At 39.4% G+C, this 144179-nt stretch overlaps 1 protein-coding gene across 2 annotated transcripts; it reads left to right on the forward strand.

Annotated features, from left to right (window-relative positions):
* The first annotated feature begins 45546 nt into the window (after positions 1-45546).
* Positions 45547-100085, forward strand: LOC121570014 (WW domain-containing adapter protein with coiled-coil). 2 transcript variants are annotated; one of them, XM_041881460.2, is made up of 13 exons: positions 45547-45761; positions 45955-45988; positions 46788-46980; positions 54856-54950; positions 61674-61789; positions 65141-65262; positions 70716-70976; positions 87571-87693; positions 87851-87999; positions 94904-95031; positions 97251-97452; positions 97670-97797; positions 97912-100085. In XM_041881460.2, the coding sequence occupies exons 1-13, from the start codon at positions 45721-45723 to the stop codon at positions 97979-97981; spliced, it is 1662 nt and encodes a 553-aa protein (XP_041737394.1). In that variant the 5' UTR covers positions 45547-45720; the 3' UTR covers positions 97982-100085. The 2 variants fall into 2 exon arrangements, with proteins under 2 accessions (XP_041737394.1, XP_041737395.1); XM_041881461.2 differs by having other exon boundaries at positions 45547-45723.
* The last annotated feature ends 44094 nt before the right edge of the window (positions 100086-144179 follow it).

Consider the following 144179-nt stretch of genomic DNA (forward strand, 5'->3'; position numbering starts at 1 on the left):
GGCTGGGCCACTCAAGGACATTCAGAGACTTGTATCGAAGCCACTGTGCATTGTGTTGGCTGTGTGCTTAGGCTCGTTGTTCTGTTGGAAGATGAACCTTCGCCCCAGTCTCAGGCCTGAGCGCTCTGGAGCAGATTTTCATCAAGGATCTCTCTGTACTTTGCTCCGTTCATCTTTCCCTCGATCCTGACTAGTTTCCCAGTCCCTGCCTTTGAAAACATCCCCACAGCATAATGCTGCCACCACCATGCTTCACCGTAGGGATGGTGCCAGGTTTCCTCCAGACGTGACGCTTGGCATTCAGGCCAAAGAGTTCAATCTTGGTTTCATCAGACCAGAGAATCTTGTTTGTCATGGTCTAAGTCCTTTAGGTGCCTGTTGGCAAACTCCAAGCGGGCTGTCATGTGCCTTTTACTGAGGAGTGGTTTCTGTCTGGCCACTCTACAATAAATGCGTGATTGGTGGAATGCTGCGTAGATGGTTGTCCTTCTGGAAGGTTCTCCCATCTCCACAGAGGAACTCTGGAGATCTCTGAGTGACCATTGGGTTCTTGGTCACCTCCTTGACCAAGGCCCTTCTCCCCCGATTGCTCAGTTTGGCCAGCTCTAGGAAGAGTCTTGGTGGTTCCAAACTTCTTCCATTTAAGAATGATGGAGAGCCACTGTGTTCTTGGGGACCTTCAATGCTGCAGACATTTTTTGGTACCCTTCCCCAGATCTGTGCCTCGACACAATCCTGTCTCGGAGCTCTACGGACTACGGAATACTTTCCGAATGCACTTTACATGGGACTACAGTTCTCAATTGACAGAAGGCTGTGCGTGAGTCTTTCACAAGACACGTCACTGGCCATAGTCATATTTACAATGTAATCTTCTTTTTCTATGGTATAATGGCGGTCCGCAAACAAACGTTTAAGGTGCGTGCTGCCACCTACTGTGCTGGAGTGTATGGTCAATCACGGTTTACATTAGCTCTACATTGTTATATGTATACAGTGCCTTCGGAAAGTATTCAGAACCCTTGACTTTTTCCACATTTTGTTACGTTACAGCTTTATTCTAAAATGTATTAAATAAATACAAATTCTCAGCAATCTACACACAATACCCCATAATGACAAAGCGAAAACAGGTTTTTAGACATTTTAGCAAATGTATAAATAAATAAAACTTATTTACAGAAGTATTCAGACCCTTTGCTTTGAGACTCGAAATTAAGCTCAGGTGCATCCTGTTTCCATTGATCATCCTTAAGATGTTTCTACAACTTGATTGGAGTCCACCTGTGGTAAATTCAATTGATTGGACATGATTTGGAAAGAGACACAGCTGTCTATATTTGGTCCCACTGTTGACAGTTCATGTCAGAGCAAAAACCAAGCCATGAGGTCGAAGGAATTGTCCATAGAGCTCCGAGACAGGATTGTGTCGAAGCACAGATCTGGGGAAGGGTACCAAAACATTTCTGCAGCAAATCGTGTGTTGCAATTCTGACGTACAATAATACCTTTCAGAGTTTTGGCAGTTTCATCTCACCAACAAAAAAAACGTACACCAGACGGCCTGTGAGGAGTGCTACCCGAACAAGGATAAGAATTGCAACACCAGATTTGTTCAAGCCAAAAATATTAGTCCGTAATTGTAACATGGTGTTTGTATGTTCACAGATGAAATTTCACGCATGGCTTTTCTTACGATCCTAACAATTTACTAATGGATTTTCTTACGATCCTAACGATACGTACGTTCAACCTTCTGGAATGTACAGTGGGGGAAAAAAGTATTTAGTCAGCCACCAATTGTGCAAGTTCTCCCACTTAAAAAGATGAGAGAGGCCTGTAATTTTCATCATAGGTACACGTCAACTATGACAGACAAAATGAGAAAAAAAATCCAGAAAATCACATTGTAGGATTTTTTATGAATTTATTTGCAAATTATGGTGGAAAATAAGTATTTGGTCACCTACAAACAAGCAAGATTTCTGGCTCTCACAGACCTGTAACTTCTTCTTTAAGAGGCTCCTCTGTCCTCCACTCGTTACCTGTATTAATGGCACCTGTTTGAACTTGTTATCAGTATAAAAGACACCTGTCCACAACATCTCACAGTCACACTCCTAACTCCACTATGGCCAAGACCAAAGAGCTGTCAAAGGACACCAGAAACAAAATTGTAGACCTGCACCAGGCTGGGAAGATTGAATCTGCAATAGGTAAGCAGCTTGGTTTGAAGAAATCAACTGTGGGAGCAATTATTAGGAAATGGAAGACATACAAGACCAGTGATAATCTCCCTCGATCTGGGGCTCCACGCAAGATCTCACCCCGTGGGGTCAAAATGATCACAAGAACGGTGAGCAAAAATTCCAGAACCACACAGGGGGACCTAGTGAATGACCTGCAGAGAGCTGGGACCAAAGTAACAAAGCCTACCATCAGTAACACACTACGCTGCCAGGGACTCAAATCCTGCAGTGCCAGACGTGTCCCCCTGCTTAAGCCAGTACATATCCAGGCCCATCTGAAGTTTGCTAGAGTGCATTTGGATGATCCAGAAGAGGATTGGGAGAATGTCATATGGTCAGATGAAACCAAAATAGAACTTTTTGGTAAAAACTCAACTCGTCGTGTTTGGAGGACAAAGAATGCTGAGTTGCATCCAAAGAACACCATACCTACTGTGAAGCATGGGGGTGGAAACATCATGCTTTGGGGCTGTTTTTCTGCAAAGGGACCAGGACGACTGATCCGTGTAAAGGAAAGAATGAATGGGGCCATGTATCGTGAGATTTTGAGTGAAAACCTCCTTCCATCAGCAAGGGCATTGAAGATGAAACGTGGCTGGGTTTTTCAGCATGACAATGATCCCAAACACACCGCCCGGGCAATGAAGGAGAAGCTTCGTAAGAAGCATTTCAAGGTCCTGGAGTGGCCTAGCCAGTCTCCAGATCTCAACCCCATAGAAAATCTTTGGAGGGAGTTGAAAGTCTGTGTTGCCCAGCGACAGCCCCAAAACATCACTGCTCTAGAGGAGATCTGCATGGAGGAATGGGCCAAAATACCAGTAACAGTGTGTGAAAACCTTGTGAAGACTTACAGAAAACGTTTGACCTGTGTTATTGCCAACAAAGGGTATATAACAAAGTATTGAGAAACTTTTGTTATTGACCAAATACTTATTTTCCACCATAATTTGCAAATAAATTCATTAAAAATCCTACAATGTGATTTTCTGGAATTGTTTTTCTCATTTTGTCTGTCATAGTTGACGTGTACCTATGATGAAAATTACAGGCCTCTCATATTTTTAAGTGGGAGAACTTGCACAATTGGTGGCTGACTAAATACTTTTTTCCCCCACTGTATCTCGCTCTATAGACTTGCTTCCATTCAGCCACAAGAGCATTAGTGAGGTCGGGCACTGATGTTGGGCGGTTAGGCCTGGCTCGCAGTCAGCGTTCCAATTCATTCCAAAGGTTTTCGATGGTGTTCAGGTCGGGGCTCTGTGCAGGCCAGTCAAGTTCTTCCACACCGATCTAAACAAACCATTTCGGTATGGACCTCGCGTTGTACACGGGGGCATTGTCATGCTGAAACAGGAAAGGGCCTTCCCCAAACTGTTGCCACAAAGTTGGAAGCACAACATCGTATAGAATGTCATTGTATGCTGTAGTGTTAAGATTTCCCTTCACTGGAACTAATGGGCCTAGCCCGAACCATGAAAAACAGCCCCAGACTATTATTCCTCATCCACCAAACTATACAGTTTGCATTGTGCATTGGGGCAGGTAGCGTTCTCCTGGCAATCGCCAAACCCAGATTAGTCCGTCGGACTACCAGATGGTGAAACGTGATTCATCACTCCAGAGAACGCATTTCCACTGCTCCAGAGTCAAATGGCGTCGAGCTTTACACCACTCCAGCCGACGCTTGGCATTGCGCATGGTGATCTTAGGCTTGTGTGTGGCTGACGTTGCTTCCAGAGGCAGTTTGGAAATCGGTAGCGAGTGTTGCTACAGATAATTTTTACGCGCTACGCGCTTCAGCACTCGATGGTCCCGTTCTGTGAGCTTGTGTGGCCTACCACTTTGTGGCTGAGCCGTTGTTGCTCCAAGACGTTTCCACTTCACAATAACAGCACTTACAGTTGACCTGTGCAGCTCTAGCAGGGCAGATATTTGACGAACTGACTTGTTGGAAAGGTGGCTTCCTATGACGGTGCCACATTGAAAGTCACTGAGCTCTTCAGTACAGGCCATTCTACTGCCAGTGTTTGTCTATGGGCTCGGAGTCCTATCTCTTCTGCCACACATCTATAAAAATGGCTCTGATCTTACATTTGGCCTCACCTCTACCCAGTGGAGCATGAATATCAATTATATATCATTTTAAAGCCTTTTTGGCTATCTGGTCTTTAATTTCATTCCCATCCACACCCGAGTAGGCTGGGACCCAGCAGACTCTCACTACTACACCCAGTCTCTCGAGTCTCCATAATAGCGTTAATGCTTCCAATAGTAGATCATTCCTATTATATTTGCCAGAGGATAAACTACTCAGTACAGACAGAGAATCTGAGCATAATATACAATGCTGACAGGTTGAACACCCTCCAGCCACTGGAGGGCAACTACTATTGCTAACATTTCAACAGAAAATACAGACAATTCATCTTTTAGTTTTATACATACACTACCGATCAAAAGTTTTAGAACACCTACTCATTCAAGGGTTTATCGTATCTGAAGATTATGTCTTTGTTAAATGTTTTTCATGAAGAAATGGAATGTTGTTTACGTTAGTATATGTTTTAGTGTAACGTCATGTACAACAGACAGGAAGTGTGTTGTAGACAGGGGAGACTGGTGATTGGCCAGAAGAGGGAGCATCATTGTCTATAAATAGGGGCTAGACTACAGAAAGGGCAGAACGGCCATGGCAATCTGAGGAGCCGTTCTCCGGACACCGCGGGTCTGTACTTATGCTGTAACCTCGTGATTTTAATAAAAGCCTCTAACACGATGCAGCTTGAACGGACTCTTTGTTGACAGCAATAATGGCCACCACTCATCCGATACGACATAATGGCGCCGAACGTGGGGCTGGTTTGCACCTCTTCTTTGTTTCGTAGCCGCCAAGCTAACTCGCTTTGAAGCATGGTCAAACAAGGGTGAGTTTTTCTTACCGCTTCGGAGTTTGTTAGATTGGATACGACTTGTGTACACTGGAGAGATGTACCATACGACCTTGCCTCGCGTGGCGTTGTTGCTGTTGACTAGAGTCTGCTAAAATGTTATTCCATTGAAACGGCAGATAATTGGAAGTTTTTAGAGCATTAAACGGTAGGATTTAAGTATTGAAAGGGTACAATTAAGGCAGATATGCGCATTCTTTAGGGCACTGTACCGCTTTAAGACCCCGGGGGGGCCATTTTAGATAATGGGCTGGCAAATCCTCTTACACGATAGAATGTGTAAGATGGTGGGGTTTTTTAAGGGAAAACTCGGGTTTGATGGGATTTATCTGATTGTGATTATGATTCGACTTTCGTCCGACGGGATGTCTGATTGGGTTTGATTTCTCGGTGTAATGGTCATTAATCCACGGCAACAAAAACGGTAGGAGAAATAGGTTCAAAATTGATAAGGGCAGTGCAGGATATTTATTTGTATGGTAGGCCGCAGTTAGCTAAAGGCTAAGGCTAATTCTAAATGCTTGATTATATGTTTCAGGCCACGTGGTACATCGTGGCTAAGGCTAACGCTGAATGCTAAATGTGTTTTGTGTCACAGTGTATCTAAGGCTAATGCTAAATGTGTTTTGTGTCACAGTGTACCTAAGGCTAATGCTAAATGCTAATGCTAATTGTGTTGCTTGCTACATGCTAACGGATATCCTTAGAGACGCCATTGCGATGGATTAAAGTCTCTTAAATGTGTCTCTGTGTGTTCAAGTCAGGTTATATGTTTTGTGAGCGTTGTTAAATGTTGTTGGACTAGGAGGGGGAAAACGGAGGTAAAGCGGGACTGTTATTCGGTCTGTTTGGGGAGGGAGTAGAGAATCTACCTTCCACGGGGAATCATATCATAGAATGTATCGCGCATGCGTGGGATTTTACTAAACAGCACATCTGTTATACTGCAGGGGGAGACAGGGAGACACAGACGTGGGAACAAAGAGGAGAGATTTTAACACGAATCTTGTAGTTTAAAGCGGCTGGGGTTTGAACATTAAACTATTTGTTGAGATGTAGTGAATTTATAAATTAGATATATGGTAACGGATTATAATAAATTGAATTAAATAATTAAATGACGGATTAAAATAAAATAAAAATGTTTTTGAGCGATCTATTTAGTTCTGAGTTTAGTCTTAGAGTGAATAATGTAGAACGAACGAATATTGAATGGTTGGAAATACTCAGTGATTGCATTAACTACTAAAAGCTGTTTCTGTGTCTTTGTTCCATTGTCATGAGAGACAGGAGAGAGGAGGGGCTAACGTGTGACTGACGTGCGTCACGTGACAAGGTGTGACGTGGCAGAGGCAGACGATCGGATCAGATATCAGGCTAGTTCACAAAATATGTGATGGTATGACAATTTCACATAGGCTTGGCAAACTGATTCATTAAAAATTGCATTTTGGAGGCTATGTGCATCATTTGGGTTAATTACAGATGTTTTGGGAATCAAGGACTGACATTATTCTGTAAATTTAAGATAATTAGGGGTTATAGAGCAAGGGGTTACAGGCTTTGTTTTTGGGATTGCTTTGAAGTTGACTAACTTACATTTACTTGTATTTGATGGGTTGTGGTAAGATAGCCAACACTAATTGATAAATTGGTGACATAGGATAGAGGAATAAAAATTGGTTTTAAATTATTCATAATTTTTAATTGAGTTTTTGATTGGTTTTTTATTTTTTAATTAAATGGTTTTTGAATAAGGCATTTAATTGAATTTTTTTATATTCATTTTTTTTTTTTTTTTGGAGTTGTTAGTTTTATATAAAATAATTACAGGGGGGGAAGCCATAGGCTATATAGGCTAAAATAAAATAGTTCACAATAAAGGAATATAAAAGGGTTGATATAGGGGAAAATAGTAATCCTTTAACTAAAGTAGTGTTAGGAGAAACTAATGGCAGAAGTTAGTACACCTTTCTCACATACGGATTCAGCGGTAAGACACCCACCTTATGAGAAGGAAGGAGAGCTTAGGTATGTTTATCCTCAGCTTTCAGTGATCATTCAGCAGGGTGATTGTTGCATCAGAGATGAAGATGAATAATAGATAGAGGACAAGCAGAAACGACGATGAAGATGAATCAAAACTCCAGAAGGAAGAAAATGAGATGTCTGGAAGAGAAGAGTGAGGTAAGGAGGATGGAACTTAAAGAAGATGAGGATGGTGAAGATGAGTGATGATGAAGATGAGAGTGATGATGAAGAGGTCATGGGTGGATATGACTCTGTGATCAGAAGGAAGTTGGCAAGAGAGGAACGAAGAAGGATACTAGAGATTTGATCTCTGATGAAAGCAAAGATGAAGAAAGCGATGAAGATTTGGAGATTAAAGGTGCTTTATGTTCAAGAGGATTTTGTCCTACAAGGACTGGCACAGAAGAAAAGTAAGAAGATGATGGAAGATGATATTTCGAGGACAGAACGTAGAATATAAGCTTTTGAAGAATCCTGATATGTCAACAGCAAGAAAGAACAGGACCAAGAAACTCTCTGAAAACTCAATCATACAACGGGTGGAGAAGAGAAGCTTTGGTTATGAGGAATCAGAATGAACCAAATCAACAATCACTGTTACAGCTTCAACTGAACAATATCAAATGCAATTGTACCAGCCAAGGGGGGTATCAGATGTTCCATATCCACAGCCAGTTTCTGCCAGAAACTGGCTGTGGATATGGAACATCTGATACCCCCCTTGGCTGGTACAATTGCATTTGATATTGTTCAGTTGAAGCTGTAACAGTGATTGTTGATTTGGACAGACACAGAATTGGAGAGGAAGAGGACGAGAAGAAATAGGAGGAGGAAGATTTCAGCTACACTTCCAGCAACTTTCAGAAGACTGTTATAATTGTGGACAGATTGGGTACTTTACCTGTTAATGCAACAAGTCGGGAGAAAACAACAGAGGAAGATAAAGGAGCAAGTGAAGATCACCTGTTAGTGCCTAGAAGATCCGGAAGGGGGGTATCAGCTGAGAGCATCGATTAGAGAAGAAGAGAAAATAGCTAACAATTGAAGTAAAAACAACCGACCATTAGAAGTGATGGTGAATAGTGGAAAAACTTATCTGTGTTCAGCCTAAAGAGGTTAAACATCTCACTAATTGATAACAAATTAGGATAGGGATTTGAGGTAGTAAAACAGTTAATTACTCTTAAGATACTAATATTAGAAGATACTGTTATTGCAGTGTTGGGAAGAGATGCATTGTTTATTCTGGGTTACATTCTTACACTAAGGGATTTCAGGCTAGGCTAAAAGGTGTTTAGTCGTTTTGCCAAGTCTGTGTGTAATGAGTCAGAAGCAGGTGGGGAACTTTCCCAATCACATATTCTAAAAATTTGGTGGTAAAGGGATGTGTGAATAAATCAGTGGAAAATGTTTTTAAAAGGTTAGGAGAGAAAAGATTACATTAAAATAAGTTAGGAGGACTAGGTTGAAGGAACTCTAAGACAGTAAGCTAAGTTTCAAAGTTAGTAGTAAGAGAGAGAGAGAACAGTAGTGAATGACACTTTAGAGTAGGAAGATCAAGGTAATTATAGGTGTATTTTGTTTAATCAAAAGTTTGAAAGTCAGGGATTATAGAGAGGACTGAGATTTGGGGAAAAAGTGACACTAGTGGTGATAGATGGAAGTACAAGCAAAGACAACTTTTTTCTTTGGGGAAAAACTAAGAGTAACTAAGGACATTAACACTTCAGTCTATTATAACAACAGTGAGAAGCAAGTTAACTCTTTCAACATTGATAGTTATTAAAGCCATAAATATATTGCATTTGATTATAAGGGAACCAATAGCTCCAGTGCCAATTTTAGGGTTAGGATGGGGACGTTTCTTCCATATGGAGAGATAATTATGGCGAATAAGTATTGTTATCAGGACCAGGAGTAGAAGCTGTTGCACCTAGTCAGAGGAGGTATAGTTTGGAAGAGGTTAGGAGTGACTGTTCACTTATTTGGCGAAATGTTACAGAGAAAGGTCAGGGAGAATATATGTATACTTATCTAGTGCAAGCATTAGAAGTTGTTCCGGTTAAGAATTATGGGTTAAAGGGCTATGTAATTCGTAAAGTGACGCTTATAATGGAAGATTTGAGGTCTGTTGACGTTTCCACAGTCATTGAGGGAGTTCAGGAGGAGTAGATTACAGTAGTCACTCCAACAGTAGATAATACACAGAGGATAATGGGAACTTTTGCACTAGAAGTAATTAGGGTTGATACAGCAATTAAGTCAACTACTTTAATGGTAACTTTGGAAGGGATTAATGATACGATGGCAATAAGCAAATGTAGGAAGTATGACACCGACAACAACTTTTCTGAAATTAAAGGGGGTAGCAAGACGAATAGGGTTAAAATATGAGAACAGATAGTAGTAGAGAGAATAGTGATACTATCATGGAGGACAGAATGAGGTCTTTGATTTTAATGACAGACAAGGAGAGGTATCTGATCAGTACCGCTCGTTAAGGAAGAGAGAAACTAAAGGGAGTGGTTTGATTCTTCTGTTGTGAAAATTAGAGATAGAGGGGAAGGTTCCAGCAGCTCATGCTGTAATATCAGTGAGGAATCTTGAGGGTCCATGTCTGGTGAGAATTCCACCAAACATGGTAGAGACGGTCGTTCGACCTCTATCAAATATGTGTCAATCTTATGCTTTGTCATGACTGTGGTATCAGCAACAATAATCAGTAACCGATAAAATAATGTCGTTGTCAAAACATTTCTTTAAGACTAGGGTTTAAGTGTTATTAGGTTAAGTGAATTAACTTGTGTGAATTTGTTGGATGGTAAAGTAAAATCAGGTAACAGCGTAACTGGAGCATTTGAGGTGTAACCATTGAGGGTTAAAAGTTGTTTTTGTTCTAATAAAACATATGAGGTAAGGGGTATGTTTATGGGAATATCAGATTGTGATGTTATATGATAACTTTGGGGTAAGCATGACCTTAAGGGTAGTAATGAGAAATATGTTACTTTTTATGTACCAGGTAGTAGGAACAGCAGGACTTTGAGGGTTAAAAGATTAGCTTTTGCCTGACAATGTGACTATGGAGAATTTTAGAGATATTTGGAGGAGTTGTGGTGATAAAGCATATATATTCTTACATTATGGATGGATAGGATTTTGTTACATGTCAACGTTGAAGCTTCCATATGAGGTTTTTACCATTATAAGAGGGATAGCACCGGACACAGCTAAATCTAGGGTTAAAAGAGACATGAAGACATGTCATAGTCTTTAAGCCTATCATTGAAGTATAAATCTAAGGGAGAAGGGGGGACTTTTTCCATGGTATGGTGTAACATTTGGGAAGATCCTATTGATAATATTAGTAGATACTTTGAGTCCAGATAGTTCAGATATTATAACTAGGGTTATATATGCATTGGAAGAATATAAGGGATGCGTTTGGGAGATATGAGAAATCTTGGTTGCAAAATCAGGTGGGCCAGTAGGGGCAGTGATGGGTTACATTTAATGGCAGCTTTGATAACACTGTGTGATGTTTGTAATTTGTTACTGACATTTGAGAAAGCTATGATATTGAGATAGGTTGGAGAGTGATGCCTGGAGACAACACTCAGATGCCGGTGTTGACTGTTCCTGATCTGGATAAAGATGGACAAGTGGAACTGATGGATAAATATCATTTTTCATTATTTGATCATTTTTCAAATATTTTTTTTCAATATTAGTGTGATTTTTAGTATGATTTATGAATCAAAGGGGGGAATGGGTTTATGTGATTCATGCATCATTTATATATCATTTTTATATTCTTAGTGGATATTGATGTTTAATTTGAAAGGGTTGTTTTGCAAAAGATACTGTTTGGTCTTTTTCTTTTCTTCCAGAAGCATTTGGGGGACATGTGGAGATTGAAATACTCAAACAAAGACAATATGAAGGGACAATATGACTGGAGGAGATGGAACAAGGAGGGTGTGGCCGATTCCATCATCAACAGTCCATTGGAAGTCGAGACTACGGGGAGATGAAGTGTAGTGGACTACATTCCAGTGTCTGCAATGAAATATAGACATAGTTGATGTGTAATACATAATTTGGGTCATATTCTTAGGTATTAATTTTTGTAGAATGATGTTTGATGTTATTGAATACATGTGAGGATTTGAGATGTTTTTGTTTATTTCGTGAATGTTTAGGGACAGGAATTTAGGCAGGGAGAGTTCCACTGTACGGTCCAATGGGTTGACCAGCCTTACAAGTGGATATTTATTGGATAGGATTTTGTTTGCAGGGGCTTACATGGGTATTTAATTGCATCATAGTTTCAAATGCATTTACATGGTTTATGAGGTTATCTGGAGTACCGAAGGTGGTTGCCTGGGGCAGAGGGACCGTGAGAGAATTTTACTGTCTTGATTGATGGATGGAAGGTTGCCGGACAGTTTTTCGCTCTTACACTCCATAGAGATTTGTTCATATTTCATAGTAATGTATTCACACTTCATAAAGATAGTAATGTATTCACACTTCATAAACAGTTATTCATATTTCATAGAAAGGTATTTACACTCTAGAGGAGAATGTTTTTGGTTTAATGTTAAAGATACTCAATAAGATAAATTGTTACTAGTCATAATCCTATTCTGTTTGTTTTCGAGACTGTTCGTCTCGAAGGGGGGAATATCGTATCTGAAGATTATGTCTTTGTTAAATGTTTTTCATGAAGAAATGGAATGTTGTTTACGTTAGTATATGTTTTAGTGTAACGTCATGTACAACAGACAGGAAGTGTGTTGTAGACAGGGGAGACTGGTGATTGGCCAGAAGAGGGAGCATCATTGTCTATAAATAGGGGCTAGACTACAGAAAGGGCAGAACGGCCATGGCAATCTGAGGAGCCGTTCTCCGGACACCGCGGGTCTGTACTTATGCTGTAACCTCGTGATTTTAATAAAAGCCTCTAACACGATGCAGCTTGAACGGACTCTTTGTTGACAGCAATAATGGCCACCACTCATCCGATACGACAGGTTTTTATATATTTTCACTATTTTCTACATTGTAGAATAATAGTGAAGACATCAAAACTATGAAATAACACATATGGAATCATGTATTAACCAAATAAGTGTTAAACAAATCAAAATATATTTTATATTTGAGATTCTTCAAATAGCCACCCTTTGCCTTGATGACAGCTTTGCACACTCTTGGCATTCTCTCAACCAGCTTCATGAGGTAGTCATCTGGAATGCATTTCAATTAACAGGTGTGCCTTCTTAAAAGTTAATTTGTGGAATATATATTTCCTTCATGTGTTTGTGCCAATCAGTTGTGTTGTGACAAGGTAGGGGGGGTATACAGAAGATAGCCCTATTTGGTAAAAGACCAAGTCCATATTATGGCAAGAACAGCTCAAATAAGCAAAGAGAAACGACAGTCCATCATTACTTTAAGACATGAAGGTCAGTCAATAAGGAAAATGTCAAGAACTTTGAAAGGTTCTTCAAGTGTAGTCGCAAAAACCATCAAGCGCTATGATGAAACTGGCTCCCATGAGGACCGGCACAGAAATGGAAGACCCAGAGTTACTTCTGCTGCAGAGGATAAGTTTATTAGAGTTACCAGCCTCAGAAATTGCAGCCCAAATAAATGCTTCACAGAGTTCAAGTAACAGACACATCTCAACCTCAACTGTTCAGAGGAGACTGCGTGAATCAGGCCTTCAGGGTCGAATTGCTGCAAAGAAACCACTACTAAAGGACTCCAAGAAGAAGAAGAGACTTGCTTGGGCCAAGAAACACGAGCAATGGACGTTAGACCAATGGAAATGTGTCATTTGGTCTGATGAGTCCAAATTTGAGATTTTTGGTTCCAACCGCCGTGTCTATGTGAGACGCGGTGTGAGTGAACGGATGATCTACGCAGGTGTATTTCCCACCGTAAAGCATGGAGAAGGAGGTGTTATGGTGGGGGGTGCTTTGCTGGTGACACTATCTGTGATTTATTTAGAATTCAAGGCACACTTAACCAGCATGGCGACCACAGCATTCTGCAGCGATACTGCATCCCATCTGGTTTGGGTTTAGTGGGACTATTATTTGTTTTTCAACAGGACTATGACCCAACACACCTCCAGGCTGTGTAAGGGCTATTTTACCAAGAAGGAGAGTGATGGAGTGCTGCATCAGATGACCCAGCCTCCACAACCCCCCGACCTCAACCAAATTGAGATGGTTTGGGATGAGTCGGACCGCAGAGTGAAGGAAAAGCAGCCAACAAGTGCTCAGCATATGTGGGAACTCCTTCAAGACTGTTGGAAAAGCATTCCAGGTGAAGCTGGTTGAAAGAATGCCAAGAGTGTGTAAAGCTTTCATCAAGGCAAAGGGTGGCTATTTGAAGAATCTCAAATATAAAATACATTTTGATTTGTTTAACACTTTCTTGGTTACTACATGATTCCATATGTGTTATTTCATAGTTTTGATGTCTTCACTATTATTCTACAATGTAGAAAATAGTCAAAATAAAGAGAAACCCTTGAATGAGTAGGTGTTCTAAAACTTTTGACCGGTAGTGTATTTGCACATCAAATTCAGGAATGTAAATGCCTGCTCCTGTGCAACCATTATCTGGGTCCTTATAGCCATCTGTGAAAAGCAGTAAAAATGCATAAACGCTTCTACCAATGTATTTGCAATCAGTTTGACTTCTGACCAATATTTTATTTTTTCCACCAAGGTTAGATCAACAACAGGAGCCGGTAGTAACCACGGAGGAACATCCCCCATCCCCACAGAAGGGCTAACCTCCAACTCCCTCAGACCACTCATCTCAGCAAGCTTTCCGACTGTCCATCCAAAGCCTCTGCCTTATCTACTAGTATATTCCCAACATTCATCTAGAACAATAGCAGTGGGATGATCAACCTCACATCCTATCAGCCTAACCCAATTAAAACATTTTACGGCGTAGGTCTAAAGGCTTCTCTCCTGCCTCCACTAGTAAGGCACTTACAGATGTTAATTTAAATGCACCAATATCCTTACAGCTATATACTTTATTCTCTCCAGCCTCTGAAGCCAAGTCTTCGCCGCTGCTCAATAAACTATGCACCCGTAATCAATTGTCGTCCTGATCAGAGTTCTATATATATCCAACAGCGATTGTCTGTCAGCACCCCATTCATAACCAGAGACCGAGCGCATAAGATTCACCATCTTCTTACACTTTGTTTCAACATTTATGACATCATCTTTCCATGTATATCTCTCATTGAACCATAGACCCAAACATTTGAACATAGAAACCCTACCCATAGGCTGTCCATACAGAAACAACTGTATATTATCAGCAACGTTCTTCTTTGAGAAGAACATACAGCAAGACTTCGCCACTGACTATTTAAAACCCCAATCAATCGACCATCTTTCAACAGTCACTATAGCTTGTTGAATAGATTTGGTCACATGAGAGACATTCCTTCCCCTCTTCAAAATAGCTCCATCATCAGCATATAGGCAAGCCCCAATGCCCCTACCAACATTTGTAAACACATTGTTAATCATAATACTGAACAGAATAGGGCTGATAGCACTGCCTTGAGGAATACCATTGTCAACTCCATAGGCATCAAATAAAATGGATCCTATTTTAACTAGAAAATAATGATTTAATAAGGCCAAACCCCAGTTATATAACCTTCCACAAATACCCAGTCTTTCCATCTTAATCAGGAGGCCTTCTCTCCACATAGTGTCATTAGCCTTTTCAATATAAAAAAAGACAGTAGCCATTACTTATTTAATGACCAGAGCTTTTTTTACTTTGTTGCTCACCTTTACTAATGCATCCAAGGTAGATCTACCTTTACAGAAGGCTCTTTGACATTGACTCAATAAACCTCTATGTTCCAGAAAATAGGACAGTCTGACTATTATATTTTACATCAGTTTACACAAGCTAGATGTCAGTGGTTTTGGTCTGTAACTGTCAGCACATGAAGGATCTTTACCAGGCTTTATAAAAGGTAATATAATATTACTGCACGTTTCCATCCAGAAGGTATAACCCCCTCACTCCGCATCTTATGAAATAATCCCAGGAGAACATGTATGACCTCATCAGGTAGATTCTTAAACATTACATAGCACAACTGATCATGACCTGGGGCTGTATATCCACCGACTATCAGGGTTACACGCATCTTATATATGGTAAAATCAGCATCCAAAGAAGATTCAAAGGATCCCTTTTCTTATACACATTAACATTAGCATTTAAAATCTCACATCTGCGTTGCTTGTACACTTCGTCCAAAGTTACAGTGCATTCGGAAAGTATTCAGACCCCTAGACTTTTCCACATTTTGTTATGTTGCAGCCTTATTCTAAAATTGATTACATTGTGTTTTTTCCTCATCCATCTACACACAATACCCCATAATGACAAAACAAAAACAGGTTTCTATATTTTTTTGTATATGTATTCAAAATAAAAAGAACTGAAATATCACATTTACATAAGTATTCAGACCCTTTACACAGTACTTTGTTGAAGCACCTTTGGCAGCGATTATAGCCTCGAGTCTTCTTGGGTATTTACATTTACATCATTTGCATCATTTAGCAGACACTCTTATCCAGAGCGACTTACAAATTGGTGCATTGCCAGTGGGACAACCATTTTTTCTTTTCTTTTCTTTTTTTATGGGGGGTGAGGGAAGAAGGATTACTTTATACTATTCCAGGTATTCCTTAAAGAGGTAGGGTTTCAAGTGTCTCCGGAAGGTGGTCAGTGACTCCGCTGTCCTGGCGTCATGGGGGAGCTTGTTCCACCATTGGGGTGCCAGAGCAGCGAATAGCTATGACTGGGCTGAGCAGGAACTGTGCTTCCGTATAGGTAGGGGAGCTAGTAGGCCAGAGGTGGATGAATGTAGTGCCCTCGTTTGGGTGTAGGGTCTGACAGAGCCTGAAGGTAAAGAGTTGCAGTTCCCCTCACAGCTCCATAGGCAAGCACCATGGTCTTGTAGTAGATGCGAGCCTCAACTGGAAGCCAGTGGAGTGTGCGGAGGAGCGGGGTGACATGAGAGAACTTGGGAAGGTTGAACACCAGACGGGCAGCAGCGTTCTGGATAAGTTGTAGGGGTTTAATGGCACAGGCAGGGAGCCCAGCCAACAGCGAGTTGCAGTAATCCAGACGGGAGATGACAAGTGCCTGGATTAGGACCTGTGCCGCTTTCTGTGTAAGGTAGGATCGTACTCTGCGAATGTTGTAGAGCATGAACCTGCAGGATTGGGTCACCGCTTTGATGTTAGCGGAGAATGACAGGGTGTTGTCCAGGGTCACGCCAAGGTTCTTTGCACTCTGGGAGGAGGACACAATGGAGTTGTCAACCGTGATGGCGAGATCATGGAGCGGGCAGTCCTTCCCCGGGAGGAAGAGCAGCTCCGTCTTGCCGAGGTTCAGCTTGAGGTGGTGATCCAACATCCACACTGATATGTCTGCCACCTGCTTATCAGAAGGGGGAAAGAAGAAAATTAATTGTGTGTCGTCTGCGTAGCAATGATAGGAGAGACCATGTGAGGATATGACAGAGCCAAGTGACTTGGTGTATAGAGAGAATAGGAGAGGGCCTAGAACTGAGCCCTGGGGGACACCAGTGGTGAGAGCACGTGTTGCGGAGACAGATTCTCGCCATGCCACCTGGTAGGAGCGACCTGTCAGGTAGGATGCAATCCAAGAGTGAGCAGTGCCGGAGATGCCCAACTCGGAGAGGGTGGAGAGGAGGATCTGATGGTTCACAGTATCAAAGGCAGCAGATAGGTCTAGAAGGATAAGAGCAGACGAGAGAGAGTTAGCTTTAGCAGTGCGGAGAGCCTCCGTGACACAGAGAAGAGCAGTCTCAGTTGAATGACCAGTCTTGAAACCTGACTGGTTTGGATCAAGAAGGTCATTCTGAGAGAGATAGCAGGAGAGTTGGCTGGAGACGGCACGCTCAAGAGTTTTGGAGAGAAGGGATACTGGTCTGTAGTTGTTGACATCGGAGGCATCGAGTGTAGGTTTTCTTGAGGAGGGGTGCAACTCTCGCTCTCTTGAAGTCGGAAGGGACATGGCCAGCGGTCAAGGATGAATTGATGAGCGAGGTGAGGTAAGGGAGAAGGTCTTCGGAAATGGTCTGGAGAAGAGAGGAGGGGATAGGGTCAAGCGGGCAGGTTGTTGGGCGGCCGGCCGTCACAAGTCGCAAGATTTCATCTGGAGAGAGAGGGGAGAAAGAAGTCAAAGCATAGGGTAGGGCAGTGTGAGCAGGACCAGCGGTGTCATTTGACTTAATAAATGAGGATCGGATGTCGTCAACCTTCTTTTCAAAATGGTTGACGAAGTCATCCACAGAGAGGGAGGGGGAGGAGGAGGAGGATTCAGCAGGGAGGAGAAGGTGGCAAAGAGCTTCCTAGGGTTAGAGGCAGAGGCTTGACATTTAAAGTGGTAGAAAGTGGCTTTAGCAGCGGAAACAGAGGAAGATAATGTAGAGAGGAGGGAGTGAAAAGATGACAGGTTCGCAGGGAGTCTAGTTTTCCTCCATTTCTGCTCGGCTGCCCGGAGCCTGTGGTATCGAAATAACGATGCTAATTATGCTGTGATGACAAGAAATCCGCTGACACTGTCCTTGATTATAATGGTTTATTACATCAAAGATTTCAGCGTCAATTTACAGACTCCTGCAGACATCTGGAGAACAACTGACCCAATCTCTAATATGTTCTATTCTCCCCGTCCTTTGTTTCAACCATGGTTTTTTATAATATGTAACATGATATGGGTGGTTTTCCCATAAACCAATCCCTGGCCTCCACATAACAGACTTCCTCTGTTTTAGGGGGCCCCTATAGTAATGCTTTCCAGATGCTTCCGCAAGCTGAGTCAACTTCCTCTAACACACCATTTGCAAACGTCAGCAAAGTCATAAACTGTTTAGATACTACATATTTCCCCCCTTCGAGACAAAAATAATAGGATTATGACAAATAACAATTTTTCTTATTGAGTAACTTTAGCAATAAACCAAAATGTATGGAGAGTAAACACATTTTTCTATGGAGTGTAAATAAATTTCTATGAAATATGAACAAATCTTTATGGAGTGTGAGAGTGAAAAACCTGTCTGGCAGCTTTCTTTCCAAATATCCATCAATCAATCAAGACAGTAAAGTTCTCTCACGGCCCCTCTGCCCCAGGCGACCACCTAAGTACTCCAGATCAATTCATCAATTGTTATCAATGCATTTTAAACTATGATGCAATTGAATACACATGAAAGCCTCAGAAAACAAAATACAATAAAAAATGTCCACATTCAGGCTGGTCGACCCATCCGACCCTCCTGTGGATTCTCTCTGTCCCTGCCTAGACCCAATATCCCTAAGCATCCACGAAAAAACAAAAACATCTGAGGTCCCCACATGTACCCAACAACAGAAAACATCATTCTTCAAAAATTAATACAGAAAGAATATGACACAAATTATGTATTACACATGCAAATATGTCTATATATCATTGCAGACACTGGAATGTAGTCCACTACACTGCATCTCCTCAGCAGTGTCGACTTTCAATGCAATGTCGATGATGGAATCTGAACATTTCCACACCTTCCTTGTTCCACTTCCTCCAGTCCATTCATATTGTCCATGTTTGAGTATTTGAATCCCCTCTACACATTCCCCCATATGCTTCTGGAAGAAAAGAAAACACCAACCAGTATCTTTTGCAAAACAACACATGCAAATTAAAACATCAATATCAACAATAATATAAAAATTATATATAAAATGAATCACATTCCATTTCCCACCTTTGATTCATAAGAAAATACTAAATATCACAATAATATGTAAAGTCATGTGAAAAATGATCGGATATTCAACATTTCCTAGTTATTTCAACCCCAGTTTTCATAACGTCTTAGTCTGACTTTTTCCCCAATTTTTTCAAAAACCATTTCACTGATTTATCCACAAATTCCTTCCCATTATCTGAGGATATTCGATCGGGTAGTCCCCACCTATCACGATCGTCGGGAACAGAGGACCAAGGCGCAGCGTGGAATGCGAACATATTTATTAAATAATGATCACACGAACAAAACGATAACGTGACGTCCCTGGTTACATACACCAACCAACACGGAACAAGAAACCACACCAAATGAATGCCTAACGGCTACCTAAGTATGGCTCCCAATCAGAGACAACGAGCTACAGCCGTCTCTGATTGGGAGCCACCCTGGCCAACATAGAATTACAAAACCTAGAAATTAACACCCTGGCTCAACATACGAGAGTCCCCAGAGCCAGGGCGTGACAGTACCCCCAAAGGTGCGGACTCCGACCGCGCCAACCAAACACAACAGGGGAGGGACCGGGTGGGCACTCCGCCTCGGCGGCGGATCCGGCTCCGGACATGACCCCCACTCCTTCTCTAACCCCCCAAAGTACCCCTGGTCCGGTCTGGCCCTGCTGCCCGGAGCTGAACTGAACACTGGTGGAGCGGATTGCTCTAGCTCCGGCGTGACGCAGCTGACCCGTGCCGACCCAGGCACCGGTGGAACAGGCACGGGCTGTGCCGTACTGACGACGCACACTACTGACTTGGTGCGGGGAGCGGGCCGGACCGGGCTGACGAGGCGCACCACTGACTTGGTGCGGGGAGCAGGAACGGGCCGAGCCGGGCTGACGAAGCGCATTGGTGCGGGAAGCAGGAACGGGCCGAGCTGGGCTGACGAAACGCACCACTGACTTGGTGCGGGGAGCAGGAGCGGGCCGAGCTGGGCTGACGCAGCGCACCACAGGCTCGGTACGAGGGACAGGAACAGGCCGGACCGTACTGGGGACACACACCACTGGCCCTACGCGGGGATCAGGAACGGGCCGGACCGGACTGGTAACACACCCCAGTACCTCTCGCCGTGCCTCTACACTTTCCTCCCCTTTTGTGACCAGTGGCCCCCGTAACCTGGCGGCCTCCTCTACTAACCGCTCTATCGCGGCCTCCTGCTGCCCCGTCGTCCACGGCGTGAGCCCCCCCCTAAAAATGTTCTGGGTGTCTCTCCTCCTCGTGGACCAGGCCTCCATAGTTCTCGCCCAACTCTCGCTCTTCTGCTTCCAAGTCCTCTCTGGCGTTGGCTCCTGGACACGCTGCTTGGTCCAGTTATGGTGGTTTCTTCTGTCACGATCGTCGGGAACAGAGGACCAAGGCGCAGCATGGAATGTGAACATATTTATTAAATAATGATCACACGAACAAAACGATAACGTGACGTCCCTGGTTACATACACCAACCAACACGGAACAAGAAACCACACCAAATGAATGCCTAACGGCTACCTAAGTATGGCTCCCAATCAGAGACAACGAGCTACAGCCGTCTCTGATTGGGAGCCACCCTGGCCAACATAGAATTACAAAACCTAGAAATTAACACCCTGGCTCAACATACGAGAGTCCCCAGAGCCAGGGCGTGACACCACCTGCTTATGACTTCTTTACACAAGAACTTGGCAACCGATTGAGCATCTTTTCGCTTGGTTGGACAGGCCTCCGGCCATCGTGAAAATCTATCTACAACCACCAACATGTATCTTTTCCCATCAACTGGTTTTATCATATCAACAAAGTCGATAACCAACTCACGACCTCTCGGTGTAGGAATGTAACCAGGAAGAACAGTCACACCCCTGCGAACATTATTTTTCAGACAGATTGTGCACCTGCCTATGACATAGTCAACCTGTTCAAGCAAATATGGTGCCCAAAAACCATACTCCTTTGTGATCTTTCTCCTAACCTCCCCCCTTGCAACATGAGCTAACCCATGTGCTTCCTGAATCATCAGACCTAATAGGTCTAGAGGCGCTACTATCAACCCCTCATGGTTTCTCCAAAGACCAGTAGCATCTTTGACGGCACCTCGGTCTAGCCATAACTGTTTGTCAATCGTAGAAGCAGATTCCTACATCAAAATCACATCCTTAAGCGTAATTTTTTCTTCCAAGTCCATTCCATGAGTGACCAGAAAAACGTTTCCCAATTTGTCCGCTCCTGTGACGGCTTTTGCAGCTTCATCAGCAGCTTTGTTCCCTTGTGTGACTTTTGACACATCTGTTTTATGAGCTGCACACTTAGCTATCGCTATCTTTTTAGGCTTCATCATAGCATGCAACATTTTCATTATTTGCACATGATGTTGTATCGGAGAACCATCCGTTTTCTTAAACCCTCTACCTTTCCATACTGCTCCAAACAAATGACATATACTATGTGCATATGCTGAATCAGTGTATATCGTCACTCGCTTTCCTTCTGCTAACAAACATGCTTCTGTTAGCCCCACAAGTTCAGCAAGTTGTGCAGATGCAGGCTGTGGTATTACTTCAGCCTTTTCAACAACAAATCCAGTTCCTTGGGCTTTAACTACTGCATAGCCAGCACACAATTTATCTCCCACACGATAACAAGACCCATCAGTCCAATACTCCAGGTCTGCCTCACATAATGGAAAGGCTTGCAAATCTGATCTAAGCCTCGAGTATTTCTCTGCTTCTTGGAAACAATCATGTGGCTCACCATCCTCTGAAGTTGGCAAATTCTCGGCTGGATTCATCGTATCACACCTCACTAGGGTGACATCTTCCTGCTCTAAGAGCCTATGATAGTCTCTGAGCCTAGGCATAGTCAATGTATATTTCCCATAGTTCAGAAGATTTCTGAGACTATGATGGGTAAGAATTGTTACTGGGTAACCCATCGTAACAGATGATGCTTTGACATACATTGAATATACTCCCACCATTGCTCTGTAGCACAGTGGTAGTCCTAGTTCTACTTCTGAATAGGCAGTAGAGTAGTAGGAAATAGGCTGAGGATTCGTGCCTGTCGGCTGACAAAGAACTGCACATGCATATCTACCTCCAGTAGAAGTAGACAAAACATTCTTAGAGTAGCCTGGTAGAGTAAGTGCAGGTGCCTCCTGCAACCTCTGTTTGATCGTTTCAAATGCCACATGGCCTTCCTGTGTCCAGGAAAGATTGCTATGGAGTTGACCATTTCCAGTATCCTTAACCATAGCTCTCAAAGGTCCCGTCAAACTAGTATAGCTCTCAACACAAGCTGAAGAATAACCAGCAATACCAAGAAATATCATCATCTCTCTGACAGTTCTAGGCTTCGGAGCCTTACGAATAGCTTCCAACTGACTGTCCGAAATGTTTCTATGTCCATGCGTTATTTTCTGACCCAAATAAACAACCTTCTCCTGGCAATATTGCAACTTTTTCCTGTGAAACCTTATGCCCCTTTTCTGCCAATACCTGTAGCAATTTAATTGAGTCTCTATGACATGTTTCCTTATTCTGTGAGCAGATAATTATATAATCTACGTACTGAATGACAGTGCTTTGCAATATCTGATCTATCCCTACCAAATCATTCTTCAGTACTTTATTGAAAATATGGGGGCTATACTTGTACCCCTGTGGCAAACGACTGTACTCATAGAATTGTCCCTTATATGTGAACGCAAATAAACCCTGACTTTCTACACTAAGTGGAACACTAAAAAATGCACCACATAAGTCTAACACTGTAAAATGTGTTGCATCAGGAGGAATTTGGGCTAACAAGGTATGCGGGTCTGGCACTTCTGCTGGAAAGTCAGTCACTACCTCATTCACCGTTCTCAAATCATGAACCACACGATAAGTTTCATCTGTTTTTTTCACAGGCAACAAAGGTGTGTTACTCTGAGGATTCTTTATTGTCTTCAAAACACCTGCTTTCGAAAGTCCTTCAATTTATGGTTCGATCCCTTGGATTGCTTCATCTTTCAATTGATACTGATTCTTCCAAGGAGGTCTGGCTCCTGGTCGAAGTTCAACTTTCACCGGTTGGGCTGATTTCACAAGTCCAATATCGGTACTGTGTTGAGACCACAAACATTCTTGAACTTGTTTCAACATCTCCTCTTTCATAGGGTCTGAATCCATCTTCACACTACAAATAGATTCATGTGTCATCCGTACAGCTTGTGGCTATCCTTGTCCTTGAGCCGAAATCATGATTTTGAGAAATCGCTGATCTTCACTCCTCCAAATCGCCAAATTCTCTTTCATCGGTAGGAAAACAGCTTTCTCTGCTTCTGTCATAATTTCTCCTATTTGCTTCTGCTCATAGCCTTCAGAAACCAAGAAGGTCACATGTGGCACACTCTTCTCAATCTCAAATTCTTTATCCAGATAATCGTCTGTGTTTATCTTCATAGCTGCTCCTTGTGGTCCTAAAATTATGCAACATGAGCTGAGTTGAACTTTCTTTGGTTGATGACTCAACCATTCCTCTGAGTTCAATTGGGCAGCATTCTTGAAATACTTGAGCGTACAATGAAATGGATATTCCGGAAGCCTCGCATCTGGCATATTTGCCACAATGAATTTCTCCCATATCTTAGCCTGCTTCAAAAAATCTTCACTGAGATTTCCAATCCAGAATACTGAAGAAGAATCCATCTCTGTCATCATCAACAATTGGTAAACCTTTTCATTTGGCACTCTACCAGACAGCCGTCTGGTGTACATTTTATTGTACAGTTCAACTTACACAGTGCATCTCTTCCCAACAATGCAATAGGTGTATGTTCTGATACCAGTATGGGTATTGTAATTTTCTGATTTTTATAGCAGAGCTCAATTGGTTCCGTAAGAGGAATCAGCTGTTTCACTCCCTCAAATCCGATTGTTCTAATTAGTTGATTGGACATAGGGAGATGTGTAGCATCTTCAGGCCGAACACAGGTAAAAGCAGCTCCGCTATCCGCCATCACTTCCAATGGTCGGTTGTTTATTTTCACCTCAATTGTTGGATATTTTTCCGGTCCTGATGCTACCAGCTGACACCCCCCTTTCGGATCTTCTGGGCACCCCTAGAATCCTTGCTCCGGGCCCCTATAAGGGTTCACCGGTCCTCCAGATGATCTTGACTGGCCCCTGTATCTTCCTCTGAAATTCCCTCTGGTGTTTCCTCCTTGCCCATTACACTCACAGCAAAGTCACCAACCTGTCTACAATTATAACACACTTCTGAAGATTGCTGGAAGTATGGCTTAAATCTTCCGCCTCTTCCTCTTCCTAAGCCTTCTCGTCCTCTTCCTCTCCAATTCTGTGTCTGTCCAGAAACTGGCTGTGGATATGAAACAACTGGTACCGCTATTGGTGGCTGGTACAATTGCGGTTGGAACTGGTCCGGTTGAAGCTGTGGCAGTGATTGTTGATTTGGTGCACACTGATTCTGCATAACCAAAGCTTGTTTCTTCTCCTTCTTATTCTCCACCAGTTGTATTTGATTGAGTTTTCTGAGAGTTTCTTGGTCCTGTTCTTTCTGGTTGTGTTCCTTTTTCCTGTACAAATCCACTTGATGGGCTATATGATCTGTATAGACACCTTTTGTCATGCTTCCAAGTCCAACCACCTCTGCCAGTTTGCTCCTTACTGGTGAGGGCAGTCCCATCTGCAGTTTAGCTCTCAAAATTGACTGCTCAATTTGACTCACATCTGGATCATTTCCGTTAATATTTCTCCACACTTGATGAACTCTTGACACATAGGCTCTCGGATCTTCTTGTTGTCCTAGTGGGTCAATCAGAATGTTGTCAGGATGCACATTTGTTGGAAACGTATCTTTCAGTGCTCTCCACAGCCGATTTCTACTTGCAGCCAACAATTCAGGATCATTCACTGCAGTCCCCACATATCTATTAAGTCCAGCTCTCTGAAAAATGTCTTCCATATCTGGAATCCCAAGGAGATTAGCCAAAAGTCTCTTAATGTCTCCTATGGCAGACTGTGTTCCCACCGTAATTTCTTCCAATTTTTAAATCCAAGGATATGCTCCATCTTGAAGAGTAGGCAGCTTCTCAAGTATATCTGACATATCGGTATTCTGAAAAGGCTTATATTCCAGGTTCTGTCCTCGAATTATCACTGGCATCATCTTCTTACTTGTGCTCTCTTTCCTTGGCCTCAATGTATACCTCTTCTCCAATTCTTGGGATCCTTTTCTCAGCAGTTTTTTCTTCTGTATCTTCAGCTTCTTGAGTTGTTCTTCCAGTTCTCTTACTTCTTCTAAATTATTGGCCTTATCCAGGCATGATACGCATCGGCCTATATCTCTTTCTATTTCTTCTGTGCTAATCATTGTAGGATCAAATCCTCTTGAATATGAAGCACCTTTAATCTCCAAATCTTCATCGCTGTCTCCATCTTCACTTTCATCAGAGATCAGATCTCTTGTATCCTTCTTCTTCCAACTTCCATCACCCCTTCTTTCCGCTCTGGCCAACCTCCGTCTGATCACAGGGTCATATCCACCCATGATCTCTTCTGAATCACTCTGATCATCATCATCATCATCTTCAAGTTCCATCCTCCTGAACCTCACTCCACCCTTAGTTTCCAGACATCTCGTTTTCTTCTTACTTTTGGAGTTTGGATTTATCTTTATGGTCGTTTCTGCTTGTCCTCTCTCTATTATTCGTTCATCTTCATCTCTGATGCAATAATCACCCTCCTGAATGATCACTGGAAGCTGAGGATAGACGTCCTTAAACTCTACTTCTTTCTCGTAAGGTGGGGGTCTTTTTGCTGAATCCGTATGTGAGAAAGGTGTATTGACTTCTGCCATTAGTGTCACGGTTTACTAAGCCAGAACCCAGAAGCAGACCAGGACAAGGTGAGTAGAAACGAAGGTGAGTATTTATTTAACAGATTCAAAAAACGATGCAGAATAATCCAGGGGACAGAGCGGGCGGCGGAGATGAGTTGGTGGAGGTGCAGTGGCAGATCCAATAATGGCTCGGCAGCCGCCGACAACCAGGCAGGGGTTGGGTGAAGGTTCCGGGAGATTGACTGCAGATAGAAACAAAACGGAGGTAAGTACACAGCAAGCCAACAAGGTGCAAAACAACAAAACGAACGCTAGAAACTCCAAGGCTGATACACTGACAAACATACTGTTCATGGCTAACGATCCAGCAGGGAATGGATGTCAGGTCAGAGCTTATGAAGGGTGATGATCAGGACCAGGTGTGCAGATTGCTGATGAGATGCAGGTGCGGTTAATCAGGAGATCTCCCGCCTAGCAACGTCGCCCGGCAACCAGGCAGGGAGCGTTCAAGAACCCTCAGGAAACTGGAGATTCCGAGCAGAAAAATGGCAACACAGGCAGGAACCGACTCAGGATGCAGGGTTCATGACAGTACCCCCCCTCCGACGAACGCCACCGGGCGGACTACCCGGAGCGCCAGGATGGAGGCGGTAGAAGTCACGAAGGAGGTCAGCATCAAGGATCTGACGCCGAGGAATCCAACTCCTCTCTTCAGGACCATACCCCTCCCAGTCCACGAGATACTGGAAACCCCGGCCCCGCCGTCTGGAATCCATAATGCGGCGCACCGTGTAGGCAGGACTACCTCCGATCATCCGAGGGGGAGGAGGAGGAGGCGGAGGGGGTAACAGAGGACTGAGGAGAACAGGCTTGAGGCAGGAGACATGAAAGGTGGGATGGACTCTGAGCGTTCTAGGTAACTTGAGTCGAACCGCAACAGGATTGATCACTTTCTCCACCACAAACGGACCAATGAACTTCGGTGACAGTTTCTTAGACTCAGTCCGCAGAGGAAGATCCTGTGTGGCCAACCAGACCCTATCTCTGATGGTATAGGTGGGGGCAGGAATCCGGCGACGATTCGCCTGGAGCTGATACCGGTCAGAAACTCTAAGGAGGGCCTTTCTGGCCCGATGCCAGGTCCGGTGGCAACGACGAATGTGGACCTGAACAGAGGGCACTGAGAGATCCTTCTCTTGAGAAGGAAACAAGGGAGGTTGGTAGCCATACAGGCACTGGAAGGGAGACATCCCAGTGGCAGATGTAGGGAGAGTATTGTGGGCATACTCAACCCAAGGCAACTGAGAGACCCAGGAGGTGGGGTTGGAGGAGACAAGGCAGCGTAGCGTGGATTCCATCTTCTGGTTGGCTCTCTCCGCCTGACCATTAGATTGGGGGTGAAAACCAGATGTGAGACTGACTGTAGCTCCAATGGCCAAACAGAAGGACTTCCAGACAGCAGAGGTAAACTGAGGACCACGGTCGGAAACTATGTCACTGGGCAACCCGTGGACCCTGAAAACCTCCCTAACCAGGATCTCGGACGTCTCAGAGGCAGAGGGAAGCTTGGAAATGGGCACAAAGTCGGTGAACTTGCTGAATCTGTCCACGATAGTCAGAATGACCGTGTTCCCCTCAGAAGAGGGCAACCCAGTGACAAAGTCCAGGGCCAGATGCGACCATGGTCGCCGGGGAATAGGGAGGGGGTGAAGTAGTCCAGAGCTGGGCCGATTGGCACTCTTATTCTGCGCACACACTGGACAGGCAGCAACAAACCTCCGAGTATCTTCTCCCATGGCAGGCCACCAAAATCGTCTGCGAAGTAATGCCATCGTCCGAGCCACGCCAGGGTGACAAGCCATCTTGCTGGCGTGGGACCTTTGGAGGACAGCAGAACGAACCGACTCAGGCACAAACAACCGACCGGGTGGACCGTTACCGGGACCGGGCAGGTTCCGAAGGGCCGCCATAACCTCTTCCTCAATTCTCCACATAACTGCTCCCACGACACAGTTCCGGGGAAGAATCGTCTCGGTCTTGGCCCCACTCTCCTCCGTCTTGGAGAACATCCGGGACAAGGCATCCGCTTTGCCGTTCTTAGACCCAGGTCGGAACGTCAGGGAAAAATTTAAGCGTCCGAAAAACAAAGCCCACCTGGCCTGACGGGAGTTGAGACGTCTAGCCGATTGCACGTAAGCAAGATTCTTGTGGTCAGTCCAGACAATAAACGGTTGCTCTGCCCCCTCCAACCAGTGGCGCCACTCCTCCAAGGCAAGCTTCACCGCGAGAAGCTCCCGGTTACCCACATCGTAGTTCCTCTACGCAGACGAAAGACGACGAGAGTAGTAGGCGCAGGGATGGAGTTTACCGTCAGTGGAGCATCGCTGGGACAGGATGGCGCCAACCCCCACATCAGACGCATCCACTTCAACGACGAACTGACGGGCCGTGTCAGGTTGAGAGAGAATCGGTGCGTTGGTGAATCGCCTCTTCAAATCCAGGAACGCTCGGTCCGCCTCAGGATTCCAACTGAAGGTCCTGGTACTGGAAGTCAGGGCAGTTAAAGGAGCGGCCACACGGCTGTAATCCCGGATGAATCTGCGATAGAAATTCGCAAACCCCAGAAACCTCTGGAGCTGCAATCTCGTACCGGGCTGGGCCCAATCCAGAACCGCCCTAACCTTCTCCTGGTCCATCCTAATCTCTCCCCTGGAGATGATGTACCCGAGGAAGGATGTGGTGTGGGCGTGAAATTCGCACTTCTCTGCCTTCACGAACAGGCGATTCTCCAACAATCGCTGCAGAACCTGCCTGACATGCTGGACGTGGCTGGAAGGTTCCTTCGAGAAGATAAGAATGTCATCCAGGTAAACAAACACAAAGAGACCGATCATATCTCTCAGGACGTCATTCACCATACTCTGGAACACTGCTGGAGCATTGGTCAGTCCAAACGGCATCACCTGATACTCGAAGTGACCCATCGGTGTATTGAAACCCGTCAACCACTCGTCCCCCTCTCTGATCCGGACCAGGTGATACGCATTGCGTAGGTCTAGCTTGGTGAACACAGTAGCACCCTGTAAGGAGTCGAAAGCAGAGCTCATCAAGGGCAGGGGATACTTGTTCTTGACCGTGATATCATTCAACCCCCCGATAATCAATACACGGTCGAAGAGAGCCATCCTTCTTACCCACAAAGAAGAATCCTGCCCCCAGGGGTGATGACGAGGGACGAATGAGACCAGCAGCTAGGGACTCCTTGATGTAGGTCTCCAAAGCCTCACGTTCAGGTCGGGAGATGCTGTATAACCGTCCCTTGGGATAGACAGCTCCAGGAACAGGCTTATGGCACAATCATATGGTCGGTGGGGAGGGGAGTGACAGAGCCCTCTGCTTACTGAACACTTCCCCCAAATCGTGATATGTCTCGGGAACCAGGGACAAATCTGGGGGGTTTAGCCTCAATCACCTGACTGGGAACAGAATGGGAACAGGCAGTCTTGAGGCAGTTAGCATGACAATCAAGGCTCCAACTAGTTACCTTGCCAGTCACCCAATCGAACGTGGGATTGTGTTCTTTCAGCCAGGGGTATCCAAGGACCAGAGGAACATGGGAAGAAGGCAGAATGAAGAATGAGAACCTCAGAATGATTCCCTGACAACAGCATCTTAACCGGTTCAGTCCTCATCGTGATACGTGCCAGACTACTGCCGTTCAGAGTGGTCGCTTCAATGGCTTCCGGTAATCGCTCCTTGGAAAGCCCCAGCTGTTCCACCACGTCGGCATCAATAAAGCTTCCATCGGCACCTGAATCGACGAAAGCGTTAATCGCTAAACTCTGATTCCTGTTCATGAGGGTAGCCGGGAAACGGGGTCTGACAGAGGTATTGAGAGGTTGAAACTGGCTCGCTAAAAGTCCTCCCAACTTTAGCAAGCCGAGCAGTTTGACGACCGCCGGGAACAAGTGGAGATGTAACGTCCCGAACTACCACAGTAGAGGCAGCCGTTGGTCTTACGTCTATGTTGGCGCTCCTCCTTGGTTAACCCGTGCCGCCCCACTTGCATGGGTTCAGAATCTGGAGGCAGGACCTCTCCACTAATCCTGTGTGGTGGACAATGATCGACGCATTCTGGTCCACCCCCTGACCCGACTGGAAACTGAGAAGCTGCTTGATTGGGCGGGCCCCATTGCTTCTCCCTCCTTCTCTCTCGAACTCTGTTATCCACCCGAATAGACAAGGCTACCAAGCTGTCCAGGTCACTAGGCTCCGGATAGGAGATCAACTCATCCTTGAGTTGCTCCGACAGCCCCTGGTAAAAGGCCGCTTGCAGTGACTCCTCATTCCACCCACTCTCCACAGCCAATGTCCTGAATTCGATAACGAAGTCGGCAACGCTATGCAGTTCCTTGGCGAAGAGAAAACAGGCGCTTAGCTGCGTCCATACCTCGGACGGGATGGTCAAACAGCTTCCTCATCTCGGCCGTGAACTCCTGGTATGAAGCCATGCAGGTGTCCTGTCGTTCCCATACGGCTGAAGCCCACTCCAGAGCTCTACCACGCAGCAATTCAATGACAAAGGCTATCCTAGCCTTGTCTGTGGCATAAGAGTGGGGCTGTAGATCGAACACTAATCCACACTGCATAAGAAAAGAACGGCATCTTCCCAACTCCCCCTCATATTTATCAGGCGTCGGAACCTTGGGCTCACGGAAGGGCACAGCTCCAGAAGCGGCAGGCGAGATGGGTGAAACCGGTAGTGGATTCTCCACCGGCAAACTGAGCTGAGCCTGGATCTTCGTCAGACTGGTAGAAAAGTTCCGAATTGACAACGCTATCTCCTGTAGTGCCGTGCTATGTTGTCCCAACATCTTCTCCTGATGGGTAATGGCATGGCGAACAGAGTCCAGGTCCGCTGGGTTCATTTCTGGCCGGATCGTTCTGTCACGGTTTACTAACCAGAACCCAGAAGCAGACCAGGACAAGGTGAGTAGAAACGAAGATGAGTATTTATTTAACAGATTCAAAAAAACGATGCAGAATAATCCAGGGGACAGAGCGGGCGGCGGAGATGAGTTGGTGGAGGTGCAGTGGCAGATCCAATAATGGCTCGGCAGCCGCCGACAACCAGGCAGGGGTTGGGTGAAGGTTCCGGGAGATTGACTGCAGATAGAAACAAAACGGAGGTAAGTACACGGCAAGCCAACAAGGTGCAAAACAACAAAACTAACGCTAGAAACTCCAAGGCTGATACACTGACAAACATACTGTTCATGGCTAACGATCCGGCAGGGAATGGATGTCAGGTCAGAGCTTATGAAGGGTGATGATCAGGACCAGGTGTGCAGATCGCTGATGAGATGCAGGTGCGGTTAATCGGGAGATCTCCCGCCTAGCAACGTCGCCCGGCAACCAGGCAGGGAGCGTTCAAGAACCCTCAGGAAACTGGAGATTCCGAGCAGAAAAATGGCAACACAGGCAGGAACCGACTCAGGATGCAGGGTTCATGACAATTAGTTTTTCTGTCACCTTCACCTCTTTTGCCATTTTCTCTATACCTCTGTTTCTTTTATCTTTGGTATCTTTTATCAGTTTTTGTCCTTCATTTTCAAACAGCTTAAGAACACCCAGCTCTCTTTGTCTCTTTTCTTTACGTTGTTCCCTTTTTTTCCCCTTCTTTTGAGCTGCCTTATAAATCGACACAAGCACTTTCATTATGTTGATGACGTCAGGGTTAAGAGTCCCTTCCACTGGCCATGGTTGTTCAATGTCAGGCCAACGTTTATTCCATTTTCCAGATAACCTTGCAATACCATTAACTAGAGGATTACTATTTTCTACTACATCAACAGGAGTAATTACTTTCATAGTTTTGATGTCCTTTTTCCCTATTGTAACAACTCTTTTATATTCCTTTATTGTGAATTATTTTATTATTATTATTATTATTTTAAACCAATTAATTTGTCAACCAAAAAACACTTTAGACTATGTAGCTTATGTTTGCCTCCTTTTTTTTCCCTTCCTTTTTTCCTTTATTTTTATTTTTTATTTAATTAATTAATTAATTAATTAATCAATTAATTAATACATGTATCAATATATCTATTTATTTTTATTAATTTATTAATTTTTATTTTATTTTATTTTACCAAATTATTGATTAGTGGCAATCTTACCACATCTGATCAGGAAAAGTAAATGAAAGTAGTCAACTTCAGAGCAATCCAAAAAAGAAAGACCTGTAATCCAGCAACACAACAGCACTCACAAACCAATTACTTAATAATCACCCAATTACCTTAATTTTACAGAATAATTTCAGTGCTGGATTTCCAACACAACTCTAATCAAACCAACTCATGCACAAAAAACTCCAATGTGCAATTCTTAATTACATCAATTGATCAGTCTGTTGCCAAGTCCCTGTCAAATTGTCACAACATGAAATATGCTAGGCACACACAATATCCTGTATGGGAAGGTAAGTTTTGTGAACAGAACAGTACTGGCCTTGATTGGACTGGATCCGGGACAGCACACACTGTCGCATGACGCACTGGTCAGCACCTTCTCTCTCTCTCTCTCTCTCTCTCTCTGTCTCCTCCTTCTCGTCTCTCACATGACAGAAGAACAAAGGAACAGACAAGAATTTAGTATTTTATGCACTCACTGGGTTATTTCAACCATACAATACCCTTTTAGACACACCTATGTTCACACTCGCGCTAAGAAATAAGCAAACAGCTTAACTCAGGAATATTATAAATAGCGCAATAACATTTTATTTGATTTATTTATTTAATTATTTTTATTTTTAATCCGTCAACATATCTCTCATTTATAAATTCAATAGATCTCAATCAAATAGTTTCATCGTTAAGCAACAGCCGATTTAACAAACAGAATACTTTATTCGTGTGTAAGTCTCCCCCTCCTTCTCTGTCTGCATGTCACAGCAGCTCAGTGCATGCAGGGGAGTGGCATATTTGCTCTACGTAACTCTAAACTCATAAAATCCCACACATGCGCAGTTCATTCACCAGTGCAATTTCAGAGTGAGAAGAGCTCCCAAGCAGCTCTCTCCAAGCTAAACAACAGAAAGTAGACAGACCAGCTGTCCCTCCGTTATTTCCAACACAGACAAACAGTAACACTTAACAAAACTCCCAAACCAACACAGAACATAGAACTGTCAGGGTTGAGTGTAGAGGTAACGTGGAATCACACGCAGGACACACAGAGATTCGAAACAGATGTCTTTAGTGAAGTCCGAAATATACAAGCCCAACACGGCAACAGGCCACAGGCGAAACAAACGCACACTGGTAAGAACCAAAATAAAGTGCGCACAACGTGCAGGACTCTCTCAAACAAAACGAAGTACAGAGAGCACAGAACAGCGAACCAAACTACACGTGACATCGAAACAATTACACACAACACCTGACCAAACACAAGAGAACTAAATAGGACGCATAATGAACACTTAACAATGAACAGGTGTAACAAACAGACAAAACCAATCAAACATAGAAACATAGAACGGTGGCAGCTAGTATTCCGGAGACGACGACCGCCGAAGCCTGCCCGAACAAGGAGAAGGAGCAGCCTCGGCCGAAACCGTGACAGTACCCCCCCCTTGACGCGCGGCTCCAGCCGTGCGCCGACCCCGGCCTCGGGGACGACCAGGAGGACGCGGAGCAGGGCGCGTAGGATGACCACGATGGAACTCGGTCAGAAGAGACGGGTCTAAGATGTCCCTCCTTGGTACCCAGCACCGCTCCTCCGGGCCGTACCCCTCCCACTCCACGAGATATTGGAGACCCCCCATCCGGCGTCTCGAATCTAGGATGGACCGAACAGTGTACGCCGGAGCCCCCTCGATGTCCAACGGGGGCGGAGGAGTCTCTTCTATCTCATAGTCCTGGAGTGGACCAGCTACCACCGGCCTGAGGAGAGACACATGGAACGAGGGGTTAATATTCTTGTAATCAATGGGCAGTTGTAACCTGTAACACACCTCGTTCAATCTCCTCAGGACTTTGAAAGGCCCCACAAACCGCCGACCCAGCTTCCGGCAGGGCAGGCGGAGGGGCAGGTTTCTGGTTGAGAGCCAGACTCGATCTCCAGGTGCGTACACTGGCCCCTCACTGCGGTGGAGATCGGCGCTCGTCTTCTGTCGACGGATGGCTCGCTGCAGATGGATGTGTGCAGCGTTCCACGTCTCCTCCGAGCGCCGCACCCACTCATCCACCACAGGGGCCTCGATCTGGCTCTCATGCCAAGGTGCCAGAACCGGCTGGTACCCTAACACACACTGGAAAGGGGTTAGTTTAGTGGAGGAGTGGCGGAGAGAGTTCTGTGCCATCTCGGCCCAGGGAACATATCTCGCCCACTCCTCCGGCCGGCCCTGGCAATATGACCTCAGAAACCTACCCACATCCTGGTTGACACGTTCGACCTGCCCATTACTCTCCGGGTGGTAACCCGAGGTAAGGCTCACCGAAACCCCCAACCGTTCCATAAACGCTCTCCAGACTCTGGAGGTAAACTGGGTGCCTCGATCAGACACTATATCCTCGGGTACCCCGTAATGCCGGAAGACGTGGGTAAATAGAGCCTCAGCGGTCTGTAGGGCAGTAGGAAGACCCGGCATGGGAAGGAGCCGACAGGCCTTCGAGAACCGATCCACAACGACCAGGATGGTGGTATTCCCCTGTGAGGAGGGAAGGTCGGTAACAAAATCCACCGAGAGGTGAGACCAGGGTCGTTGTGGAACGGGCAGGGGTTGTAACTTACCCCTGGGCAAGTGTCTGGGCGCCTTACACTGGGCACACACCGAGCAGGAGGAGACATAAATCCTCACATCCCTGGCTAACGTTGGCCACCAGTACTTTGTGCTAAGGCAGTGCACTGTCCGGCCAATACCTGGATGCCCAGAGGAGGGTGACGTGTGAGCCCAATAAATGAGCCGATCCCGGACCTCGAGCGGGACGTACGTCCGACCCACCGGACACTGTGGAGGGCTAGGGTCGGTGCGTAATGCCCGCTCGATCTCCGCATCGACCTCCCATACCACCGGTGCAACCAGACAGGACTTAGGTAGTATGGGAGTGGGCTCAACGGACCTCTCCTCCGTGTCATACCGCCGAGACAGGGCATCTGCCTTCCCGTTCTGGGACCCAGGGATGTAAGTGATCTTAAACACGAACCGGGCTAGAAACATAGTCCACCGAGCCTGGCGAGGGTTCAGTCTCCTAGCTGCCCGAATGTATTCCAGGTTACGGTGGTCAGTCAGAATGAGAAAAGGGTGTTGAGCCCCCTCAAGCCAATGCCTCCACACCTTTAGGGCTTGTACCACGGCTAACAGCTCCCTGTCCCCTACGTCATAATTACGCTCCGCCGGACTGAGCTTTTTCGAATAAAAGGCACAGGGGCGGAGTTTAAGTGGTGTGCCGGACCGTTGTGAGAGAACAGCCCCGATACCGGCTTCAGACGCGTCCACTTCCACTTGGAATGGTAAAGCGGGATCCGGGTGCGCCAGCACTGGAGCCGAGGTAAACAGGTCCTTCAGTCTCCCAAAAGCCCTGTCCGCCTCAGCTGACCACCGCAAGCGCACTGGACCCCCCTTCAGAAGGGACGTTATGGGAGCTGCCACCTGTCCAAAACCCCGGATAAACCTCCGGTAGTAATTCGCAAAACCCAAGAACTGCTGCACCTCTTTAACCGTGGTTGGGGTTTGCCAATTACGCACGGCTGACACACGGTCAACCTCCATCCTCACCCCTGACGCAGACAACTGATAACCCAAAAAGGAGACCGACTCCTGAAAGAACAGACATTTCTCGGCTTTGACATACAGGTCATGCTCCAACAGCCTCCTCAATACTCGGCGCACCAGGGCTACATGTTCGGCCCGGGTAGAACTGTACACCAGAATATCGTCTATGTACACGACTACTCCCTGCCCCTGCATGTCCCGGAAAATCTCATCTACAAAGGATTGGAAGACTGATGGAGCATTCATTAACCCGTATGGCATGACGAGATACTCGTAATGACCGGAGGTAGTACTAAATGCCGTCTTCCATTCATCGCCCTCTCTAATGCGCACCAAGTTATATGCGCTCCTGAGGTCCAATTTTGTGAAGAACCGTGCCCCGTGTAATGACTCCGTCATAGTCGCAATCAGCGGGAGTGGATAACTATATTTCACAGTAATCTGATTGAGACCGCGGTAATCAATACACGGGCGCAAACCTCCATCTTTTTTCTTCACAAAAAAGAAGCTCGAGGACGCGGGTGAAGTGGAGGGCCGTATGTATCCCTGTCTCAGAGACTCGGCAATGTATGTCTCCATTGCCCTCTTCTCCTCCTGTGACAAAGGATACACATGGCTCCGCGGGAGCGCAGCTCCTGCCTGGAGGTCTGTCGCACAATCCCCCTGTCTATGAGGCGGCAACCGCGCCGCTCTCGTCTTGCTAAACACGAGTGCCAGATCCTCATACTCGGGAGGAATGTGCAATGCGGGCATTTGGTTCGGACTCTCCACCGAGGTCGCCCCTACGGAAACACCCAGACACAGCCCCTCACACTGAGCAGACCACCCCTTTAGAGCCCTCTCTCGCCACGAAATAGTAGGATCATGGGTAATCAACCAGGGAAGCCCCAGCACCACCGGATACGCAGGAGAGTCGATCAGATAGAGCTGAATCGTCTCCTCATGACCCCCCTGCGTCTCCATCCTAAGTGGCACTGTGACCTCCCTAATCAACCCGGATCCTAACGGACGACTATCTAGGGCATGTACAGGGAAAGGATTATCAACCGGAAGGAGGGGAATCCCTAACTCTACACAGAATTTGCGATCTACAAAATTCCCAGCTGCGCCTGAATCTACTAGCGCCTTATGCTGGGAACGAGGTGCAACCTGTGGAAAACAAACAGGTATGGTTATGTGTACGACAGAAAGCTCTGGGTAAGTGGGGCGCCTACTCACCTGGGAGGACTCCCCAATGTGTGGCCTGCCTTCTCCTCCACCAGGAGACCCTCCCCAGCACCTAGCCGCGGTGTGCCCTCCACGGCCACAGTTGGTGCAGGGGACGGCCCCCCTCGGGCTCCTTCTTCTCCTTCCCCTAGCGCCAGCACCTCCGAGCTCCATAGGGCTCGGCTCGGAGGTGCTGGAGGGTGGAATGGGCGACCCCCACCTGGGACGCCCGTGGGTAGCGAGCAGGGTGTCCAGCCGAATGGCCATGTCAACCAATTGGTCAAATGAAAGCGTGGTATCCCTGCACGCCAACTCTCTGCGGACGTCCTCCCGGAGGCTGCAGCGGAAGTGGTCTATGAGTGCCCGCTCATTCCACCCTGCATCTGCCGCTAGAGTCCGGAACTCCAGTGCAAACCCTTGAGCGCTCCTCATCCCCTGCCGGAGGTAGAATAGACGCTCCCCCGCCGCCTTCCCCTCCGGTGGATGGTCAAATACTGCACGGAAGCGGCGGGAGAACTCCGCATAGGTGATAGTAGCGGCGTCTATTCTCCTCCACTCGGCGTTGGCCCACTCCAACGCCTTGCCGGTGAGACAGGAGATGAGGGCGGAAACGCTCTCGTGTCCCGAGGGCGCCGGGTGTACGGTGGCGAGGTAGAGTTCCACTTGTAACAGGAACCCCTGACACCCGGCAGCGGTGCCATCATATGCCCTCGGGAGCGAGAGCCGAATCCCACTGGGTTCCGGAAGTTGGACAGGCGGGCTGGCCGATGGTGATGGAGCGGTCGGTGGGGGTGTGGGTACCCCGCTGGTCTCCCAACGATGGAGGGTGTTCATCACTCGGTCCAGGGCGTGCCCGATTTGGTTGATCCTGTCCTCCTGACCATGAAGGCGCTCCTCGATGATCTCTGTGGGTGCGGGTGCTCCTGCTGATTCCATAGAGATGGTGTGTAATTCTGTCAGGGTTGAGTGTAGAGGTAACGTGGAATCACACGCAGGACACACAGAGATTCGAAACAGATGTCTTTAGTGGAGTCCGAAATATACAAGCCCAACACGGCAACAGGCCACAGGCGAAACAAACGCACACTGGTAAGAACCAAAATAAAGTGCGCACAACGTGCAGGACTCTCTCAAACAAAACGAAGTACAGAGAGCACAGAACAGCGAACCAAACTACACGTGACATCGAAACAATTACACACAACACCTGACCAAACACAAGAGAACTAAATAGGACGCATAATGAACACTTAACAATGAACAGGTGTAACAAACAGACAAAACCAATCAAACATAGAAACATAGAACGGTGGCAGCTAGTATTCCGGAGACGACGACCGCCGAAGCCTGCCCGAACAAGGAGAAGGAGCAGCCTCGGCCGAAACCGTGACAAGAACAAAAATCCTACTTTGAAGTTTCTTAACTTCACTTATCCTAATCTGCAGATTATCCATTACAAAACATCTCTATACACTCTTTAAAATCCTCCCTGTAGGCTCATAGTATTTTAACAGTTATTAAACATTCTCTTTTTATAGAGACTCATAAGATTTTAACCTTAACTTCCTCCCAGGGGGCTCATAGTATTTTAACAATTATTAACGTTCTCGCTAATGGAGACTCATAAGATTTTAACCTTAACTAACATATTTCCTTACAAAAAACAAAAATCCCTGTTCTCAACCAAAACATATATATGTATATATCTCTAACATAAATCTTATCATAACATGAGTCGACACACAGCTGAAACACAACAGAGACGTCTTTATTTATTTTTATTTTTTTCCGCACACACACACAATTCAAGAGGAATGCATCCGTTCCTACGGTCCTCTAAAGCATGCTACCGTCGTTCCTTATTTCTCATAGTTCCTTCCTAAATTTCTGCTACCTCGAGTTTGCAGATATTCAATGAGAGGTTACTTCGAACATATACCTCGTCAACTATATGTCGAGGGGTAACATGCAAATGAATGTATCTACCACAAACTCCAGTTCCCAGAACTGACCTTAAAAATCAACCTAGTGAGTTTTCAGGATTTTCGGCCCATCCTAATGATCGCCTCGTTTGAGGGCTTCCGTAGATCAACGACGTCCTAATTAGTATAAATTTTTCCTTAGTTCCTGGCCTTATTCCTTCATTCTATTATTTTTCAATTTTATTCAAGGCAAATATCCCTGTGCCCAGTGTTATCAATTCCTATAGACACTCCCCCCTGTTTGCGTTGTTTTCAACGCAAACAAATTTAGACATTTAGAACGGAATCTTATCCCACAGCAAATAACAGCAAAGTGCAAACATAAGTCTTTAAACGGTACATCTCCTCAGCGCACACACCCACATAAGCAAACGAACCGACCAGCGCCCAAAATTGTGAGAAATCTCACCTTATGTGCCGGCGTCTTGAGTGGGAGTCACTTCGTAGCTCATGAATGGAACGCTGGAGAGACGCAACACGTCCCAAAGGTCCTCGTCGCCATTCTGTGGTATCGAAATAACGATGCGAATTATGCTGTGATGACAAGAAATCCGCTGACACTGTCCTTGATTATAATGGAGGCAGAATCAGGAGATGGAAGGGAGAAGGATTTAGTAGAGGGAAGAGATGATAGGATGGAAGAGGAGAGAGTAGCGGGAAGAGAGCGAAGGTTGCGACGGCACATTACCATCTGAGTAGGGGCAGAGTGAGTAGTGTTGGAGGAGAGCGAGAGAGAAAAGGATACAAAGTAGTGGTCAGAGACTTGGAGGGGAGTTGCAGTGAGATTAGTAGAAGATCAGCATCTAGTAAAGATGTGGTCAAGCGTATTGCCTGCCTTGTGAGTAGGGGGGGGCGGTGAGAGGGTGAGGTCAAAAGAGGAAAGGAGTGGAAAGGAGGCAGAGAGAAATGAGTCAAAGGCAGACATAGGGAGGTTGAAGTCACCCAGAACTGTGAGGAGTGAGCCATCCTCAGGAAAGGAACGTATCAAGGCGTCAAACTCATTGATGAACTCTCCAAAGGAACCTGGAGGGCGATAATTGACAAGGATGTTAAGCTTGAATGGGCTAGTGACTGTGACAGCATGGAATTCAAATGAGGAGATAGACAGGGTCAGGGGAAAAAGAGAGAATGTCCACTTGGGAGAGATGAGGATTCCTGTGCCACCGCCGCGCTGACCAGATGCTCTTGGGGTATGCGAGAACACATGGTCAGATGAGGAAAGAGCAGTAGGAGTAGCAGTGTTTTCTGTGGTAATCCATGTTTCCGTCAGCGCCAAGAAGTCGAGGGACTGGAGGGTAGCATAGGCTGAGATGAACTCTGCCTTGTTGGCCGCAGAACGGCAGTTCCAGAGGCTGCCGGAGACCTGGAACTCCATGTGGGTCATGCGCGCAGGGACCACCAGATTAGAGTGGCAGCAGCCACGCGGTGTGAAGCGTTTGTATGGCCTGTGCAGAGAGGAGAGAACAGGGATAGACAGACATATATGACACTACAAGCTTGGCACACCTGTATTTGGGTTGTATCTCCCATTCTTCTCTGCAGATCCTCTCAAGTTCTGTCAGGTTGGATGGGGAGCATCGCTGCAGAGCTATTTTCAGGTCTTTCCAGAGATGTTGGATCGGGTTCAAGGTGGGCTCTGGCTGGGCCACTCAAGGACATTCAGAGACTTGTCTTGAAGCCACTCCTGCATTGTCTTGGCTGTGTGCTTAGGGTTGTTGTCCTGTTGGAAGGTGAACCTTCGCCCCAGTCTCAGGTCCTGAGCTCTCTGGAGCAGGTTTTCATCAAGGATCTTCCTGCACTTTGCTCTGTTCCTCTTTCCCTCGATCCTGACTAGTCTCCCAGTCCCTGCTGCTGAAAAACATCCCCACAGCATAATGCTGCCACCACCATGCTTCACCGTAGGGATGGTGCCAGGTTTCCTCCAGACGTGACACTTGGCATTCAGGCCAAAGAGTTCAATCTTGGTTTCTTCAGACCAGAGTATCTTGATTCTCATGGTCTGAGAGTCCTTTAGGTGCCTGTTGGCAAACTCCAAGCGGGCTGTAATGTGCCTTTTACTGAGGAGTGGCTTCTGTCTGGCCACTCTACCATAAAGACCTGATTGGTGGAGTGCTGCAGAGATGGTTGTCCTTCTGGAAGGTTCTCCCATCTCCACAGAGGAACTCTGGAGCTCTGTCAGAGTGACCATTGGGTTCTTGGTCACCTCCCTGACCAAGGCCCTTCTCCCCTGATTGCTCAGTTTGGCCAGCTCTAGGAAGAGTCTTGGTGATTCCAAACTTCTTCCATTTAAGAATGATGGAGGCCACTGTGTTCTTGGGGACCTTCAGTACAGTAGACATTTTTTGGTGCCCTTCCCCAGATCTGTGCCTCGGCACAATCCTGTCTCGGAGCTCTACGGCCAATTCCTTCAAACTCATGGCTTGGTTTTTGCTTTGACATGCACTGTCAACTGTGGGACCTTATGTAGACAGGTGTGTGCCTTTCCAAATCATGTCCAATCAATTGAATTTACCACAGGTGGACTCCAATCAAGTTGTAGAAACATCTCAAGGATGATGAATGGAAACAGGATGCACCTGAGCTCAATTTCGAGTCTCATAGCAAATGGTCTGAATACTTATGTAAATGTAATATTTCAGTTTTTGTTTTTTAATATATTTGTAAAAATGTCTAAAAACCTGTTTTGCTTTGTCATTATCAGGTATTGTGTGTAGATTGATGAGGATTATTATTTTTTAAATCCATTTTAGAATAAGGCTGTAACTTCACAAAATGGGGAAAAAGGGAAGGGGTCTGATAACTTTCCGAACACACTGTATATAATATAATGATTTACTTCAAGGGTCTTAAAATTCCTAATCATTTAGCTAAATGATCCTTGGTATGTGGACGTGGAACCAACGTGGATAGACATTGAATTGACATCTGTGCCCAGTGGGAGTGCTTTCACAGACTTCACAGATCCCCCCAACACACTCTACCCTCTCCAACTCGCCCAGCGCCTCAACAGATCCATGGATGACGCAATCGCCATTGCACTGCAAATTGCCCTCACCCACCTGGAAAAGAGGAATGCATATGTGAGGATGCTGTTCATCGACTACACCTCAGCCTTCAATACCATAGTGCCCTCTAAGCTCAGAACACATAGGCTAATAGTAGGCCTACTATTTAAATAAATAAATGAGGCTGTCAACTGAGTCAGCTTTTTCAGGTTTTCGCTCTCAAAGTCACACATTTTCTTTTATAGAAAAACAACAAAATTGGATGTTCTAAGTCCACAACAATGCTTAAACCACATCAGGAGACCACTTTTGAGGTCTGGGAAAAATTTGTGTTTTATTTATTTTTTAGTTCAAGTGCACATGTACTGTTGTTTGGTTAGCGGTGTTTCTATAGTGCACATGAGATATAAGTGGCGCAGTGGTCTAAGGCACTGCATCGCAGTGCTAACTGTGCCACTAGAGATCCTGGTTCGAATCCAGGCTCTGTCGCAGCCGGCCGCGACCGGGAGACTCATGGGCGGCGCACAATTGGCCCAGCGTCGTCCAGGGTAGGGGAGGGAATGGCCGGCAGGGATGTAGCTCAGTTGATAGAGCATGGCGTTTGCAATGCCAGGGTTGTGGGTTTGATTCCCACGGGGGGCCAGTATAAAAAAAATATATATGTATTCACTAACTGTAAGTCGCTCTGGATAAGAGCGTCTGCTAAATGACTAAAATGTACAAATGTAAATGTAATATAATTTGCAAAACAAATGGACACTGGATTGATACAAATATTCATGATATCATTCTGCCAGGTAGGCATGGGCTACTTTGTAGCTAGTTAACATTTAATTAAGAAGGTTTTTGGAAAAGCCTTTCCATCTATCAGAGGATGGTTAGGTCTATCATTAGCATCGCTATATTTTGTCTTGTTCCGTAGTTGTTTGAAACCTGGACGCTTTACTTCATATTATGAGGCATGTCTTACCTTGCTTCAAAGTAGGCAAGCCAAACCATAGAAATGTTGAGAGAAGTATTGGTTTTCAAATCAAATGTATTTATTTGTCTAGCAGCCAAAGGCACTATCCTGGTCATATTAGCAACCCATGATAATTGTTGCATCTTTAGATCTCCCCTCTTTAAAAATGTATAGTGGATATTTCCATCTCTGTCCATGAAACCGCTCGCATGTGCGGGCTGCATTTTAGAACAGTGTTTTCTGCTAATTGCATTTTGGAACATTCGCCAGTGTGCACATTAGTGCGCTTAAAATGTGAAAAAATAATTTAATATGCATCAGTGGGGATTAAGAAGTGAGTATAGGCAATGTCCACTGAAAAACAAAGTGGGCATACAGCTTATACCTCCGTATAGCCTCCGCTACACCACTCTTGATACCTGCTATCTACCCGATAGCTGCTACCTGCCTAATACCTGCCTCGTCACTCACCTAACAGCTTACCTTCCTATGGGACGACCTGCTTCTTGCCCTCAACTCCACACCACAGAGCTACCAGGTTCTACTTTATTTTCAGGGCTAGGCTGGTTGACTGGAGCCTTGTATACTCATCTGAACAGGTGTTCAAAGGGTGATTTGATAGTTTCTGATCTACCCCCTGGGAAAGACCTCATCTTTCATTATTTTATTTGTTAAGTACCTTGAAATGCATTTGTTGTAAGAATTGTGCTATATAAATACAGTTTGATTGATTGACTGACTGACCAAAACATTAGTTCCTACAACTACACAATACAATCTTTATTTATTCATGACACAAACATGTGTTCTCAATAAACACTTGTAAATCGTGATTTATTTTGCTGTTATCACTAAATTTGTCACGATAATTTACATACACGTCACCAAACTAAGTAGCCTATTTATTTGTATGCTGTATGAAGCAATTATAATTGCTTCTCCTTTTAGGCGTTTCAATCATGAAAGTGTAGCTAATAATGCAACATCATGTTGAATTTGTTTTAACTCCTGTGAAATTCATAACGATTGTCTTAAAAGGCAATATTCTTAAACTTCAAGCACTTACGCATCTTGACCATTCCCACTTTGAAAGCCTTAGATGGCTCAAAGTGGAGGAGAGAGTCTCTCAGATTAAATTGTGTCTTGTACATAAGATTGTCCACAGTATGGTCCCCAGGTACCTATGCAACTACTTTAACTTGGTAGGGGATAACCATAACTATTCCACTAGAAGGAGTGAAACTGACGTTGTTCCTTTCAGATTTAAAAGTGGTATGGGGAAATAAACATTTTTATTCTCAGCTGCCATTCTTTGGAATAGTCTTCTGAAGAATTTGAAACGTATGACCTCCAGAGGTAGTTTCAAGTTCTCACTGAAATAATTGTTAAATAATAGCATGTCGCAAAAGTGAGTCGTAAGATTATAGTACGTGGCTGAGAAGGTAATGCCCGGGATAGCATATGGTCTGCCTTTTGGGGCCTGTTGTTTATCATATTGTGATTATCTTGTGTATATTAGGGATTGTTTTATATATTAAGGGTATGTGAGACAAGGGAGATGTACCTGTCCACAGTTGTTTATTAGGAAAGGGAATTGTACAGATTATCTCATGTTATGAAACAAACAACAACTTTGTCTGTCATTGTTTGTTGCCGCTACAATTGTCACCTAACATTGCTCCATCCCCCCTTCCCTCTTCAAAAGGACCACAATGGAAATAAGCTTTTAAGCTTTATTGTATTATCCTTGATGATTTTCTTAAATTGTATGTGGAGGAGTCACCGGCTGGAGCGCCCTTATGTATGTATTTAAAAAATGGTCTACTAAATTAAATCAATCAACCAATAAAGCATTGCATGAGTCTACAATCAGCTTGTTCCCGAAATTAATCAACAAAGAGAGCTCCATACTGGGACCTCCTGACCCATAGTGGAAATCCATTGTGCACCAAAGTGCTGATGCACATAGCTTCTTTTGTCCATGGCCCATCGGCTCTCTCTTCATTCTGACCATGCTCACAATATGTAATTCACCATATCTCCACCAATCTGTTCAGACAAGGATATGTTTATTTCTCAGAAGGTTTACTTTGCAGGCAGCAACAGACAGGTTGCTTTAAGAGCCTGACACTGTGCACCTCTCTCATGATGCCTCCTCCCTCCTATGTCAGCTAGTCAATTGAGGACATGGGGCTTATGGGGTCACATATGAGCTACATCTGTATCAGACCTGGGTTTCTTATTGAAATGGAAATGAGATTTGACATAGAAGTACAGTACACAACATACAATTTAACAGGTCAAAATATGTGTTAATGCAGTTCCACAAATACCCAGCAGGTCGCACAAGAGGTCCACAATAGAAGCAGGGAGATTGCTTTGAGAACATACTCGAAATACTAGATACCTACCAACTACTCTGAAAGAGTGTATTTGTGAAAAAGACTGACAGACGTGCCGGTAGCTAATAGACCTATTTTGGTGCATGAAAATGCCACTGAAGTGTACTGTTCTAAAGTAATCCTTGTTGTTGTTTATCTGAGCAACTTTGCAGCGTCAAAAAATAAATAATCGCAAACCGGATGATGGCAGCGGAGTTTAGCGCCGCAGTATCCCGGATGTACTGGTGGGAGGGGGGACTTGCAGGCTGAGCTTCACCTTTCGGTAGATAGGGGCATAGCTAGTTGGTGTTTGCGAGTGGGAGATGGACCGAGAGCGTTCTTCCGATTAGCAACTGAAATACTCAGAACTAATTAAATAATAGAAGGGGTTGCTGAAACAAAAAGAAAACATAACTTAGTCCATCTTTCACATCCACTAACACGGCATTGATGGTAATGTATGCAAGGAAACAACCGAGACTCAGCGATGGGTAAACAGCTCTAACGTTACTTCTATTCAGATTTTCCTTCTCAGTTTTGACAATCCGCCATTTTTATTTTAATCAAAATAAGTAGAAACTTATGGAAGCTATTCAGCTGTTGCAGATTATTGAACTGTTTTTTAAAATTTAGTATTGCTGTTTGAGTTATCATCTTTACAACCTGTTTCTTCTTTATTTTTAGGTGCAACGACCGAAGGGATTCACAGCCCTACCAGGTACTTGTTAGCTAGCAACAAATAAGATTAAAATGGATACTCTAGTGCAGGCTTCTTGAGTACTACAGGCCTTGGTGCGGAAAAAAATCGTAAAGTAGCAAATTTCCTTTGAATTTGAACAAAAAAATAATGCTGTATGTTTGTTAACATTACAATTATGACCGGTAGATTGTATAGATTAATTTAAACGTCGAACTTTGCCTTGTGAACACATTTACTAGCGAGTTTTATTGGAGCCCATAGTTAACTATAATTCCGGCCTATTCGTAATGTCACAGCTCGCGCGATATAAGAGACTGAGCAAAGTTCAGAATGAGGAAACATACATTTAGTTAACTAAACAACGTTCATGTTGCTAGCTACCAATATGGTATAATAAATTAGGTTTTCTTTACAAATGAAGAATGAACGTAAAACGTTAGTCGCTCGCTATCTACGATCGCCATTAACGCAAACGTTATTGTAAGACAGAAAAACACTTGAATTAGCAGTCTACCACAAATCTATTGATTTCAAAATGTGGTGTTGAACCCAACATTTAGTTTTAGTCTTACATGCGCAGGGTTTAGCTAATCAATTGCCAATGCCCATCCATGGAGCCAATAGCTTGTGACGTAGCCACAGCTGATCTAGCTAACTACAAGATTAAGTGACGACTTTTTTTGATTTTGCTAGACATTGTAAACACATTTTCATGGCCTTCGTGTTATTTGGCTGCATATTTTTTTGGTTAACAAGCCTTCGTGCTATGCAACTGAATCGATTGCAGTTCCAGAATGTATTTGATTTGTGTTTTCAGACTCTCAAGTACTCGTCGAAGAGTCACCCCGGTGGTGATCACCGCCATGACAAGATGCGAGACACCGCAGATGCCACTCCGCCATGTAAAATGCTTAGGCGATCTGACAGTCCTGACAACAAACACATTGACAGCACTGGGCATGGCAGGGCAAAGGCAGTCCACGCGCAACGGGCCAGAGAGGGGGATGGAGGTGAGAAATGCATATAAGATTAAAACAAAACAACCAGTTAAAGTAGCTAACAACCAGTGTCTGACCTAGTTTCTCCCAATGCTAATTTTACTACTGACATGTATTTGGCATTAGTATTACATTTACATTTACGTCATTTAGCAGACGCTCTTATCCAGAGCGACTTACAAATAGATGTTAAGCTGTATGGTGTAGGCCTAGTCTGAAATATTGCGTTGTTGCTAAGATCAAGCATATGTGTAAGTCGCTCTGTATAAGAGTGTCTGTCTGCTAAATTACTAAAATGTAAGTGTAAACAGTACTTTCTCTCAAATTAGGTTGCTATTATAGATCTGAAGCACAAGGCAACAGCTCTGACTAGGAGTTGTAAGACTGAGAAGTAGTGTTTGGTCACATGCCTTACATTTATCTTTAAAGATGCGCTATGTAGAAACGCTCCACCACTTCCTGGTTGCTAAAATTCTAATGGTTTGCCTAATTTCAGTTTGTGACAAAGCAAGCAGTAGAACATAATTGTACCATCAAAACCGCTGTGAAATATATTTTCCATAACCAAAAATATTGTATATTCCTCTGTTTGATGCTGGTGTACCAAAGTAAAAGACAAAAATGTAACTTCTGACGGGGAAGCATAGAAATAGCACATATAGAACAGATCTACCGCTTCTTAGACTTGCTTTCAATGGGAATTAAAGATCTATAACTCACATTTCTATGTGAATTTGGTCTGGTCACCCAAAAAGTTACATATTGTAGCTTTAAAGTTTGGTGTGGTTAATTGGGCAACCATTGTTGTGATTCTAGTGGACACATAGCAAGCCACATTTCTCAGATGGTTTAAGAACACACTTATTGGAAGTGAAAGACTGCTCAGTGCCTCATATGTGCTGCTTCGCATACCCATAAGACGGCTAAGAAATCAAGCCAATCATATCAGCCAGGACAACACAGGTAACAAATCATGGCAGAGGTGTAAATCATAAGACCGAACAGCTAACACAAATCAGAAGTCTCTGTCTAAATCATATTCTTATCCTCTCCCTTCTCCTGTTTTCTCTGAGGTTGGGCTCTGTACAAGGTTAATTTTCCCTGGTATTTTGATCTTGAATTAAACACTTAAGTTACTCTACCTTCTGCATTGTCAAACGGTAGTCGGGTGGCACTATCTAGGATAGGTAAGACTAGACAATATTCTGAGTGCTGTGGTGAAACTAGACAATTCTCAGATTCATGAAAAGTAGCTAGCTGGCAGAAGCCAGCTCTGTAAAGTGCATCTCCTTCTTGAACTAGCACTTCATACCACAGTCTGCACTAGTCAGCCTGCTCATTGTACACTGAAACACTCATATGCTTACCTAAAACAGTGTTTTGAATATAGTTACCAGTTGTGCCTTGTTACAGATTTGACATGTGATATCTGTTAGCATTGTGTTTTTCATCCCAATTCTGAATATGTCCATAACCAACAATTTGCAAATGCACACTATCAACATTGACTAGTTTAGTCAACTATTAGCCCCTTTGGATGAATTTTAATGCACAGGTAGCCTCTTTAACCTTTTAAGAATAGTATTCACACACCAACTTTGGAGACTTGGTCATGAGATAACAGCATTATAATGTTCAACCTTCATTTCCCATTGTTGTCCTCTGTAGCTCAACTGGTAGAGCACGGCGCTTGTAACGCCAAGGTAGTGGGTTCGATCCCCGGGACCACCCATACACAAAAAAAATATGTATGCACGCATGACTGTAAGTCGCTTTGGATAAAAGCATCTGCTAAATGGCATATTAAATTATTTAAAAAATTTTATACTGTACTTCTGGTCTGCTCTGTACCTGGTTAACTCTAGCTGTGCATTATTTAATTGGTAGTGTGTTTGCCTATTTCTTGCAGGGCCTAAAATTAACATCTGCCACCTGACAAATGCGGGTAGATTTTGTCATTGGCGGGTAAGACGTCTATTTCACCAGCCATGTTGGCGGGTGTTCAGGGCACCACAGTGCGAGGATTTCGCAAGCATTTGTGAATACAAATAGTCAAGTATGATCACATTTATAGCCAAATAAATGCTGCAGTAGCTGTTTTCAAAGTATTTCTGTGGTTTTGTTTCATAGTTGGTAACTTAATTGCACAAAGTCAAAGAACTACGAATCCTGCTATAGCCTATCCACCTCGCGCTGCAACACTGCCTGGCTTGGGGCTGTGCGCACGTGAAGAGCTGAGTGAAAGTTCATTTCAGGCCCTGATTTCTTGGCTTCGGTCACTCTATCAAAATTGGCTTCCCCCTACCCTGACTGGAAATCGGTCATTGTTTGTCTTGACCCACAATGAGAATGGCATAACCAACCTAACCTAGCCAGACATGTATGACCAGTTTATAGATTCGAATACTTAATCAATATCTAGCCGAACATCTGTGGCACATACACTATATGCAAGGGACATCTGGGCCTATATTCATAAAGCGTGTCCGAGTAGGAGTACTGGCCTAGGATCAGGTCCCTCCTGTCCATGTAAACTAATTCATTACGATCTAAAAGGCAAAACTGATTGTAGATCAGCACTCTACTCTGAGACACTTTATGAATTCAGGCCCTGAATTAAGCCCCCCTCTGATAAGTCAGTGCACGCTGAGGCCTTGCCCGTACCACCGTAAATACTACACCGAAGGAAGCATGCGTAATTACATATGATTAAATGCATGACAGTAGTTGACTCATCGTTATACACTGAACAAAAATATGAACGCAACATGTAAAGTGTTGGTCCCATGTTTCATGAGCTGAAATAAAATATTCCAGAAATGTTCCATATGCTCAAAAAGCTTATTTATCTCATTCTGTGCACAAATTTGTTTACATCCCTGTTAGTGAGCATTTCTCCTTTGCCAAGATAATCCATCCACCTGACAGGTGTGGCATCAAGATGCTGATTAAACAGCATGATCATTACATGTGCACCTTGTGCTGGGGACAATAAAAGGGCACTCTCTAAAATGTGCAGTTTTGTCACACAACACAGTGTCCAGTGTGGCTCAGTTGGTAGAGCATGGTACTTGCAATGCCAGGGTTGTGGTTTTCGATTCCCACGGGGGACCAGTACAAACCAAAATATGAAAATGTATGCACTCACTACTCTAAGTCACTCTGGATAAGAGCGTCTGCTAAATGACTAAAATGTAAATGTAATGCTACAGATGTCTCAAGTTTTGAGGGAGCGTGCGATTGGAATGCTGACTGCAAGAATATCCACCAGAGTTGTTGACAGAGGATTGAATGTTCGTTTCTCTACCATTAGCCGCCTCCAACGTCATTTTAGAGAATTTATTATAATAATAATAAAATGCCATTTAGCAGACGCTTTTATCCAAGGCGACTTAGTCATGCGTGCATACATTTCATTTTTTATTTTTTTGTGTATGGATGGTCCCGGGGATCGAACCCACTACCATGGCGTTACAAGCGCCGTGCTCTACCAGCTGAGCTACAGAGGACCACAATTTGAATTTGGCAGTATGTCCATCCAGACTCACAACCACAGACCACGTGTATGGCGTCGTGTGGCCGAGCGGTTTGCTGTTGTGAACAGAGTGCCCCATGGTGGGGGTATGGGCAGGCATAAGCTGCGGACAACAAGCATAATTGCATTTTATCGATACAAATTTGAATACGCAAAAATACGGTGATGAGATCCTGGGCCCATAAAAAAGAAAGAAGAAAAAAGGTTATCTAACCAACAGCTGCATATCTCTATTCCCAGTCATGTGAAATCGATAGATAAGGGCCTAATGCATTTATTTCAATTGAATGATTTCCTCATATGAACTGTAACTCAGTAAAATCAATGAAATTGCTGCATTTATATTTTTGTTCAGTATATTTATTCTAGGTAAAACATGCTGATGACATACAAGCTCAGCCTGTGAAAAACTCACTTCACTTCTTAGACCCCTTGTAACTCTATAGGCCAGAGTTTGGGAAACCTTGCTCTAGGCCTACATGTTGTGAGACGTTATTCTGACAAGTGCTAGGAAATGGCAGTGAATTTCTGAATTGGACCCCTGAAGTTATGCATACATTCTTTCCCTTGTTTTCCAGCAATCTCACTGTTGGTAGGAGCTAACTAGCGTTCACTCCATACTGTTACCAGGGGTTGCAACCAAAAGTATATTCTTGTAAACTATGGCATGAGATGTGACTGAAAATTTAAGGGTGGGGAGAAGGCGAGAGAGGGTTGAGGAGCATCTTATGACATGCATTATCTGAATTAGGTCCACACGTCTTAACTTTTTGTAGTTAATAAATCCAATGTGAAAGGTGATGACTAGGCCTGTAGTATCCTTAACTAGCATTGAAAAAAGTGAATCCATTATTTTCTAGCTAATAAAAAATCTATTTTCATGCTTTTAACTTCAGTACAGTAGCCTATGCGTTAGAGGGGGGAGGGGCAGGTAGCCTAAACACACACACATACACACTGGCAAAGATTTTCAGCTTGCAGGCAGATGCTAGGATAAGTTTGAGTGACAGTGTGCGTTATGTGACTAGAAAAAAATGCCTGGAACGTAAAGTTAAGTCATTTAGCAAGTTTCCATGCTTTTAAAATAACTGTTCTGTTCCGGAACAGTATGGATCACTTTCGTTCCGTTTCTGTTACTTGATGAAAAAAAAGTTATTCCTGTTTTCGGTTCTGTTCCCTGAACTGGTTCCAACCCCTAATTGGCCCTGTGTGTTATAGCCTGCCAACCATTATATTGTTCTCCATCATGCCATATAACAAACAATAGATGGCCACAGCACCTAGGCCTACAGCACGAGATGAGGAGTTAACTTGGTGTAGGACTAGGGCCCTGTTAGGATACTTTTAAAATGTTGGAATACTTCCAGAAATCACTCATCTGACATGACATTAATTGTTAAAAGCAACGCAATGTCAAGCTTGCAAAAAAACAATCTAGCAATGTCAGCTCAATGATCACTTCAAGGAAGGAAAGATGCATGTTAAGAGTATTCAAACAGTGCCAAAGTTGGTAGACTAGACATTGACAACTACTTATTGCCCCATAGTCTCTATCATGCACAAACTAAGCCTCAATGTTCTGGTTTTCTGGTCAGCCATGAGGTTTTCAAACCTGTAATGCAGTGTCACCATCTTCAGGGGAACATAATGAATCCTTAATTGAATCCTTTTTCAGACTGGGCCATGTTAATGTAAAGACCGCAGTAGTCTAAAATAGCTGTTAGCTAATTCTGAAAATATTAATGTTTTGTACAGTTAAGGGTATGTCTTGCACAGAATACTTATCAATGAACAATGCAATGAAATACAAGAAACACATTTCAGAAGTTAAACCATCCTTCTGTGAGTTGCATCTGTGGTCTGAAATAAGGATCCTGCCCATTTCAATCGGTCTCCTAACATGAGTATCTGCAAATGTTCTATTCAATTTTGATTATCACAACATTTCTTGCAAAGAAATAGTTGCCAATGTCATTATTTTATAATGTCTTAGTTGTTTTGATTGTTAGCTTTTGGGCTGGTGGAACATCTTTTGATAAAGCGTACGTCCACACCCAACATGCATCGCCTTATTCACCGATTTGTCTCCAATGACAGTGAACATTTGATCTTTTCCAGTAATGGCACACCTGAGTCACGTAATCAAGGGCTTGATGATCAGTTGATTAATTGAATCATTTGTGCTTGTACTAGAATAGATCAAATAAGTGGGTTGGCTGGGGGTACTCTTCAGCCACCTGTTGATACCCTTATCATTTACCTCACAGATCATGTTCAGGGTCGGAAATTAACTTGCTTAATTGTATTTTATTTTTGTGACCTGCGTCTTAACTAATGTATGTTAAAATACATCATTTTAGATCCAATAATAAAAACAACTGAACATCAACAAAGTGCCTGCCCTGCCACAAAATGCTGCGTGATACTGCTTATTTATTATTATAGTTCAGGGCTCTACGCTGACATTTTTTAAAAAGGAGTACATGATGTGCTCCTAAGTAGAAATGTAGAAGTATACAAATCTAGGAGAACAATGGCTAAAAGTTAATGAATAAACATTTTTGGCAGTGATCCATCAAGCACAATCATTAGGTGAGACAAAAATGAGCTATAGGAGGCTACATGCAAAATGTAACTCGAGCCCATGGCAGCAGGATGGCCCAGTTGTTATGGAGCCGAAAATACATCAGGGCTTGTATTCAGAGAGTCTGAAAGCAGGAGAGATGATCTAGGATCAAGTCCTCCCTGTTCATCTAATCTTATTCATTATTATCTAAAAGGCAAATATTATCCTAAATCAGTACTCCTACTCTAAGAGCCATAGGGCTCTGGCCAAAAGTAGTGCCCCACATAGGTAATAGGGTGCCATTTTGGACACAACCATTGACATTCTTTAGGGGTTATCCTCTCTTAAGTTAAGTGCTTTTCAGTATCCCCTATTATTCTCACTCTCAAATGTCCACTGCTGTTAGCACAGATATGCCATAGCAAATAGGTCCTCTGGGCTATAGCTTGCCTTTTCGTTTCCATAGATATGGGAGTATTTGTGACATGGCTACTTCCTCCACCTGCTGCGTTTGGTGATGCCATGTCTACATCCCAAATGGCACCCTATTCACTATATAGTGCACTATGGTCTCTGGTCAAAAGTAGTGCACTATATAGGGATTAGGATGCCCTGGTTCCCTTAGGCTTCTGCCTCTGACTCACACCTGCCCCATGGGACAGGGAGCTCTCTCTCTCACAGCAGCCTTCCTCCTCCCTCTGGGCCTATAGCCACAGGCAATATGGCCCACTCAGTGTTAACACAACATTGTATCTGCATCACAAGGAATTAAAAGGGGGGGGACGTACGAGATACAGCACACACTCATCTATCTGCTTGTGATGCCACTTTTTATTTGGCATTGGTTTCCAGTAAAACTGTTAAACGTAAGGTTTAACTTTTGAGTTTGTGAATTGGAAATATTTGTATTTTCCTCTAACTGCTTTCTGGATTTGCAAGCCAGTGCTGTATTTTTGATAAGCTTCATATTGAGGTAGCATAGTAATTTAAATATTTTACCTTCACAAATGTTTTACCTTCACTAATTTTGATTAGCAGAGTGCCTCTCAGTCAACCTCTGCCTGTTAGCCTATAAACTACTTCACCTATGCCTCTTTAGTTTCAAACCTTCTATGTCAATACAACTTGGCAATCAGTATTTGTTCACATTTCAAAAGTTAATAAAAATGGTATGAATTACATTATTCCAAGACCATTGCAATTCACCTCTAAAAAAACATGTTGGTCATTTTGTAGCCCCACATTGGGTAGAACACAAATGTTCTAACTTTTTTATTTGCCATGTCAAATGTTGAACCATGACCTTTCCATGATGCTTATCTGATTTTGGGGATGCCTCTGAGTTCCAGCTGCTAGTTAAAATTATTCTAGAAATAGATTGCCAGATTCAGTTGTGCATTACCATCAGTAACTTTGTTTACAAACTGTACACTTGTTATTTTGAAAGTGGTCTACTTGTAAGGTGAGTGCATAGTATTTCAACCCCAAAATAAATACTGCAATGCAGTTTTCATTCCAATTGAGCCACTGGTTTCTTCTTCTGATTGTAGTTGGATGCCCTTATCAGTCAGTAGTGATACTTATTAAGCTGATGTCTGGCTGACGTATGCCAAGCTTACCAAAATAGTGAGAAAAAAAGTAAGGCTACCTTGAGACAATGTATTATCTTGAGTTTCAATTACACAGACTGAATGGAACAGATGAGAAAGGACCTTATTGTTCCATATCTAGCGATATACTTACCTATTGGTTGAATAAAAACGATCTACTTTTTTGTTCTTTCTAGGGACCAGTTATTCTCCACAGGAAAGTTCACACAACCACAGCACCAATCATAGCAGCTCCAATTCACATTCGAACCCCAGCAAGACATCAGACGCAGTAAGTACAGTACACGCTTACTACCTCTCTGTGTTGTTGATGTTAAAGCATGGTGGACTGGGATATGTCCCAATAATCTCTCCTTTCCTCTGAAGTGTACACTTGTCCACTTCCCTGCATGGATTTGAAAGGAAATGATTGGTTTTAAGAAATAAGGTGCAACCTCCCTTTAGCACATGCCTACAACAGTCCAATGATTTTACATTTGTGGGGAGGAGTGTACAAGTGCACACTTCAGGAGAAAGGAGAGAATATTGTGACATTTCCCCGAGTGGGACTCTACAGCCAGACACTGGACCAGACCAGGGTTTGTATGTATCAAGCATCCCAGACAGGGTCCGACATTAACGGTTGTCCGCTGGCCTGGGGCCAGGAAAAACATGTTGGGCCAGTGGATCTTGTCAGTCACTGGCCCGACCAGGCCAGTAATTTCTCTGCGCATTTTACATTCCAGTTCGACATTTACCTGATCTGTCACAGTCTGCCATTTGAAAACCATTGAAGACCACATGCTGAAAAGTCATACTATTTGTAATTTAGCAATATGATTCCGGTGTAGCTCAGTTGGTAGAGCATGGCGTTTGCAACGCCAAGGTTGTGGGTTCTCTTATTGAGTGGTGATCTTGGATCAGGTTCACCCTGAATATCATTGGAAAGGAGGATCTAAATCTCTCGTGGACAGACTCACTTAACAGGGTGGTATCGTAGCGTCTTTCAACAGACTGGGATGCGACGACTAATGAGGAACTTTGTTCCGGTGCGCAGATTTTTTCCCTCACTGATCATTTGGACAAATCACGATTTCACAGTTGGCATCTTTCAAATTTCGGAAGGGGAAGGGACATTTCTTTAGGGAGGTGGAGCCTTGACTAGTCTCGTTAGTTTATTTTCACATCTCCCCCCCTCCCCCCAGAACCAAATTGAGCGTCTACGAAGGTTCTAACGTTGAACATGGCCCTAAAATGCTTTTGGGAAACCAGGCCCTGATCAGTTGATCTCTTGTTGTTACCGTTTCAAGTGAGTTTGATACCAGACAGCTGCGTCTAGGTTCTCTACTACCGCCCCCAATGAAATATTGACCTATCGGGGGCATCAGAAACTGTAAAGCTGCTCAATGTGAAAATACTTATTAGAGTACAACAATATAGTAGGCCTATATATTTCGTTAAAACGTTTCACCTTAATGCTGAAACTGCCACGTCCGTTTGGGATATTACAACAACAAATTTACTGCAAACAACAAACAGTCCCCCCCTTCACATCTTTGCACGCGCAATAGAACAGACATTTTTTTTGCCACTGCTCTAAGCAACTCGCCTCCGTTTCATCCACAACTCAAAGTACAATAAAGAAAGTGCTGGGGCGGATGGTTGCCCCTTAATCCCCTAATGCAGATTCCATCTTTAAATGGCAAAATAACTTTAGCCTACATTTTCATTTGATAAAAAAATACAGATGATATAAATCTAACAATTGACTTGATTTAGTTACACATTTCAAATATTATATATTTTAGCCCCGATCTTGATAAGAAATTACCGTATCAATTAAATAAATTGGAAACTAATAAAATAAGAGTAGGCTTCACCAATATTAGTTTTCCATTCATACAACGTGTCGGGTAAATTGTCACACTACATTTGCCTTGGTAAACGAGGAAATACTCTATTTCAGTGGTACGGAATGTCAAACGGATAGATAAATTGTCCTTAGTCTGCTCAAAAAGTAGTTATTTGATGGCAAGCAGGACCAAGGTAACACCGATATCAAGTGAAGACCTAAAGGGAGAAACATACTTATACTTCTTATAGGTCTATCAGCTGCTAGGCTAATTCAGCTCCTACTTCCCTTTTCATTTAAAATATGTTACGTTTGTCAAGTGGCTGGTGTCTTCAGTCAGTGATGAGCTGTGAAGCTGCTGTCTTGGATGAATTCATAAACATTGATTACCCAAAAACTGAGACTGAACAGTTTGCTTTATTGTTTTCCATAGACCTTAGTCCCTAATTGTTGGATGAAATTGAACATAATTTTTTTGTAGGTTATAATTCTGTTTGTCACTTGTCAAAAATAAAGATTAGCTAAATGTGTTTTACTTAACTTTATTGTATTTATCTGACTGGTACTATGCACAACATTAATCAACAGGTCTGTAAATACAACAGCTTTGTATCTATAGTCCCTGGGCAGGTGGTTTTCAGGATCCGAATCAGAAAACATTATTGCCATGCTACCAACGTTACTAGGAATTTGTATTGGTTTTGTACATAGAAGCATCCACCTCAACAAGAAACACCAATATTTTGAAAGCTTGAGAAGCCTTCCTAGCTGTCAGTTGAGTTAGCCAGCATCCGTCCCTCCGTCTCATCTCCCAACCAGCCCTGGTATCGGAGCCAAACCTTCAGGCCCAGATAGACCCACACACATCTTTTACATCTCACATTGCAAGATCTTGCATCAGACCTAATCCCCGCACTCTCAAATCTTAATCGCATAAAATGCATCAGTTTCTTCTCCTATCCTTACCTAAATGTCCCCTCTCATGCTCTTTCCTTACCCGTATATCGTCCTCTTCTCCCTTCTTACCTAAATGTCCCTCCTTTGCCAAATGTCCCTTTTCTCTCTCCCATCTTACCTAAAATGTCCTTCTCCCCCCTCACCTCCTTCATGTCCACTGTTCTCTCCCCCCTTCTTACCTAAATGTCCTCCTCCCTCTCTACCCTACAGTGCCTTCATAAAGTATTCAAACCTCTTGACTTTTTCCATGTTTTGTTACAGCCTGAATTTAAAATTGATTCCATTGAGATTTTGTCACAATACCCCATAATGTCAGTGTTGTTTTCATGAGCTGAAATAAAAGATCCCATACATTTTCCATATGCACAAAAAGCTTATTTTGCTCAAATTATGGGCACAGATTTGTTTACATCCCTGTTAGTGAGCATTTCTTATTTGCTAAGATAATCCATCCACCTGACAGGTGTGGCATATCAAGAAGCTTATTAAACAGCATGATCATTGCACAGGTGCACCTTGTGCTGAGGACAATAAAAGGCCACTCTAAAATGTGCAGTTTTGTGTCACAACACGATGCAACAGATGTCTCACATTTTGAGGGAGCGCGCAATTGCAAACATGCTGACTGCAGGAATGTCCACCAGAGCTGTTGCCAGAGAATTCAGTGTTAATTTCTCTACCATAAGCCGCCTCAATGTCGTTTTAGAGCAGGGCTGCCCAACCCTCTTCCTGGAGATCTACTGTCCTGTGGGTTTTCAGTCTAACCCTAATTTAACACACCTGATTCTACTTATTAGCTGCTCAACAAGACCTTAACTAGCTGAATCAGATATGCTAAATTAGGGTTGGACTGAAAACCTACAGGACAGTAGATCTCTAGGAAGAGGGTTGGGCAGCCCTGTTTTAGAGAATTTGGCACTACGTCCAACCAGCCTCACAACCGCAGACCACGTGTATGGCGTTGTGTGGGTGAGCAGTTTGCTGATTTCAACTGTGTGAACAGAGTGCCCTGTGGTGGGGTTATGGTATGGGCAGGCATAAGCTTGGGAAAATGAACACAATTGCGTTTTATCGATGGCAGTTTAAATGCACAGAGATACCGTGACGAGATCCTGAGGCCCATTTTCGTTTAAGGTATCTGTGGCCAACCGATGCATATCTGTATTCCCAGTCATGTGAAATCGATAGATTAGGGCCTAATGAATTTATTTCAATTGACTGATTTCCTTATATGAACTGTAACTCAGTAAAATCTTTGACATTGTTGCATGTTGCATTTTATATTTTTGTTGAGTACAAGTTCAGGAGTAAATATTTGCTTAAGTCACAAGTTTAACATGATTTTTGAATGACTACCTAATCTCTGTACCCCAGACATACAATTATCTGTAAGGTCCTTCAGTCAAGCAATGAATTTCAACCACAAAGACCAGGGAGGTTTTCCAAGTGTATCAATTCACCCATGCACTACGAAGATACAGGCGTCCTTCCTAACTCAGTCGCCGGAGTGGAACAAAACCGCTCAGGGATTTCACCATGAGGCCAATGGTGACTTTAAAACAGTTAGTTTAATGGCTGTGATAAGAGAACTGAGGATTGATCAACAACATTGTAGTTACTCCACATTACTAACATACAGTGAGGGGGAAAAAAGTATTTGATCCCCTGCTGATTTTTGTACGTTTGCCCACTGACAAAGACATGATCAGTCTATAATTTTTATGGTAGGTTTATTTGAACAGTGAGAGACAGAATAACAACATAAAAATTCAGAAAAATGCATGTCAAAAATGTTATGAATTGATTTGCATTTTAATGAGGGAAATAAGTATTTGACCCCTCTGCAAAACATGACTTAGTACTTGGTGGCAAAACCCTTGTTGGCAATCACAGAGGTCAGACGTTTCTTGTAGTTGGCCACCAGGTTTGCCACATCTCAGGAGGGATTTTGTCTCACTCCTCTTTGCAGATCTTCTCCAAGTCATTAAGGTTTCGAGGCTGACGTTTGGCAACTTGAACCTTCAGCTCCCTCCACAGATTTTCTATGGGATTAAGGTCTGGAGACTGGCTAGGCCACTCCAGGACCTTAATGTGCTTCTTCTTGAGCCACTCCTTTGTTGCCGTGGGTTTTGGGTCATTGTCATACTGGAATACCCATCCACGACCCATTTTCAATGCCTTGGCTGAGGGAAGGAGGTTCTCACCCAAGATTTGACGGTACATGGCCCCGTCCATCGACCCTTTGATGCGGTGAAGTTGTCCTGTCCCCTTAGCAGAAAAACACCCCCAAAGCATAATGTTTCCACCTCCATGTTTGACGGAGGGGATGGTGTTCTTGGGGTCATAGGCAGCATTCCTCCTCCTCCAAACACGGCGAGTTGAGTTGATACCAAAGAGCTCGAATTTGGTCTCATCTGACAACAACACTTTCACCCAGTTCTCCTCTGAATCATTCAGATGTTCATTGGCAAACTTCAGACGGCCCTGTATATGTGCTTTCTTGAGCAGGGGGTCCTTGCGGGCGCTGCAGGATTTCAGTTCTTCACGGCGTAGTGTGTTACCAATTGTTTTCTTGGTGACTATGGTCCCAGCTGCCTTGAGATCATTGACAAGATCCTCCCGTGTAGTTCTGGGCTGATTCCTCACCGTTCTCATGATCATTGCAACTCCATGAGGTGAGATCTTGCATGGAGACCCAGGCCGAGGGAGATTGACAGTTATTTTGTGTTTCTTCCATTTGCGAATAAAAGCACCAACTGTTGTCACCTTCTCACCAAGCTGCTTGGCTATGGTCTTGTAGCCCATTCCAGCCTTGTGTAGGTCTACGATCTTGTCCCTGACATCCTTGGAGACCTCTTTGGTCTTGGCCATGGTGGAGAGTTTGGAATCTGATTGATTGCTTCTGTGGACAGGTGTCTTTTATACAGGTAACAAACTGAGATTAGGAGCACTCCCTTTAAGAGTGTGCTCCTAATCTCAGCTCGTTACTTGTATAAAAGACACCTGGGAGCCAGAAATCTTTGATTATGATTGAGAGGGGGTCAAATACTTATTTCCCTCATTTAAAATGCAAATCAATTTATAACATTTTTTACATGCGTTTTTCTGGATTTTTCTGTTCTGTCTCTCACTGTTCAAATAAACCTACCATTAAAATTATAGACTGATCATTTCTTTGTCAGTGGGCAAACGTACAAAATCAGCAGGGGATCAAATACTTTTTTCCCTCACTGTAAATGACAGAGTGGAAAAAAAGGAGGCCAGAATAAATAATATTCCAAAACATCCATGAGTACCACTCCATATTTTCAAGCATGGTGGTGCCTGCATATTATGGGTATGCTTGTCATCGGCAAGGACTAGGGAGTTTTTGGGGGGATAGAATGAAACAGAATAGAGCTAAGCACGGGCAAAATCCTAGAGGAAAATCTGGTTGTCTGCTTTCCAACAGACACTGGGAGACATTCACCTTTCAGCAGGACAATAACCTAAAACACAAGGCCAAATATACACTGCTTACCAAGACGACGTTGAATGCTCCTGAGTGGCATAGTTACAGTTTTGGCTTGAAAATATATGGCAAGACTTAAATGGCTGTCTAGCGATGATCAACAACCAACTTGACAGAGCTTGAATAATTTTTAAATGAATGTGCAAATATGGTATAATCCAGGTGTGCAAAGCTCTTAGACTTACCCAGAAAGACTCAATTGTAATTGCTGCCGACTGTGATTCTAACATTTATTGACTCAGGTGTGAATACTTATGTAAATGAGATATTACTGTATTTCAATAAATTTGCTAAAACTTCTAAAAACATGTTTTCTCTTTGTCATGGGGTATTGTGTGTAGATGGGTGAGAAAAGTAAATGCATTGAATCATTTTTGAATTCATGCTGTAACACAACAAAGTGGAATAAGTCAAGGGGTATGAATACTTTCTGATGACATTGTAAATGTCTGTCTGCTTGCTTGCTTATGGCGGCACAATGCGCCGAATGATGGCTTGCCATGGCTCTCTGTGATTCATGACACCTGGTAGGTCCGCCGTTGTGAGACTAGTGTCTCTGCAGACGTTGTCCATGATGTCCTCCTGTGGTATTCCTGTCTCGGGAGGTCCTCCTTTAGCGTAAAATATTCCCATCTCCCTCCCTCACCTTTTCCTTTCTCCCTTCTTATATAAATGTTATCTTCTCTACTCCACAGCCTTATGAAGATAAAGATGACTGGTCAGAGCACATCAGTTCCTCTGGGAAGAAGTACTACTACAACTGCAGGACCGAGGTCTCACAGTGGGAGAAACCCAAAGAGTGGCTGGAGAGGTACGCATTACGCCATTTTCATTAACATAATACAGATTTCACACTGCTGAGCCTAGTTGAGCTTTACTGCGCTGGCTGGCCTGGTTCTCTATTAATTTCTAAAATGCTTGCCTCTTAAGTCCTTGAGCTGTGAAGCTGATGTCTGATGAATTCATAAACACTGCTTATCAAAAAACTGAGACGAAGATGGCTTTGCTTTGCTCTACCCTTGTCCTGATTTGTTATTGCATTAAATTTAACATAGCCAGCCATATTGTTTGTAAGTTACAATTCCCTTTGTAGGGCTTTATAAAATCCACATTGTGGAGAACGCGGACGAAATCATGGAATCCAGACATTTAAAACTGGAATTCAACAATATTCAAATATTTATTGAACTTAGTAGGAAATCAACTACATTTATTGAACTTATTAGAAAATGCATTAATTCATTAAGTTAACCATAAGACATGAACAAAATACATCAGTTTTTCGTATTTTCCTGGAACTTTCTGAAACGGCGTGTGTGTGGTGCCCGCGTATGATTAAGGTATCCCCCCGCGCCTCTCTGATTCAGAGGGGTTGGGTTAAATGGTCCTCCGACTGACTAGGTATTCCCCTTTCCCTTTCTAGATTTTGTGTAGCTGTTAGCATTGATGCTAATCATTATAAGTGTTCTGGTACAGAAGAAAGGGTTTTCCAAAAAACCTTCTCAATTAAATGTTAACTACAAAGTAGCCGCGAACCAGGAAACGGGAAGCCTGGGGAAGTTCCATGGCAGAAATCCGCTAAAGAGAGTTTGGAACTTGGTGTAAATCAGTGACGCCTCACAACACAAGGCTCAAAGGTGCTCACCAGATTAGTGCTGTAGGAGCAACCGTGTGAAAATGTATAAAATAAAATGAACCTGTAAAGTTCATCTCCTGTAGCCTAATTGTCTCCTTATTTTCATACTGTACCTACATGACAAGGGTTGGATTTGCACGAAACCATTTTTTATGTCCGCACTTAAAAGGCATGTACAAAATCTGGTATATGGTTTACCTCGTAAACATTGTCTACTGGTATCATTTTAAATTGAGAACATATAGCTCAACATGTAAACAATGTGTGAGTTTAGCTATTCTCTGCTTCAAATGAGATGCCCATAAGGCCAGTAATGCCATCATACTGTAGGCCTATGGCTGCATTGGCAATGCATGCCATATGATAAGCTGCAAATGGATTCACTTAGCTGATATACTGAGAGAGGGTGACAATCAAATAAAACAGATTGGAGATATACAACTACACAAAAAGGAAATGTTCATTTGAGAATACGACACATTAGACAGAACACCATCCCCTCTTGATTGTGATTTAATCAACATTGACACTAGTTCATTTTGAATAATAGTTTAACAATTTAAAACAAGTTTAAACACTTCAAAGAATCAACACTTCATCACTTCAAAATGTACAAATAAGCTAACTCGTATGTAAAGAATCTTAGTCTAAATAACAATAGATAATTGAGTAGTAACAAGTAGGCTATTATTACCAAAGCATCATTTCAGGTAAACAAAAAAAACTTAAGACCAGCGGTGGCCAACCTTGCTCCACTGATCCCTGATCTACAGGGTGAGCAGACTTCAATTCCAGCCCATCAATAGCGCACTTGATTATCAACTCATAAGATTTAATAAGTTGAATCAGGTGTGTTATTGCTTGGCTGAAACAGAACCCTGCACATCCAGCAGACCTCCAGCATGGTTGGCCTGCTCCAATTGTTATCGATTTATACATTGTGTGATGTTTAGTTGTATTTTTGTATACAACATTAGCTAACGTAGGTAGGCCTACACATGTAACCCATGGCATATAGGATATACCCTTAGTCTGTTGGGACATTCATTGGGACCTCTCTCTTCATCTGCAAACAGGCTTTGACAGCTTTCCATATCTGAGAACAGAGCTGCAATTTCACCCTCTTCCATGGCTGTTATCTATGCATTTGGTGACTGTTTTAAGAAGTTAGCTAGCTGATGGCATTTAATTCACTTAGCTAAACAGTGTGTAAAGTTAGCTAGCTAGCAGCTCAGTTGAGTTAGCCTACAAAGCTAGCTAGCTAATAATACATTGTTTAATGAAAAAACAACAACCTGTATTTACTTACTTGAGTAGGTTCTCCCATTGCCTCTGCTTTTGGGGTCCTTACAAAAACAAAATAATTGGCAATCTTCACAATATTTTCGGTGGTAGCACAGCCAGCAGCCACGTGGATGAATGGAGACGAGGAAAGTGTTTGTCACCAGAGCGGTAAAGAACCTGTTGTGACGTTTGACTTTACCAGCGTAATCCACGTTCAATTTCAATAAATATAAATCGCAGACTGTCGGCACACTTGAAAACTAGCACTTGAAACTACCCGGACGGAAAACAGTGACACACATAACACACAGCTCCCCTTCTACGGGCGTGTGGGTGGAGGGTTCTTGAAATGTAACATCTTTTCAAAATCCCAGTGGACCATTCAAACTGTTTTTGCAATACAAAATTCTCTAGACCTCTAAAGGAGGCGTGACAACGATGTGATTTGAGGTATGGCAACGTCAGACTAACTACGAAGTAGCCTACCTGACAGAATGATATCATGATTATTTGCATCAATCCAGTGGCCATTTGTTTGGCAAACTTTGCAATCACATGAGTGCTACAGAAACATTGCTAACCAAACAACAGTCTCTGACTGGTACACACTTGAATTAAAGGGTAACTACACCCAAAAACCAGAAGTTTCTTAGATTTTTCCCCCAGTGGTCTTCTGATGTGGTTTAAACATTGTTGTGGCGTTAGTGCAGGGGTAGGCAACTAGATTCAGCTGCGGGTTGGGGGGCCAGAACATAATTATAATTTGTACACTGCAAATTGACCACAACTAAGCCCAAAAATAGATTGTATTTAAAAATAACAATTCCATACCTTGATCATTACAATGAAACACAATCACATATTTTTTTATTAGAGTACTTGGTGAACAGATGTCCTAAATTAAACAAACATTTTTGGTTGAATTCCTGGGGAATTGTCTGGTTTTGATCAAAAACGAATTGCCTGTTTTTTTTATTTTTGCTTTTTGTGAGTGAAAAACTGGGAAAAACAGAAACCTGAAAACTAAAAGGAGAAAATGAATTTGGGAAAAAACTGAATCGGGCAAAAAAAGTTAACATTTTATAGGGCCCTACCTTTGCGCAAATCTTCCTCATCTTTGAGTGACAATGTGTTTTACTTAACTTGGGGCCCTAGTCAAAAGTAGTGCAATATATAGGGAATAGGGTGCCATTTGAGATGCAGACTTGAGCTCTAACTTGACTGTTTCTGTTTGTTTCCCAGAGAGCTGAGGCAGAAGGAATCCTCCACTAAGCTGGCGCCAGTCAACAGTTTCCCAAAAGACCGGGACTATAGACGGGAGGCCATGCAGCAGGCTACGTCAGCCACTGGCTTTACAGCTGCTAGTAAGTCTTTTATTTAATTGTTTTTTAGGTCTCCCATTGAGGTACAAAAGTAGGCTTGGGCGGTGTCATGCCTTCATACCGATCTTGTGCCATACCGGGATATTCGTTAATACCGGCACTGAGCACAAGGGGCGCTATCTTCTAACCCCACAGCCTCTGTAATCCGAAGGTTAGCAATGCTAACAAGTATATGTAAAATCCCATAGAGAATTCTAACTAAATGCTAACGAGCACATTGCAAATATTTTATACAGTCTCTGACCTAAACTATTTCAGGACAGACATCCCAGTTCATACAAGTAACTCTAAAATGCTAATCAGTTTGCTGCATGCACAAAACAAATATTAGACAGAAAGGCTCTTGATCCAGAATGGGATTCTCTGCTGTTAACAAGCTACGCTTGATTTTGGTAGAAGCTAACCACTTAGCTAGATAGCTAACTATCTACTAAATTAGCAAACCAAATGTACAACTGCAGAGCATTTAGAACATTTTAGACAGTTAACTTAATAGTTATAAGATATCTAGCTGGCAAACATTTTAGTTATGAATTCCATACTGTAACTACAGTATGGAACAGTGAGTGACTCACAAGGCTTCGGTCTCTCGTCATTATGTGCTTGTAAACAAACCACGTGACTGGGGACTACCGGTAAGCTTCATAATGAAAAACGATGCAATCTTTTTATTTTCTTTAACGCAATCTTCTTTATCTCCGAACGTATTGCACATGTTGACTGCAGGTATTTGCTTAAAAAGTTGCTACAAATATTCAAATGTATAAAAAATAATTCAAAGAAATCGTTTCGTAGGTATTGAAAAACCATCCCTTGGCTATTTCCAAATACCCTGGTATACCTACCAAGCCTAGTCAAAATACATTTTACAAGGGTGACCTGGCCAAATTGATAGAAGCATGTGATTTTACTTTTTTGTGCAATAATGGCTGCTGAATGTTCTTATCAGTCATTGATGATCCTTGTTGCGCTGATGCATGCTAAGTTTACCAAAAGACTGAAGATGGCCACGCTGTCTATACGTATGATTCAATCTATGCTGTTTCTGTGAGTCAATGTGATGTTTTGAGGAGGCTGTGCTGAGATCTCACGTCTGATGGAATCTGTGGCTTGCTTGTGTCTTCAAAACCACTCTTATACTTCTCTGGTATTTGTGACTTGGTGTTTTCAGATCATTTTAATCTAATCTAAGACTGTCATTTCTCAGTGTAAGTGTAGTCACTTACTGGAGATACTGCAAGAGTTGTGGTGGTGGTGGTTCATGTTGGTCAAGGTGTGGCTGTGCTGTACAGCCAGACAGGGAAGACAGCCTAGCGGGGGCTTCTAACAAGACTTCAAAAGCCTGTTGATTTGAGATGGTTTGAATCATTAGAATATTTATCCAAGATAGAACTACTGTGTCTACAGTGGGGTCTGAAATTATTGACACCCTTGATAAAGATTAGCAATAATACTGTATAAAATAAATAATTCAAATACTGAGCTATATTGTATGCTCAAGAAAATGGGGAAATTATATTATTTACAATTGCTCAGAGAAAGACATTTTATTTAACAAGTAATATTTAAAAGCATTTAAAGGTAGGGGTCAAAATTGACACCCCTAAAGATTCTTATAAATAAAGTAGTCAAGTTTAGTATTTGGTCTGATATTCCTAGCATTCAATGACTACATCAAGATTGTAAAGTAACAAACTTGTTTCAGATTATTTGGTGCCCAATAGAAATTAATGGTAAATAATGTATTGTCATTTTGGAGTCACTTTTATTGTAAATAAGAATAGGTTGAAACACTTCTATATTAATGTGGATGCTACCATGATTAATAATCCTGAATGAATTGTGAATAATGATGAAGGAGAAAGTTTGAGGGTCGTAAGACAGGGATCATTTTCTTGAGGGGATGGTTGGGGGGCCAGAACATAATTACAAATAATTTGTAGACTGCAAGAAGCCCAAACAGATATGTTTGACTAAAGCATAATCATTTCCAATCTTACTTACATTTGTATACGATCATGTATGTCTCTATTATGCGTGGGAATACTTGAACAGATTTCTTAAACTAAAATCACCTGGAGCTCATTTCCTGTGTTTTTACAGTCTTATGTCCAACATAAAAAAAAAAACCTCAGAAAACTTGGGGGTCCAAATAAAACCACCTGTGGGCCAAATTCGGCCCGCGGGCCTCCAGTTGGGGAACCGTGGTCTAAGATCATGCCTCCAAGACATGCTAACCCTCCCCTGTAATTGGTAATGGTGAGAGGTTACCATGGTTTTTGACCCTCTAACTTTCTCAGTCATCGTTATTCACAATTCATGACTAAAGAATTCATAAAGTATTTAAGAAACGCAGGAAACTTCTTGGCAGCGGAAAAAACTAATTTGAAAAAATTTAATAACCGCCATAAAATAACACTTTTGGAAAGACCCCTTGACTTTTTCCACATTTTGTTACGTTACAGCCTTATTCTAAATTTGATTAAATTGTTTTTTTCCCCTCAAATCTACACAGAATACCCCATAATAAGAAAGTTTAAAAAACTGTTTTTTAGAAATGTTTGCTAATTTATTTAAAAGAAAAACCTGAAATATAACATTTACATACGTTTTCAGACCCTTTGGCAGCGATTACAGCCTTGAGTCTTCTTGGGTATGACGCTACAAGCTTGGCACACCTGTATTTGGGGAGTTTCTCCCATTATTCTCTGCGGGTCCTCTCAAGCTCTGTCAGGTTGGATGGGGAGCGTTGCTGCACAACTATTTTCAGGTTTCTCCAGAGATGTTCGATCGGGTTCAAGTCCGGGCTCTGTCTGGGCCATTCAAGGACATTCAGAGACTTTTCAAATCAAATACATTTTTATTTGTCACATGCGCCTAATACAACAGGTGTAGTAGACCTTACCATGAAATGCTTACTTACAAGCCCTTAACCAACAATACAGTTCAAGAAATAGTTTTAAAAAGATTAGCTAAATAAACAAGTAAAAAAAATTAAATAAAATAAAAGTCACACAATAAGGTTACATAACAATAACAACAAGGCTATATACAGGGGGTACCGAGTCAATGTGCGGGGGTACAGGTTAGTCGAGGTAATTTGTACATAGGGGTGGCGTCGCATCTGGAGGAAACCTGTTAACGTCGACCCGCTCCACTACAGCCCCGTCGATGTTAACAGGTTTCCTCCAGATACGACGCTTGGCATTCAGGCCAAAGAGTTCAATCTTGGTTTTATCAGACTAGGGAATCTTGTTTCTCATGGTCTGAGAGTCCTGTAGGTGCCTTTTGGCAAACTCAAGCGGGGCTGTCATGTGCCTTTTACTGAGGGGTGACATCTGTCTGGCCACTCTACCATAAAGGCCTGATTTCTGGAGTGCTGCAGAGATGGTTGTCCTTCTGGAAGGTTCTCCCTGTCTCCACAGAGGAACTCTAGCGCTCTGTCAGAGTGACCATCAGGTTCTACGTCACCTCCCTGACCAAGGCCCTTCTCCCCCGATTGCTCAGTTTGGCCAGGCGGCCAGCTCTAGGAAGAGTCTTGGTGGTTCCTTCTTCCATTTTTAAGAATGATGGAGGCCGCTGTGTTCTTGGGGACCTTCAAGGCTGCAGACATTTTTAGGTACCCTTCCCCAGATCTGTACCTCGACACAATCCTTTCTCAGAGCTCTACGGACAATTCCTTCGACCTCATAGCTTGGTTTTTTGCTCTGACATGCACTGGCAACTGTGGGACCATATATAGACAGGTGTGTGCCTTTCCAAATCATGTCCAATCAATTGAATTGACCACAGGTGGACTGCAATCAAGTTGTGGAAACATCTCAAGGATGATCAATGGAAACAGGATGCAGCTGAGCTCAATTTCGAGTCTCATAGCAAATGTTCTGAATACTTATGTAAATAACGTCGACCCGCTCCACTACAGCCCCGTCGATGTTAACAGGTTTCCTCCAGATACGACGCTTGGCATTCAGGCCAAAGAGTTCAATCTTGGTTTTATCAGACTAGGGAATCTTGTTTCTCATGGTCTGAGAGTCCTGTAGGTGCCTTTTGGCAAACTCCAAGCGGGGCTGTCATGTGCCTTTTACTGAGGGGTGACATCTGTCTGGCCACTCTACCATAAAGGCCTGATTTCTGGAGTGCTGCAGAGATGGTTGTCCTTCTGGAAGGTTCTCCTGTCTCCACAGAGGAACTCTAGCGCTCTGTCAGAGTGACCATCAGGTTCTACGTCACCTCCCTGACCAAGGCCCTTCTCCCCCGATTGCTCAGTTTGGCCAGGCGGCCAGCTCTAGGAAGAGTCTTGGTGGTTCCTTCTTCCATTTTTAAGAATGATGGAGGCCGCTGTGTTCTTGGGGACCTTCAAGGCTGCAGACATTTTTAGGTACCCTTCCCCAGATCTGTACCTCGACACAATCCTTTCTCAGAGCTCTACGGACAATTCCTTCGACCTCATAGCTTGGTTTTTTGCTCTGACATGCACTGGCAACTGTGGGACCATATATAGACAGGTGTGTGCCTTTCCAAATCATGTCCAATCAATTGAATTGACCACAGGTGGACTGCAATCAAGTTGTGGAAACATCTCAAGGATGATCAATGGAAACAGGATGCAGCTGAGCTCAATTTCGAGTCTCATAGCAAATGTTCTGAATACTTATGTAAATAAGGTATATCTGTTTTTTAATACATTTGCAAACGTCTAAAAACCTGTTTTCGCTTTGTCATTATGGGGTATTGTGTGTAGATTCCTGAGGAAAATGATTTATTTAATCAATTTTAGAGTAAGGCTGTAACGTAACAAAATGTGGAAAAAGTCAAGGTCTGAATACTTTCCGAAGGCACTATGTCACAACAGGTGTAAAAATATGGGTCATGACAGTGTTATGACAAGTTCTGTCAGCTGTTATGACATATTATGACATGGTTATGACCGTTATGACACTGGGTGTTAAGTAAAGTGTTACCCAATTTTATTAGTATAAAATAATATTTCCCAATTTTTTACAGTCATTATTGCTAATCTTTATCAAGTGTCAATAATTTCAGACCCTACTGTTATATGAATGTCACTCACATGACAAACCCACTTGCTGAGTTATCATTTGAAAATGAGATTCCACTTTTAAGAGGCAGTTTCCACTAGAGCGGACCCCATGTTTGTTAATTTGGCTAAGCTTTCGTATCGGCCTCTTAAGTTACATTTCCATGTTTCATACGCTGCACCTGCAAGAAATCGTGAAGAATCAGATGTGGGAGTGCTTTTCACATTTGAGATCTGACAAGGCTGCCTCACTCCTTCCCCTTCTTCCTCCCTCCATGTTTCATACGCTGCACCTGCAAGAAATCGTGAAGAATCAGATGTGGGAGTGCTTTTCACATTTGAGATCTGACAAGGCTGCCTCACTCCTTCCCCTTCCTCCTCCCTCCCTCCACAGAATCGGCCCAGGCAGAGAAGCAGCCAGCATCAGCGTCCTCTCAGTTCCATTCATCCTCCTCAGGCTCGAGCCTTAACCCCACATCGGTTACCCCCGGTTCCTCCTCGGCCTCCACCACGGTGCCCGTGTCCCCGGTCCTGCAGTCCCCCGTCCACACCCCCCTGCTCCAGGACCCCTCACTTCTCAGACAGCTCCTCCCAGCACTTCAGACTGCCCTACAGCTCAACAACGCCAGTGTCGACATGGCCAAGATCAACGAGGGTAAGAGAGAGTCACGCGCGCACACACTGTGTCCTCTGAAGAGCCTTATATGTGAGGGGTATGGTGGTGAATGCTTTCACAGCCATCAAATGATGGGTTTATCTCTTAGACCCAGTATACTCTTACCCTTCTATCCATAACACTGTAATAACTCAGACACACAAACACTATAGATGGTATGCTGAATGCTTCTGAAGAAGCAAGTGAAGCTGGAAGTGTTTGTTTTGTTCATGATGGTGACTGAGACCAGTAGTCTTCCAACGCTGTTTCTTTTACTGCCCTCTCTGAGTTTACTACACAGGTACTAAGCAGGTATGTAGACTTGACTAGCAGGTTGCCTGTGCATGCATACACACAGGTTGTCCAATTTAGGAGTGAGAGCGGCCTTTTCCTCTGAGCTTTGATGCTGTGTCAGGTCTTCCATATTGGTAGTGGTGACTGACTGTGTAGGAGTGTTGTCACTATACCGGAATTTTGACTTCGATACCAAGTTTAATATCTTGATACTCGATACCAAAACGATACCAAGGCATATTAGCCAAAGTCATAGAATGGCACTTGATCCAGACAGAGGTATCTTTTGAGTTCAATAGCAATACATTTGCATTTGTTAAATACTTTTTTCAGAGACAGCCATGTCTGCATTAAAGGAAAGTTTCACCCATTTTGAATGTTATATTGTTTTTGTGCATCTTAGCGATGTTCTATTTATTCCCTGGGTCATTTCATGTTTTCACGTGTATCTGAGTTATTGGTGTTCAAGCAGGCAGAAATCCGGCCGGTATGACTTAGCACTGTGATAAAGTCGCTCTCACTACACTGGAATGTAATAGGAATACGACTTTTAGATTTGTGTAAACATCTATCATACATGTTAGATTTCAATGCTGGCCACAACTCAGGATGTCTTCTATCGAGTAAGCCATTGATCATATTTTGCGATATTCCTACCTCGAGGAATGTGTAATTTAACTGAGGGTCTAGCACATTTTTCCTATTTGTCTGCCTCTTTAGTCCAGGGTGCATTGCATGATGCTGTTGCCAGAGATGTTATAGAAAGGAGATGGGAATCCAATGAATGAAGGGACGCATAATGCCTCGATCACACCTACAGCGTCATTGCGCAAAATGGTACGCAGAATCATCTGGATATGTGTGCAACAAAAGTTCAACATTCACCTACTACTACCATTTCTGTCAAGCCGTCTACGCATACAGTTTGACGCATACGTTCGATAAACCCCTACAACTCATCCAGAATGCCGCAGCCCGTCTGGTGTTCAACCTTCCCAAGTTCTCTCACGTCACCCCCCTCCTCCGCACACTCCACTGGCTTCCAGTTGAAGCTCGCATCCGCTACAAGACCATGGTGCTTGCCTATGGAGCAGTGAGGGGAACGGCACCTCTGTACCTTCGGGCTCTGATCAGTCCCTACACCCAAACGAGGGCATTGCGTTCATCCACCTCTGGCCTGCTGGCTCCCCTTCCTCTGCGGAAGCATAGTTCCCGCTCAGCCCAGTCAAAACTGTTCGCTGCTCTGGCACCCCAATGGTGGAACAAGCTCCCTCACGACGCCAGGACAGCAGAGTCACTCACCACCTTCCGGAGACATTTGAAACCCCACCTCTTTAAGGAATACCTGGGATAGGATAAAGTAATCCTTCTACCCCCCCAATTGTAAAGTGGTTATCCCACTGGCTATAGGGTGAACGCACCAATTGGTGAGTCGCTCTGGATAAGAGCGTCTGCTAAATGACTAAAATGTAAATGTAAATCCAACGTATGCACCACACAGAACACACTGCAACTGCTTCTGCTACTCAATGCTGCACTGCAAATGCTGCTTTCCATTGGAAATGAATGTAGTTCTGGTGTACCAAAATGCTATGACGCTGTCGGTGTGATCGAGGCGTAACGCCCGACCCAGCAGACTGTCGTCCAATCACGTTCACGTTGTCATGCTGTTACGCGGCTGCTAAGCTAATCGTCACGCAATCCCTAGTCAGTGTATATGTCGAGAAACGTGCCTATTTTCCTCAAAAGTACGATTGTCACAATTCCAAAGCTTTACGATATTACAAATGGCAAGTTAATTATCTCTTGTTGAAGAAATGTGTGCTAATGTTGGGTTTTTGAGCTAACGCCCAATAAACTCACATTCACTCATAATTGCCCAGAATGCACCATGTGGCCCATTGAGCATGGGCAACGTTTCCCATCTCCTCAACGGTATATCTTCTGTTGCGAATGTCAGACTCCACTCTGTGAGGCACATCGATCTGCAGGTTGAACATGGTGAGATTGTAGACTCCTAAATTGATAGCTGTAAAATGGCCTAAACAAACTGCACTAACTAGCTACTTTACATGCTGATATTGTCTTTGGTATTATTGTGTGTAGCTAAGTTTGCTAGCTAGCCAGCCAGCCCTTAAAGAGAGCATTGCATTGTGAATTTCGTAGTTCGACTTGAGCTGCAACAGATTTCCACAACAATTTTCTATGTTGCTACCAACCTTTTAATAACACCAAATTGAAACATTTGTTCACAAAAAATATTGTTCTCACATATTAGTGTTATTTAACGCTGTAAATTAAAGGAATTAGTGGTTTTAGGTGGATTTTTCCTTTAATTAATCAATTATACAATCATTTAGACTTTGTTTTTTTAAGTCTAACTACATAACAACATTTAAATAATGTATTTGAATGGTGAATCTATATTGATAAACTAGGTAAATCAAGATGTAGCCTAGGCCTATTCAGAATACAGGTGAATGCATATTGGAGTGTGTGCCTGCATTGAGTTGTTATTGAGCTTGTTTTGGCTGTTTTCATGGGGCTACAGATTACAATCTTTTTCCCTTACGTTTGGGACTTATTTTATTGTACTGATCAATAACATTTGCATAGAAGTAGCTTATTTTTATAAAAGTGCGAGCCGTCTCTTTAACCAGTATGACATCGTTCATGAGGCAAGAGGGGGGCAGACCGTCGGAGTCCTACACACACACACACTTGGTTTGCTGAAGCAATAGATAATCTTTGTGATGGCCACTCCAATACCTTGACTTTGTTGTCCTTAAGCCATTTTGCCACAACTTTGGAAGTATGCTTGGGGTCATTGTCCATTTGGAAGACCCATTTGCGACCAAGCTTTAACTTCCTGACTGATGTCTTGAGATGTTGCTTCAATATATCCACATAATTTTCCTTCCTCATGATGCATCTATTTTGTGAAGTGCACCAGTCCCTCCTGCAGCAAAGCACCCCCACAGCATGATGCTGCCACCCCCGTGCTTCACGGTAGGGATGGTGTTCTTCGGCTTGCAAGCGTTCCCCTTTTTACTCCAAACATAACGATGGTCATTATGGCCAAACAGTTCTATTTTGGTTTCATCAGACCAGAGGACATTTCTCAAAAGTACGATCTTTGTCCCCATGTGCAGTTGCAAACCGTAGTCTGGCTTTTTTATGGCGGTTTTGGAGCAGTGGCTTCTTCCTTGCTGAGCGGCCTTTCAGGTTATGTCGATAAGGACTTGTTTTACTGTGGATATAGATACTTTTGTATCTGTTTCCTCCAGCATCTTCACAAGGTCCTTTGCTGTTGTTCTGGGATTGATTTGCACTTTTCGCACAAAAGTACATTCATCTCTAGGAGACAGAACGAGTCTCCTTCCTGAGCGGTATGACGGCTGCGTGGTCCCATGGTGTTTATACTTGTGTACTATTGTTTGTACAGATGAACGTGGTACCTTCAGGCGTTTGGAAATTGCTCCCAAGGATGAACCAGACTTGTGGAGGTCTGTTTTCTGAGGTCTTGGTTGATTTTCCCATGATTTCAAGCAAAGAGGCACTGAGGTTGAAGGTAGGCCTTGAAATACAGCCACAGGTACACCTCCAATTACTCAAATGATGTCAATTAGCCTATCAAAAGCTTCTAAAGCCATGACATCATTTTCTGGAATTTTCCAAGCTGTTTAAAGGCACAGTCAACTTAGTGTATGTAAACTTCTGACCCACTGGAATTGTGATACAGTGAATTATAAGTGAAACAATTGTTGGAAAAATTACTTGTCATGCACAAAGTAGATTAAAAAAAATAAAAATATTTTAGCAGATTCTCTTATCCAGAGCGATTTACAGGAGACTTGCTCAAGGGCACATTGACAGATTTTTCACGCAGTTGGCTCAGGGATTCGAACCGGCAACCTTTTGGTTACTGGCCCAATGCTTTTAACCGCTAGGCAACCTGCCGCCTTGTGTTCTAATTCTACTATTAGTCAGGGTCTGGTTGGTTGGAGGCTGACTCTGTCTGGTGTGTCATGCCTGGTGCTTAAGTGCTCCAGTGCAAATTTGCTCAGCGGGGCCTCTGTCACACAGGCAGGGGCTCTGCAGCAGGCCAATCCTGCTTCAATATGCACCGATGACTGGCCATGCAGAAAAGAACATGGCTGGCATTGGCTGTCTGGGGCGAGTGTGTCATCCTGTCTGATGACTGCTTCATGATCCCTGAGCCTGGCCCAGAATGCAATATCTTCACTCGAAGCCAATATAACATACTCCAAGCCAACGTAATGCTTTTTTATTAATTGTTTACAAGCATGTGTGCCCCTTCAGGTTTCGAGTTGTCTTCTGTGCCGTGACCAGTTCAGATTTGTTAGAAACATCATTGCAGAACAATATAAGATGTTGAGGACCACTCTAACAAAAAAAAAAACACATAAAATCACGTAATGATGTAGTGTTGCACAGTATACCGCAATTTTGGTACTTTTCTATACTAGAACATAAACGGTTCGGTACTTGATTTCTTAAAACTTTCGGTACTGCTGTCAAATGTTTCACGTCGTATACTAATTGAAAGAAGATTATCTGTCTGTCAGCGCAGCCGATGTCCCCTTATAGGGCGAGTACACCGTGCCTTCTTCACTTACTCATTGCTAGCTCTAGCCTGTCCTGAGGAACCACTGCACTCACTGGGAGTCTGGGCTGCATCGTGTTATCTCCCCACTCATGCTGCACAGAAGTTAGCACACTTGAATAATGCAACACAGGATGTAGAAATGTTGCAACTGTTAATTACTGTTCGCAAAATAATGGACATTACAGGCTAGAACACTTTACAATGCAAGAACATACCAGTAGATTCCAGCTTTGTAGGCTAATTTTCCTTGCTAGCTTACAGCTGAAGCTAACACCCATTCACTCCCCTAGTACTTTGTTTGTTTGTGATGATATGCAAAATATGCTGATTTTCAAGGCTGATCGTCACCAAAAACCAGTCAGTCATTGGCTAAAATGTTATTCATTCACTTTGTCTCCCTCGCCTCACATCTGTGCTGTCTCTCTCACTGTGTGAATGAGTCATTAGGTCTTATAGAGACAGCACACACTTTTATAAAGAGATTGCTTCTTCATGCATGGTAAGTACAATAAATAAGTCCTAAATGGAAGGCAAACAGATTGTTTTTCATCTGTAGCCCCATGAAATCAGCCAAAACAAGCTCAATAACTCAATGTTATGCCCATACTCCTATTGATGGAGTCACCTGTATTGTGAATAGGCCTTGGCTATATCTTGATTTACCCAGTTTATCAATAGAGATTTACCATTTAAACAAATTATTACTGTTATGTAGTTAGATTGGTAAAAACAAAGTCAAATTGATTGTATAATTGATGCATTAATGCATACATAGCTGTCTCTGAAAAATAGACAAAACAATTCAAATGTAATGATATTGAACTCAAAAGATCTGTCTAGATCAAGTGCCATTCTGTAACTTTGGCTAATACGCCTTTTTATGCAATGGTATCGAGTATCGCGATGCTAAACCTGGTATCGGTATCGAAGTCAAAATGATGGTATTGTGACAACACTATAATGATGAGGTACAAAGGGGGGGGCTTGTATCTGTCTGTGGTCTGTTGCATCAGTAAGCCTCTGAGTCATTGAAGATGGTCTGTGCGATCTTGCCTACTCGTCTGATATGACAACGACCATAGGAGTTAGCACGACCGCACAAACAGATCTGGGACCAGGCTACTGTTTAGTAAAGCCTGTTTGGTTTAGCATGTGTGTTTAAGACTTCCCCCTCATCCTTAGGAGTGATGTACTACTTTTGACCAGGACCCATAGGGCTCTGGTCAAAGTAGTGCACTGTATATGGATACGGTGCCGTTTGGAACACACAGAGACGGTCTCAAGAAGTGGGTCAGACAGTGTTTTCCAGCTGATGCTCTCTTCCCAGGGCTGGTTTCCCTTAATCACTTAGTCACTGGTGCTCCACTTGGGGGTCTTCCAGGAATTAATAAAATCTAAAATGGCTTTTCCATTAGCAAGCCCCTATAAATTGACCTGGAATCCAAACTGAATACTGATGTGTTATAGGGTTGGGGGCTGTCCCCGACAAAAAATTAAATAATCTTGGTCCACTGAGAGTCGTCTGTTCCTACATTTACATTTACATTTACGTCATTTAGCAGACGCTCTTATCCAGAGCGACTTACAAATTGGTGCATTCACCTTATAGCCAGTGGGATAACCACTTTACAATATGTTTTTTTCTTTCTTTCTTTGGGGTGGGGTAAGGGAGGGTAGAAGGATTACTTTATCCTATCCCAGGTGTTCCTTAAAGAGGTGGGGTTTCAAATGTCTCCGGAAGGTGGTGAGTGACTCCGCTGTCCTGGCGTCGTGAGGGTGCTTGTTCCACCATTGGGGTGCCAGAGCAGCGAACAGTTTTGACTGGGCTGAGCGGGAACTGTGCTTCAGCAGAGGTAGGGGAGCCAGCAGGCCAGAGGTGGATGAACGCAATGCCCTCGTTTGGGTGTAGGGACTGATCAGAGCCTGAAGGTACGGAGGTGCCGTTCCCCTCACAGCTCCGTAGGCAAGCACCATGGTCTTGTAGCAGATGCGAGCTTCAACTGGAAGCCAGTGTAGTGTGCGGAGGAGCGGGGTGACGTGAGAGAACTTGAGAAGGTTGAACACCAGACGGGCTGCGGCATTCTGGATGAGTTGTAGGGGGTTTAATGGCACAGGCAGGGAGCCCAGCCAACAGCGAGTTGCAGTAATCCAGACGGGAGATGACAAGTGCCTGGATTAGGACCTGTGCCGCTTCCTGTGTAAGGCAGGGTCGTACTCTCCGAATGTTGTAGAGCATGAACGTACAGGATTGGGTCACCGCCTTGATGTTAGCGGAGAACGACAGGGTGTTGTCCAGGGTCATGCCAAGGCTCTTCGCACTCTGGGAGGAGGACACAACGGAGTTGTCAAACGTGATGGCGAGATCATGGAACGGGCAGTCCTTCCCCGGGAGGAAGAGCAGCTCCGTCTTGCCAAGGTTCAGCTTGAGGTGGTGATCCATCATCCATACTGATGTCTGCCAGACATGCAGAGATGCGATTTGCCACCTGGTTATCAGAAGGGGGAAAGGAGAAGATTAGTTGTGTGTTGTCTGCGTAGCAATGATAGGAGAGGCCATGTGAGGATATGACAGAGCCAAGTGACTTGGTGTATAGTGAGAATAGGAGAGGGCCTAGAACTGAGCCCTGGGGGACACCAGTGGTGAGAGCACGTGGTGCGGAGACAGCTTCTCGCCACGCCACTTGGTAGGAGCGACCGGTCAGGTAGGACGCAATCCAAGAGTGAGCCGTGCCGGAGATGCCCAGCTCGGAGATGGTGGAGAGGAGGATCTGGTGGTTCACAGTATCAAAGGCAGCAGACAGGTCTAGAAGGACAAGAGCAGAAGAGAGAGAGTTAGCTTTAGCAGTGCGGAGAGCCTCCGTGACACAGAGAAGAGCAGTCTCAGTTGAATGACCAGTCTTGAAACCTGACTGGTTTGGATCAAGAAGGTCATTCTGAGAGAGATGGCAAGAGAGTTGGCTAAAGACGGCACGCTCAAGAGTTTTGGAGAGAAAAGAAAGAAGGGATACTGGTCTGTAGTTGTTGACATCAGAGGGATCGAGTGTTGGTTTTTTGAGAAGGGGTGCAACTCTCGCTCTCTTGAAGACGGAAGGGACATAGCCAGCGGTCAAGGATGAGTTGATCAGCGAGGTGAGGTAAGGGAGAAGGTCACCGGAGATGGTCTGGAGAAGAGAGGAGGGGATAGGGTCAAGCGGGCAGGTTGTTGGGCGGCCGGCCGTCACAAGTCACAAGATTTCATCTGGAGAGAGAGGGGAAAAAGAAGTCAAAGCATAGGGTAGGGCAGTGTGAGCAGGACCAGCAGTGTCATTTGACTTAACAAACGAGGATCGGATGTCGTCAACCTTCTTTTCAAAATGGTTGTGAAGTCATCCAAGAGAGGGAGGAGGAGGAGGGGGGGTCGGAGGATTCAGCAGGGAGGAGAAGGTGGCAACGAGCTTCCATGGGTTAGAGGCAGATGCTTGGAATTTAGAGCGGTAGAAAGTGGCCTTAGCAGCAGAAACAGATGAAGAAAATGTAGAGAGGAGGGAGTGAAAAGATGCCAGGTCCGCAGGGAGTCTAGTTTTCCTCCATTTCCGCTCGGCTGCCCGGAGCCCTGTTCTGTGAGCTCGCAATGAGTCATCAAGCCACGGAGCTGGAGGGGAGGACCGAGCCGGCCGGGAGGATAGGGGACATAGAGAGTCAAAGGATGCAGAAAGGGAGGAGAGGAGCATTGAGGAGGCAGAGTCAGGAGATTGGAGGGAGAAGGATTGAGCAGAGGGAAGAGATTATAGGATAGGAGAGAGTAGCGGGAGAGAGAGAGCGAAGGTTGCGACGGCGCATTACCATCTGAGTAGGGGCAGAGTGAGTAGTGTTGGAGGAGAGCGAGAGAGAAAAGGATACAAAGTAGTGGTCGGAGACGTGGAGTTGCAGTGAGATTAGTAGAAGAACAGCATCTAGTAAAGATGAGGTCAAGCGTATTGCCTGCCTGAGTAGGGGGGGATGGTGAGAGGGTGAGGTCAAAAGAGGAGAGGAGTGGAAAGAAGGAGGCAGAGAGTAATGAGTCAAAGGTAGACGTAGGGAGGTTGAAGTCCCCCAGAACTGTGAGGGGTGAGCCATCCTCAGGAAAGGAACTTATCAAGGCGTCAAGCTCATTGATGATCTCTCCAAGGGAACCTGGAGGGCGATAGATGACAAGGATATTAAGCTTAAATGGGATAGTGACTGTGACAGCATGGAATTCAAATGAGGAGATAGACAGATGGGTCAGGGGAAAAATTTAGAATGTCCATTTGGGAGAGATGAGGATTCCTGTGCCACCACCCCGCTGACCAGATGCTCTCGGGGTATGCGAGAACACATGGTCAGACGAGGAGAGAGCAGTAGGAGTAGCAGTGTTTTCAGTGGTAATCCATGTTTCCGTCAGCGCCAAGAGGTCGAGGGACTGGAGGGTAGCGTAGGCTGAGATGAACTCTGCCTTGTTGGCAGCAGAACGGCAGTTCCAGAGGCTGCTTGAGACCTGGAACTCCACGTGGGTGGTGCGTGCAGGGACCACCAGGTTAGAGAGGCAGCAGCCACGCGGTGTGAGGCGTTTGTAGAGCCTGTGCGGAGAGGAGAGAACAGGGATAGGCAGAGGCATAGTTGACAGGCTGCAGAAAATGGCTACAATAATGCAAAGGAGATCGGAATGAAATGAACTAAACATCTGGGAAAGCAGAGAGCGGGGCCTCCCTCACCACAACACCCAAATATAACTCTCCCAACTTCCACCTCAGAAACTATAATCGTTGTAAACTACAGCGGTTCAATGTTTTCTAGGAATAGACTAACTTCGTTTATTCAGCTAGCTAACTAGGTACAGTATTCTTCCGTGAAAATCGTCAAGGGCACCTAGTCATAAGACGCCACAGCCAGCTAGCATGCCGGACTCCAACAACACCGTTTAGCACCAATACTCGGCCACAACAAACCACCAGTGTGTCAACACGCCAAGCAGATCGTTTGTGTCTGTGTCTAACGTTGTGTGTTAGTCCCGACAGCTTGAGCGAGTCCGTCGTCAACTTATTCAGCCAGTTAGTTAGCTAGAATAGTTAGCATACTAGCTAGCCATTGCTTTCAGACAAAGAAGAAACCCCTCCTTTCACGGCAAGAACGCACAGAGCGAGCAAAACTAACGTTAACTAGTCACCCATGTCCCGAATTCCTTGAACGACTCTAGCTACCAATATGTAAAAATAAAACACAAATGTAGGTTATGACTTACCCCTAGCAGCTACTGTTAGCTAGCCAAGTGCAAAGCTAGCCACTGAATAGACTCAGCCAGTTCGCCTCTGTTCGCCAGGTCGTTCCAGCTATTGTTTACTAGTTGCTAGCTAAATTTCAAGCACAGTAGCCACTTACTACCTAATGTTAACGGTTCAGACAATGAGGTTGCAACCAATCGATTTTAAAACTTGAATTTTCCATAGACACACCCTATGTTTGAATAAAATCCACTATATATGCAGTCTACTGAGCTTGTCTGATGCTTTAAGCACTGCGATAAAAGAATTAAGAGACAAATTACTAAAGAGGGAGCCAGAGATCAATATATCCAAACCAGCCAACTCTTTTCAGTCTCCTGAGGGGGAATAGGCTTTGTCGTGCCCTCTTCACGACTGTCTTGGTGTGTTTGGACCATGATAGTTCGTTGGTGATGTGGACACCAAGGAACTTGACACTATCAACCTGTTCCACTACAGCCCCGTCGATGAGAATGGGGACGTGCTCAGTCCTCTTTTTTTTTTTTTTTTTTTTTTTTTTTTTTTCTCTGTAGTCCACAATCATCTCCTTTGTCTTGATCACGTTGAGGGAGAGGTTGTTTTCCTGGCACCACACGGCCAGGTCTCGGACCTCCTCCCTATAGGCTGTCTCATCGTTGTCGGTGATCAGGCCTACCACTGTTGTGTCGTCAGCAAACTTAATGATGGTGTTGGAGTCGTGCCTGGCCATGCAGTCAACAGGGAGTACAGGAGGGGACTGAGCACGCACCCCTGAGGGGCCCTCGTGTTGAGGATCAGCGTGGCAGATGTGTTGTTACCTACCCTTACCACCTGGGGGTGGCCCGTCAGGAAGTCCAGGATCCAGTTGCAGAGGGAGGTGTTTAGTCCCAGGATCCTTAGCTTAGTGATGAGCTTTGAGGGCACTATGGTGTTGAACGCTGAGCTGTAGTCAATGAACAGCATTTTCACGTAGATGTTCCTCTTGACCATGTGGGGAAGGGCAGTGTGGAGTACAATAGAGATTGCATCATCTGTGGATCTGTTGGGGCGGTATGCAAATTTGAGTGGGTCTAGGGTTTCTGGGATAATGGTGTTGATGTGAGCCATGACCAGCCTTTCAAAGCACTTCATGGCTACAGGGTCGGTAGTCATTTAGGCAGGTTATTTTAGTGTCCTTGGGCACAGGGACTATGGTGTTCTGCTTGAAACATGTAGGTATTACAGACTCAGTCAGAGACATGTTGAAAATGTCAGTGAAGACACTTGCCAGTTGGTCAGCACATGCTCAGAGTACAGGTCCAGGTAATCCGTCTGGCCATGCAGTCTTGTGAATGTTGACCTGCTTAAAAGTCTTACTCACATCGGCTACACATAGTCATCCGGATCAGCTGGTGCTCTCATGCTTCAGTGTTGCTTGCATAGAAGTGATTTAGCTCGTCTGGTAGGCTTGTGTCACTGGGCAGCTCGCGGCTGTGCTTCCTTTTGTGGTCTGTAATAGTTTTCAAGCCCTGCCACATCCGACGAGTGACAGAGCCGGTGTAATATGATTCAATCTTAGTCCGGTATTGACTCTCTGCTTGTTTGATGGTTCGTCGGAGGGCATAGCGGGATTTCTTATAAGCGTCCGGGTTAGAGTCCCGCTCCTTGAAAGCGGCAGCTCTACCCTTTAGCTCAGTGCTGATGTTGCCTGTAATGCATTGCTTCTGGTTGGGGTATGTACGTACGGTCACTGTGGGGACGACGTCATCGATGCACTTATTGATGAAGACAGTGACTGATGTGGTGTACTCCTCAACGCTATCTGAAGAATCCCGGAACATATTCCAGTCTGTGCTAGCAAAACAGTCCTGTAGCTTAGCATCTGCATCATCTGACCACTTTTTTATTAACCGAGTCACTGGTGCTTCCTGCTTTAGTTTTTGCTTACAAGCAGTAATCAGGAGGATAGAGTTATGGTCAGATTTGCCAAATGGAGGGCGAGGGAGAGCTTTGTATGCGTCTCTGTGTGTGGAGTAAAGGTGGTCTAGATTTTTTTTCCCTCTGGCTGCACATTTTACATGCTGGTAGAAATTAGGTAGAACGGATTTAAGTTTCCCTGCATTAAAGTCCCCGGCCACTAGGAGCTCGGCCTCTGGATGAGCGTTTTCCTGTTTACTTATGGCCTTATACAGCTTATTGAGTGCAATCTTAATGCCAGCATCGGTTTGTGGTGGTAGATAGCCACGAAAAATATAGATGAAAAGTCTCTTGGTAAATAGTGTGGTCTACAGCTTATGAGATACTTTTCCTCAGGTGAGCAAAACCTCGAGACTTCCTTAGTATTAGATTTTGTGCACCAACTGTTGTTTACAAATATACACAGACCGCCACCCCTTGTCTTACCGGAGTCAGCCGTTCTATCCTGCCGATCTCTAGCGTATATCCCATCAGCTGTATGTTGTCCATGTTGTCATTCAGCCACGAGTCGGTGACACATAAGATATTACAGTTTTTAATGTCCCGTTGGTAGGATAACCGTAATCTTAGGTCGTCCAATTTGTTTTCAAATGATTGAACATTGGCTAATAGGATTGATGGAAGAGGCAGTTTACTCGCTCGCCGTCCGATCCTTACAAGGCACCCTGACCTACGTCCACGATATCTCTCTCTTTCTCATGCGAATGACGGGGATTTGGGCCTTGTCGGGTGTCTGTAGGATATCATTTGCGTCCGGCTCGTTGAAGAAAAAACCTTCGTCCAATACGAGGTGAGTAATCGCTGTCCTGATATCCAGAAGCTCTTTTTGGTCATAAGAGACGGTGGCAGAAACATTATGTACAGAATAAATTACAAATAACGCGAAAAAACACACACAATAGTACAATTGGTTAGAGGGCTGTAAAACGACAGCCATCTTCTCCGGCGCCACTTATGTGTAATCAGGTGTTTGTCCTCACTCAAGATTGACAGCAGCGCTCCAAACAAAAGACAATGAATAAATTGACAACAATGGAATTAAATAAACCAAAAGTGTAGCCTAGGTTGTGCGCTCTGCAAACAACGTGTCCACTCCTACAAAGACAACGATAAGACTGTAATAATAATTTATTGAATGCATTAACAGAAATTACCGTAACCAAACAAACATTGTAGATTAGGAATTATGGGAATTAAAGGTAAATGCACTACTGGTGATACTGGTGTGCCATCCCCGCGGCCTCCAATGGATTAGTCCACTCAGACAGGTGCCATAATTAAAAATATATTTGCCACTGCTCGATTAAAATATCTCGGTCAACCAACAGCCTATCGACCAGTCGACTAAATGAGGTCAGCCCTAATGTCCTGTGTGTTATAGGGTTGGGCGACGTCAACCTTTGTCTTCTCGTGATTATGTACTCATAAAACATATACGATGGTATCGCCCCCTATTGGCCAACCCCACCCCCCCCAAAAAGAAATGCTGAATCATTAGAAAAGGTAAGTGTGGGCAAATCCTTTCTAATATTACTTTCTGGTTGAGTTTCAGTATGGAACAGGTGTGTCTGATGGAACCAAGTGACAGTCAGCTGATGAGGAATGGGCTAGAGCTGGGCGACATTGACAAAAATCTATATTGTAATTTTTTGCGATAACGATAAACATTTTTGGGGGAGGTGCACAGTTACTCTAGCCTGGCTGACGCGCGACCCACGTAACTACACAGCGAGCTGCAAGAATGTAGAGGCTGGTGTTAGCAAGACTCCAGGTACTCTCCATTAGCGCCCTTTTTATACCATGTCAAATTAATTGCCATATTAGCCGAAGTTATTTGGTTACCAGGTGATCCAGCATATGATTTATACGATGATTGATATAACGCTGCTACAGAAAGAGACCTGTATTTTAAACATTCATTTAGTTATGCATTTATTTCTTAATTCTGATTTTGAATGTAATAGTATTTCAAACCAAGTTCAAGTCTGTCAGTATATTGGTGGTTGGTAATTGCAGCATATTATTTGCTCCAAACACAATCAAAATGTAGGCATATAACTTTTTGCTCATTTATATTTAACTTGATTACAATACATACCGATCACGCGGAGAAGTCGATGGCCAAAACACAGCAACCTCGTCCATCCTTAACGTTTGTGATGCTGATCCCCAGGCTTCTAGCGAGTCTCGCAGCTATTATCTCCCCAGTGTGGTCGTCTGCAAGCACCAGCTGCGCAGCTTCCAGTCGGCATCGATGTAGTGCAGTGTCAATTACATGTAGGTCTCCAGTTGTTGTCGCGAAATAGTGCACCGGTTTCAGCTCCGATGTTATTTTGGCGTGACATTTCTTGTACATGGCATTTTGTATTTCTTGTCCAGAGTGTGAACCATCTTCTTGAACCCACTGTTCAATTGTTGAAATTGGGGCCATGTCTTTTGCAATGTGGTATGTTATGGCATCTGTTATTTCATTCCTTTGGTCAGAATGTGTTAAAATCTAATGATCAAATCAAAATTTATTGGTCACATACATATATTAACAGATATTATTGCGGGTGTAGCTAAATGCATGTGTTGCATAGGGAGTTGTGTGTGTGCAAACGATTCCGTAATGGATTGTTGCCTGGGCTTTGCTCTTGTCATGACGCTTGTTGGCCTCTGCCTCATTTTTCTTCGCCATGCATTCGTCATGCTGTATTACGTGCCTGTTTCAAATGGTAGAATAAGTTGCTTGTGTTTCCTCGAGTGGTTGCTATAGTTTTGCGACAGTACAAGCACACTGCCTCACTCTGCTCGATGTCACTAGGTTTAAAACCAAAGTAAGTCCCAACAAGCGACACAGCATCCTTCTTTGGCAGTATTTGTTCTTGGATTTCAGTGACAGCATTTTCTTCGTCGCTGTTCAATTTCCCCCACTAATGAACAAAGCTACTCGCAACATCACTTGTGTGGGAAGCATGGAATAGAACACGGCTCTGATTGGCTGCTGTAGTCTTAGTTAAAATGAAACGACATAGATGAAAGTGTTGAGCTCCGGGAGCGCAATCATTTTTTGCTATGCCGTTTCGCTTTCAAATATGCCACGCCGCTCCGTAGGCTATTGTTTAATGCTTGAAGGAACATTGTGTACTCATCGACAATTACCGACATATGCAAAATTGCTTCAGTATGAGTTAGAAATGTCAGTAATTTTTGGTTTATCGTCCCAGCTCTTGAATGGGCTGTCTTACCGTAGTGAGTTAGGTTATAAATCATGGGCTGGATAGAAGCATAGTCTACGGTCTTCAGAACTGGATAATAATTGCTTTGCCTCATCCTCCTCTCTTAATAGGCTATTCTTTGTTCCAGTTCTCATAAAGCTGTGATTGAGAATAGCCTATGCCTAGGCCTATAGCCTCCGACTTTCAAAAAGAACAAGAATGAAAGCGGCAACTTTAGGACAACAGTACCTTCTTCTTAGGCTATTAGGGAAATACTTTGTCTTAAAGCTGTTATGATAGGCTATATTGGCCATTTGGTTTTTAACCTTGCATGGAGGGATTGTTTACGCCCTGCACAGAATTTTTTTCTTAATAAGCTTAAACTTGATTGAACTTGTCATTCAAATTTTCTATACGCCATTGATAGTTTGTTCTCTCTCATTATTAGTCCCTTGGCTACCTTACGTTTTAAGGCTATTCAAACTATTTTTTAAGATGGAAATTAGTTCAATCATTTTAGATGGAACTCATTGAGATTCATTGTTTGATCGGGAGAGAAAGCATGCATGCATTAAACAAAAGCTTAGTAGCCCAAAGTCATATTGAATGGCGAGAAGGGAATATAGCCTACGTTTTTTAAAACAGCTAGACACAATTTAGTTTTTAGTTTTTTTATGAATAGGTTTAGGCTATAAAGCCCATGCATCTGACAGAGCGAGAAAGAGGGAATCAATATTTTCTGGCTGGAAATCTGGGCTTCCTTGGTGGAATTCACCGCTCTGGCTAGCCTACATTCCTCTCTTGTTCTGCTCTGTTGAAATAGGCTGTACCAAATAGGAATAGGCAGATTACTCGGAATGTCACTTTGGTGCTAACCAACTCCATTCTTAGGTCTACTGCGCAGCGCCAGTCAAGTTCAAATAGGGTAAACCATTGTCTGTCACATCACAATGTCGTCACCATCGACGATGGCTGTCAATCATGGTCGATAGACGAAACTATCGTAATATCGCCCAACCCTGATTCAGTTTGCTCCTACTTCAAGAGACATTTGGACCAGCTAGAGATTAGTCACTGTCATAGAATTCATTTGCTCCATTGTTTACATTTTGTTGGTGGGCCATCTCAATCATTGGTCGTGTGGCTTTAAAGTGTGGCTGATCTGATGGCTCTAAAACAGGGCTGATATTAGGGATCATCTTATGTTATGGTTTTAGATAAAAGCCCATCTTTCCAAGCTTTCCTCACTCATCTTTTCTCTCTACCCCTCTTTCCAGTCCTCAAAGCTGCTGTCACTCAAGCGTCGTTACAGTCGTTGCTTCATAAGATCCTCACAGCCGGCCCGTCAGCCTTCAACATCACTACTCTGCTCTCCCAAGCAGCCCAGCTCTCCAACCAAGGTAGGCCTTCAGCCACCCTGTTTTTTATCTTGCTTCCTTGTTTGTTTTTAGATCCACAATGGCAACCTTCCTCTTCCAACTTGCCACTGTTGATTTTAAAGTCTATCTAAACCAGATAGATGTCTAATCATTCTCCACCCTCTGTTACCCCCAACAGCCCAGCAGTCGAACCAGTCCCCCATGTCGTTGACGTCAGACGCCTCCTCTCCCCGCTCCTACGTGTCTCCCAGGATCAGCACGCCGCAGAACAACGCTGGTCACCACAAAGCCCTGCTCAGCACGCCCCCTGTAGCCTCCCAGACCAAGGTACTGTCTCCTGTAGCCCCACCGCCTAAGGTAGGGCCTCTCTCTACCACACTGTCCGCTGTAGCTTGTAGCCTTCCAGCCTAAGGTACTGTCTACTACCACTCTGGTAGGGCCATGTCTATTTGGCTGCTTTTACACAGGCAGCCCAATTCTGATATCTTTTCCCACTAATTTGTCTTTTGACTAATCGTATCAGCTCTGATGTGATTGGTCAAAAGACCAAGTAGTGGGGGAAAAAATATCAGAATTGGGTTACCTGTCTAAATGCAGCCTCGTAGCCTTGCCAGTCTAATGTAGGGTCATATACTAACTACTACACTACTGCCTGCCTAGCAGCCTCCTGTTGCCCCCCAGCTACAGGTAGGACCTCTGTGTCTAAAGTAGTTATCCTGCCTAAGGCAGGGCATGTCTACCTCACTCTGCCTGCAGAGCACCATCTCTGTTCAATCCATGTGTCGCATTACACATTGGCTGTCTTGTTCTGTATGTAATGTAAATGATTAAAGTGGATGGGTGTATTTGTGTTGGCTTCATAACCTAGCTGGTCTGGGCCTAGGAGTATTTGCAGTTGATGTTTCACAGCATCACAAACTGGCCTAAATCATACCCAGGTTCAGTTTTTATAAGTGCTGTAGGGAGTAGTGTTGTCACGATACCAGAATTTTGACTTCGATACCAGGTTTAGTGTCACGATACTCGATACCATCATGATACGCGATACCAAAACGATACAATGGCAAAAAAATATGTATTAGCCAATGTCACAGAATGGCAATTGATCCAGACAGATATCCTCTGCTACTGCTCTGTTCAATCGTTGGGGATCTTTTGAGCTCAATATCATTATATTTGAACATTTTGATGTACATTTTTTTAGAAGGCCATGTCAAATCAAATTGTATTTGTCACATGCGCCGAATACAACCGGTGTAGACCTTACCGTGAAATGCTTACTTACAAGCCCACAATGCTGTTGTAAGAAAATATATATATATTTTTTTTAAGTAAAAAAAACACACAAAAAACAATAATGAGGCTATATAGAGTGGGTACCGGTACCGAGTCAATGTGCGGGGGTACAGGTTAGTCGAGGTAATTTCAACACGTAGGAATTGGTCAAGTGACTATGCATAGATAATAAACAGCGAGTAGCAGCAGTGTAAAAACAAAGGGCGTGGGGGTCAATGCAAATAGTCCGGGTGGCCATTTGATTAATTGTTCAGAAGTCTTATGGCTTGGGGGTAGAAGCTGTTAAGGAGGCTTCTGGACCTAGACTTGGTGCTCCGGTACTGCTTGCTGTGCGATAGCAGAGAGAACACTATGACTTGGGCGACTGGAGTCTTTTACAATTTTTTGGGCCTTCCTCTAACACCGCCTAGTATGTAGGTCCTGGATGGCAGGAAGCTTGGCCCCAGTGATGTACTGTGCCGTACGCACTACCCTCTGTAGCGCCTTACGGTCGGATGCCAAGCAGTTGCCATACCAGGCGGTGATGCAACCGGTCAGGATGCTCTCAATGGTGCAGCTGTATAACTTTTTGAGGATCTGGGGACCCATGCCAAATATTTTCAGTCTCCTGAGGGGGAAAAGGCGTTGTCGTGCCCTCTATACGACTTTCTTGTTGTGATAGTTTGTTGGTGATGTTGACACCAAGGAACTTGACACTCGACCCGCTCCACTATAGCCGATGTGAATGGGGGCGTGTTCGGCCCTCCTTTTCTTGTAGTCCACGATCATCTCCTTTGTCTTGCTCACATTGAGGGAGAGGTTGTCCTGGCACCACACTGCCAGGTCTCTGACCTCCTTCCTATAGGCTGTCTCATTGTTGTCGGTGATCAGGCCTACCACCGTTGTGTCGTCAGCAAACTTAAAGTCGTGCTTTGCCACGCAGTCGTGGGTGAACAGGGAGTATAGGAGGGGACTAAGCACGCACCCCTGAGGGGCCCCCGTGTTGAGGATCAGCGTGGCAGATGTGTTGTTGCCTACCCTTAACACCTGGGGGCAGCCCATCAGGAAGTCCAGGATCCAGTTGCAGAGGGAGGTGTTTAGTCCCAGGGTCCTTAGCTTAATGATGAGCTTTGTGGGCACTATGGTGTTGAACGCTGAGCTGTAGTCAATGAACAACATTCTCACATAGGTGTTCCTTTTGTCCAGGTGGGAAAGGGCAGTGTGGAGTGCGATTGAGGTTGGGGCGATATGCGAATTGGTGTGTGTCTAGGGTTTCCGGGATGATGGTGTTGATGTGAACCATGACCAGCCTTTCAAAGCACTTCATGGCTACAGACGTGAGAGCTGCGGGAGGTAGTCATTTAGGCAGGTAACCTTCGCTTTCTTGGGCACAGGGACTATGGTGGTCTGCTTGAAACATGTAGGTCTTACAGACTCGGTCAGGGAGAGTTTGAAAATGTCAGTGAAGACACTTGCCAGTTGGTCCATGCATGCTCTGAGTACACATCCTGGTAATCCGTCTGGCCCCGCGGCCTTGTGAATGTTGACCTGTTTAAAGGTCTTACTCACATTGGCTACGTAGAGCGTGATCACACAGTCGTCCGGAACAGCTGGTGCTCTCATGCATGTTTCAGTGTTGCTTGCCTCGAAGCGAGCATAAAAGGCATTTAGCCCATCTGGTAGGCTCGCGGCTGGGTTTCCCATTGTAGTCCGTAATAGTCTGCAAGCCCTGCCACATCCGACGAGTGTCAGAGCCGGTGTAGTAGGATTCAAATCTTAGTCCTGTATTGACGCTTTGCCTGTTTGAGGGTTCGTCGGAGGGCATAGCGGGATTAGTTTCCCACTCCTTGAAAGCAGCAGCTCTACCCTTTAGCTCGGTGCGGATGTTGCCTGTAATCCATGGCTTCTGGTTGGGATATGTACGTACGGTCACTGTGGGGACGTCGTCGTCAAGGCACTTATTGATGAAGTCGGTGACAGGTGGTATACTCCACAATGCCATTGGAAGAATCCCAGAACATATTCCAGTCTGTGCTAGCAAAACAGTCCTGTAGTATCCGCATCATCTGACCGCTTTCGTATTGAGCGAGTCACTGGTACTTCCTGCTTTAGTTTATGCTTGTAAGCAGGAATCGGGAGGATATAATTATGGTCAGATTTTCCAAATGGAGGGCGAGGGAGAGATTTGTACGCGTCTCTGTGTGTGGAGTAAAGGTGGTCTAGTTTTTCTTCCTCTGGTTGCAAATGTGATGTGCTGGTAGAAATTAGGTAAAAACGGATTTAAGTTTGCCTGCATTAAAATCCCCGGCCACTAGGAGCGCTGCTTCTGGTTGAGCATTTCCTTGTTTGCTTATGGCCTTATACAGCTCATTGAGTGCTGTCTTAGTGCCAGCGTCAGTTTGTGGTGGTAAATAGACGGCTACGAAAAATATAGATAGTGTGGTCTACAGCTTATCATGAGGTACTCTACCTCAGGCGAGCAATACCTCGAGACTACCTTTAATATTAGACATCGCGCATCAGCTGTTATTGACAAATAGACACACACACACCCACCCCTCGTCTTAACGTAGCTGTTCTGTCCTGCCGATGCATGGAAAACCCAGCTGACTGTATATTATCCGCGTCATCATTCAGCCACGACTCGGTGAAACATAAGATGTTCGTTTTTAATGTCCCGTTGGTAGGATAGTTTCGAACGGAGCTCATCCACTTTATTCTCCAGTTATTGCATGTTGGCTAATAGAACAGATGGTTGAGGCGGGTTACCCACGCGCCAACAAATTCTCACAAGGTACCCTGATCTCCGCCCCCTGTATTTCCTTATTTTCTTCATGTGAATGACGGGGATTTGGGCCTTGTCTGGGAGCAACATTATATCCTTCGCGTCCGACTCATTAAAGAAAAAATCTTTGTCCAGTTCGAGGTGAGTAATCGCTGTTCTGATATCCAGAAGCGCTTTTCGGTCATAAGAGACTGTAGCATCAACATTATGTACAAAGTAAGTTACAAACAATGCAAAAAAAAACACACAAAATAGCACAATTGGTTAGGAGCCTGTAAAACGGCAGCCATCCCCTCCGGCGCCATTCTTCTAATGTATGCATTCAATTATCAATTATACAATCCTACAATCAATTTTAATTAGTTTTAACCAATCCAACTTCAAAACATAATTGGAATAATTTATTTGAATGGTAAATCTCTATTGATGAATTGGGTAAATCAATATGTAGAAGGCTATTCACAATACAGGTGAATGCATATTATTCAATAGGTGTGGGCATGCATTGAGTTATTGAGCTTGTTTTAGCTGATTTCATGGGGCTACAGTTGACAAACAATCCCTTCCATTTGGGACTTATTTTATTGGCAACTGCTAGGAGAACATTTTATTTTATTTTACTGAGCAACCACGTCTTTTATGAAAGTGTGCGCTGTCTCTTTAAGAAAGTAATGATGTCAAATGACAGGAGGCACATGCATAGTCTTTTTGAAGGAGACATAAGGCCAGGCAGACAAAGTGAAAGAGTATTTATTTTGGTGGCGAGGTGGACTAAGTGAATTAACGTTTTTGGTGACAATCAGCTTTGAAATCAGCATATTTTGCGTTATGGTTTGCATATCATCACAAACAAAGTACTAGGGTAGTGAATTGATGTTAGCTTCAGCTGTAAGCCAGCAAAAAAAGCCAGCAAATGTGTCTTCTTGCATTGTGAAAGTGTTTTAGCCTGTATGGACATTGTTTTTCGAACAGTAATGAACGGTTTAAATGTTTTATTCAAGTGTGTTAGCAATCTTCTGTGCAGCATTAGTGGGGCACTAACAATGCAGCCCAGACAGCTCAAGCAGTGAATGATTAAGTGGAGCAGGCACTGTGCGAGCTATACACTTATAGACTTGATCCTCTCAATCACGTTTGATAGAAGTCAGACTGTAACAAAAATTCTAGTACCTAAGCGAGAAATGGCAGTGGAAATGCTTTTATTCACAACTATCATATTGAAGTAAACTTGGAGTCACGTGATGACATGTTGTGTGGTCCTCCCACTACAACTCAAAATGATTTAATTTATTAGTCTACTGATGAAATACAGTGCCTTCAGAAAGTATTTATACCCCTTGACTTATTCCACGTGTTGTTACAGCCTGAATTCAAAAGGGATTACATTAATTTTTTTCTCACAAATCTACACACAATACCCCCATAATGACAAAGTGAAAATATGTTTTAAGAAATGTTTGCAAATTAATTGACAATAAAATACAGATCTCATTTACATAAATATTCACACCCCTGAGTCAATACATGTTAGAATCACCTTTGGCAGTGATTTACATCTGTGAGTCTTTCTGGGTAAGTCTCTAAGAGCTTTGCACACCTGGATTGCACAATATTTTCTAAATTCTTCAAGCTCTCAAATTGGTTGTTGATCAAGATGAATTAATGTACATTTATATTTTAGTCATTTAGCAGACGCTCTTATCCAGAGCGACTTACAGGAGCAATTAGGGTTAAGTGCCTTGCTCAAGGGCACATCGACAGATTTTTCACCTAGTCGGCTCAGGGATTAGAACCAGCGACCTTTCGGTTACTGCCACAATGCTCTTAACCACTAAGCTACCTGCCGCCCAGTTATCATCTCCCAGTGACTGGTAGAAAGCAGACTGAACCAGGTTTTCCTTCAGGATATTGTGTGTGCTTAGCTCGTTTTCCGTTTATTTTTTATCCTGAAAAACTCCCCAGTCCTTAATGATTACAAGCATACCCATAACATGATGCAGCCACCACTATGCTTGAGGCAAATCTTTGGGGCAAATCCAATAAGAAACTTTGTATTAAAGACAAAAAGTGAATTGCTTTGCCACATCTTTTGCAGTATTACTTTAGTGCCTTGTTGCAAACAGGATGTTTTGGATTTAAAAAAAATTATGTGCAGGCTTCTTCCTTTTCACTCTGTCAATTAGGTTATTATTGTGGAGTAACTACAATGTTGTTGATCCATCCTTAGTTTTCTCCTATCACAGCCATTAAACTCAACTGTTTTAAGTCACCATTGGCCTCATTGTGAATTCCCTCAGCGGTTTCCTTCCTCTCCTTCAACTGAGTTAGGAAGTACACCTGTATATTTGTAGTGGCTGGGTGTATTAATACACCATCCAAAGTGTAATAACTTCACCATGCTCAAAGAGATATTCAATGTCTGCTTATTTTTTTTTACCAATAGCTGCCCTTTGCGAGGCATTGGAAAACCTCCCTGGTCTTTGTGGTTGAATCTGTTAGAAATTCACGTCTCGACCGTGGGACCATGCAACTTATTATGAGACTTGCTAATTTTTACTCCTGAACTTATTTAGGCTTCCCATTACAAAGGGGTTGAATACTTATTGACTCAAGACATTTCAGCTTTTCATTATTTTATTAATTTGTAAAAATGTGTAAAAACATAATTCCACTTTGACATTATGGGGTTTTGTGTGTTGGCCAGTGTTAAAAATAACTACATTTTAATCAATTTTAAATTCAGGCTGTAACATAACAAAATGTGGAAAAAGTCAAAAAGTGTGAATATCTTCTGAAGGCACTAAGTTATAATGAACTTCTCAGGGTGGCGAAATGCAAGGTGATGAGCTTGATGCTCCTTTCCAATAAATATTGAGGGTCTTTTATATTATATTGCATTATGAGGATTTTAGAATATTTTTATGAAAATCTGTCGCCAATTGGATGGAAACCTAGCTACTGTCATTGTTATCCTATCCTATAACATCCCCCTGTGTTTGTGTCAAGAGTCAGTTAGTCAACAGCAGGTGTATTTCAGTAAAATGATGGTCTGTGCCAGTCTAATCTGGGCTTTTAACCTTCATCGCTGTCTCTGTGTGGTCGTGGTGAACGGCAATGGTTCTGGTGTGTTTCCTCTCCAACCCTTCTCCCCTCTCTGTCTGTGTGGTCCAGGTGAGCAACACGCTGGTTGTGAAGCAGCAGGGATCAGCCCCTCAGCCCTCCCCCCAGCAGCCCCTCCCCAGCGAGAAACAGCACGGACACGACATCGCAGCCTCCCCAAGGACCCTCCAGCGTCAAAGGTGAGCTTCTCATTTACATTTTAGTCATTTAGCAGACGCTCTTAAAAAATATATATATATATATATTATGGGCTGGAACGCTGTACAGTGCATTCAGACAGTATTCAGACCCCTCTTTTTCCACATTTTGTTATGTTATAGCCTTATTCTAAAATTGATTAAATAATTGTTTTCCCTCATCAATCTACACACAATACCCCATAATGACAAAGCAAAAACAGGTTTTTAGACAATTTTGCAAATGTCTAATTTTTTTTTTTTTTAACATACCTTATTTACATAAATATTCAGACCCTTTGCTATGAGACTTGAAATTGAGGTCAGGTCCATCCTGTTTCCATCCTTGAGATGTTTCTACAACTTGATTGGAGTCCACTTGTGGTAAATTCAATTGATTGGACATGATTTGGAAAGGCGCACACACCTGTCTATATAAGGTCCCACAGTTGACAGTGCATGTCAGAGCAAAAACCAAGCCATGAGGTCGAAGGAATTGTCCATAGAGCTCAGAGACAGGATTGTGTCGAGGCACAGATCTGGGGAAGGGTACCAAAAGATGTCTGCAGCATTGAAGGTCCCCAAGAACACAGTGGCTCTCCATCATTCTTAAATGGAAGAAGTTTGGAATCACCAAGACTCTTCCTAGAGCTGGCCAAACTGAGCAATCAGGGGAGAAGGGCCTTGGTCAGGGAGGTGACCAAGAACCCAATGGTCACTCTGAGAGAGCTCCAGAGTTCCTCTGTGGAGATGGGAGAACCTTCCAGAAGGATAACCATCTCTGCAGAACTTCCACAAATCAGGCCTTTATGGTAGAGTGGCCAGATGCAAGCCACTCCTCAGTAAAAGGCACATGACAGCCTGCTTGGAGTTTGTCGAAAGGCACCTAAAGGATTCTGAATGCCAAGGACCTCAGACTGGGTCGAAGGTTCACCTTCCAACAGGACAATGACCCTAAGCACACAGCCAAGACAACGCAGGAGTGGCTTCAGGACAAGTCTCTGAATGTCCTTGAGTGGCTCAGCCATAGCCCGGACTTGAACCCGATCTAACATCTCTGGAGAGACCTGAAAATAGCAGTGCAGCGACGCTCTCCGTCCAAACTGAAACAGCTTGAGAGGATCTGCAGAGAAGAATGGGAGAAACTCCTCACATAAAGGTGTGCCAAGTTTGTAGCGTCATACCCAAGAAGACTCGAGGCTGTAATTGCTGCCAAAGGTGCTTCAACAAAGTACTGAGTAAAGGGTCTGAATACTTATGTAAATGTGATATTTCATTTATACAGTTGCCAAAAAATTCTAAACCTGTTTTTGCGTTGTCATTATGGGGTATTTCAGAATAAGGCTGGAACGTAACAAAATGTGGAAAAAGTCAAGGGATCTGAATATTGTCCGAATGCACTGTATATGACATTGTGTGGTGTTGAATGTGTTCGTTGTGTGTATCATGTTAATTGTTGTTTTTAGTGTGAAAAATCTATTTTAAAAAAAAAATAATCAGAGCAGACGCTCTTATCTAAAGAAGACAAAACAACTCTGTGTTGGTCTGACTGATGTTAAGGAAAAACAGAACAATGCCATGAACATGCCTTGTAAGAGACCTTTTAAATTGTCAAAATGTCGTGCTGTGGCACCACCTGCTGGTGGTTTATAGAACACGTTTTTCATAACTCATTGCTTTGTATCGCTACACACAAAGACCGTTATGGATTCACCGTTGTTTAACCAAAAGAAATCAAGACGACATCAAGTTCAACACGTCTGTTGATATGTATATGAACTGATAAGCGTATTTAACCAAATATCATGATTCACAAGCCACTGAGTGAATACAGTATTGCAAAAATAAGTATTACAATGTAGATTATTCCCCCCGCCCTTACTGTAGTCAGACACTGGAGTGTTATATGAGCTTAAAATAATATGCAGAATGTGTCCGTTTTGTCTGTGGACCCTTTTCTCTCTGGCTGTAGTTGGTCAGCAGAATCTCACATAATATGCACAATTGTTTAGTTATATTTGATTTCTAAGAACCTTTCCTCTTGTTGATATTATGCTGTGTTGGTCTGTTTTGTCTGATTTATCGGTTTGACCCTCTCCTCCTGTCTCCTCTGTTACAACAACAACGTTGGTGATGGTGTTATTACAGCAGAATATCATTGATGTATAAGATGCATACTTAGTCTGACCCTCTCCTCTCGTTGCTCCTCTGTCATTCCACAGCAGTCGGAGGAGTCCGTCCCCAGGTCCCAACTACGTCCCCCCCAGCAGCAGCAGTGCCACCACCACCACCTCCACCCCCTCCAGCTCCTCTTCCTCCACCCGACCAGCCTCCTGCTCCTTCACACCCACCCTAGCAGCACACTTCAATGAGAATCTCATCAAGCATGTCCAGGGCTGGCCCGCCGACCACGCAGAGAAACAGGTAGGTTACGCATCCAAGGAATTGTATGCATTATTTGTTTTTATTTTACCAGTAAAGAGGATAGAGATTGTATAGATTTTAGCAGTATTGGGTAACCGATTCAACTCATTATTTTGATGTGAACCTTGATTCATTATGCATTGATCAGTGTCGTTGCTGTTGTTTTTTGGATTATGTCTTGGATTATGTTCAAGTTTTTTTTTTTTTTTTTTTTTAGGCGTCCAGACTACGCGAGGAGGCCCACACCATGGGAAGCATCTACATGTCTGAAAATTGCACGGAGTTAAAAAATCTCAGATCCTTAGTTCGAGTCAGTGAAATTCAAGCGACATTGCGCGAGCAGAGGTAAGAGTCCAGACCTTAATTGCCTGCGATATGCATGTTAACATCCATGTGTTCCATTATTACAAATATTTTAACATGACAACTAATACATATATTTTCTGCTCTTGTCTGTAGGATATTATTTTTGAGACAACAAATTAAAGAACTTGAAAAGTTGAAGAATCAGAATTCCTTCATGGTCTGAGAACTTGAGTTGAAGAGTGGAGTGGAGAGGAAAGGGTGGAGAGACCCATTGCACATGGTTGTAAGAGAGCCGTTGGTTGGTAGAACCGTTCTGTGTTCTTGTTCTGTGCCCAGTCTTAACACAAGCTGCAGTTGGATTGGCTTTGGACCGCGGGGCGGGGAGAGGGCTGGGCTAGGGGGAGAGGGTCTGAGTGGTTGATTGGTTTTTGGGGAAGAGGGGAGAAAAAGGGTTGATACAAGACATGTTCTGCGTCCCAAATGGCACCCTATTGCCTTTATAGTACACTATGTAGGGGATAGGGTGCCATTTGGGACGCACCCATGGTTGGTTTTGTATGCGCCCTGGAGATGTAGATTTCTTGTAGATGTTATCCATGTTGTAAATATGTTTTGTAGATTATTGAAACCATGGAAAGCCATGCTTATCAAAGCTTTTGACATCCAAACTAATCAACGTTATGCCGAGGAAGTAACGGCTTAAGTTCATAGCCTTCTTCATATTAAACTTGTCAGTCTGTGGTTTCGTCCCAAATGGCACACTATTCCCTCTAGTGCATTACTTTTAACCAGAACCCTATGGGCCCTAGTCAAAAGTAGTGCACTATATAGGGAATAGGATGCCATTTGAGACGGCGGCACTGTCAGTCTGCAGACTTCAAGCTTTTCGTTAATAGATCGGTGAACCATTGCCTTGAGCATGTCTATGACCTGCATGGAAACGGTGGAGTATAGCATTATAAAGTCAATAATAACGGAAACATAAAAAATACCTTTAGTGTAAAACAAGCAAGCATAGTAAAACAAACTCACCGTTTTTTCTCTGCTCTTCAATAATAATAATAATAATGCTCAATGGATTAAACAGTTACTTTCCCTATTATCCCCCTCTGGTTGAAGTATAATGGTTACAAACACACAAACACACAGGATGTGTCCCAAATGGCACCCTATTTCCTATATGTATTGCACTACTTTTGGTTAAAATTAGTGCACTATATAGGGAATAGGGTGATATTTGGGAGACTGCCGCTCACAGCTACCCCCCACCCAACCCTCCTCCTGCTTAAAGGTTCATGATGTCTGGTCGCAATGGTTCAGGGATCTGTTTGTTCACAGCTCCCAGTGGCCCTGTCCTGCATTGCATTTCCTAAAACGAAAAACAAACAAACCAGTGCCTGGTGGTGTGATGGAGTGAGTGATGAGTAATGGAAAAAAAGAAACGAAAGAAAGAGGGCGCCGCAATGGTGTGCTTCTTTGAGATCAAGGACCATTCCCACTGCTAGCCCCTCCCTAACTCCTCCCCTGGGCACACCCATTACACGCAGAAGCCCAACCCCCTGGTCTAGCTCCTCCTGTAAGGGGGAGGAGCCGGGAAGAGTAAAAACCCTCCTGTTTTTTTCTCAAACTTTCCAGCAAGTTTTTTTTTATTGGGGAGGGGGGGGGTACTTTTATTAAAAGCGAGGTGGCACCATCTTGGTTCAACCGAGAGTTCATTCCTATGTACAGTTGATAAAGTAATAATGGAGTTTAAGAAGAAAAGAAAGGTTTTATTAAAAAGTTGCAGTGATTACTAGTATATCAGAATATATTATTCATAAATTATTGCTACACATTTTTCTTTGCACCCTGTTGAGAATGAATACTACTGGGAGCTATTAAAGCAGCGGTTTGGGGGCACTGGCAAGGTATAGGGTGCAACTGAAATGGCACCGTATTCCCGATTTAGTGCATTACCTTTGACCAGGGCCCATTAGTCAAAAACACTAAAAAGGAGAAGACTGCGATGTCATAATTCTCAAGATTTTTCAGGAAGTGGAATGGGAGCCAAATGGAACTCAGTGAATTTACCTGAATGACACAATTATAACTATTGGCTCCCATTTGTACTTCTTGCTCTCTATTATGACGTAGTCTCTCTAATCCTTTTTAGTGTTCTTACCCATAGGGCCTGGTAAAGGTAGTGCACTATATAGGGAACAGGGTGCCATTTTGGATGTAGACATGGAGGTGCTGATCATTAACTCCACACACCAGGGTCAGAGGTCGAGCAGAGCAATGACAGCCAATGTGAAATGTGCATATTGTAATAAACATGCTAAACTCAAGCGAGCACTGGTTATTATTTTATTGGAGTTCTCTGTTAGTGGTTTGTTTATTATTACTATTAATGCTAGTGCCTTGTTGAAAGTCTTAAGTCACACAACCTCTGACATGGAAATAAATATACCATGTTCTTTTCTATTTGATCAGTAACAAAAAGATCTTCAACAAGCATTTGTCATGCGTCGATCTATAGGGTTGTTTTGGCACGCCCGTCCATACTTGCATCTTTGTATTTCCCCCCCCCCACTCTGAGTCAGTACAGGAACAGTGGCTTTGTCCCAAATGGTGCCCTATGTAGTGCAGTAGTTTTGATCTGGGCCCATAGGGCTCTGGTCAAAAGTAGTGCTCTATATAGGGAATGGGGTGCCATTTGGGAAGTAACCGGTGTCCTGAGCTGTGACTGCCTGATGTTCTCCACCGTTCTATTCTTCTATTGAGTCTGATTGAGCTGCACCAACACATTCAGTAAAGCTCATCACATCATTGCTTTGTATATTGTTTTCCTCTGAAGTATATTGAAAAAATAAATAAAATATGCCTCTATAGGACCAAGTTCTATTTTTTGGCCTTTTTTGGCCTGGTCAGTTATGTTTTATTTAGGCTAGGTTTGAACAAATAACCTGAGTGCCAGTGTCTGCTGTCATGTTTACTTTTTGTCACTCATTGTCATGTCCAACATGTTTGGTTTGAAGATGACCGCAATGGAGTAGGCAAGAGCTCAAACAGATCTGGGACCAGGGTAGTTTGTTCCAATGTTCCCACAATGAACATGTTGAATGTTTCCGATATGTCAATGCATTCAGTATGTCTAGGGTAACCAAAATAAGTTACCACAGCACAACGACAGAGTTGTTGAACCCTTGCAAGATTTAACCGTTTTGTGTTTTTCATTTTCCGAGTATTTATAATTTTTCCTCATCAATACCCCATGAAGCCAAAACAGAAAAAAAAAAAAAGCGAATTTAATAGAAATAAACTGAAATGCCTTATTTACATAAGTATTCAGACCCTTTGCTATGACTCAAAATTGAGCTCAGGTGCATCCTGTTTCCATTGATCATCCTTGAGGTGTTTCTACAACTTGATTGGAGTCCACCTGTGGTAGATTCAATTGATTGGACAAGATTTAGAAAGGCACACACCTGTCTATATAAGGTCCCACAGTTGACCGTGCATGTCATAGCAAAAACCAAGCCACGAGGTCAAAGGAATTGTCTAGAGCTCAGACAGGATTGTGTCGAAGCACAAATCTGGGGACTGGTACCAAAACATTTCTGCAGCCTTGAAGGTCCCCAAGAACACGGTGGCCTCCATCATTCTTAAATGGAAGAAGTTTGGAACCACCAAGACTCTTCCTAGAGCTGGCCAAGCTGAGCAATCGGGGGAGAAGGGCCTTGTTCAGGGAGGTGACCAAGAACCTGATGGTCACTCTGACAGAGCTCCAGAGTTCCTCTGTGGAACCACCAAGAAGGACAACCATCTCTGCAGCCCTCCACCAATCAGGCCTTTATGGTAGAATGGCCAGACAGAAGCCACTCCTAAAAGGCACATGACAGCCAGCTTGGAGTTTGACAAAAGGCACCTAAAGGACTCTCAGACCATGAGACACAAGATTCTATGGTCTGATGAAACCAAGCTTGAACTCTTTCGCCTGAATGCCTGGCATCATCGCTATGGTGAAGCATGGCGGTGGCAGCATCATGCTGGTGGGATGTTTTTCAGCGGCAGGGACTGGAAGACTAGCCAGGATCGTGGGAAAGATGAACGGAGCAAAGTACAGAGAGATCCTTGGTGAAAACCTGCTCCAGAGTGCTCAGGACCTCAGACTGGGGTGAAGGTTCACCTTCCATCAGGACAATGACCCTAAGTACACAGCCAAGACAATGCAGGAGTGGCTTCAGGACAAGTCTCTGAACGTCCTTGAGTGGCCCACCCAGAGCCTGGACTTGAACCCGATCGAACATCTCTGGAGAGACCTGAAAATAGCTGTGCAGCAACGCTCCCCATCCAACCTGACAGAGCTTGAGAGGATCTGCAGAGAAGAATGGGAGAAACTCCTCACATAAAGGTGTGCCAAGCTTGTGGCGTCATACCCAAGAAGACTTGAGGCTGTAATCGCTGCCAAAGGTGCTTCAACAAAGTACTGAGTAAAGGGTCTGAATACTTATGTAAATGTGATCGTTCCGTTGTGAATGCAAACATTTCTAAAAACCTGTTTTTTGCTTTGTCATTATGGGGTATTGTGTGTAGGTTGATGAGGGAAAAAAAACTATTTAATCCATTTTAGAATAAGGCTGTAACGTAACAAAATGTGGAAAGAGTCAAGGGGTCTGAATACTTTCAGAGTGCACTAAGTGGAATGCTTGCCAGTCCTCACTTTCTCATCTCTCCCCTCATGTCTCTCTTCTAGTTGTTGCTCTTTCCTCTACCCAATGATTCTTTCTCCATTTCATATTCCTGTTTTCCTTCCCTTTTCCCAGTTGCTACTTTAGATTTCTTTCTCTCGTTTGCAGGACAGGGAACCCTCTGAAAATCAGTAGGTCTACTAAGAAGGGCTCTAATGAATGCCAGGGATGAATAAATATGCAGACCCCAACAACATTGTTGACAGGAGGTAACAAGGTAGATTTGACGTTGAACAGAAGAACATACATGAAACCAAATGAATGTCAAGAAGTGTTGAACCTTGAGTGAATCTGGCTACAGTAGAGTCATGGATTCCACTCATCACTAGATGGCATTGTTGTCTTTCCCATAGAATTGCACCTCCATACAGTGTCATGGGCTGTCATGTGCCTTTTACTGAGGAATGGCTTCTGTCTGGCCACTTTACCTTAAAGGCCTGATTGGTGGAGTGCTGCAGAGATGTTTGTCCTTCTGGAAGGTTCTCCCATCTCCACAGAGGAACTCTGGAGCTCTCTCAGAGTGACTATCAGGTTCTTGGTCACCTCCCTGACCAAGGCCCTTCTCCCCCGATTGCTCAGTTTGGCCGGGCGGCCAGCTCTAGGAAGAGTTTTGGTGGTTCCAAACTTATTTCATTTGAGAATGATGGAGGCCACTGTCAATGCTGCAGAAACGTTTTGGTAGCCTTCCCCAGATCTGTGCCTCGACACAAACTTGTCTCGGAGCTCTACAGACAATTATTTTGACCTCATGGCTTGACTTTTGCTCTGACATGCACTGTCAACTGTGGGACCTTATATAAACAGGTGTGTGCCTTTCCAAATCATGTCCAATCAATTGAATTTACCACAGGTGGACTCCAATCAAATTGTAGAAACATCTCAAGGATGATCAATGGAAACAGGATGCACCTGACCTCAATGTTGAGTCTCATAGCAAAGGGTCTGAATACTTATGTAAATAAGATATTTCTGTTTTTTATTTGTTATAAATTTGCAAACATTTCTACAAACCTGTTTTTGCTTCGTCATTATGGGTATTGTGAGTAGATTGATGAGGGGAAAAATAATTTAATCAATTTTACAATAAGGCTTTAACGTAACAAAATGTGGAAGAAGTCAAAGGGTCTGAATACTTTCCGAAGGCACTGTATACCACAGTATATGACAAAGAACCTGGCTATTTTGTGCAACCTAATTCTTGTCTGTTTCCTAAATTTATGAAAATTTTAAAAATATATCAAATAAATCAACTAGCTCTCGCTGCTTCCAGATTGTGTAATAAAAACCATTCTCAACATAAATAGTTTCAACTACAAGATCACTGGACTGTAGACGGCAGCACTGAAATTGAGCAACAGCGGCTGTGAAATGTGACGTTTGGAGACTTCATAGGCTACTAACTGTAGTTATTTTCTTGTAAAAGGTCACTCATCTTTTAATCAAAAGCCTGATGAGACCTGTCTCTGACAAGGTGGGAAGCTGATAACATCTCAGAATGGAGAAACATCTACAGTCAGTTCCTTCCAGTAAAATCCTTTAGCCGAGTTGTTGTCAAAGTAGGCCTGCAGTACTTAAACTTATAGGATAAAATGACATTGGAATTTAATATAAAACATACCAAATGTATCTAGCTCATAACTCTTACTGTAGCCTACATACAATAGGTCTACATGTGTGACATAATGTAAAATGATTTACCTTGTTGATTTACCTTGTTAAAACATTTGTAAAGTGGTTATCCCACTGGCTATAGGGTGAATGCACCAATTTGTGAGTCGCTCTGGATAAGAGCGTCTGCTAAATGACGTAAATGTGCCCTTGAGCAAGGCACTTAACCCTAATTGCTCCTGTAAGTCGCTCTGGATAAGAGCGTCTGCTAAATGACTAAAATGTAAATGTAAAATGATAGCAATTAGGCTAATCCCATCTGGGACCTGAAAATGTCCTGCATGTCGAACTCAGGGACGTAGATCAGGAACCAAACAGAAGCACACGGAACGAAACGGGGAGGGACCTACTTACATTTGTCCAATAGAAACTCTGGTTTTTGTTTTGTTTTTCAGACTAATGATTACACCCCAGTTATTTCATAAACCTGTAGTGAAGGCTCAAATCCTCACTGAGGGTTATGTTGGGATCAAACACAGTAGGCTTGATCCCAACATTTCCAACTTGCTAACTTTGAACATTTTAATAAATGAACTAAAGACGGTCTCTTCCATTCATCTGAGCCGAGACTACTGATTAACAGTGGATGGGTACCTTCTACCTTGTAGTGGGGAAGAAAGCATTGACAATTAATGGAGCCACCCAATCTTTCCCCAGACGAGATGATCTTGAACTTGATATAACACACATCAAAGAGAGGAGGAAGACAGCGGTGTCAGAGAATGTGTCCTACTCTGCTCTCATCTCGGCTGGCATTTGTAGACCATAGGTGATGTAGGCGTGGGGGGGGTCCTGTGACCTCCTTTACTTACTCAGGTAGTCTTCAACTCTACCCACACTTATCTCCTATTCCTTTCCTCTACCTATTGACAGGGAGACACAGTCATTCCCTCACAGCCTAAACAACCTCCGGGCATCACAGACAGAAAGGTTCTTGGCACTTGCAGGACAAACGGCTGGAGACAGAGGCCTCTGTCCCCGCTCCCCAGCGATGTAAAGTGACGTTTCCCCTAGACGCTGATCTTGGATCAGTTTAGCATTTTCCCCACTAATGGTTAAGGTTATTGGGGGAGGGGAAGCTGATCCAAGATCTGTACTTAGAGGAAACCACCCAAGAGCCCTCGCTCACTGGCTCAGACGACTGGCCCTATACACACCCTTGTTGTTCCTGAGTCAGACCTACAGGTGTCGACAGTCATTGGCTAATGTGTAAAGGGAGCCAATACCAGCTGGTTGTAAATAGTCTGCAACATGAAAAGCCCCAGTCCGATCAGCTCACCAACACTGATCCCCTCAGCATGACAAATCAAATCAAAGTTTATTGATTGCGAATACAGATTTGCAGATGTTATTGCAGGTGAAGCTAAATGCTTGTGTTTCTAGCTGCAACAGTTCAGTAATACCTAGCAATACAAAACCATACACACACATTATCAAAAAAAGTTGAAAGAAATATCAGAACGAGCAATGTCAGTTTCCGGAATCTAAATATATATACAGTTGAAGTCGGAAGTTTACATACACCTTAGCCAAATACATTTAAACTCAGTTTTTCACAATTCCTGACATTTAATTCTAGTAAAAAATCCCTGTCTTAGGTCAGTTAGGATCACCACTTTAATTTAAGAATGTGAAATGTCAGAATAATAGTAGGGAGAATGATTTATTTCAGATTTTATTTATTTCATCACATTCCCAGAGGGTCAGGAGTTTACATACACTCAATTAGTATTTGGTAGCATTGCCTTTAAATTGTTTAACTTGGGTCAAAAGTTTCGGGTAGCCTTCCACAAGCTTCCCACAATAAGTTGGGTGAATTTTGGCCCATTCCTCCTGACAGAGCTGGTGTAACTGAGTCAGGTTTGTAGGCCTCCTTGCTCGCACACACCGTGCTCTACCTCTGTAGCTCAGCTGGTAGAGCACGGCGCTTGTAACGCCAAGGTAGCGGGTTCGATCCCCGGGACCACCCATACGTAAAAATGTATGCACGCATGACTGTAAGTCGCTTTGGATAAAAGCGTCTGCTAAATGGCATATTATTATTATTATTATTTCAGTTCTGCCCACAAATGTTCTATAGGATTGAGGTCAGGGCTTTGTGATGGCCACTCCAATACCTTGATTTTGTTGTCCTTAAGCCATTTTTCCAAAACTTTGGAAGTATGCTTCGGGTCATTGTCCATATGGAAAACCCATTTGCGACCAAGCTTTAACTTCCTGACTGATGTCTTGAGATGTTGCTTCAATATATCCTCATGATGGCATCTATTTTGTGAAGTGCACCAGTCCCTCCTGCAGCAAAGCACCCCCACAGCATGATGCTGCCACCCCATGCTTCAGGGTTGGGATGGTGTTCTTCGGCTTCCAAGCACCCCTTTTTCCTCCAAACATAACGATGGTCATTATGGGCAAACAGTTCTATTTTTGTTTCTTCAGACCAGAGGACATTTCTCCAAAAAGTAAGATCTTTGTCACCATGTGCAGTTGCAAACAGTAGTCTGGCTTTTTTATGGCGGTTTTTGAGCAGTGGCTTCTTCCTTGCTGAGCGGCCTTTCAGGTTATGTCGATATAGGACTCATTTTACTGTGGATATAGATACTTTTGTACCTGTTTCCTCCAGCATATTCACAAGGTCCTTTGCTGTTTTACTGGGATTTAATTGTAAATTTCTCTACCATATGCCGCCTCCAACGTCGTTTTAGAGAAACTAGAAGTACGTCCAACCGGCCTCACAACAACAGACCATGTGTAACCACGCCAGCCCAGAACCTCTACATCTTGCTTCTTCACCTGCGGGATCGTCTGAGACCAGCCACCCGGACAGCTGATGAAACTGTGGGATTGCACAATCAAAGAATTTATGCAAAAACTGTCAGAAACCGTTTCAGGGAAGCTAATCTACGTGCTGGTCGTCCTCACCATTGTCGTAACCGACTTCAGTGGGCAAATGCTCACCTTTCGATGGCCACTGGCACGCTAGAGAAGTGCAACTAGATCGGCATATGAAGGGATACAAAGTTTTTTTTATAAAAAATGTGAAACATATTTTTTATAAATTTTGCATGAAAAGGGTCTAAAATATTTTTTTACGTTCAGCACTAGAAGGACATATGTAGAATATAACATACAAGGGTTTTCAAATGTGATTTAAAAATAAAAAAATTCTATGAATATTTTCTAAATTTCATGTTTTAGGCAAAATCCACAATGCAACTAGTTCGGCATATGAAGGGATACAATTTTTTTTATAAAAAACGTGAAAAATATTTTTTATACATTTTGCATGAAAAGGGTCTAAAATATTTTTTTAACGTTCAGCACTAGAAGGACAGATGTAGAATACAACATACAAGGGTTTTCAAATGTGATTAAAAAAAAAGCTTTTTTCAATGAATATTGTCTAAAATCATGTTTTAGGCAAAATCCACAATGAAACTAGTTCGGCATATGAAGGGATACAATTTTTTTTATAACAAACGTGAAAAATATTTTTTATACATTTTGCATGAAAAGGGTCTAAAATATTTTTTTTACGTTCAGCACTAGAAGGACAGATGTAGAATACAACATACAAGGGTTTTCAAATGTGATTTAAAAAAAAATATTTCAATGAATATTTTCTAAAATCATGTTTTAGGCAAAATCCACAATGCAACTAGTTCGGCATATGAAGGGATACAAAGTTTTTTTATCAAAAAACGTGAAACATTTTTATAAATTTTGCATGAAAAGGGTCTAAAATATTTTTTTACGTTCAGCACTAGAAGGACATATGTAGAATATAACATACAAGGGTTTTCAAATGTGATAAAAAAAAAAATTCAATGAATATTTTCTAAAATCATGTTTTAGGCAAAATCCACAAAAAAACTAGTTTTGCATGAAAAGTGTCTAAAATATTTTTTAACGATCAGCACTAGAAGGACATATGTAGAGCAGAACATACAAGAATTTTCAAATGTGATTTAAAAATAAAAAAATTCTATGAATATTTTCTAAAATCATGTTTTAGGCAAAATCCACAATGAAACTAGTTCGGCATATGAAGGGATACAATTTTTTTTATAACAAACGTGAAAAATATTTTTTATACAATTTTGCATGAAAAGAGTCTAAAATATTTTTTTAACGTTCAGCACTAGAAGGACAGATGTAGAATACAACATACAAGGGTTTTCAAATGTGATTTTTTAAAAAGCTTTTTTCAATGAATATTGTCTAAAATCATGTTTTAGGCAAAATCCACAAAAAAACTAGTTCGGCATATAAAGGGATTCAACGTTTTTTAAATAAAAAACGTGAAACATATTTTTTATAAATTTTGCATGAAAAGGGTCTAAAATATTTTTTAACGTTCAGCACTAGAAGGACATATGTAGAATATAACATACAAGGGTTTTCAAATGTGATAAAAAAAAAAATCAATGAATATTTTCTAAAATCATGTTTTAGGCAAAATCCACAATGAAACTAGTTCGGCATATGAAGGGATAAATTTTTTTTTATAACAAACGTGAAAAATATTTTTTATACAATTTTGCATGAAAAGAGTCTAAAATATTTTTTTAACGTTCAGCACTAGAAGGACAGATGTAGAATACAACATACAAGGGTTTTCAAATGTGATTTAAAAAAAACAAATTTCAATGAATATTTTCTAAAATCATGTTTTAGGCAAAATCCACAAAAAAAACTAGTTTTGCATGAAAAGGGTCTAAAATATTTTTTAACGTTCAGCACTAGAAGGACATATGTAGAGCATAACATACAATAATTTTCAAATGTGATTTAAAAATAAAAAAATTCTATGAATATTTTCTAAAATCATGTTTTAGGCAAAATCCACAATGAAACTAGTTCGGCATATGAAGGGATACAATTTTTTTTATAACAAACGTGAAAAATATTTTTATACAATTTTGCATGAAAAGAGTCTAAAATATTTTTTTAACGTTCAGCACTAGAAGGACAGATGTAGAATACAACATACAAGGGTTTTCAAATGTGATTATTTAAAAAGCTTTTTTCAATGAATATTGTCTAAAATCATGTTTTAGGCAAAATCCACAAAAAAACTAGTTCGGCATATGAAGGGATTCAACGTTTTTTAAATAAAAAACGTGAAACATATTTTTTATAAATTTTGCATGAAAAGGGTCTAAAATATTTTTTTACGTTCAGCACTAGAAGGACATATGTAGAATATAACATACAAGGGTTTTCAAATGTGATTTTAAAAAAAAAATTCAATGAATATTTTCTAAAATCATGTTTTAGGCAAAATCCACAATGCAACTAGTTCGGCATATGAAGGGATACAAAGTTTTTTATAAAAAACGTGAAACATATTTTTATAAATTTTGCATGAAAAGGGTCTAAAATATTTTTTTACGTTCAGCACTAGAAGGACATATGTAGAATATAACATACAAGGGTTTTCAAATGTGATTTAAAAAAACAAATTTCAATGAATATTTTCTAAAATCATGTTTTAGGCAAAATCCACAAAAAAAACTAGTTTTGCATGAAAAGGGTCTAAAATATTTTTTAACGTTCAGCACTAGAAGGACATATGTAGAGCATAACATACAAGAATTTTCAAATGTGATTTAAAAATAAAAAAATACTATGAATATTTTCTAAAATCATGTTTTAGGCAAAATCCACAATGAAACTAGTTCGGCATATGAAGGGATACAATTTTTTTTATAACAAACGTGAAAAATATTTTTTATACAATTTTGCATGAAAAGAGTCTAAAATATTTTTTTAACGTTCAGCACTAGAAGGACAGATGTAGAATACAACATACAAGGGTTTTCAAATGTGATTTTTAAAAAGCTTTTTCAATGAATATTGTCTAAAATCATGTTTTAGGCAAAATCCACAAAAAAACTAGTTCGGCATATGAAGGGATTCAACGTTTTTTTAATAAAAAACGTGAAACATATTTTTATAAATTTTGCATGAAAAGGGTCTAAAATATTTTTAACGTTCAGCACTAGAAGGACATATGTAGAATATAACATACAAGGGTTTTCAAATGTGATTTAAAAAAAAAAAATCAATGAATATTTTCTAAAATCATGTTTTAGGCAAAATCCACAATGAAACTAGTTCGGCTTATGAAGGGATACATTTTTTTTTATAACAAACGTGAAAAATATTTTTTATACAATTTTGCATGAAAAGAGTCTAAAATATTTTTTTAACGTTCAGCACTAGAAGGACAGATGTAGAATACAACATACAAGGGTTTTCAAATGTGATTTAAAAAAAAATATTTCAATGAATATTTTCTAAAATCATGTTTTAGGCAAAATCCACAATGCAACTAGTTCGGCATATGAAGGGATACAAAGTTTTTTTATAAAAAACGTGAAACATATTTTTTATAAATTTTGCATGAAAAGGGTCTAAAATATTTTTTAACGTTCAGCACTAGAAGGACATATGTAGAACATAACATACAAGGGTTTTCAAATGTGATTTAAAAATAAAAAAATTCTATGAATATTTTCTAAAATCATGTTTTAGGCAAAATCCACAATGCAACTAGTTCGGCATATGAAGGGATACACATTTTTTAATAACAAACGTGAAATATATTTTTTATACATTTTGCATGAAAAGGGTCTAAAATATTTTTTTAACGTTCAGCACTAGAAGGACAGATGTAGAATACAACATACAAGGGTTTTCAAATGTGATTTTTTAAAAAGCTTTTTTCAATGAATATTGTCTAAAATCATGTTTTAGGCAAAATCCACAAAAAAACTAGTTCGGCATATGAAGGGATTCAACGTTTTTAAAATAAAAAACTTGAAACATATTTTTTATAAATTTTGCATGAAAAGGGTCTAAAATATTTTTTTACGTTCAGCACTAGAAGGACATATGTAGAATATAACATACAAGGGTTTTCAAATGTGATAAAAAAAAAAAATCAATGAATATTTTCTAAAATCATGTTTTAGGCAAAATCCACAATGAAACTAGTTCGGCATATGAAGGGATACAATTTTTTTTATAACAAACGTGAAAAATATTTTTTATACATTTTGCATGAAAAGGGTCTAAAATATTTTTTTACGTTCAGCACTAGAAGGACAGATGTAGAATACAACATACAAGGGTTTTCAAATGTGATTTAAAAAAAAAAATTCAATGAATATTTTCTAAAATCATGTTTTAGGCAAAATCCACAATGCAACTAGTTCGGCATATGAAGGGATACAAAGTTTTTTTATAAAAAACGTGAAATATTTTTTATAAATTTTGCATGAAAAGGGTCTAAAATATTTTTTTACGTTCAGCACTAGAAGGACATATGTAGAATATAACATACAAGGGTTTTCAGATGTGATTTAAAAAAAAAAATTCAATGAATATTTTCTAAAATCATGTTTTAGGCAAAATCCACAAAAAAAACTAGTTTTGCATGAAAAGGGTCTAAAATATTTTTTAACGTTCAGCACTAGAAGGACATATGTAGAGCATAACATACAAGAATTTTCAAATGTGATTTAAAAATAAAAAAATTCTATGAATATTTTCTAAAATCATGTTTTAGGCAAAATCCACAATGAAACTAGTTCGGCATATGAAGGGATACCATTTTATTTATAACAAACCTGAAAAATATTTTTTATACAATTTTGCATGAAAAGAGTCTAAAATATTTTTTTTACGTTCAGCACTAGAAGGACAGATGTAGAATACAACATACAAGGGTTTTCAAATGTGATTTTTTAAAAGCTTTTTTCAATGAATATTGTCTAAAATCATGTTTTAGGCAAAATCCACAAAAAAACTAGTTCGGCATATGAAGGGATTCAACGTTTTTTAAATAAAAAACGTGAAACATATTTTTTATAAATTTTGCATGAAAAGGGTCTAAAATATTTTTTAACGTTCAGCACTAGAAGGACATATGTAGAATATAACATACAAGGGTTTTCAAATGTGATTAAAAAAAAAAAATCAATGAATATTTTCTAAAATCATGTTTTAGGCAAAATCCACAATGCAACTAGTTCGGCATATGAAGGGATACAAAGTTTTTTTATAAAAAACGTGAAACATATTTTTTATAAATTTTGCATGAAAAGGGACTAAAATATTTTTTTACGTTCAGCACTAGAAGGACATATGTAGAATATAACATACAAGGGTTTTCAAATGTGATTAAAAAAAAAAAATTTCAATGAATATTTTCTAAAATCATGTTTTAGGCAAAATCCACAAAAAAAACTAGTTTTTCATGAAAAGGGTCTAAAATATTTTTTAACGATCAGCACTAGAAGGACATATGTAGAGCATAACATACAAGAATTTTCAAATGTGATTTAAAAATAAAAAAATTCTATGAATATTTTCTAAAATCATGTTTTAGGCAAAATCCACAATGCAACTAGTTCGGCATATGAAGGGATACACATTTTTTAATAACAAACGTGAAATATATTTTTTATACATTTTGCATGAAAAGGGTCTAAAATATTTTTTTAACGTTCAGCACTAGAAGGACAGATGTAGAATACAACATACAAGGGTTTTCAAATGTGATTTAAAAAAAAAATTCAATGAATATTTTCTAAAATCATGTTTTAGGCAAAATCCACAATGCAACTAGTTCGGCATATGAAGGGATACAAAGTTTTTTTATAAAAAAACGTGAAACATATTTTTTATAAATTTTGCATGAAAAGGGTCTAAAATATTTTTTTACGTTCAGCACTAGAAGGACATATGTAGAATATAACATACAAGGGTTTTCAAATGTGATTTAAAAAAAAAAAATTCAATGAATATTTTCTAAAATCATGTTTTAGGCAAAATCCACAAAAAAAACTAGTTTTGCATGAAAAGGGTCTAAAATATTTTTTTACGATCAGCACTAGAAGGACATATGTAGAGCATAACATACAAGAATTTTCAAATGTGATTTAAAAATAAAAAAATTCTATGAATATTTTCTAAAATCATGTTTTAGGCAAAATCCACAATGAAACTAGTTCGGCATATGAAGGGATACAATTTTTTTTATAACAAACGTGAAAAATATTTTTTATACAATTTTGCATGAAAAGAGTCTAAAATATTTTTTTAACGTTCAGCACTAGAAGGACAGATGTAGAATACAACATACAAGGGTTTTCAAATGTGATTTAAAAAAAAATTCAATGAATATTTTCTAAAATCATGTTTTAGGCAAAATCCACAATGCAACTAGTTCGGCATATGAAGGGATACAAAGTTTTTTTATAAAAAACGTGAAACATATTTTTTATAAATGTTGCATGAAAAGGGTCTAAAATATTTTTTTACCTTCAGCACTAGAAGGACATATGTAGAATATAACATACAAGGGTTTTCAAATGTGATTTAAAAATAAAAAAATTCTATGAATATTTTCTAAAATCATGTTTTAGGCAAAATCCACAATGCAACTAGTTCGGCATATGAAGGGATACAATTTTTTTTATAACAAACGTGAAAAATATTTTTTATACAATTTTGCATGAAAAGAGTCTAAAATATTTTTTTAACGTTCAGCACTAGAAGGACAGATGTAGAATACAACATACAAGGGTTTTCAAATGTGATTTTTTTAAAAGCTTTTTTCAATGAATATTGTCTAAAATCATGTTTTAGGCAAAATCCACAAAAAAACTAGTTCGGCATATGAAGGGATTCAACGTTTTTTAAATAAAAAACGTGAAACATATTTTTATAAATTTTGCATAAAAAGGGTCTAAAATATTTTTTAACGTTCAGCACTTGAAGGACATATGTAGAATATAACATACAAGGGTTTTCAAATGTGATAAAAAAAAAAAAATCAATGAATATTTTCTAAAATCATGTTTTAGGCAAAATCCACAATGAAACTAGTTCGGCATATGAAGGGATACAATTTTTTTTATAACAAACGTGAAAAATATTTTTATACAATTTTGCATGAAAAGGGTCTAAAATATTTTTTTAACGTTCAGCACTAGAAGGACAGATGTAGAATACAACATACAAGGGTTTTCAAATGTGATTTAAAAAAAATATTTCAATGAATATTTTCTAAAATCATGTTTTAGGCAAAATCCACAAAAAAACTAGTTTTGCATGAAAAGGGTCTAAAATATTTTTTAACGTTCAGCACTAGAAGGACATATGTAGAACATAACATACAAGGGTTTTCAAATGTGATTTAAAAATAAAAAAATTCTATGAATATTTTCTAAAATCATGTTTTAGGCAAAATCCACAATGCAACTAGTTCGGCATATGAAGGGATACAATTTTTAATAACAAACGTGAAATATATTTTTATACATTTTGCATGAAAAGGGTCTAAAATATTTTTTTAACGTTCAGCACTAGAAGGACAGATGTAGAATACAACATACAAGGGTTTTCAAATGTGATTTTTTAAAAAGCTTTTTTCAATGAATATTGTCTAAAATCATGTTTTAGGCAAAATCCACAAAAAAACTAGTTCGGCATATGAAGGGATTCAACGTTTTTAAAATAAAAAACGTGAAACATATTTTTTATAAATTTTGCATGAAAAGGGTCTAAAATATTTTTAACGTTCAGCACTAGAAGGACATATGTAGAATATAACATACAAGGGTTTTCAAATGTGATAAAAAAAATAAAATAATCAATGAATATTTTCTAAAATCATGTTTTAGGCAAAATCCACAATGAAACTAGTTCGGCTTATGAAGGGATACATTTTTTTTTATAACAAACGTGAAAAATATTTTTTATACAATTTTGCATGAAAAGAGTCTAAAATATTTTTTTAACGTTCAGCACTAGAAGGACAGATGTAGAATACAACATACAAGGGTTTTCAAATGTGATTTAAAAAAAAATATTTCAATGAATATTTTCTAAAATCATGTTTTAGGCAAAATCCACAATGCAACTAGTTCGGCATATGAAGGGATACAAAGTTTTTTTATAAAAAAACGTGAAACATATTTTTATAAATTTTGCATGAAAAGGGTCTAAAATATTTTTTACGTTCAGCACTAGAAGGACATATGTAGAATATAACATACAAGGGTTTTCAAATGTGATTAAAAAAAAATTTCAATGAATATTTTCTAAAATCATGTTTTAGGCAAAATCCACAAAAAAAACTAGTTTTGCATGAAAAGGGTCTAAAATATTTTTTAACGTTCAGCACTAGAAGGACATATGTAGAGCATAACATACAAGAATTTTCAAATGTGATTTAAAAATAAAAAAATTCTATGAATATTTTCTAAAATCATGTTTTAGGCAAAATCCACAATGAAACTAGTTCGGCATATGAAGGGATCCAATTTTTTTTATAACAAACGTGAAAAATATTTTTTATACAATTTTGCATGAAAAGAGTCTAAAATATTTTTTTAACGTTCAGCACTAGAAGGACAGATGTAGAATACAACATACAAGGGTTTTCAAATGTGATTTTAAAAAAAATATTTCAATGAATATTTTCTAAAATCATGTTTTAGGCAAAATCCACAATGCAACTAGTTCGGCATATGAAGGGATACAAAGTTTTTTTATAAAAAACGTGAAACATATTTTTTATAAATGTTGCATGAAAAGGGTCTAAAATATTTTTTTACGTTCAGCACTAGAAGGACATATGTAGAATATAACATACAAGGGTTTTCAAATGTGATTAAAAAAAAAATAATTCAATGAATATTTTCTAAAATCATGTTTTAGGCAAAATCCACAAAAAAAACTAGTTTTGCATGAAAAGGGTCTAAAATATTTTTTAACGTTCAGCACTAGAAGGACATATGTAGAGCATAACATACAATAATTTTCAAATGTGATTTAAAAATAAAAAAATTCTATGAATATTTTCTAAAATCATGTTTTAGGCAAAATCCACAATGAAACTAGTTCGGCATATGAAGGGATACAATTTTTTTTATAACAAACGTGAAAAATATTTTTATACAATTTTGCATGAAAAGGGTCTAAAATATTTTTTTAACGTTCAGCACTAGAAGGACAGATGTAGAATACAACATACAAGGGTTTTCAAATGTGATTTTTTAAAAAGCTTTTTTCAATGAATATTGTCTAAAATCATGTTTTAGGCAAAATCCACAAAAAAACTAGTTCGGCATATGAAGGGATTCAACGTTTTTTAAATAAAAAACGTGAAACATATTTTTTATAAATTTTGCATGAAAAGGGTCTAAAATATTTTTTAACGTTCAGCACTAGAAGGACATATGTAGAATATAACATACAAGGGTTTTCAAATGTGATAAAAAAAAAAAAAAATCAATGAATATTTTCTAAAATCATGTTTTAGGCAAAATCCACAAAAAAACTAGTTCGGCATATGAAGGGATTCAACGTTTTTTTAAATAAAAAACGTGAAACATATTTTTTATAAATTTTGCATGAAAAGGGTCTAAAATATTTTTAACGTTCAGCACTAGAAGGACATATGTAGAATATAACATACAAGGGTTTTCAAATGTGATTTAAAAAAAAAAATCTATGAATATTTTCTAAAATCATGTTTTAGGCAAAATCCACAATGAAACTAGTTCGGCTTATGAAGGGATACATTTTTTTTATAACAAACGTGAAAAATATTTTTTATACATTTTGCATGAAAAGGGTCTAAAATATTTTTTTACGTTCAGCACTAGAAGGACAGATGTAGAATACAACATACAAGGGTTTTCAAATGTGATTTTAAAAAAAATTTTCAATGAATATTGTCTAAAATCATGTTTTAGGCAAAATCCACAAAGCAACTAGTTCGGCATATGAAGGGATACAAAGTTTTTTTTATAAAAAACGTGAAACATATTTTTTATAAATTTTGCATGAAAAGGGTCTAAAATATTTTTTTACGTTCAGCACTAGAAGGACATATGTAGAATATAACATACAAGGGTTTTCAAATGTGATTTAAAAAAAAAATTCAATGAATATTTTCTAAAATCATGTTTTAGGCAAAATCCACAATGCAACTAGTTCGGCATATGAAGGGATACAATTTTTTTTATAACAAACGTGAAAAATATTTTTTATACAATTTTGCATGAAAAGGGTCTAAAATATTTTTTTAACGTTCAGCACTAGAAGGACAGATGTAGAATACAACATACAAGGGTTTTCAAATGTGATTTTTAAAAAGCTTTTTTCAATGAATATTGTCTAAAATCATGTTTTAGGCAAAATCCACAAAAAAACTAGTTCGGCATATGAAGGGATTCAACGTTTTTTAAATAAAAAACGTGAAACATATTTTTTATAAATTTTGCATGAAAAGGGTCTAAAATATTTTTAACGTTCAGCACTAGAAGGACATATGTAGAATATAACATACAAGGGTTTTCAAATGTGATAAAAAAAAAAAAAAATCAATGAATATTTTCTAAAATCATGTTTTAGGCTAAATCCACAATGAAACTAGTTCGGTTTATGAAGGGATACATTTTTTTTATAACAAACGTGAAAAATATTTTTTATACAATTTTGCATGAAAAGAGTCTAAAATATTTTTTAACGTTCAGCACTAGAAGGACAGATGTAGAATACAACATACAAGGGTTTTCAAATGTGATTTTAAAAAAAATATTTCAATGAATATTTTCTAAAATCATGTTTTAGGCAAAATCCACAATGCAACTAGTTCGGCATATGAAGGGATACAAAGTTTTTTTATAAAAAACGTGAAACATATTTTTTATAAATTTTGCATGAAAAGGGTCTAAAATATTTTTTTACGTTCAGCACTAGAAGGACATATGTAGAATATAACATACAAGGGTTTTCAAATGTGATTTAAAAAAAAAATGTCAATGAATATTTTCTAAAATCATGTTTTAGGCAAAATCCACAATGCAACTAGTTCGGCATATGAAGGGATACATTTCTTTTTATAACAAACGTGAAAAATATTTTTTATACAATTTTGCATGAAAAGGGTCTAAAATATTTTTTTTACGTTCAGCACTAGAAGGACAGATGTAGAATACAACATACAAGGGTTTTCAAATGTGATTTAAAAAAAAAATTCTATGAATATTTTCTAAAATCATGTTTTAGGCAAAATCCACAAAGCAACTAGTTCGGCATATGAAGGGATACAAAGTTTTTTTTATAAAAAACGTGAAACATATTTTTTATAAATTTTGCATGAAAAGGGTCTAAAATATTTTTTTACGTTCAGCACTAGAAGGACATATGTAGAATATAACATACAAGGGTTTTCAAATGTGATTTAAAAAAAAAATTTCAATGAATATTTTCTAAAATCATGTTTTAGGCAAAATCCACAATGAAACTAGTTCGGCATATGAAGGGATACATTTTTTTTATAACAAACGTGAAAAATATTTTTTATACAATTTTGCATGAAAAGAGTCTAAAATATTTTTTTTACGTTCAGCACTAGAAGGACAGATGTAGAATACAACATACAAGGGTTTTCAAATGTGATTTAAAAAAAAAAAAATTCAATGAATATTTTCTAAAATCATGTTTTAGGCAAAATCCACAATGCAACTAGTTCGGCATATGAAGGGATACAAAGTTTTTTTATAAAAAACGTGAAACATATTTTTTATAAATTTTGCATGAAAAGGGTCTAAAATATTTTTTTACGTTCAGCACTAGAAGGACATATGTAGAATATAACATACAAGGGTTTTCAAATGTGATTTAAAAAAAAAATTTCAATGAATATTTTCTAAAATCATGTTTTAGGCAAAATCCACAATGCAACTAGTTCGGCATATGAAGGGATACAATTTTTTTTATAACAAACGTGAAAAATATTTTTTATACATTTTGCATGAAAAGGGTCTAAAATATTTTTTTAACGTTCAGCACTAGAAGGACAGATGTAGAATACAACATACAAGGGTTTTCAAATGTGATTTTTTAAAAAGCTTTTTCAATGAATATTGTCTAAAATCATGTTTTAGGCAAAATCCACAAAAAAACTAGTTCGGCATATGAAGGGATACAAAGTTTTTTAAAATAAAAAACGTGAAACATATTTTTTATAAATTTTGCATGAAAAGGGTCTAAAATATTTTTAACGTTCAGCACTAGAAGGACATATGTAGAATATAACATACAAGGGTTTTCAAATGTGATAAAAAAAAAAAAAATCAATGAATATTTTCTAAAATCATGTTTTAGGCAAAATCCACAATGAAACTAGTTCGGCATATGAAGGGATACAAAGTTTTTTTATAAAAAACGTGAAACATATTTTTTATAAATTTTGCATGAAAAGGGTCTAAAATATTTTTTTACGTTCAGCACTAGAAGGACATATGTAGAATATAACATACAAGGGTTTTCAAATGTGATTAAAAAAAAATAATTTCAATGAATATTTTCTAAAATCATGTTTTAGGCAAAATCCACAAAAAAAAACTAGTTTTGCATGAAAAGGGTCTAAAATATTTTTTAACGTTCAGCACTAGAAGGACATATGTAGAGCATAACATACAAGAATTTTCAAATGTGATTTAAAAATAAAAAAATTCAATGAATATTTTCTAAAATCATGTTTTAGGCAAAATCCACAATGAAACTAGTTCGGCATATGAAGGGATACAATTTTTTTATAACAAACGTGAAAAATATTTTTTATACCATTTTGCATGAAAAGAGTCTAAAATATTTTTTTAACGTTCAGCACTAGAAGGACAGATGTAGAATATAACATACAAGGGTTTTCAAATGTGATTTAAAAAAAAATTATAATCAATGAATATTGTCTAAAATCATGTTTTAGGCAAAATCCACAAAAAAACTAGTTCGGCATATGAAGGGATTCAACGTTTTTTAAATAAAAAACGTGAAACATATTTTTTATAAATTTTGCATGAAAAGGGTCTAAAATATTTTTAACGTTCAGCACTAGAAGGACATATGTAGAATATAACATACAAGGGTTTTCAAATGTGATAAAAAAAAATTATAATCAATGAATATTTTCTAAAATCATGTTTTAGGCAAAATCCACAATGCAACTAGTTCGGCATATGAAGGGATACAAAGTTTTTTTATAAAAAACGTGAAACATATTTTTTATAAATTTTGCATGAAAAGGGTCTAAAATATTTTTTTACGTTCAGCACTAGAAGGACATATGTAGAATATAACATACAAGGGTTTTCAAATGTGATTTAAAAAAAAAAATTCAATGAATATTTTCTAAAATCATGTTTTAGGCAAAATCCACAATGAAACTAGTTCGGCATATGAAGGGATACAATTTTTTTTATAACAAACGTGAAAAATATTTTTTATACAATTTTGCATGAAAAGAGTCTAAAATATTTTTTTAACGTTCAGCACTAGAAGGACAGATGTAGAATACAACATACAAGGGTTTTCAAATGTGATTTTTTAAAAAGCTTTTTTCAATGAATATTGTCTAAAATCATGTTTTAGGCAAAATCCACAAAGCAACTAGTTCGGCATATGAAGGGATACAACGTTTTTTTATAAAAAACGTGAAACATATTTTTTATACATTTTGCATGAAAAGGGTCAAAAATATTTTTTAACGTTCAGCACTAGAAGGACATATGTAGAATATAACATACAAGGGTTTTCAAATGTGATTTAAAAAAAAAAATCAATGAATATTTTCTAAAATCATGTTTTAGGCAAAATCCACAATGAAACTAGTTCGGCATATGAAGGGATACATTTTTTTTATAAAAAACGTGAAAAATATTTTTATACAATTTTGCATGAAAAGGGTCTAAAATATTTTTTTAACGTTCAGCACTAGAAGGACAGATGTAGAATACAATATACAAGGGTTTTCAAATGTGATTTAAAAAAAACATATTTCAATGAATATTTTCTAAAATCATGTTTTAGGCAAAGTCCACAATGCAACTAGTTCGGCATATGAAGGGATATACATTTTTTATATAAAAAACGTGAAACATATTTTTTATAAATTTTGCATGAAAAGGGTCTAAAATATTTTTTTACATTCAGCACTAGAAGGACATATGTAGAATATAACATACAAGGGTTTTCAAATGTGATTAAAAAAAAAATTTCTATGAATTTTTTTCTAAAATCATGTTTTAGGCAAAATCCACAATAAAAAACTGAAGTTTTGCATGAAAAGGGTCTAAAATATTTTTTTAACGTTCAGCACTAGAAGGACATATGTAGAGCATAACATACAAGGGTTTTCAAATGTGATTTAAAAATAAAAAAAATTCAATGAATATTTTCTAAAATCATGTTTTAGGCAAAATCCACAATGCAACTAGTTCGGCATATGAAGGGATACAATTTTTTTATAACAAACGTGAAAAATATTTTTATACAATTTTGCATGAAAAGGGTCTAAAATATTTTTTTACGTTCAGCACTAGAAGGACAGATGTAGAATACAACATACAAGGGTTTTCAAATGTGATTTTTTTAAAAGCTTTTTTCAATGAATATTGTCTAAAATCATGTTTTAGGCAAAATCCACAAAAAAACTAGTTCGGCATATGAAGGGATACAACGTTTTTTAAATAAAAAACGTGAAACATATTTTTTATAAATTTTGCATGAAAAGGGTCTAAAATATTTTTTTACGTTCAGCACTAGAAAGACATATGTAGAATATAACATACAAGGGTTTTCAAATGTGATTTAAAAAAAAAAATTCTATGAATATTTTCTAAAATCATGTTTTAGGCAAAGTCCACAATTCAACTAGTTCGGCATATGAAGGGATACCATTTTTTTTATAACAAACGTGAAAAATATTTTTATACAATTTTGCATGAAAAGGGTCTAAAATATTTTTTTTACGTTCAGCACTAGAAGGACAGATGTAGAATACAACATACAAGGGTTTTCAAATGTGATTTTTTAAAAAGCTTTTTGCAATGAATATTGTCTAAAATCATGTTTTAGGCAAAATCCACAAAAAAACTAGTTCGGCATATGAAGGGATTCAACGTTTTTAAAATAAAAAACGTGAAACATATTTTTTATAAATTTTGCATGAAAAGGGTCTAAAATATTTTTTTACGTTCAGCATTAGAAGGACATATGTAGAATATAACATACAAGGGTTTTCAAATGTGATTTAAAAAAAAAATCAATGAATATTTTCTAAAATCATGTTTTAGGCAAAATCCACAATGCAACTAGTTCGGCATATGAAGGGATACAATTTTTTTTATAACAAACGTGAAAAATATTTTTTATACAATTTTGCATGAAAAGGGTCTAAAATATTTTTTTTTAACGTTCAGCACTAGAAGGACAGATGTAGAATACAACATACAAGGGTTTTCAAATGTGATTTAAAAAAAAATTCAATGAATATTTTCTAAAATCATGTTTTAGGCAAAATCCACAATGCAACTAGTTCGGCATATGAAGGGATACAAAGTTTTTTTATAAAAAACGTGAAACATATTTTTTATAAATTTTGCATGAAAAGGGTCTAAAATATTTTTTTACGTTCAGCACTAGAAGGACATATGTAGAATATAACATACAAGGGTTTTCAAATGTGATTAAAAAAAAAAAATTCAATGAATATTTTCTAAAATCATGTTTTAGGCAAAATCCACAAAAAAAACTAGTTTTGCATGAAAAGGGTCTAAAATATTTTTTAACGTTCAGCACTAGAAGGACATATGTAGAGCATAACATACAAGGGGTTTCAAATGTGATTTAAAAATAAATAAATTCAATGAATATTTTCTAAAATCATGTTTTAGGCAAAATCCACAATGCAACTAGTTCGGCATATGAAGGGATACAATTTTTTTATAACAAACGTGAAAAATATTTTTTTATACAATTTTGCATGAAAAGAGTCTAAAATATTTTTTTAACGTTCAGCACTAGAAGGACAGATGTAGAATACAACATACAAGGGTTTTCAAATGTGATTTTGAAAAAGCTTTTTTCAATGAATATTGTCTAAAATCATGTTTTAGGCAAAATCCACAAAAAAACTAGTTCGGCATATAAGGGATACAACGTTTTTTAATAAAAAACGTGAAACATATTTTTTATAAATTTTGCATGAAAAGGGTCTAAAATATTTTTTTAACGTTCAGCACTAGAAGGACATATGTAGAACATAACATACAAGGGTTTTCAAATGTGAATAAATAAAAAAATCAATGAATATTTTCTAAAATCATGTTTTAGGCAAAATCCACAATTCAACTAGTTCGGCATATGAAGGGATATTTTTTTTAAATAAAAAACGTGAAAAATATTTTTCATAAATTTTGCATGAAAAGGGTCTAAAATATTTTTTTACGTTCAGCACTAGAAGGACAGATGTAGAATACAACATACAAGGGTTTTCAAATGTGATTTTAAAAAAAAATATTTCAATGAATATTTTCTAAAATCATGTTTTAGGCAAAATCCACAATGCAACTAGTTCGGCATATGAAGGGATACAAAGTTTTTTTATAAAAAACGTGAAACATATTTTTTATAAATTTTGCATGAAAAGGGTCTAAAATATTTTTTTACGTTCAGCACTAGAAGGACATATGTAGAATATAACATACAAGGGTTTTCAAATGTGATTTAAAAAAAAAATTTCAATGAATATTTTCTAAAATCATGTTTTAGGCAAAATCCACAAAAAAAACTAGTTTTGCATGAAAAGGGTCTAAAATATTTTTTAACGTTCAGCACTAGAAGGACATATGTAGAACATAACATACAAGGGTTTTCAAATGTGATTTAAAAATAAAAAAATTCTATGAATATTTTCTAAAATCATGTTTTAGGCAAAATCCACAATGCAACTAGTTCGGCATATGAAGGGATACAATTTTTTTATAACAAACGTGAAAAATATTTTTTATACAATTTTGCATGAAAAGGGTCTAAAATATTTTTTTACGTTCAGCACTAGAAGGACAGATGTAGAATACAACATACAAGGGTTTTCAAATGTGATTTTTTAAAAAGCTTTTTTCAATGAATATTGTCTAAAATCATGTTTTAGGCAAAATCCACAAAAAAACTAGTTCGGCATATGAAGGGATACAACGTTTTTTAATAAAAAACGTGAAACATATTTTTTATAAATTTTGCATGAAAAGGGTCTAAAATATTTTTTAACGTTCAGCACTAGAAGGACATATGTAGAATATAACATACAAGGGTTTTCAAATGTGATTTAAAAAAAAATAATCAATGAATATTTTCTAAAATCATGTTTTAGGCAAAATCCACAATGAAACTAGTTCGGCTTATGAAGGGATACATTTTTTTTTATAACAAACGTGAAAAATATTTTTTATACAATTTTGCATGAAAAGAGTCTAAAATATTTTTTTAACGTTCAGCACTAGAAGGACAGATGTAGAATACAACATACAAGGGTTTTCAAATGTGATTTTAAAAAAAATATTTCAATGAATATTTTCTAAAATCATGTTTTAGGCAAAATCCACAAAAAAAACTAGTTTTGCATGAAAAGGGTCTAAAATATTTTTTAACGTTCAGCACTAGAAGGACATATGTAGAACATAACATACAAGGGTTTTCAAATGTGATTTAAAAAAAAAAATTCTATGAATATTTTCTAAAATCATGTTTTAGGCAAAATCCACAATGCAACTAGTTCGGCATATGAAGGGATACAAATTTTTTAATAACAAACGTGAAATATATTTTTTATACATTTTGCATGAAAAGGGTCTAAAATATTTTTTTTACGTTCAGCACTAGAAGGACAGATGTAGAATACAACATACAAGGGTTTTCAAATGTGATTTTTTAAAAAGCTTTTTGCAATGAATATTGTCTAAAATCATGTTTTAGGCAAAATCCACAATGCAACTAGTTTGGCATATGAAGGGATTTAAAGTTTTTAATAACAAACGTGAAATATATTTTTTATACATTTTGCATGAAAAGGGTCTACAATATTTTTTTACGTTCAGCACTAGAAGGACATATGTAGAATATAACATACAAGGGTTTTCAAATGTGATTTAAAAAAAAATATTTCAATGAATATTTTCTAAAATCATGTTTTAGGCAAAATCCACAATGCAACTAGTTCGGCATATGAAGGGATACAAAGTTTTTTTATAAAAAACGTGAAACATATTTTTTATACATTTTGCATGAAAAGGGTCTAAAATATTTTTTTACGTTCAGCACTAGAAGGACATATGTAGAATATAACATACAAGGGTTTTCAAATGTGATTAAAAAAAAAAATTCAATGAATATTTTCTAAAATCATGTTTTAGGCAAAATCCACAAAAAAAAACTAGTTTTGCATGAAAAGGGTCTAAAATATTTTTTAACGTTCAGCACTAGAAGGACATATGTAGAATATAACATACAAGGGTTTTCAAAAATGATTAAAAAATAAATAAATCAATGAATATTTTCTAAAATCATGTTTTAGGCAAAATCCACAATGAAACTAGTTCGGCATATGAAGGGATACAAATTTTTTAATAACAAACGTGAAAAATATTTTTTATACATTTTGCATGAAAAGGGTCTAAAATATTTTTTTTAACGTTCAGCACTAGAAGGACAGATGTAGAATACAACATACAAGGGTTTTCAAATGTGATTTTTGAAAAAGCTTTTTTCAATGAATATTGTCTAAAATCATGTTTTAGGCAAAATCCACAAAAAAACTAGTTCGGCATTTTTATAAAAAACGTGAAACATATTTTTTATAAATTTTGCATGAAAAGGGTCTAAAATATTTTTTAACGTTCAGCACTAGAAGGACATATGTAGAACATAACATACAAGGGTTTTCAAATGTGATTTAAAAAAAAAAATTCTATGAATATTTTCTAAAATCATGTTTTAGGCAAAATCCACAATGCAACTAGTTCGGCATATGAAGGGATACCATTTTTTTTATAACAAACGTGAAAAATATTTTTTATACATTTTGCATGAAAAGGGTCTAAAATATTTTTTTACGTTCAGCACTAGAAGGACAGATGTAGAATACAACATACAAGTGTTTTCAAATGTGATTTTTTAAAAAGCTTTTTTCAATGAATATTGTCTAAAATCATGTTTTAGGCAAAATCCACAAAGCAACTAGTTCGGCATATGAAGGGATACAACGTTTTTAAATAAAAAACGTGAAACATATTTTTTATAAATTTTGCATGAAAAGGGTCTAAAATATTTTTTTACGTTCAGCACTAGAAGGACATACTATGTAGAATATAACATACAAGGGTTTTCAAATGTGATTTATTAAAAAAAAAATCCAATGAATATTTTCTAAAATCATGTTTTAGGCAAAATCCACAATGAAACTAGTTCGGCATATGAAGGGATACAATTTTTTTTATAACAAACGTGAAAAATATTTTTTATACAATTTTGCATGAAAAGAGTCTAAAATATTTTTTTTTACGTTCAGCACTAGAAGGACAGATGTAGAATACAACATACAAGGGTTTTCAAATGTGATTTTAAAAAAAAAGAATTCAATGAATATTTTCTAAAATCATGTTTTAGGCAAAATCCACAATGCAACTAGTTCGGCATATGAAGGGATACACATTTTTTAATAACAAACGTGAAATATATTTTTTATACATTTTGCATGAAAAGGGTCTAAAATATTTTTTTAACGTTCAGCACTAGAAGGACAGATGTAGAATACAACATACAAGGGTTTTCAAATGTGATTTTTAAAAAGCTTTTTCAATGAATATTGTCTAAAATCATGTTTTAGGCAAAATCCACAAAAAAACTAGTTCGGCATATGAAGGGATTCAACGTTTTTTAAATAAAAAACGTGAAACATATTTTTTATAAATTTTGCATGAAAAGGGTCTAAAATATTTTTTTTACGTTCAGCACTAGAAGGACATATGTAGAATATAACATACAAGGGTTTTCAAATGTGATTTAAAAAAAAAAAAATCAATGAATATTTTCTAAAATCATGTTTTAGGCAAAATCCACAATGAAACTAGTTCGGCATATGAAGGGATACAATTTTTTAATAACAAACGTGAAAAATATTTTTTATACATTTTGCATGAAAAGGGTCTAAAATATTTTTTTGACGTTCAGCACTAGAAGGACAGATGTAGAATACAACATACAAGGGTTTTCAAATGTGATTTTTAAAAAAATAATTAAATGAATATTTTCTAAAATCATGTTTTAGGCAAAATCCACAATGCAACTAGTTCGGCATATGAAGGGATACAAAGTTTTTTTTATAAAAAACGTGAAACATATTTTTTATACATTTTGCATGAAAAGGGTCTAAAATATTTTTTTACGTTCAGCACTAGAAGGACATATGTAGAATATAACATACAAGGGTTTTCAAATGTGATTTAAAAAAAAATTTCAATGAATATTTTCTAAAATCATGTTTTAGGCAAAATCCACAAAAAAAACTTGTTTTGCATGAAAAGGGTCTAAAATATTTTTTAACGTTCAGCACTAGAAGGACATATGTAGAACATAACATACAAGGGTTTTCAAATGTGATTTAAAAATAAAAAAATTCTATGAATATTTTCTAAAATCATGTTTTAGGCAAAATCCACAATGCAACTAGTTCGGCATATGAAGGGATACACATTTTTTAATAACAAACGTGAAATATATTTTTTATACATTTTGCATGAAAAGGGTCTAAAATATTTATTTTACGTTCAGCACTAGAAGGACAGATGTAGAATACAACATACAAGTGTTTTCAAATGTGATTTTTTAAAAAGCTTTTTTCAATGAATATTGTCTAAAATCATGTTTTAGGCAAAATCCACAAAGAAACTAGTTCGGCATATGAAGGGATACAAAGTTTTTTAATAAAAAACGTGAAACATATTTTTTATAAATTTTGCATGAAAAGGGTCTAAAATATTTTTTAACGTTCAGCACTAGAAGGACATATGTAGAATATAACATACAAGGGTTTTCAAATGTGATTAAAAAAAAAAATTTCAATGAATATTTTCTAAAATCATGTTTTAGGCAAAATCCACAATGCAACTAGTTCGGCATATGAAGGGATACAATTTTTTTTATAACAAACGTGAAACATATTTTTTATACAATTTTGCATGAAAAGAGTCTAAAATATTTTTTTAACGTTCAGCACTAGAAGGACAGATGTAGAATACAACATACAAGGGTTTTCAAATGTGATTTAAAAAATAAAAATTCAATGAATATTTTCTAAAATCATGTTTTAGGCAAAATCCACAAAAAAAACTAGTTTTGCATGAAAAGGGTCTAAAATATTTTTTAACGTTCAGCACTAGAAGGACATATGTAGAACATAACATACAAGGGTTTTCAAATGTGATTTAAAAATAAAAAAATTCTATGAATATTTTCTAAAATCATGTTTTAGGCAAAATCCACAATGCAACTAGTTCGGCATATGAAGGGATACAAAGTTTTTTTATAAAAAACGTGAAACATATTTTTTATAAATTTTGCATGAAAAGGGTCTAAAATATTTTTTTACGTTCAGCACTAGAAGGACAGATGTAGAATACAACATACAAGGGTTTTCAAATGTGATTTAAAAAAAAATTTCAATGAATATTGTCTAAAATCATGTTTTAGGCAAAATCCACAAAAAAAACTAGTTTTGCATGAAAAGGGTCTAAAATATTTTTTAACGTTCAGCACTAGAAGGACACTATGTAGAGCATAACATACAAGGGTTTTCAAATGTGATTTAAAAATAAAAAAATTCTATGAATATTTTCTAAAATCATGTTTTAGGCAAAATCCACAATGCAACTAGTTCGGCATATGAAGGGATACACATTTTTTTATAACAAACGTGAAAAATATTTTTTATACATTTTGCATAAAAAGGGTCTAAAATATTTTTTTAACGTTCAGCACTAGAAGGACAGACGTAGAATACAACATAGAAGGGTTTTCAAATGTGATTTTTTAAAAAGCTTTTTTCAATGAATATTGTCTAAAATCATGTTTTAGGCAAAATCCACAAAAAAACTAGTTCGGCATAGGAAAGTTTTTTATAAAAAACGTGAAACATATTTTTTTATAAATTTTGCATGAAAAGGGTCTAAAATATTTTTTAACGTTCAGCACTAGAAGGACATATGTAGAATATAACATACAAGGGTTTTCAAATGTGATTTAAAAAAAAAATTCAATGAATATTTTCTAAAATCATGTTTTAGGCAAAATCCACAATGCAACTAGTTCGGCATATGAAGGGATACAATTTTTTTTAATAAAAAACGTGAAACATATTTTTTATAAATTTTGCATGAAAAGGGTCTAAAATATTTTTTTACGTTCAGCACTAGAAGGACAGACGTAGAATACAACATACAAGGGTTTTCAAATGTGATTTTTAAAAAAAATTTCAATGAATATTTTCTAAAATCATGTTTTAGGCAAAATCCACAACGAAAAACTAGGGTTTTGCATGAAAAGGGTCTAAAATATTTTTTTAACGTTCAGCACTAGAAGGACATATGTAGAGCATAACATACAAGGGTTTTCAAATGTGATTTAAAAAATAAAAAAAATTCAATGAATATTTTCTAAAATCATGTTTTAGGCAAAATCCACAATGCAACTAGTTCGGCATATGAAGGGATACAAAGTTTTTTTATAAAAAACGTGAAACATATTTTTTATAAATTTTGCATGAAAAGGGTCTAAAATATTTTTTTACGTTCAGCACTAGAAGGACAGATGTAGAATATAACATACAAGGGTTTTCAAATGTGATTTTAAAAAAAAATCCAATGAATATTTTCTAAAATCATGTTTTAGGCAAAATCCACAAAAAAAACTAGTTTTGCATGAAAAGGGTCTAAAATATTTTTTAACGTTCAGCACTAGAAGGACATATGTAGAACATAACATACAAGGGTTTTCAAATGTGATTAAAAAATAAAAAAAAATCTATGAATATTTTCTAAAATCATGTTTTAGGCAAAATCCACAATGCAACTAGTTCGGCATATGAAGGGATACAAATGTTTTAATAACAAACGTGAAAAATATTTTTTATACATTTTGCATGAAAATGTTCAAAAATATTTTTTTTTAACGTTCAGCACTAGAAGGACAGATGTAGAATACAACATACAAGGGTTTTCTAATGTTATTTAAAAAAAACATTTCAATGAATATTTTCTAAAATCATGTTTTAGGCAAAATCCACAATGCAACTAGTTCGGCATATGAAGGGATACAAAGTTTTTTTATAAAAAACGTGAAACATATTTTTTATAAATTTTGCATGAAAAGGGTCTAAAATATTTTTTTACGTTCAGCACTAGAAGGACATATGTAGAATATAACATACAAGGGTTTTCAAATGTGATTTAAAAAAAAAATTCAATGAATATTTTCTAAAATCATGTTTTAGGCAAAATCCACAAAAAAAACTAGTTTTGCATGAAAAGGGTCTAAAATATTTTTTTAACGTTCAGCACTAGAAGGACATATGTAGAATATAACATACAAGGGTTTTCAAATGTGATTTAAAAAAAAAAATTCAATGAATATTTTCTAAAATCATGTTTTAGGCAAAATCCACAATGCAACTAGTTTGGCATATGAAGGGATTTAAAGTTTTTAATAACAAACGTGAAACATATTTTTTATAAATTTTGCATGAAAAGGGTCTAAAATATTTTTTTACGTTCAGCACTAGAAGGACAGATGTAGAATACAACATACAAGGGTTTTCAAATGTGATTTTTAAAAAGTTTTTTCAATGAATATTGTCTAAAATCATGTTTTAGGCAAAATCCACAATGCAACTAGTTCGGCATATGAAGGGATTCAAAGTTTTTAATAAAAAACGTGAAATATATTTTTTATAAATTTTGCATGAAAAGGGTCTAAAATATTTTTTTACGTTCAGCACTAGAAGGACAGATGTAGAATACAACATACAAGGGTTTTCAAATGTGATTTTTAAAAAAAATTATTCAATGAATATTGTCTAAAATCATGTTTTAGGCAAAATCCACAAAGCAACTAGTTCGGCATATGAAGGGATACAAAGTTTTTTTTATAAAAAACGTGAAACATATTTTTTATAAATTTTGCATGAAAAGGGTCTAAAATATTTTTTTACGTTCAGCACTAGAAGGACATACTATGTAGAATATAACATACAAGGGTTTTCAAATGCGATTTAAAAAAATATATATTCAATGAATATTTTCTAAAATCATGTTTTAGGCAAAATCCACAATTCAACTAGTTCGGCATATGAAGGGATACCATTTTTTTTATAACAAACGTGAAAAATATTTTTTATACATTTTGCATGAAAAGGGTCTAAAATATTTTTTTTACGTTCAGCACTAGAAGGACAGACGTAGAATACAATTTAGAAGGGTTTTCAAATGTGATTTTTGAAAAAGCTTTTTTCAATGAATATTGTCTAAAATCATGTTTTAGGCAAAATCCACAAAAAAACTAGTTCGGCATTTTTATAAAAAACGTGAAACATATTTTTTATAAATTTTGCATGAAAAGGGTCTAAAATATTTTTTAACGTTCAGCACTAGAAGGACATATGTAGAACATAACATACAAGGGTTTTCAAATGTGATTTAAAAAATAAAAAAAATTCAATGAATATTTTCTAAAATCATGTTTTAGGCAAAATCCACAATGCAACTAGTTCGGCATATGAAGGGATACACATTTTTTAATAACAAACGTGAAATATATTTTTTATACATTTTGCATGAAAAGGGTCTAAAATATTTTTTTACGTTCAGCACTAGAAGGACAGATGTAGAATACAACATACAAGTGTTTTCAAATGTGATTTTTTAAAAAGCTTTTTTAATGAATATTGTCTAAAATCATGTTTTAGGCAAAATCCACAAAGCAACTAGTTCGGCATATGAAGGGATACAAAGTTTTTTTTATAAAAAACGTGAAACATATTTTTTATAAATTTTGCATGAAAAGGGTCTAAAATATTTTTTTACGTTCAGCACTAGAAGGACATATGTAGAATATAACATACAAGGGTTTTCAAATGTGATAAAAAAAAAAATTCAATGAATATTTTCTAAAATCATGTTTTAGGCAAAATCCACAATGAAACTAGTTCGGCATATGAAGGGATAACATTTTTTTTATAACAAACGTGAAAAATATTTTTTATACATTTTGCATGAAAATGTTCAAAAATATTTTTTTTTAACGTTCAGCACTAGAAGGACAGATGTAGAATACAACATACAAGGGTTTTCTAATGTTATTTAAAAAAAACATTTCAATGAATATTTTCTAAAATCATGTTTTAGGCAAAATCCACAATGCAACTAGTTCGGCATATGAAGGGATACAAAGTTTTTTTATAAAAAACGTGAAACATATTTTTTATAAATTTTGCATGAAAAGGGTCTAAAATATTTTTTTACGTTCAGCACTAGAAGGACATATGTAGAATATAACATACAAGGGTTTTCAAATGTGATAAAAAAAAAATAATTTCAATGAATATTTTCTAAAATCATGTTTTAGGCAAAATCGACAAAAAAAACTAGTTTTGCATGAAAAGGGTCTAAAATAGTTTTTAACGTTCAGCACTAGAAGGACATATGTAGAACATAACATACAAGGGGTTTCAAATGTGATTTAAAAATAAAAAAATTATATGAATATTTTCTAAAATCATGTTTTAGGCAAAATCCACAATGCAACTAGTTCGGCATATGAAGGGATACAAAGTTTTTTTAATAAAAAACGTGAAACATATTTTTTATAAATTTTGCATGAAAAGGGTCTAAAATATTTTTTTACGTTCAGCACTAGAAGGACATACTATGTAGAATATAACATACAAGGGTTTTCAAATGTGATTAAATAAATAAATAATTAAATGAATATTTTCTAAAATCATGTTTTAGGCAAAATCCACAATGCAACTAGTTCGGCATATGAAGGGATACCATTTTTTTTATAACAAACGTGAAAAATATTTGTATACATTTTGCATGAAAAGGGTCTAAAATATTTTTTTTTACGTTCAGCACTAGAAGGACATATGTAGAATTCAACATACAAGGGTTTTCAAATGTGATTTTTTAAAAAGCTTTTTTCAATGAATATTGTCTAAAATCATGTTTTAGGCAAAATCCACAAAAAAACTAGTTCGGGCATTTTTTATAAAAAAACGTGAAACATATTTTTTATAAATTTTGCATGAAAAGGGTCTAAAATATTTTTTAACGTTCAGCACTAGAAGGACATATGTAGAATATAACATACAAGGGTTTTCAAATGTGATTTAAAAAAAATAAATATTCAATGAATATTTTCTAAAATCATGTTTTAGGCAAAATCCACAATGCAACTAGTTCGGCATATGAAGGGATACAATTTTTTTTAATAACAAACGTGAAATATATTTTTTATACATTTTGCATGAAAAGGGTCTAAAATATTTTTTTTACGTTCAGCACTAGAAGGACAGATGTAGAATACAACATACAAGTGTTTTCAAATGTGATTTTTTAAAAAGCTTTTTTCAATGAATATTGTCTAAAATCATGTTTTAGGCAAAATCCACAAAGCAACTAGTTCGGCATATGAAGGGATACAAAGTTTTTTAAATAAAAAACGTGAAACATATTTTTTATAAATTTTGCATGAAAAGGGTCTAAAATATTTTTTTACGTTCAGCACTAGAAGGACATACTATGTAGAATATAACATACAAGGGTTTTCAAATGCGATTTAAAAAAATAAATATTCAATGAATATTTTCTAAAATCATGTTTTAGGCAAAATCCACAATTCAACTAGTTCGGCATATGAAGGGATACCATTTTTTTTATAACAAACGTGAAAAATATTTTTTATACATTTTGCATGAAAAGGGTCTAAAATATTTTTTTACGTTCAGCACTAGAAGGACAGACGTAGAATACAATTTAGAAGGGTTTTCAAATGTGATTTTTGAAAAAGCTTTTTTCAATGAATATTGTCTAAAATCATGTTTTAGGCAAAATCCACAAAAAAACTAGTTCGGCATTTTTATAAAAAACGTGAAACATATTTTTTATAAATTTTGCATGAAAAGGGTCTAAAATATTTTTTTACGTTCAGCACTAGAAGGACATATGTAGAATATAACATACAAGGGTTTTCAAATGTGATAAAAAAAAAAATTCAATGAATATTTTCTAAAATCATGTTTTAGGCAAAATCCACAATGCAACTAGATCGGCATATGAAGGGATACAATTTTTTTATAACAAACGTGAAACATATTTTTTATAAATTTTGCATGAAAAGGGTCTAAAATATTTTTTTACGTTCAGCACTAGAAGGACAGATGTAGAATACAACATACAAGGGTTTTCAAATGTGATTTTTTAAAAAGCTTTTTTCAATGAATATTTTCTAAAATCATGTTTTAGGCAAAATCCACAATACAACTAGTTCGGCATATGAAGGGATACAATTTTTTAAATAAAAAACGTGAAACATATTTTTTATAAATTTTGCATGAAAAGGGTCTAAAATATTTTTTAACGTTCAGCACTAGAAGGACATATGTAGAATATAACATACAAGGGTTTTCAAATGTGATTTAAAAATAAAAAAAAATTCAATGAATATTGTCTAAAATCATGTTTTAGGCAAAATCCACAATGCAACTAGTTCGGCATATGAAGGGATACAATTTTTTTATAAAAACGTGAAATATATTTTTTATAAATTTTGCATGAAAAGGGTCTAAAATATTTTTTTACGTTCAGCACTAGAAGGACATATGTAGAATATAACATACAAGGGTTTTCAAATGTGATTTTAAAAAAATAAATATTCAATGAATATTTTCTAAAATCATGTTTTAGGCAAAATCCACAATGCAACTAGTTCGGCATATGAAGGGATACAATTTTTTTTATAACAAACGTGAAAAATATTTTTATACATTTTGCATGAAAAGGGTCTAAAATATTTTTTTACGTTCAGCACTAGAAGGACAGACGTAGAATACAATTTACAAGGGTTTTCAAATGTGATTTTTGAAAAAAGCTTTTTTCAATGAATATTGTCTAAAATCATGTTTTAGGCAAAATCCACAAAAAAACTAGTTCGGCATTTTTATAAAAAACGTGAAACATATTTTTTATAAATTTTGCATGAAAAGGGTCTAAAATATTTTTTTACGTTCAGCACTAGAAGGACATATGTAGAATATAACATACAAGGGTTTTCAAATGTGATTAAAAAAAATTAATTCTATGAATATTTTCTGAAATCATGTTTTAGGCAAAATCCACAATGCAACTAGATCGGCATATGAAGGGATACAAATTTTTTTATAAAAAACGTGAAACATATTTTTTATACATTTTGCATGAAAAGGGTCTAAAATATTTTTTTACGTTCAGCACTAGAAGGACAGATGTAGAATACAACATACAAGGGTTTTCAAATGTGATTTTTTAAAAAGATTTTTTCAATGAATATTGTCTAAAATCATGTTTTAGGCAAAATCCACAAAAAAACTAGTTCGGCATATGAAGGGATTCAAGTTTTTTTTATAAAAAACGTGAAACATATTTTTTATACATTTTGCATGAAAAGGGTCTAAAATATTTTTTTACGTTCAGCACTAGAAGGACATATGTAGAACATAACATACAAGGGTTTTCAAATGTGATTTAAAAATAAAAAAATTCTATGAATATTTTCTAAAATCATGTTTTAGGCAAAATCCACAATGCAACTAGTTCGGCATATGAAGGGATACACATTTTTTAATAACAAACGTGAAATATATTTTTTATACATTTTGCATGAAAAGGGTCTAAAATATTTTTTTACGTTCAGCACTAGAAGGACAGATGTAGAATACAACATACAAGTGTTTTCAAATGTGATTTTTAAAAAGCTTTTTTCAATGAATATTGTCTAAAATCATGTTTTAGGCAAAATCCACAAAGCAACTAGTTCGGCATATGAAGGGATACAAAGTTTTTTTAATAAAAAACGTGAAACATATTTTTTATAAATTTTGCATGAAAAGGGTCTAAAATATTTTTTTACGTTCAGCACTAGAAGGACATACTATGTAGAATATAACATACAAGGGTTTTCAAATGCGATTTAAAAAAATAAATATTCAATGAATATTTTCTAAAATCATGTTTTAGGCAAAATCCACAATGCAACTAGATCGGCATATGAAGGGATACAATTTTTTTTATAAAAAACGTGAAACATATTTTTTATACATTTTGCATGAAAAGGGTCTAAAATATTTTTTTACGTTCAGCACTAGAAGGACAGACGTAGAATACAATATAGAAGGGTTTTCAAATGTGATTTTTTGAAAAAAGCTTTTTTCAATGAATATTGTCTAAAATCATGTTTTAGGCAAAATCCACAAAAAAACTAGTTCGGCATTTTTATAAAAAACGTGAAACATATTTTTTATAAATTTTGCATGAAAAGGGTCTAAAATATTTTTTTACGTTCAGCACTAGAAGGACATATGTAGAATATAACATACAAGGGTTTTCAAATGTGATTTAAAAATAAAAAATTCAATGAATATTTTCTAAAATCATGTTTTAGGCAAAATCCACAATGCAACTAGTTCGGCATATGAAGGGATACAAAATTTTTTTTATAACAAACGTGAAATATATTTTTTATACATTTTGCATGAAAAGGGTCTAAAATATTTTTTTACGTTCAGCACTAGAAGGACAGACGTAGAATACAACATACAAGGGTTTTCAAATGTGATTTTTTAAAAAGATTTTTTCAATGAATATTGTCTAAAATCATGTTTTAGGCAAAATCCACAAAAAAACTAGTTCGGCATATGAAGGGATTCAACGTTTTTTAAATAAAAAACGTGAAACATATTTTTTATAAATTTTGCATGAAAAGGGTCTAAAATATTTTTTAACGTTCAGCACTAGAAGGACATATGTAGAACATAACATACAAGGGTTTTCAAATGTGATTTAAAAATAAAAAAATTCTATGAATATTTTCTAAAATCATGTTTTAGGCAAAATCCACAATGCAACTAGTTCGGCATATGAAGGGATACACATTTTTTTATAACAAACGTGAAATATATTTTTTATACATTTTGCATGAAAAGGGTCTAAAATATTTTTTTTACGTTCAGCACTAGAAGGACAGATGTAGAATACAACATACAAGGGTTTTCAAATGTGATTTTTTAAAAAGCTTTTTTCAATGAATATTGTCTAAAATCATGTTTTAGGCAAAATCCACAAAGCAACTAGTTCGGCATATGAAGGGATACAAAGTTTTTTTTATAAAAAACGTGAAACATATTTTTTATAAATTTTGCATGAAAAGGGTCTAAAATATTTTTTTACGTTCAGCACTAGAAGGACATATGTAGAATATAACATACAAGGGTTTTCAAATGTGATTTAAAAAAAATAAATATTCAATGAATATTTTCTAAAATCATGTTTTAGGCAAAATCCACAATGCAACTAGTTCGGCATATGAAGGGATACAATTTTTTTTATAACAAACGTGAAAAATATTTTTTATACATTTTGCATGAAAAGGGTCTAAAATATTTTTTTTACGTTCAGCACTAGAAGGACAGACGTAGAATACAATTTAGAAGGGTTTTCAAATGTGATTTTTGAAAAAGCTTTTTTCAATGAATATTGTCTAAAATCATGTTTTAGGCAAAATCCACAAAAAAACTAGTTCGGCATTTTTATAAAAAACGTGAAACATATTTTTTATAAATTTTGCATGAAAAGGGTCTAAAATATTTTTTTAACGTTCAGCACTAGAAGGACATATGTAGAACATAACATACAAGGGTTTTCAAATGTGATTTAAAAATAAAAAAATTCTATGAATATTTTCTAAAATCATGTTTTAGGCAAAATCCACAATGCAACTAGTTCGGCATATGAAGGGATACAATTTTTTTATAACAAACGTGAAATATATTTTTATACATTTTGCTTGAAAAGGGTCTAAAATATTTTTTACGTTCAGCACTAGAAGGACAGATGTAGAATACAATTTAGAAGGGTTTTCAAATGTGATTTTTAAAAAAGCTTTTTTCAATGAATATTGTCTAAAATCATGTTTTATGCAAAATCCACAAAAAAACTAGTTCGGCATATGAAGGGATACAAAGTTTTTTAATAAAAAACGTGAAACATATTTTTTATAAATTTTGCATGAAAAGGGTCTAAAATATTTTTTTACGTTCAGCACTAGAAGGACATATGTAGAATATAACATACAAGGGTTTTCAAATGTGATTTTATAAAAGTTATATGAATATTTTCTAAAATCATGTTTTAGGCAAAATCCACAAAAAAACTAGTTTTGCATGAAAAGGGTCTAAAATATTTTTTAACGTTCAGCACTAGAAGGACATATGTAGAATATAACATACAAGGGTTTTCAAATGTAATTTTAAAAAATATATTTCAATGAATACTTTCTAAAATCATGTTTTAGGCAAAATCCACAATGCAACTAGTTCGGCATATGAAGGGATACAAGTTTTTTTAAATAAAAACGTGAAACATATTTTTTATAAATTTTGCATGAAAAGGGTCTAAAATATTTTTTAACGTTCAGCACTAGAAGGACAGATGTAGAATATAACATACAAGGGTTTTCAAATGTGATTTAAAAAAAATAATTCAATGAATATTTTCTAAAATCATGTTTTAGGCAAAATCCACAATGCAACTAGTTCGGCATATGAAGGGATACAATTTTTTTATAAAAACGTGAAATATATTTTTATAAATTTTGCATGAAAAGGGTCTAAAATATTTTTTTACGTTCAGCACTAGAAGGACAGATGTAGAATACAACTTAGCAAGGGTTTTCAAATGTGATTTTTTAAAAAGCTTTTTTCAATGAATATTGTCTAAAATCATGTTTTAGGCAAAATCCACAAAAAACTAGTTCGGCATATGAAGGGATACAAAGTTTTTTAAATAAAAACGTGAAACATATTTTTTATAAATTTTGCATGAAAAGGGTCTAAAATATTTTTTTACGTTCAGCACTAGAAGGACATATGTAGAATATAACATACAAGGGTTTTCAAATGTGATTTTAAAAAAAATAATTATATGAATATTTTCTAAAATCATGTTTTAGGCAAAATCCACAAAAAAACTAGTTTTGCATGAAAAGGGTCTAAAATATGTTTTAACGTTCAGAACTAGAAGGACATATGTAGAATATAACATACAAGGGTTTTCAAATGTGATTTAAAAAATATATATCTATGAATACTTTCTAAAATCATGTTTTAGGCAAAATCCACAATACAACTAGATCGGCATATGAAGGGATACAAAGTTTTTTTATAAAAAACGTGAAACATATTTTTTATAAATTTTGCATGAAAAGGGTCTAAAATATTTTTTAACGTTCAGCACTAGAAGGACATATGTAGAATATAACATACAAGGGTTTTCAAATGTGATTTAAAAATAAAAAAATTCTATGAATATTTTCTAAAATCATGTTTTAGGCAAAATCCACAATGCAACTAGTTCGGCATATGAAGGGATACAATTTTTTTATAACAAACGTGAAATATATTTTTTATACATTTTGCATGAAAAGGGTCTAAAATATTTTTTTTACGTTCAGCACTAGAAGGACAGATGTAGAATACAATTTAGAAGGGTTTTCAAATGTGATTTTTAAAAAGCTTTTTTCAATGAATATTGTCTAAAATCATGTTTTAGGCAAAATCCACAAAAAAACTAGTTCGGCATATGAAGGGATACAAAGTTTTTTATAAAAAACGTGAAACATATTTTTTATAAATTTTGCATGAAAAGGGTCTAAAATATTTTTTTACGTTCAGCACTAGAAGGACATATATTTTTTTTTTTTTATTTCACCTTTATTTAACCAGGTAAACCAGTTGAGAACAAGTTCTCATTTACAACTGCGACCTGGCCAAGATAAAGCAAAGCAGTGCGATAAAAACAACAACACAGAGTTACATAGCAAACAAAAAAAAATAAAAAAATACAACAGAAATACAATTAATATACAGTGTGCAAATTTAGCAAGTTATGGAGGTAAGGCAATAAAATAGGCTATAGTGCAAAATAATTACAATTTAGTATTAACACTGGAATGATGTGCAAGAGATGATGTGCAAATAGAGATACTGGGGTACAGATGAGCAAAATAAATAACAATATAGGGATGAGGTAGTTGGGCGCTAATTTCAGATGGGCTGTGTACAGGTGCAGTGATCGGTAAGGTGCTCTGACAACTGATGCTTAAAGTTAGTGAGGGAGATAAGTGTCTCCAGCTTCAGATATTTTTGCAATTTGTTCCAGTCATTGGCAGCAGAGAACTGGAAGGAATTGCGGCCAAAGGAGGTGTTGGCTTTGGGGATGACCAGTGAGATATACCCGCTGGAGCGCAGACTACGGGTGGGTGTTGCTATGGTGACCAATGAGCTAAGATAAGGCGGATTTGCCTAGCAGTGATTTATAGATGGCCTGGAGCCAGTGGGTTTGGCGACGAATATGTAGTGAGGACCAGCCAACAAGAGCGTACAGGTCACAGTGGTGGGTATTATATGGGGCTTTGGAGACAAACGACGGATGGCACTGTGATAGACAACATCCAATTTGCTGAGTAGAGTGTTGGAGGCTATTTTGTAAATGACATCGCCGAAGTCAAGGATCGGTAGGATAGTCAGTTTACGAGGGCATGTTTGGCAGCATGAGTGAAGGAGGCTTTGTTGCGAAATAGGAAACCGATTCTAGATTTAACTTTGGATTGGAGATTCTTAATGTGAGTCTGGAAGGAGAGTTTACAGTCTAACCAGACACCTAGATATTTGTAGTTGTCCACGTGCTCTAGGTCAGACCCGTCTAGAGTAGTGATTCTAGTCGGGTGGGCGGGTGCAAGCAGCGTTCGGTTGAAGAGCATGCATTTTGTTTTACTAGTGTTTAAGAGCAGTTGGAGGCTACTGAAGGAGTGTTGTATGGAATTGAAGCTCGTTTGGAGGTTTGTTAACACAGTGTCCAATGAAGGGCCAGATGTATACAAAATGGTGTCGCTGCGTGAGAGGTGGATCTGAGAGTCACCAGCAGCAAGAGCGACGTCATTGATATACACAGAGAAAAGAGTTGGCCCAAGAATTGAACCCTGTGGCACCCCCATAGAGACTGCCATAGGTCCAGACAACAGGCCCTCCGATTTGACACATTGAACTCTATCTGAGAAGTAGTTGGTGAACCAGGCGAGGCAGTCATTTGAGAAACCAAGGCTATTTAGTCTGCCAATAAGAATGCGGTGGTTGACAGAGTCGAAAGCCTTGGCCAGGTCAATGAAAACGGCTGCACAGTACTGTCTATTATCGATCGCGTTATAATATCATTTAGGACCTTGAGCGTGGCTGAAGTGCACCCATGACCAGCTCGAAACCGGATTGCATAGCGGAGAAGGTGCGGTGGGATTCGAAATGGTTGGTGATCTGTTTGTTGACTTGGCTTTCAAAAACTTTTGAAAGGCAGGGCAGGATGGATATGGGTCTGTAACAGTTTGGATCTAGAGTGTCACCCCCTTTGAAGAGGGGGGATGACCGCGGCAGCTTTCCAATCTCTGGGGATCTCAGACGTTAGAAAGAGAGGTTGAACAGGCTAGTAATAGGGCTGTGACAATTTCGGCTAGTTTTAGAAAGAAAGGGTCCAGATTGTCTAGTCCAGATGATTTGTAGGGGTCCAGATTTTGCAGCTCTTTTAGAACATCAGCTGTCTGGATTTGTGTGAAGGAGAAGCGGGGAGCATGGGCAAGTTGCAGCGGAGGGTGCAGAGCTGGTGGCCGGGTGGTGGTAGCCAGGTGGAAAGCATGGCCAGCAGTAGCAAAATGTTTAGTTGAAATTCTCGATATTGTAGATTTATCGGTGGTGAATATATCGTGGTAGAATATAACATATAACATACAAGGGTTTAACATATAACATACAAGGTTTTCTAATGTTTTGCATGAAAAGGGTCTAAAATATTTTTTTAACGTTCAGCACTAGAAGGACAGATGTAGAATACAATATACAAGGGTTTTCAAATGTGATTTTTTAAAAAGCTTTTTCAATGAATATTGTCTAAAATCATGTTTTAGGCAAAATCCACAAAAAAACTAGTTCGGCATATGAAGGGATACAACGTTTTTTAAATAAAAAACGTGAAACATAATTTTTATAAATTTTGCATGAAAAGGGTCTAAAATATTTTTTACGTTCAGCACTAGAAGGACATATGTAGAATATAACACACAAGGGTTTTCAAATGTGATTTAAAAAAAAATAATTCTATGAATATTTTCTAAAATCATGTTTTAGGCAAAATCCACATGCAGAAAAAACTAGTTTTGCATGAAAAGGGTCTAAAATATTTTTTAACGTTCAGCACTAGAAGGACAGATGTAGAATACAACATACAAGGGTTTTCAAATGTGATTTAAAAAAATATATTTCTATGAATACTTTCTAAAATCATGTTTTAGGCAAAATCCACAATGCAACTAGTTCGGCATATGAAGGGATACAACGTTTTTTTTATAAAAACGTGAAACATATTTTTATAAATTTTGCATGAAAAGGGTCTAAAATATTTTTTAACGTTCAGCACTAGAAGGACATATGTAGAATATAACATACAAGGGTTTTCAAATGTGATTTAAAAATAAAAATATGCAATGAATACTTTCTAAAATCATGTTTTAGGCAAAATCCACAATGCAACTAGTTCGGCATATGAAGGGATACAATTTTTTTTATAACAAACGTGAAATATATTTTTTATACATTTTGCATGAAAAGGGTCTAAAATATTTTTTTACGTTCAGCACTAGAAGGACAGATGTAGAATACAATTTAGAAGGGTTTTCAAATGTGATTTTAAAAAGCTTTTTTCAATGAATATTGTCTAAAATCATGTTTTAGGCAAAATCCACAATAAAACTAGTTCGGCATATGAAGGGATACAATGTTTTTTTATAACAAACGTGAAAAATATTTTTTATATATTTGCATGAAAAGGGTCTACAATATTTTTTTACGTTCAGCACTAGAAGGACATATGTAGAATATAACATACAAGGGTTTTCAAATGTGATTTTAAAAAAAAAATTCTATGAATATTTTCTAAAATCATGTTTTTAGGCAAAATCCACAATGCAACTAGTTTGGCATATGAAGGGATACAAATTTTTAATATCAAACGTGAAATATATTTTTTATACATTTTGCATGAAAAGGGTCTACAATATTTTTTTTACGTTCAGCTCTAGAAGGACAGATGTAGAATACAATTTAGAAGGGTTTTCAAATGTGATTTTTTAAAAGCTTTTTTCAATGAATATTGTCTAAAATCATGTTTTAGGCAAAATCCACAAAAAAACTAGTTCGGCATATGAAGGGATACAAAGTTTTTAAATAAAAAAACGTGAAACATATTTTTTATAAATTTTGCATGAAAAGGGTCTAAAATATTTTTTACGTTCAGCACTAGAAGGACATATGTAGAATATAACACACAAGGGTTTTCAAATGTGATTTAAAAAAAATAATTCTATGAATATTTTCTAAAATCATGTTTTAGGCAAAATCCACAAAAAAACTAGTTTTGCATGAAAAGGGTCTAAAATATGTTTTAACGTTCAGCACTAGAAGGACATATGTAGAATATAACATACAAGGGTTTTCAAATGTAATTTAAAAAATATATATATATATGAATACTTTCTAAAATCATGTTTTAGGCAAAATCCACAATGCAACTAGTTCGGCATATGAAGGGATACAACGTTTTTTAAATAAAAAACGTGAAACATATTTTTTATAAATTTTGCATGAAAAGGGTCTAAAATATTTTTTAACGTTCAGCACTAGAAGGACATATGTAGAATATAACATACAAGGGTTTTCAAATGTGATTAATAATAAATAAATTCAATGAATATTTT

Source organism: Coregonus clupeaformis, chromosome 7 (assembly GCF_020615455.1).
Source record: "Coregonus clupeaformis isolate EN_2021a chromosome 7, ASM2061545v1, whole genome shotgun sequence".
NCBI lineage: Eukaryota > Metazoa > Chordata > Actinopteri > Salmoniformes > Salmonidae > Coregonus > Coregonus clupeaformis.

Bases quoted from the DNA above. Each gene is read 5' to 3' on its own strand.
- LOC121570014 (XM_041881460.2), top strand. From the start codon at position 45,721: ATGGTAATGTATGCAAGGAAACAACCGAGACTCAGCGATGG. The intron at 70,977-87,570 runs GTAAGAGAGAGT...CCCTCTTTCCAG, and splicing joins CATGGCCAAGATCAACGAGG to TCCTCAAAGCTGCTGTCACT. The intron at 88,000-94,903 runs GTACTGTCTCCT...TGTGTGGTCCAG, and splicing joins CTGTAGCCTCCCAGACCAAG to GTGAGCAACACGCTGGTTGT.